The 129,060-nt window shown below is 36.4% G+C and overlaps 1 protein-coding gene across 6 annotated transcripts; it reads right to left on the reverse strand.

Moving 5' to 3' along the window:
- Positions 1 to 16,687: 16,687 nt before the first annotated feature.
- LOC121422135 (insulin receptor substrate 1-like) lies at positions 16,688 to 96,198 on the reverse strand. 6 transcript variants are annotated; one of them, XM_041617021.1, is made up of 15 exons: positions 96,036 to 96,198; positions 73,745 to 74,075; positions 61,781 to 62,084; positions 61,201 to 61,340; positions 51,544 to 51,686; positions 45,730 to 46,020; positions 44,915 to 44,968; positions 40,156 to 40,236; positions 33,285 to 33,359; positions 30,029 to 30,175; positions 26,499 to 26,573; positions 25,883 to 26,004; positions 23,199 to 23,480; positions 21,500 to 21,700; positions 16,688 to 18,509 (listed from the first exon to the last, which is right to left on the reverse strand). In XM_041617021.1, the coding sequence occupies exons 2-15, from the start codon at positions 73,835 to 73,837 to the stop codon at positions 17,272 to 17,274; spliced, it is 3,246 nt and encodes a 1,081-aa protein (XP_041472955.1). In that variant the 5' UTR covers positions 73,838 to 74,075; positions 96,036 to 96,198; the 3' UTR covers positions 16,688 to 17,271. The 6 variants fall into 6 exon arrangements, with proteins under 6 accessions (XP_041472955.1, XP_041472964.1, XP_041472973.1 ...); XM_041617030.1 differs by lacking the exon at positions 96,036 to 96,198 and adding an exon at positions 81,289 to 81,727; XM_041617039.1 differs by lacking the exon at positions 44,915 to 44,968.
- Between the last annotated feature and the right edge of the window lie 32,862 nt (positions 96,199 to 129,060).

Consider the following 129,060-nt stretch of genomic DNA (forward strand, 5'->3'; position numbering starts at 1 on the left):
TGCATCAACGAAGAAATGTGATGGGAGTAAAAGCCAGCCTTGTGATTATGTTTTCACTTTCAAAGGCATCAATTTAAAAGATGATTGCTTCTTGAATGAGGTTTGGGAAAACTAGATATCTCAAACAATTAAAGTCGCAATTTCATCAACCTTCCCGTAAGTGAAGCATAATAAACAGACGATACGAAAAGAATGATAAAAAAGAACAAATGGATACATATTTAATAGATTAAAAATTTATCCAAAAAATCAATACAGTAAATAAATAAGCAATCATTATAAGTAGACATATATCTCTAAATGCAAAAGAGCTAATCCAGTAATCACACTCCTCTTGGAGTGGTACTATGGTGCCTTTGAAGGCATGTAAATCCTTTTAGAGTGCATTATGACTCCTTTTAGAGCGAATTGCATTTACTCTTAAAGGATGTACAGTTTACCCACAAGGGGTAGGTTCCTAGTATCACCCCAATAGGGGTGCAATTTCTTAACATCGGTCAAGTATCGACTGTGGAAGCACAGTGGTGCAGTGGCTCTCAATCTCCTCTTGTAAGCAAAGGGTCTTGTGTTCGAATCCCATCGCGTCCTTTAGATCACACTTTGCCAATACCCACCCAGGGGTTAAATGGGTACCCGGTAGGTTGCGAAAGTCAATGTCGTACGCCAAACGACTCAGTTAGGAAACTCTTGTTGGTACACTCCCAAATTATTGGAGGATTGCATACAATGTGTGCAGACAAGCCAGGTTCTGATGACCGGGGTATTGAGACATTATTTCAATTTTATTAAGCACAGCACGAATACAATTTTATGTGAGAGACAGGGAGGGTGGGGGAAAAAAGTGATAGATTACATTAAAGGTAACAACTTCAACAAAATATTATTAACAATTTGTGCGAGTGTGTGTAGTATGGGTGTGCTTTGTGGAGGAAGAATAAAACACATTTTTTTCAATATCTCTCTAATGCCCCCACACATATATGCGTGTGTGTACATGATTGTACTTTTTCTCGGAGGGGGGGGGGGGGTTGCTATTTCACGGAAACTAGAATGCAAGAGGCGTCGTGACGAAATAATGTATTGAAAGGAAATAACGAGGTTTCATGGTTTTTCGACCTTTTTTGCTCACTTGAAACTTATACTCAAAACGGGGACGGCTTATGCAACGAAACCACCATGAATAATGAGAATATCTTGAGATAAAGCCACATGAATCATCAAGGATTCCGAAGAGAGGTTTGGATTTCGAGTGGAGCATAGAAACCAGTGGTCATACTCGGTAATGCAAGAAACCTATCATAAATCTTCTTCTCACCGTACAATCTCAGTATCAGTCATGCATAAAACCATTCGCAATATATAATCTCAAGTTATCCTCATATCCATATAGACCATAGTCTGAGGAGGGGGCAGGGCGAGGCACGCTTTCCTTATTTTCATCAACAGCAATAATGACTGTGAATCCATGTCGGGTGCGACTGTTATGAACTTGAAGTTAAATCTCTCCGAGCGTGAACGCAAATGCAATTCCAACAATCCTCTTATCCTCTGACTTGAAAAGGCAAATCATTACACAAACAAAATACTTTCATGATGTTATTATCTAATGAAAGAAAGCAATGGCATGTCAATGACGCTTTCATAAAAATAATAGCTATAAGCGAACGACATTTAATCTCAGAAAATTATCAAAGGGATCTACAAACCTCATTAAAAGCGAAAAGGGGGCAATCAACACATACTCAGATTATTGAAGATGGATGGATGGATGGGGGTGTCAGGGGCGCAGAGAAAAATTTAGGATAGAAGGGACGGACATCTTTATATGGACGAAGTGACACCATATTATTAGAAAACTGTCAAAGAGGAGTATCTTTCTCGCAGCAAATCTGAGCGTCGCCGAGAAAATAGATTCGGATCGCTTGCCTCCCTAATTCATTTAAATACCAAAATATCACCAAAGCATCTACAGAGGGCAGAAAAGTCTGATAGCGTGACAAATGTTTTCGTTATTTTTTTGTCCAAATACATCCGATTCCAGTTGCTTTTTAACAACTAAGTCCGTACCTTGGAACTGACAGACAAACACCGATCATGAATCGATTTCGAGGCCTTTAGCATGATCAAAGCGTAACGTGCATTTAATGTTTTAAATAACCTTCAAACAGTGTTTCATATGTTTATTTAGAAAGAGGCCGTCTCTAGATCGACGGACAAGACAAAATGATTGATTGAAAAAAATAGATGAAATGGAAAACACTGCTGAACCTAGAATCTATTTCCATGATGAATTACCATACTTTCATTTCGAGTACGATGACCCGGAAAGGGGGGTCCTTTGGAGTCATATTCCGTTCTGGGACAGTGACCCGGAGTATAGGTGTGACCCTGAAGGTGGTAGAACTTACTCCCGGGTCAATTTTAAAACCCCGTCTCTTCGGATCATTTTTTACCGAGAGCCGAGTGACTCATACGGGCAACAAAAATGCTTTCTTCTTGGTCAATAAAATAATTATAAATTTGAAAGTACTATCAATACTTCAATCACTATACACTTTCTCAAGCTATTCTGAGTGTGTGTAGTGAAAGTCCTATAGGGGTAAGTCTGAAAGTGATATCATCATCATCACCACCATCATCATCATCATCAATTCATCATCATCATCAATTCAACATCATCATCATCATCATCATCATCATCAACATCATCATCATCATCATCAACAACAACAACCGACAACGGAACGGAAGGAAACTAACGAGTTGGACTCGGAAAATTATAAATCAAGCAGGCGGAATACAAATTAAACAGGGAGGAAGAAAAAAAACATACAATGGGAAAACATAATAAACGATATATCAATCCACAAGGACCTCTTTGGGGCAGGGGCAAAGGACATTTATAAGCAATCTGAATAAACATGAACTCTAAAATTAACCATGAGGGCCGACGCTCGTTATTGGTACTTAATGTCTCATCTGATGGATAGATGGTTAGCTGGGACTCTTGATATGGTATAAGCGGAAGGCGAAGTTCTTTGTGTTTTGTCTTCGGACCCCAAGGCTGAGAGGATGCCCCAAGGTTGTTTTTATAGATTTCCATGAATTTAAATTATTATTTTCAGTTTGTATCGCTTCGGAATGAGGCTGATTTCCTGATATTTCTAATAAAGAAGCATTAAAGAAAAACTTTTTTAATGAAAAAAACAACAACAACAAAACAAAACTAGTATGCTTGCATGCACAACCAACATGTGAAGAGGCTGCCAAAAATAAAATCGTTAGGGGGATTCAAGGGAGCGTCGTGGGTATTATAAGTCGGAGCAATAGAAGAAGTAGTAGTAGTAGTAGTGGTAGTAGTAGTAGTAGTGGTAGTAGTAGTGGTAGTGGTGGTAGTGGTAGTAGCAGTAGTAGTAGTAGTAGTAGTAGTAGTAGTAGTAGTAGTACTAGTAGTAGTAGTAGTAGTAGTAGTAGTAGTAGTAGTAGTAGTAGTAGTGGTAGTGGTAGTAGTAGTGGTAGTAGTAGTGGTGGTGGTAGTGGTAGTAGTAGTAGTAGTAGTAGTAGTAGTAGTAGTAGTAGTAGTAGTAGCAGCAGCAGCAGCAGCAGTATCAATTATAGTAGTAATGAGTGGCATCTAATGTTAAAAGGGAAACTCCAGACTGAAAATGATATGATTTGAACAGAAAAAGTAAATTGAGATATAAAATAAAATAGAAATTAAATATAAATTTTCACCAAAATTGGAGAAGGAATAACAGTTCAGCATTATTTCGGTATACTGGACATTTGTTTTCATGGCTTCATGAATATAAAATGAGAAAGTCGGTGTCAGTATCCCTACTAATTCTTTTGCATTTTATCATATGATATTGTATTTATTCATATTAATATGTTCCCCAAAAGGGAAATACAATGATAATCGACTACTGCTTGTATGTGTAAGATGATCGTTGCTCCAACTTGTTTCATTACAAGGGGAATTATCATATACGCACATACAAATATGAAATAATTATGATTTCATGCATACCATAAAGGGAAAGAGGGATATGACATGATTAGCCCACAAATCGCATATTCATGACGGCGTGAATACAACTGCTTCCATAAAATAATGCCCATCTTCAGAATTCAATAACTTCCGTTATTTGTAATCACATTTAGATTAAATTTTCAGACGTTTGCAAAGTAAAATTTACTCTATTTTAAAGTACAACTATTTTCGATCCGGATTACCCCAAAATTTTGAGAACGCTGTAGAGGGAACATTCGAATTATGAGAACGCTGTATATAGAGGGAACATTCGACATGTTCTACAGCCAAACGTACCACACTCATCCCTCACTGACCAAGCAAACAAACACAAAATCAACTACTGACAGCATTAATATCATTAACATTCCATAAAAAAAAATCGAAACACAATAGCAATAAGAAAGCTGCACCCTACTTCCATACATCAACAAATTTGACCCGGTTATAAATTGAGACAAATGAGAAACCATTACTACGAGGAAAGATGAAAAGCATAACTACATATTTATGACTGAAGATGAATGATCGGTTCAAATGCGATGAGACAATTTGGACGACGCCACGGTCCGTAAAATGACATAATGCACCCTTAATCCATTAGCGCGACTGCTCGCATCGTGTTACATTATTCGTATCGACTCCATGATGAAAATTGGCAGTCTTTCAGGATTTCTCTGTCGTCAGGATCTCAAAGAGTTCTTTTCCGATGGACAAACTATACTCCAGCAAAGATAAAGAGGACTATATATTGTACATACATAACGCAAACACCTTAGGCATAAAAAAGACCATCGCAGACAAAAATATTCCTTTGTCAATTTTGTTACATGCTTAGGAGAAAGGGGAAGACAATAATATAAAGATTTCTGTTTTTTCAATATGATCTGTTTGGATATCATCAAACCAGATAGCATATAATTTTTCGGTGTCAAAACTGGCGACAAAAGTATTATTAAAGAGAGCTCAATTTAATATCACATTCCATCAAAAGAATATGAGTATCATTTTTGCCTGCAGTTCTTAAAATGCACACAAGGGTGTCATGTTTAGTTGCCGACACCGCAGATATCAATTAACATCATTATCATGTCACTATTAAGGGACAAGTCCACCTCAACAAAAAGTTGATTTGAATACAAAGAGAAACATCCAATAAGAATAACAGTGAAAATTTCATCAACATCGGATATAAAATAAGAAAGTTATGACATTTTCAAATACTGGATGAAATATTCGAATTTTCTCTTCTCTGTTATGTGAAGGGGACTTTATTCTCCCTAAAAATGTGGTGGTTCAGTCAAGTTGGTCCTCCTTATTGTCAAATATGTACAGAGCTACCAAGTCTCACGCATTGTGCGTGAGACTCACGCATTCAGGGTCCGTCTCACGATCTCACGCATAGCACCCATTTTTCTCACGCATCGGGACCCGACAGAAAAAAAAGGAGAAAAAGTAGCATTATTCGCCAGATTATACGACTGGCCGACCGCCTTCGCGTCTAGCCAGGCACGCGAGACGAATCGAGAGTGCAGTCAGCGCACAGCTAGTACGTGATACGATGAATCGCGTGCGTGCATCGCATAGTTTTGAAGCCCATTTCTCATGTGCGCGCGCGTTGCGCGCGCCTTTTCGCAACGTACGACTGTAAGTACTGGCCGCGCGCGCACAGAGACGTCGAGTCATGAAAATCTCACGCATAACATTTTTTTGAACTTGGCATCTCTGTATGTAAAAATTAAGAAATTGTATAATTAAAAAAAAAAAAAGTGAGAGACATCATCAACTATCTCATTTGCATGTCACTGAATGGTGCATATAACTATTTTGTGAAAATATTGCGAAACTTTAAAATTTCTTAACATTTTTCATTTTTTACATTTTTATTTAGATATTTTCAGCCTTATGTTGTTAGACTTTTCTTTTTTTGATTCAAATCATCATTTTTCGGGGGTGGACTTTACCTTTAATAGTAAAGGCGGATCCAGGGGTGCCCGAGGGGCCCGCCCCCCCCTATTGGAGGAGCAAAAAAAAGGAAAGAAAGAAAAAAAGGAGAAGAGGAGGGAAAAGAGAGGAGAAAAAAGAGGAGAAAGACGAGTAAATAAAATTAGATGAAAGGAAGACTTGGCAAATAAAAATTATCTTTCATGTCACTATCAAAATTTTCGCTCGCGCTTCGCGCTCGCTTTGTGATTTTCATATCTTGCTCAGCATGGAGTTTAAATATCAAGTTTGGAAGTCAGTATACAAAACATATTTTACCTCGGAAATCGAACTTTCATTATTTTGTGTGATTTACAAATTGATTTTTAAAACGTGCTCTGTAAAAATGTCAATTTTATGGTCTGAATATTAACATTTTCTGCTCGTGTTGCGCTCACAAATTTTGATTTTTTCAGGTACCTATTATTTTCTTGTATTCCATAAAGTTCCAAAATATCCCTTTTCAGGTCTGATTGTCAAAACGTATCAGCTAGCGCAGCACGCTCGCATTTTGATTGGCGAGTTGTGTATGTCTCAATATTGATTATACAACAAACTACTTAAAATCTCCTTTTTGGGACAGTTTATCAAAATTTTTGGCTCACGATCTGCGCTTGCATTAATGGTTACAATATGTTAACTTGATGCATCCTATTTATAAGTATTCAAGTGATTGAAATGTCCAGTTTTCAGGCCATAATATCATCAGATTTCACTCCCTTATTAGGCATTAATGAACACTATATTAATTTGAAAATCATATTGTCCCTAATAGAATAGGAAGATAGTCATCATTTTCCTATGTATGTCCTAAGGATGCCCGAGTCCTTTGTTAAAACTCAAAGTAATAACAATAAAAAAAATATTATGCTCTTTATGAAGTGCAATCCATACCCATCTCACAATTTTCCTACAAAGTGCTTGAAATATAGAGCTGAAATTGACTTTTTTTTCACATCGGAATATCAAATAGTTTAAGCTATCGGATCGCGCTCCCTTTGATTTTCATGATATAAGATGTATTTACAATGTCTAGATTCTATAGTCAGGCAGCATATGTCATGATTTACCGGCTACTTCGAAAAAATGGCCAAGTCTGATTTTTCACTTTTATGTGATTGGTGACATCACGAGGAACAACTTTCAACTTGGTGACAAATTTGTAATGGTCATCTTGACCATGTTAGGGGTCAATTTTTTTAATTCTGTCAGTCATACATCAAATTGTTTGTCTTGTTATACTGAACAACAAAGTGTACACAATCATATACTCTTGACATCCCGTTAAAAAGTTATGACCGGAAATGTCTAAAGGTCAACGAACTTTCGTAAGATGGCAAATTACACTGAAGGAGTTAAGAAAGCATTTTTTTTCTTCTTTTTTATCTATATGTGTGTAAATGTTAGGCATCTTTCTTAGGAGCTGGGAGCACTGATCAATCGATGTAGTTACTCTGTTAGCATGATGGACACCCATGACTGACTACTATGAGCATGCCTGCACGATGTTGCCTCTTTGTCAGAAATAATATAATCGTCACACATTAGCAATTGGAGCCCAACTTATCATATCATCCTCAATCCTAACCTCATTATCGTATTCGTAAGTTTATCCAAATAAGATGTTAGGCATTTTTCTTAGGAGCTGGGAGCACTGATCTATCGATGTATTTACCCTGTTAACATAGTATTACACATATACCCCAATACATTACAATGATTTATGTTGATTAAAATATTCTGTACAAAGCGAATGGATGAAATGTTGCTTTACAAATCAAAGACTAGTAAATTGAAAATGCATTGGACTTGAATTGAATTCCTAAATCAAGAAACTCGGAAAGAGCTGGTTGCACTTATAACATCATGATGATACGATTTTAAGGGCATTAGGGTTTGTCACGTCGTTTCAAGGTATTCCTGCAATGCTATGATACCAGGTGCATTCGACGTCTATCTCTGTTTATCTATTTTGTTCCTAAGTGAGCAAGGACCAACTCCTAACATGCCTAAGATTCTAACCGTTTTAGTGTATTTTGGCTACCAATGAAAGTTTGTAGACCTTTTGACCTTTCCCTGACCTTGTCTTGACCATTTATATCTTCTGAATAAGGTCTTCTGAAGATAAACTTATCAAAATCGAAATTTAAAAAGTACACACATATATAAAAAAAAGTAGCTTTCTTAACACCTTAAGTTCAATTGACATTTAACGAAAGTTCGTTGACCGTTTGACATTTCCGGTCATAATTTTTAACGGGAGGTCAAGAGTATGAGGTTGTGTACACTTTCTTGTTCAGTATAACAAGACAAACAATTTGATGTATGACTCGACACAATCGGGGCAATTTCAAAAATTGACCCCATTTTGACCCATCACATGGTCAAGATGACCATTTGTCACCAAGTTGGAGGTTGTTCCTTGTGATATTACCAATCACATAAAAAGTTAAAAATCAGACTTAGCCAATTTGTCGAAGTAGAGGACATATGCTGCCTGACTACTAGTTCTAAAGTAAAACACGCGCGCATGTTTATTCAGATAGTCAACTTGTTCTCTTATTTAATTCAATATCCAGTTTCAGATCACAATGCAAAACTTTTCTGCTCGCGCTTTGTGCTCGCATTATTAGCGCAGAAAGATCCCCTATTACTCATTCTTGTCATGATTTACAAAACGTAATATAGTGTCCCGTTTTTAGGTCTAAATCTCAATTTTTTCCGGCTCACGCTTCGCATCAATTGTTTAGTTATATACCTATCCTGTTCACGATTACAAAACTTGATTAAAATTGTACATTCTTTATGTAAAAATGTCAAAATTTTTCAACTCGCAACATTTGAATGTTGAAATAATTTTATGTAACGTCTTTATGGCTAAGTGCAAGCAGTCCATAAGAGGTACGTTTTCGATCAGTTCAAAACGTATATAAAATTTTCCTGCTCGCGCTCTGCGCTCGCATTATTAATGTAAGGAAGATCCCAAATACTCATCCTTTTCATGATTTACAAAACTTGAGTATCTCGTTCAGTAGGTCTAATCTCGATTTGTTTTGCTCACGCTTCGCGCTCACTTCAATTGTTTAGTTACATACCTATTCTGTTAAGTTACAAAAAGTGCTTAGAATTTCCATTCCTTCGGTATATATGTCAAAAAGTTTCAGCTCGCGCTCGCATTATTTGATTTTTTTAAAAATATGTAAAGTCTTCATGGCTAACTGCAAGCATATCTTTAACACCTTTTCCATTACTTTATTTCTGCTGGCTCTTCACTTCGTAGTAATTATTCATTTGCATACACATCTTTTTCAGGATCAAAAGCATTGCCCAGAATGTTCAATATTTTAGGAAAACTCACATAAGATTTCCAAAAAAAAATTAGCTCGTGCTTCGCGATCGCATTATATAAATAAGGATTATGGTATTAAATATTTATGTTTTTCATATAAGAATAAAGCTAAAAAGTGACTATTAGGACTACCCCTTCAAAGAAACCAAAAATCCTGGCAAAAATCATATTCGAGCGGCCGATCAGGGAAAATATGGCTGAAAAAAATTCCGGCCCCCCAATTGGCGAAGGCTGGATCCGCCCTGAATAGGATGTGAAAACAATTGACACACAGGAACAATGACACAAGTTTTATATAGTTTCTGTCAATTTAATCTACCAAATCTCTTTGTAGATACACAACATGTTACTTTCGATTTGATACATGAGGAAATAATGCAAATAAATCAACTGACAGAACATGGTACGGAGAGAGAGAGATCACTGACAATATTCTCATCGAATACAAATACATGGAAATACATGTAGTTTCTGTACAAGTGACGGGGCACGTGACCACAAATCTCGGCCATTAAAGTAAAAAAAAAAGTGTATTAAAAATAATAATAAAATCAATCAGATTTAGGACGAAACCATGGAATTCCCATAAACATTTGACTTCTACCATAGACCACATTTCACAAATCCATGCTGGAAATTAAGTTCTAAGATGTTATGACACAATTGCTTTCAGTCAACTAATCAATATCAAGATTCCAGTAGCGTATAACACTATAGCTACAATAATTGCAAAGTTTTATGAAACAGGGTCCGTGAGAGCACTTCAGTATAAAGTGCCTAAAAATCTCTTCTGGAGCTAGGGTGGTATTTATGAAATTATAGACAAATATATAGAAAAAGATCAACACAGCTGGTCAGAAAGGGTGAAAAAAGGACAAAAACGGAAAGCAATTAAGATTAATATTAATAAAAGAGGCAGCAATGGCATTCCATATACATGTATGTCTAATAATCTTATCATAATAAAGGTTCCTGTGGAAGGCTGACACCATTATGTATTTTATTACAGAGAGCCAGTGGGGGGGGGGGGGGGGGGGTCAAAGGCTAGAATGACTTTTTAATGAAAAAAACAAAACAATAATAATCCAGGTCTCCAAATGAGCAAGGGCACGTAACGGGCAGCTTTTATGGGTTCAGCTTCTGGGATAGGTGACTATTGTATTTTGTTAGTCTTTCATTTTTTTCCATGTTATTTACGAACAAAATGATTTAATGAACAGGGGCCCATAGCAGAGAGACGTGCCTTTACACCGAACTAAAAAGAATCGATTGCAAGTTACTAATATGCATGTTTCTTTGGTTGAAAATAAAAGTTGCCTGAATTGCATCTGATTCCAACTCTTGTTGATGTTTTCAGCACCCATTTTGCATTATTTGAAGAATAATCTTCGATTTTCACTCATAGTGAGAAACCAAAATTTTTCAGGGCCCCGTTGCAGAAAGAGTTGCAATCAAACGCAACTCTAAAAATCATGCGCAACTTGATTTTCAACCAATCAACAGCGTGCATTTTTGACTTGCGATTGATTTTTTTGACTTGCGTTTAAACGCAACTCTTTCTGCAACGGGCTCCAGGAGCCCGTTGCTATTAAAGTGTTTCCACTGTACTGCAAAATGAATGACAATCCTACTACATATATATTCTGAACCCAATATTTGAGGTCTGCTATCTGTATCCCTGATATAGCAACAGTCTTGAGGTCCTGACTCTTGTCTTTCAATTAGATAGTAATTGTATCCCAGCCAAGGAAATTAGTGTCCTTCAGCAAGAAATTAATTCACATTGTGCTGCACTCAACCCAGGTGAAGTACCTGGTAGGAAAATTCATTCTTGAAATGCTGTGATGGGTGGGCTAAAATCCATGTCTCGTAATCTGCATGGTGGATACAAGCACTAAATAAGTTCATTTTTTTCATAACATACACCATTCATAATCAATTGGCAAAAAAGATTATTGGAAAGAAATGTATAGTATGCAAGACTTCAAAATATCCTTAACTGAGCTGGAATCCTTTGAGCATACAAAGTAACATTCTTCTTGGTATTTGCGAGGAATTAAAGCAAAACAAATGACATATTAATCAAATGATATGAACATTCATTTTACATTTGAGGTATCCAAGTTAAAGGTACATCCCCCATAACCCCAAGACAGTCCAAACCTCTCTGTGAATCCCTTCAAACAGAGCTTTAATTGATTTTATAAATATTTTTCAAGAACCTAGTAACAACTTTGTCAGTGCAGCAAAATCCTTCTATACAAAAAAGAAAAGTAATGAAAAATTTGCCATGATTTTAAAAATCGTATGCAACTCATGCCCATGTACCAAGAGCAGAATGTAAATGATGTACATGATAATTACATAGAATAAAAATTACAACATTAACAAAGTAATGTTTGTCATTTTTGGCACCATTGTTCCATCTGTTGACACTTCTCTACTGAGACAGACCGTGTCAAAATAATTAAAAACACAAACTTGATTTCTTGAATTCCATTTTCCAATAATGGGCGTAAATATATACTGTTACAGGTTAATATGGCGACTTTGAACTGATTACACTTCAACGTAACATAAACAGAGTTGAGATATTACACATCGAGCATGATCGTAGCACACGTAGGATAAATTTCAATAAAGCTTCGTTTCATGTACAATAATAATCAAATGGCAATAAATGGCAATTAATACAAATTCATGATAGAGAGAGAGAAAAAAAACAAGAAATGAATGTTTAAAACACTTGTTATGAAAGTCATATTTAGCATGATGTCAGTACTTTTGTGCTGTACTGAAGAAAAAAAATGAGTATTGTCCACAAATACACATTAATTCATATCAAACATCTTCACATACCACAAATTCATCAAAAAATATATACTGAAGGTAAATTTAGTCACCCAGATGTATGAATTTGTACATCTATGATAAAATAAGTACATGGTCATCTATCTTACCACATATAGAATTCATCAGTGCGTTACAGAGAAATAAGTAAACAAAAAAATATAGACGAGCTATTTTTTTCCTCAAAAATTTATGAAACTATGTACTATCAATTATAGTGAATTTATAAAACTCCACATACATATATTTCAATCACATTTAAGCATACAAAAGGCACTAATTCCCCTTTTCAATTACCCCCCTTCATTTGAGCAGTTAGTGTCTTCGCACAAACAAAACAAACAATAAATGACCAGTTCACAACAATGAAATACAGAATCACATAGAGAACGCAACATCAAGTACTAGTACATTCAATAGGTTTCCTTCTGATGTTCTTAAAAATAATGTTGACTTTGGAGGCAGATAGGATGGTCACACATATTTGGCTTCATATGTAATCTTTACTCAAAAATTAGTTCAGGTTCAACCGGGGGATGGGGGACTACAGAAATATCTAGGGGTTAAAAGAATGTTAAAGAGAAAATATACGATACGATGAAGGTGTATAGAAAGAGAGGATGAATAGCAAAAGGATGACTAAAATAGAAAGAAAATAACTAGAAAGGACCATGTATGTAGCATTTAACATGAATACCCTTGAAATGGCAGTATCAATACTTCAATTCCATATTCCGATTGAAATTTAAATTCATAATTACAAACGGCAAAGAAAACATGATTGTCTGTATTCCATTTGGTATGAGGGAAATAAAACAATATGTAATACAGGAAACCATAATTATTGTAGAAGATTAACCAACTTAACATATCACATGCATCATCATTTCAATATTGACTTTCTTTATTCATTATTTCTTCCTACAAAATGAATTATCAATATGACCCTTTATTTTATTGTTCATGTGACATTGAGATAGAGAGACAAAAGGAAGAGAGCAAGATAAAGAGAGATGAGAGACGGAAAATCAAAGAGAGAAAGAAAGGGAGAGAGAGAATGAGAAAAAAAGGGAGAGGGAGAGAATGAGAAAAAAAGGGAGAGAGAATGAGAAAGAGAGATGAATGAAGGGGGAGGGGTGGGATGCTAGTGGTACTGCATGACTGCTAAGCATATTTGTTGGTTAGCAACCAGAGGATCGAAGGCTCAAGGTTCTTTTCACAGGATGGAAAGAAATAAGAATCACAGTCCTATTAGTCGTTTATGTGATCTACAGGTTCTGATTCTTGTCTTTTAAGCAAAGGGTCAGAGGTTCAAATCCCGTCCATGGCATATATATCCCTTCAGCAAGAAATTGATCCACAATGTGCTGTACTTAACCCAGGTGAGGTGAATGGGTACCCGTTAGGATTCAATTCCTGTAATGCACCGAGTGTGGCTGATAAAGTGGTTGCTGAAGCTATAAAAGCCGGGGTGGGTGTTAGTGGTTCCACTTTGCATCAAAAAGTGCTATATAAATCCATTTACTATTATTATTAATATAAATTAGTACCGGGTAAATCAAATTGTTCGTAAAGCAAACTTAAAACTAGTCTTGAAAAAAAAGGTTCTCTTGTCTTATTTTCTGAACAGAACTTGAAATTGAATACGACATCTGACCTCATGTCTGAGGCCATTGAAATTGAAACTACACAAGAGCATATTTGTGTCTGAACGCTGCCGCAAATGATCAATATCAGAATATAATTGTGTGAATGATTAATTCAAAGTTGAATATATGGATATCTATTCAATTAATATAAAAAACAAAACTCTTCGTATATTTCTATTTCTTTCTCACTCAATTACAAAAATACATACTCTACCTGTGCCAAAAGGTCTTCTATCTGGTACTGTTCTTTTCACTTTTCCCTGAATGATTATGTCATAACATAACCAACTATATAATCATCTACGATAAGAGTAATGAAAGATGTAAGTACTTCATTGAATTGATATTATCAACATAGTACAGGTTCATCAGAAATTTTCCATAAGCACACTTTGGCATGACAGTTATTCAAATATTAGCAATCAATTATTTCCTCTAATACTGATTTGTTTGGAATAAACTTTGATTGCAGTTATAACACACATTAAATACCAGAATTGAGATTTACGTACATGTATAGATGAGTATGGCATAATAAAAAAAAAATGTTGGCAGGGTACACTGGCCATAGATCTTGTATCTTCAATCAGGGTTCCCACAGAAATTTGAAAACAGAATTCCATGACTTTTCCATGACTAAATTGCCGCTTTCCATGACATCCTGTGACGTCTCGGGAGTTATGTAGAATTTGGGACGTCACACAACTGGGAAAAATGGAAATCATGAACACCAATTATAATAGCGGAGTATGATCACAGAGTATGAGAGTTGCGAGACATGACAAACTGGAAAGCTGCCATAACCAAGAGGTAAATGCAATTCTATGACTTTTCCATGATTGTTCACAAATTTTTCCAGGATTTTCCATGACTGTGGGAACACTGTTCAACCTAAAGGCAACTTGTCAAAAGTATGTGTCATTTCTTCAAGCAGGAATCATGTTACAAAGGCATTTAATATGCATCTTTTTATACATGTAGCTGCTTTCCTGAATTCTCAATTTACTTTGTGTACAATGAAACAAGACGATTGGTGATCAAAAGCCGGAAATGGGATTCTTGCAGGAAAGACGTGGCACCGACTTTTTGGTCTACATGCCTAAATGATAGCTGAATTTCTTCTCAAAGAATGGAGGCAATTTTAAACGCGTTGCGCTCCAGTAACCCAGAGCGGAATGAATAATGTTAGCTGAATGCTTACAAAATAACTTCCTTATGATACATGTAAATGCAGCAAAAATTTTGTATTGTGTACACTGTATTTTGTATACAGAAAATACACATTAATATTTTAGTATATCGCAATCCAAAACAAGAATTTAACTTCTCTGAATATTTGACAGCATCCACTTTCACTAAAACCATAACATACTCACATGATTGCAGTAACATACCTACCCGCTCACAAATAAAACACACAATTCATTGTGTCAAGTACAAAATAAGCTGAATTGAATTTGCTGGGAGTTCATTCTGAGATTGATTACACTGAGTTGTTTAGGTAGCACACTTGATTGTCATACAAACAAATATAGAATCATGATAAACATCTTGACAGTTAATAGGGCTTTGCAACATAAAGCAATATTTACTTTCTTGATAGCAAATTTTGTACACGGTTTGCCATAGACTTAAATTAATAATGAATTGTACATGTACAATTGATCATTCCTTTTATGTTAACGGGCCCTGTTAAAAAATGTCAACATCCATTGAATCAATATACATACACAATTATTATGCACAAAAAGGCATTGATGAGGATTCCAGGATCCAAGCATCATCCTATGCATTGAAGTTGGCAGTGCAAGTGAGGAAGTTGTGTGCCATAAAGAGAGCACATGCCATAAGGAACGAAGATGCAGTTCAACGCAAGTGAAGCGAAACACTTTCTAGAGTTAAAGGACACTCACAGACACTCAAGCGGGACACCAAACTCCAGCCTCTGCTACTGGCAGAAAGGGAGTTCCACACACACGATCCCCTTGCCTTGCCAACAGACATTGAGATATTGAATGTTCACATGAGAGAGGCAGGAGTGAGGGCAGACCTTGAAGACAGATCATACGAGAACTACAAGAACAATGCCATCATTGTGCTTTCGTCCTGTATATTGTACAATCGTTGCCTGCAGGAAGATGTGCAGGCACTAACGTAAGCTTTCGCTTATAACTTGTGAGCTACCTCCCTATTAAACCCTGGAATTCCCAAATACTCCAGGTTGGGCTTGGGTGAATGTGATGCTTATTATTCCAGTAAACATTAAAGAATTCATACATGAAAGAAATAATACTATTGAAGTCTCTATTTTTGTGCAGAGTTGCTCAAAAACATTTTTGCTCGTTCTTAAATTTATGCGGCATAACACACGCAACAGAGTATTGCAAAAAAAAATTTTGGGCTGATTTCATAATTAGTGTTAGCCAAAAATAGCGACAGCCAGTATGCGGATGTCAACATCAAATCGCCCTGGCAGATGCAAATATAGACATGGTCAGTTCATGGGTCAACTTATAAAATGTTAGCTCTGATCGAAGGAATTTAATCGAAATTCATGTATACAAAAATTGAAAGCTGGTACATGATCACAGATGCATAAAAGTACACAATGGTAGAGACTGACTGCAGAGTTCCTTTTGCGCAATCTTGGGAGCTATAAACTATAAAAGTTCATCACATCACAATATACATGTATGACCTACAAAACTACAATATCAATCGTATACAACGTGAACCAACAGTTCCATGTACCAAATATGCATTCAAATCCCTTATACAAAATATCAAAAATTAAAATGGGTATCAAATTACGTTTTGCTTTGATAGCCATATCTGGTAAACACAATAGCAACATTTCTTGTTTTCATAAAGGCATCTATGAATGAACAAACTTCATATATATCTATACATAGAGAGAAAGATAATCTTTTCACAACACAAGCCGATAGAGTATCCAATCGCTATCATATTCACAACATATTACCTTTCACACAAATGTACGGGTCACACCATAGTATAAAAAAATGGTGTTATGACGAGCAGCTTGAATACATTCTGGGTGGTTCATGAGCTAAACACCTAATGACAAAGTTTATTTTGAAGGTTTAATAAAAACAGGGAAACATTCCATGTTCAATTCCCTGTACGATCACTAAATTCACAGTAAATCAGAAACAATTCCTCTTTCCTCGCTTTTTATTTCTCATCTGAAGTGGCTGATAAAAGATTGATGAGTAGGCAGACAGACAAATAATTGAAACAGCATATAAATCTTTTTTCATTTCATTTTTATTTCTTTCAACTCTAAGAGAAATAGAGTACGAAAGCTCTGTAAAGTGTTTCGCATTTCAATATCCATGACATTTCAACAGAGTCATGAAAAGTCATGAGCAATGGCGATGTGATTATTAGTAGCGAGCATCTCGTAGGTTGCTCGTTACATTTCTCAATCCTTCGGATTTTGTGAAATCGATAGTGGAATAATTGACTTGATCGCAATTCTTATCCTCATTCGCGATACGTCTGAAGGGGGATCTCGATCGTTTTTCCCGCAAAGCCGGTGTGGAACTACCAGATTTATCAGGAGCAGGTTGTCCAATGTCAACGTCGATATAGTTCAATTCCTTTTCACCGCTCAGCGATGACTGGCTGGAACGCCGTGACGAGTGATGCGAGGACAGCGCACCGGGGCTAATGGTATCACTGTTTCGATTGTTATTTCCGACCCCTGTGAGAGAGTTGGCACTACCTCTGGATGGGATGCTGCTGAGCTGCGAGAAGGATAAGTCTTCCAGCGACTTCCTCAAGAGTTGCTCAGCAACCGGTCTTCGCAACCACGAAGGGGACGGTGGGCTGACGGGGGAGTGACGGGGACTCGACTTCATACCAGTCTCCCGAGTGTCTGTTTGGACATTGATGTAATCATGACTGTCCGGGTTAGAGTGAGTAGTCGGATCTATGAGCAAGGGGGGAACCTGCCTCTTGCTCAGATCAGTCACAGCTTTAGGACCATTCCTACCCTTCCCAAAACTCATGTTCATGTACTCCCCATTTAGGCCGCTGTCCGTCGATCCATTCTTGACAACATCAAGGCCTTCATCAACAATGTTCCTAACCATGGCATTTCCTTCTATACAGTCTGGGGCATCTACCGTTACTTGTACGCTGCTATCCAGATGTTCATTCTTCTCCTCATAATTCACATTGATATACCTTGGTTCCTTCGCTGGCATGCTATGCCTCTGGGTGGCATCCTTCTTATCAATGTTGTTGTTCTCGCATGCTCTATGCGAGACTTGGCCACGCTTTGCTTCAAACTCCATATTGCAATAGGTATCGACCACCGGTTCACTGTGCGACCTCTGATGAGCGGATGAAGTGATCTTGAGCAGGTCGTCGTCCTGCGGTCCTGCAGAGTTCCTGTGCTTTTTGTCAGGGGACTTCTTTCCCAAGGAGTTTGTAGTGGTGAAGGCACCTCCACCTCCAATGGGTGAGATGGACATGGGTGCAGGAGCCCAGGCTAAGCTGGGGCTGTTGGACGGCGAAGGACGATTGGCCGATGGGTTCATCAACATGTAGGTGGAAGGTTCTGCACTCGAGCTACCGGCGTGTGGGGTTATGGTTATAGGTGTTGCTCTCTTGGAACCTTGGAGAAAATGAGCAAAACAAGAAAAAAAAACAGCCTTTAACTCATTTGTTATGGAAACATGGTAGTTCCTGTGGTTCCGGATATCGAAATAAAAGAATCATGAGGGCACTTTAATAATGAAAAGTTTTGTTGGTGATGTTCACTCATTAGCTCTCAGCCAATTAGATGAAAGGATCTACAATAGCTTACAAAATATGTCCGTGAAAATCACCTACAACAATCCTCATGAAATGTTCTTCATCAGTTGGGGAGTGCTGAAATCAATGTAAAAGATATTCGAACAACTAGCACATAGTGGTGTGATATCATTGATTATTTTAATTCATGCATGCATAATTAATGTATGAAGACAGATTTTTTCAATCTATAAATAATCGAATATTCTGAATTGGGGTCTAGAAACCCTCCCTGGACTTCTTGTAATATCTACTACCGTATACAAATAATTATATAAAATAATTTCATATGTAGTGTGTCAGAAATCACTGATATGCATTTCTATGTTTTGGGGCAAATACAGTGTGCAAAATAATTAATATTGATTAGCAACAGCAGAAATAATCATTCATTTCTGAGGTTGGAAAACAATTTCTTTTGAAATTCTATTTTTTTTTAATAGCTTTTTGGTCTGACATGGAAGTATAAAATTCAGCACAACTTTGGAAATGAATACATGAACACCACCACTTTGATCTTTCATCAAACTTCAGGGAAAAAGGATGGTAGTGTTGCTGTGAAAGTTCTTATCACCGTGACTTTGATATAGCATGATGCATCAACAAGAGAGGGGTCAATGAATGGTTACTGTTATTTACAATGTGATTCATAACTGTAAATTAATCATTGCTCTCTTGTACTTTTTCAAGGACCACCAGGTTCCAGTATGAAATAGGTTAATTAAAGTCAGATCATGGATTGGAACACAAGATTCTTGGATTTATGTTATTAAGGATGTTCCAAAATTAAAATGATGTCCAAGTAATTTTCACCTCATTTTGCACAAAGTTGCTTCAGTAATTAAATATCCCAAATATGCAAAAATAACATGGATTCATATGCTTGCATTTTTGCTATAGAGCTTTGAAGTTATACTCAATTGAAAATTCTTGTGAATAATGTAATAAAAAGAAATGGGCATTTTTAGACCTCATACATATGCAAAGAAAAAAAATGATTCAATATTATGAAGATGAGAGATATTTCTATATCGTGTTTGTTTGAAAAAATTAATACTAAATGGATGTCACTTCATTCTTTATTTACTTGAGAGAAATGTTTAAGTATTATTATTGTTTGAATTCATTTATTGTTTGTGTTATAGTATTTACTTGTGTATATTTCAATATCATTTGACTCAATAAAAGGCCTTTGGAGGGCTAAAATGTTTGAATTTTTTTTTTCAGACCTCACAAGATCATAACTTTTCAATCCTCTTTTTAATATCAAACATCCATGCAAAAGTTGCTTAGTTGTAGATGTTTAAACACATTGAGAAAATGTTCTTGTTTTCAGGTGATCAGTACTTTTCTTGGAGCAAATGTGCTTTTTAAAACACCCAAAACGAGAAGGATTTTCGTATCTCTGTGAGAAAAAAAAATTCTCAACCATTCTATAATTCAATATATATTCAAACTTTAGGTCATATTCGTCATACTTCGCAGTACTGCAGAGTGCAGTATTCTGAAGTTATAGAGGAAGTTTTAAAAATCATTTTCAGCTAATTAGCTGATTAATCATCTCTTCATTCAATGTGACATCCACGCACATAGCTTAAAACAGATGCAAATCATGATGCGCACAAAGATAATTGTGGAACAGACCTCCATGCATTGAACTAAAATTCTTTTCTACTTTATCTGTATTTTGTGAATCAGAAGTAATTAAAATAGTAATTAAGTAAAAAAATCTTCCTCATATGCAAAAAAAGACTACATGTAATTTAATGTCGATAACTTGAATAGCAAGCCTCCAACCAAAGAGAAGGTGAAGGTTGTGGCCCAGTGGATAAGTCTTCTGACTTTGAAACAGAGGGTTTGAATCCCAGCCATGGCGTAATTTCCTTCAGCAAGATATTTATCCACATTGTGCTGCACTCGACCCAGGTGAGGTGAATGGGTACCCAGCAGGATTAATTCCTTGAATGCATGAGCACTGAAAGGCAGCTCGAGCTACAGCCGGGGTAATAATAATAACACGCCTCGGAATAGAATATTTCTAGACAGATGGCGCTATATAAATGCCTATTATTATTATTATTATTATTATTATTATGGTTAAAATTCATTCCAAAATATCAATCAAAATCCACCAAACATATTTTCATACTCCCTTTTGTGTGTGTGTGTGTGTGTAATCGAGGGCAAAATATCTATCCACCTAATCAACAAATTAAAATGAATATTACCTTCATGGTTTTGTAAGCAAAAGCAATTAGAGTAATCATCGGAATCATCAGTAAGACACAAAGAGACAACCTTGGCCTGATCAAGGTTAGATCAATATCAATTAATTATCACAGTTCTCTTAATCAGTGTGATTGACTACAAAGTGCTCCTTTGTTTTTGTTTTTTGTGTTTTAAAAAGCTCTCTCAGTTCTGACTCATCACGGAAAGAAAGAATTTTTTAATATACAATAAGCCACACCATGGATGCTTCGTTAAACCATGAATTCAACCTGTGGTTTTCAAAACCACCTTTGTGAATTCGGGCCATTGTGTTGGGGGACAAATGCTTGTAGGCCCCGGGCTTGTATTTTGTCCCTTCATCTTTTAATATACACTTGTAGTACTTTTGTTAATGTTTGTATATTGTTTACCTAATGTTATTGTATATAAAAGTATGCCTATGAATTGTTTAATTCACTGTTTTGGGGGATTATTTTGTGTAATTTTGATTGTTTTGCTGAATTGTGGAAATAATTGAGATTCAATTAAGTTTTACATCGGAATGTATTGTTTCAATTTCCTGTTTTTATCATTGTTGTTTACCTGGACTGGGCCCCATCATCATATAACCCTCGTCCTCATTGGATGGCGCCTTCAACCCGCTGCTGGAAGGGGCCAATCTCTGGCTGGGTGATGGCGTCAACTGAGTAGCAGGGGAGGAGCCTGTTGCCAGGGTGACAGAGCTTGGTCTTGAGCGGTTGCTAGGGGTCATCGCCATGTAGGAATCCGGTTCATCGACGACGACTATGGGCGTGAAAGAGAGAGTGGAGAAGGTGATGGGAGAAGAGAGAGAGAGACAGAAAGAAAGATTGCAGTCATATTATGAGCAGATATATTTCTAATAGGCCTTAGTATAGTAATTTTAACATCCCTTGAGTAAAAGTATAGGAACATGTAATATTTAAAGGGCAAGTCCACCCCCCCCCCCTCCAAAACAAAAGTTGATTTGAATAAAAAGAGCAAACCTATCAGGCTTAGCACTGAGAATTTAATCAAAATCAGATGTAAAAAAAAAGAAGACATTTTAAACTTCTGCTTAATTTTAGAAAACAGTTTGATTCACATCCTGGTCAGTATGAAAATAGGGGGACCTATGACATCACCCACACACTATATTTTTTCCATTTCATTGTATAAATTATTTCAATTTTCTCCCTATTTTAGTCCTCCCTGGGCATGTGAAAATACCACTTCTTTAGCATTCTTTGTAAATGGGTCCTAATGTCACGTCTGGAAAAATTGAAATATTGTATAATTCAAACAATGAAAAAACAAAAGAAATAGTGAGTGACATCATTGACTCACTCATTTGCAAATCAATGAGTTTTGTACATAGGCCTAATTGTTATGTGAAAAACAACTTTAAAATGTCATACATGTAACTCTTATGCATTTGATTGTGATGACATTTTAACGACATTTTTTAAAAATTCAATTCAAATCAACCTTTGAGAGGATTTAATCTTTAAGTAATGAACATTAGGCCTTGAATTTCTATTTTGATATTCTTTATATTGAGCAATTCACCTCCATTCAAAATATTAACCTTTTCCAAGCATTTTTGTATATGAAGCTAGCAACAGGATGACAAAATTGACCATCTGATCACGAAAATATTAAATATCGCAGGCACTATATCGCACATAAGTCATACACTAAAACAACATTGGCTGCATTAAGCAACCCTTTTTCTGGGGTAGAACTATGGTTTATGTAAATGTATCAGGAATTGTTGGCATGTACAGAAAAAAAAAATCTGCTTGAGATTATGGGGTTTAGCAAGTCTTTTTTTGAAATAAACATTCATACCTTAGCTCAATATTTTAACTGCTTGTACTTCCATGCAATGACTTTGCACCCAGACAACTACAAGAAAATCACTCATTTCATTTTTCGGGACATGCATGCTTGATTATTTGACACAAATTCAACAGAAATAAATAAACATGCAATATCATGCAATACAATCATGCAGACAAAAGTTTAAACGATAATACAAAAATTTCATTTTTCAATAAACATTTGGCAATAGTTAACTGATATTTTATGTTCTAGCTTGTTGAATCATTAACGTATAGTAAATTTCATTACGTATTGGCAAGTCTTCTTACCCCACCCCCTTTATTACAGATAAATGATATGGATATCATAATAAAAATAAAAATGAACCATGTAAAGTACCCAAAACAAAACATTTGAAAGCAATAAATGATTAAAGAAAAATCAAAGCAAACAAACTAACGAGGGGAGAGACTACGGGGCGAGCTCTCGGCGCTGGAGGCACATGAGGTGGACGAGGCAACATGCAAGAATAGGTGATTCTGGTAGATGTGATGCTGCTGGTGGTAGTGGTAATGATGCGGTACCTGGAGGTGCTGTCCACCTGTTCCCGGGGCAACTAGGGAGGGACTGGAGGTGGGGGAGGTAAGGGCCGGGGAGGACGACCTCCTATGGGCCAGGGAAGGGGACAATCGACGATGGTGGAGGTGTGGACTGTAAGCAAATGTTCTGGGTACGGGTAATGCTAGATAAAAGGAAATAGAAAAACATATACACATCCAAAATGGTGAACATAACAAAACCTGTAGAGGATAGGTGTATTTCCTGAGAGTGGCACATATCTTCAAATTTGACTAAGTAATCATTTTTGATTGGAAATAAAACTATTATGCTGATTTATGCGAAAAATGTTGCTGCAACCTAATTTGCAAGAAAACTTCAAGAACCACAATATTTAAAGAGGCTGCAAGTTCACAATTTTTAGAATAGGCTAGCAGCCATTATGAAGGTATCCATAAAAGCACATACACACAACTTGTTCATGGCTGGAATATAAAAAGCATGGGCTCAAAGAGATTTTTTGTTTTTTGACATATTTTCTAATAATCTCATCTGAAATCAGTGTGTTAAGTGTAAACATCACGTTATTTCAACTTCTTTTTCAAAATGTAATTATAAGTAAACAAACACATCGACATGGATTGCCATGTTCAAGTCTTTTTTAAAATCATACGTTTCTGCATAAAACAGCATCATCAAACAGTCCTCAGGGCCCTGTTGCATGTAAATTACATTACTGGACCTTTTGCCATCCAATGATATTAACCAACATGGAATCGGTCATTTTGATTGGCTGTTGAGCATTGTTTCCTTGGCAGTCGGCATTGGTTGGCACAATTACAATTATTGCATTTTTTTTTAAAACATTGCTTGAGACTTGATTCACCATGAGCAGGGGAATCTTAAAAAGATTTAAATATACACATAACCACATTCCTACTGGGCATTCTTGCATGATGGATGCTACAAAATTTTGTTATGGAAAAATTGCCACCCGATGGTAACTGCCATGGTAACAATGTCAAATCAAAATCACGGAGCATTGGAATGAAAATGCTATCATAATGGTAACTTTATGTAATGGGTTACCGGGTCTTTTCCCTTTATGTTTCATCAAGTTCATCACATTGAAACATATATGCCACACTCAAATACATGTACTATCCACTACAAACCAAAATCGTAGGTTAAAACAAAATTCACAGAAAGCAGCATGCAAACATTAAATGCACAATACTATCAACAATTAGACAGAATCAATTCAAAATGAATACAATTTATAATTATCCTACTGAATTTATACATACAAAATTATTATTTTTCAGGGAATTTTATCATTTCCAAACACTTGAGCTTTATGTTGTGCAGGGAGGCATGAAGGCTTCGTTGAAGAAAAAAAGTTGGGGACAAAATCATATTTGGCAGAGGCAACATGCAAGCACATCGATTGGGTACAAATGTCATGCACTACTTCATAACCCAAGGCATATTTTATTTTGATTCTGTTTTCACAGTTTTCATAAGTCAGAAATAGATCATGAATTCCAAGGTAAGCTGAAATTCAGCCTGGGTCATATTCTCTTGTTAAATAAAATCTACTCAGTTCAAGGCTTAGTAGACCAAGAAGCCTGTTACTACAAGACTTGAAATCACACAAACAAAAATTCAAATATTTAATTTCCAACCAATCAGAAATACATGTATGTATATTGGACTTGCATTTCATTTTTTTCTGGTTGTGTTTACATGTAAAAGCAACTTTTTTCCACAATGGGCCCCTTGTCTGTATTATTTCAACCATTTTATGAATCAATTAATAGAAAAAAAACTTTGGCTACCTTCTCTTGTCTAGATTCATCATATCAAAAGTTATCCCATGTTTTTTATTAGTTTTCCAGTCACTAGTTTAATCGCTAACAAAAGACAAAATAACAATGATGTCAGCTTTCATAAAAGTACAGTAATGAGTCCCAAAATGTCTGAATATTAAGACAAATTTTGCTATTGACGCACCATATCTGAAAGGTGTTTTAAACAGTGAAATCTAATTACATATTCTTCAGAATTGTCAATTGTACCGGTTTATTACAGCTTCAGTCTGGCACTGGTAAAGTGACCAACAGACTGAACTTGTATTACACCTGATGAAGAGTAAGAATCCATAATCCAGCAGATTTCACTATTAGTCTTGTTGAACCTTATCTGAAAAGAGCTTAAAATGTGGAATCTCATTTTCTTTTCTAACATGTACACTGTACATGGTCATCTTCAGAAGTGTTTATTGCACTGGTTCATTACAGCACCAGTCGGGCACTCGTAAAATGACCAACAAATTGAACTTTTATTTGCAATCGATTGTGAGTGAACATCTATAATGCTCCAGATTAAAACATTGAGGCCCCGTAACAAACAGCTTTAGTGATTAATCACGAGGTTGATTTTTATATGAATGTCATAATTAATAATAATTGCAATCAATCTAGCCCCATGATCAATCACTGCGCTTTATGAAACAGGGCCCGGACAACCATGCAACCCACTGATGATCATGCTCCCCTATGCTCAGCCAGGATGCCTGGATCATACCTTTAGAGGACGCAGAGGGCGACATACTCATATACTCATCGTTAGCCTCCAGTGCTTCTTCTCTGATTGATACATGAGATGGGGAATCCGGGGTGCGACTTCTTCCCCCGCTGCTTCCAAACCTTTAAGAACGAAAAATAAGATCAGATCGTTAAAAAAAACGACTGCCGTCTTAGTACTGTCATGTTTGATATGCAGGGGATGCAGAAGCAGGGCAGTTCTGGGGCTTCAGCCCCTTTTATTTTGCACAAAAATAAAATAATGATCATCTGATTAATAATAATAATAATGGTATATTCACCCAGGGTACCCACTTTAGTTCCGAAAACTGTTCTCCTAGCGGGCCCTGCTATTACTACTACCCGGCTAAGCTACATGTAGGCTACTGATTCAGGTGCAAGAATTATTTCCTGCTGGTACTCCCACTTACCTCACCTGGGTTAAGTGCAGCACAATGTGGATAAATTTCTTGCTGAAGGAAAACACGCTACGGCTAGGATTCAAACCCACAACCCTCTGTTTGAAAGGCGAGAGTCAAAACCACTAGACCACGATGCGCCCACAAGTTGATTGTGTTTTTTTGGTACGGAAAATAAACTGTATCAAGCATTCGTACCTGGTAAAATAGTGATCATCTGAACTATGGGAGTCGCACTGGTATCGTTCATCAAGGTAACTCTGTGGACTTTCACTGCAAATTACAAACAACAAAAGTATTGAGCAATAAATAAATAAATGAAAAGAGGGAACAGATGAAACAAATCCAAGTCTCAGAGTTTAATAATGCCATTAAACTCTCAGTCAATAAAACAGGCTCAACAATAAGTGTATGCGCACAACTCACTTTAATACTTGGTGATGATTCTGTTTACCTGAATATCTAATGGCAGTTTTATGTCTTTACATTAATCAAACTTCCGCAGCAGGACTTTAATATTCTAGTCTATTGTCCCTGGCAGATTACGAGTCAGAATTAAATCAGAAGTGCTAAGGTATTTGTATCATTTCATTGTGATTCTATACCATATAACAAAATAGCCTGGGCTATCTTGAAAATGCATAGCCGGGGGGGGGGGGGGGGGGGGGGGGGAGATTGGGGCTGTTTTGGCCCCCAATCAAGGCCATTGATTGTGCAATCGCAAAAAAATTTGGCACACACGTCACCCATGAAGTAATCTCCACAATTTGATTGTCAATTGTACAAAAAGTATTCAAATTGAGTTTTTTTTTACTTAATTATGCTAATTAATACATAAAATCATAATTTTGCTGTAAATTATAACCCCAAAACTGCTTAATTTTGGTCTGGAAACTCTTCTTAGGATTATCATCAAATATATATTAAAAAATGGCAATATCAATTTTTTTCATAAGTATTTTATTGTTTTTTCAATGGAAAATGTCGGCAATGCTATTTCAGTCACAAATAAAATCTCTTGCTTTTAATCAGTTAAAATAACAATGATACATTTATGAATTTTGGCTACATACGCAATTTGCGTTGGATTTGCACATGAAATCACCTTTTTGAGCATTTTTAGGTCTGGCATGCACTTATAAAATGTTACACAACTTCGGAACCGTGTCCCCCCGTGTCGTCTTTTGGTCTTAAAAGTTGCACGAGACTTGAAGAAAATAGTCATGAAACACTGAGGCACAATCTTTTCGCGTTACAGATTTATTGTAAAAAATGTTGAACCCCCATCACCGGACTGGGTAGGGTGAAACTAGTGACTCCTGTTTATTTGATTGTCTAGGCTATAAAATGCAGTATGGATGAAAAGATTGACCGCCTGATTTTTTTTTTTTTAATTCAACAAGTTATACAAGCATGAGACCAAATAACATACAATAGATCAACTGAAATAAGTTTGACAGTGTCTATTAATTACTATTACTAGGTTATACAAAGATTCAATAATTGTTTTGTGGCATCATTTGATAAGGAGCTGTGCAGGTCAATATTAAAGCTATTCCTTTATGTATTAGTGGTCAGCCCTCCAAAATTTGATAATTACAGGAGGATGGACAGATTTTTAAATTAGGGGTTTCTTTCTCTTCCTTCCGTTCTCCTTTTTCTCCCCTTTTTTTTCCTGCTTTTGTAAAATTGTTAGGGGGTTTGACAGGACTCTCCCCTGAACTCCCTGGCTACGGGCTTGAACTACAACTAGCGCAAGCATCATGACGTTTATTGTGCAAGCCTATTTCTATGGCTTCAATCGGCTCTCACAGAACTGCTCTGCACAATATTTAACAATCCTACATGTACATCGATATATCAACAACTCAAATTTCACAATGATACTATGGTTCTATTCAAAACCAAAATGAAAAAAAAAAATTATCAAGAATTCTGCAAAGAAAAAAAAGAATTTCCCACAGACACTATTGGGTTTTAATATCAAGAGTGAATTCCTTTTAAGTTTGGACCCACATATGGTTAAAATAAAAACCACAATAAATTTGGCTGAATTTGATGCTGCCATTGTCATAAAGAGAGAAGGGAGAAATATAACATTCATCCACACTGCTACAGGAATAACAACAGCAATATTGCAGTATAATGCATGGGTATGTGAACGGAATGCTCAGCAGATATTTTGTGCACTTCTGCAATAGCACCCTCTAGTGACTACAGCAATGCCTTCAACACATAATAATAATGTCACCAAAAAAGAAAAATCCATATGTATTTCCACACTTCTGAAGAATCCAGAAGACTATTTAATCCTTGAAATTCCAATCAGCATGAAGCCAAACAATACTTTTTATTTGTGCAGTTTTGGCTCACATTTTATTTATTCGTATAATATGAGGTATTTCAAAGACCTCTAATGAGAATGAATTTTCTGGGTCAATCTCCTTGAAAGGCTTCAGATATCGCTTTGTGACCTTTGAAAAAAAAATGAGTTTAATAAGAAGTAATTATTAATATGGATATAATTTCTGCAAACAAGCATTTTGACTACTATGCTTTCTAACAAAGTATGACTGAATTTAAGTTATTTTATTTCAAAGCAAATAGGGAGTATTTTACAAATTTTCTTTCACTGGCATATATATTAACAGTATTAAAGAATGTATACGTAAATCACTTTCTGCATTATTTTAATAATGCATATATCAAGAATTTGAATCTATTTTCCAATGACATGAAAGCTCCTATCAGAAAAAAGATGGTGTATGACATGATACAAGATCTGATGTTTACGGTAAAACCGCATCCCTAAATTCTGAATTTTCTGATCTGTCTTACAGTGCAAAGGATTCCAAATCAGCATCTTTTACAAATCGTGTGTTGTATATCACAAATATTCAATGTTTTGTCATTCGTGCAACCAGTTGAATATTACATTCAGTGCAAGTTGAAGCAGTCTGTTAAACTCTGCTTCACGTTGTTGAATAAAATCATTCAATTGCACCAGAATCGTTTTATATGATATTCTTTTGTCTAAATTAAAAAAAGTTGGGTTCCCAGGAAAATTCATACTCATGATAAGTATATGTTTTTGTTCTTTCTGGTTCAGAAACACTTTTCACACTTGGAATGTGGTGAAACCTTCATGATAAATTCTGAGGTACGGTAGCATATTCATTTGTAATTTATCGTTGAGTTTTGGAAATGTTTCCTGAAACTTAATGTCACTCATGTACATGTACATCTCTTATTGTAGCTTTCGGGATTTCCAGTCACTAAATTTGTATGATAAGCATGAAAATGGTCTTTCTGTAGAATATGTACAACACTATCTCTGACGAAATGCAAAATCAATTTTCATAAAAAGATCAATCAATGAAATGTTTAATAATGGTCTATACAAAATACAGAATGAGTTAAAAATGTTTCCCAATATCAAACCTATCCATTAAATGATTTGGACAGTCTTTAGCAACGTGTGATTCAATAGGTTCTGATCAAGGTTGTCAATATTTTGAACATGATTAAAATTTCATCAATCACCATCATGACAATGAAGTAGTGTTGTTTCAAGACTCTTGAAATATTTCACAATTCTTTTAATAGAAGGCAAAGCAACTCATGCAAAATTTGCTGTAAATATCTACCGGTAAGACTTATTTTTTATAAATATTCCAAAAATGATTCACATGCAATCTGTTACTGGAATCCTTATGACCTTTACCTACCTAAGAGGACTATTGGGTATTGGTGGTGAGTTCGACATAGGCTGGGCTACCATCCGATGTACGCTAAGGGGTCTGATGGGACCACTGCTAAGACTACTCCTAGATGTCAATGAAGGAATGGAGAACCGCCCCCTTGTCTTTGTTGGACTATTAATACAGGAAGAGGGAAAAGAAGGTGAGAGCGAAAGAAAAAATTAAAAGTGATTAGCATTTTTATCTTTGTCACACTTTTAACAAGCTACAGTAACAACAGTTGTTAGGTTAAGTGCACACTTGGAATGCACAATGCAAACAAGAGTTAACACCCTTATGCCAGGCACAAAGTAATCAAAATCCATATATGCATAAATCCTAATGTCCTTCTGTCAGGCAGGCAATGATTTGTACACTAAATTTGTACTAGGGAAAAAGTAATTAGCTGTTTTTGTAACCGCTTGAAGTGACGTGAAAGCAGTGGACGAGGGATGCTTCAGTGTTTCACCCGAAACACTCTTTTTTCCTTACACAATTTGAGGTTAGGAATACAGTCGCGTACATGGAGATCTATTCTGACAGTGATTCTCTGTAATAAAGCAACCTGTTATTAAGTAAACGTCTCCGCTGTTTTTAGCCATGCTATTTGGTACAAGCTCCACTCAGCACCTTTTCAACTCTGATTCTCTCTCTTTTCCTTGCTTTTTCACATTTGGCAGTGATACATGTAATATGCACCATAAAAGCATGTTGATATTACCATTATTATCATCTTCCAATTACACATCACCAAACAGATCAGAGGAAGCATGAAAAGCTGCTGTAAAACCCTGTATACATGTACATTAAAAGCATAGATGTGGCTTTCGTGCATCCCCAATTTTTTCGGCACCCCCACCCCCCAAAAAAAAAAATAGTATGAGAAGTGAAAAGATGCTGGGTAGAGTTCCTGTTAAGAAGCCATGGCCGAGTGTTGCTATATTAGAGCCTAAGACAGGAAGTTATGTGTATCAAGACAGCAACCTTTGCTGGATGCTATAAAAGCTATTAACACTTACTAATGATGAGATTATAGCAATCTTCTAATAGGGTCCTGTCACAAAACAGGACGTTTAAGAAAAAATATGACGTCTTTCGCCAATCAGCCATCACATTTGAACCTTTACCACAGATTAAATAGTATAGCTAGAGTCTAAACACATTCACCTATGATGACATTCTAATATCTTCTCACAAGGTCAATGTAGAGATGAGGAAAATGAGTGATGTACAGGTGCTGTCCAGAGTCAACTAACACAAATAGACCGATTAGAAGATTGGGGTTAGAAGCAACAAGTGGAAGCCAGAGTTTGAGATGGACTGGCTGTTAATTTTGAGGAGGTAAGGCAATGAGCTCCTGAAACAGGCGTTGATCTGGCAAAGGAAACGACAGGAGCAGAGGGACATAGATAAACATATGATGGATACAGTACACAGAGATGATGAAAACTATGATGGTTTGGCTACTGGATAGCGTTGAACAATTATGGCATGCAATATAACCTAGGAGGTATACCTCCTTAATGAAGAAAGAGGAGAAGGGGTGAGGAGGGTGTGATGAAGGAGGGTAATGATAAATGGTTCCATGACATGCGCTTCGGCAACAACTGCTTCAATGGAAAATCTGCACGTTAAGCCAAACATCAAACTTTACCTCCAAAACTAAATAAACCCTAATCCCACTCTTTACATTATTCTGATCTAAAAACTCTTACTCTAATCCTATGCCCTCTAAGATACCAGAGAAATTGTCGCAGGAGCATATGTTGTGTCACCGATAAAATAGTAGAAGAAAAAAAAGAAAACAAATAAGATAAAGAGCAAGAAAATTGCAACAGGAGAAGGTATTAAAAGGGAAAGGAATATGAAAAAAGAAAGACGAGGAGAAAAAAGGAGGTGAACTAGAAGAAGACAATTGAAACAGTCACAGCAACATTAAAAGATGAAACCTGAACTCACTGCTCCTTGGAAAATGTGTTTTTAAGAGCATAAAAAGTTCACATTCTCCATAGCTCTACTAAAGAGCACTGTCCCCCATTACTTATAATACCACAGGGATACAGTCTACATGAATAAATTCAGTGTCACATAATCAGTTCAAAGTACATTATCACATTAGAATCCCATTAATGTTAATAATTTGGCACCTGTATACATGTATCTCTCAGTGGGACGCAGAAGGGGGAAATTGTTCTGGGAAGCTTTAACCTTGTGATCTTTTTTAGTACAAACCATTTCAAACATTTTAACTTTAAGGCCTGGTCACACTGCCCGAGCGTTGTTGGAGCGGTCGTGGAGCGGAGAGAAAAAATCATCACCGCTCGCTACCGTTCCCCATTTTCGATTTCTTTTTATTTTGTTTTCGATTTTTTCCCCAATTTTGTGAGCGAAATTCGACCCTCTCTCCCTACCGCTCCACGACTGCTCCAACAACGCTCGGGCGGTGAGACCAGGCCTTAACCTACCTTCCCATTGACATAAGGAAATTTCATGATTTGAAATCTTATAAAATCTCATGAATGGATTAAGCATTTTGATCTTTCTCAAATTTGACCAATTTTCAACTTGACCTTTATCTATGAAAATATATGTGTCAAAATTCTTAAAAGCTAAAAATGAAACTTTGCTAAAAGATAAATACTGATACCAATACTCTTCCAGATGCAGCACAAGTCAAGTAGCCTAATCAAAGTTTTCTTTTGTGCTATCAAAAAACCCATTAATCTTGCTTATGATATGAGTAGTAACTTCCTTGACGTAAAATTTTCTCAGTGTGAAAGGATAAGGAGCAAACATTGGATGCTCAAGTGTGTTTTATGTTTTCTTAAAACTCCTTTGAGAAAATAACAGCGGCTGTTTCCTGGCAATAGCTTCCAACGTAATAAAACCCTATATTCATTTCAGATTAAGAGAAATAAAGAGTGTTCTTCTCTTGCTTCTTTTCCTACAATGGCCATGAAAATGTTTCCTTCTATTAAACAGATTACATGGCCATCAAGAATGCCATTAAATTCTCACAAATTTCCGGAAACAAACTCTTGGGCTACTTTGACTTCCGTTTAACATTTTGTCCACCCGCATTTTGTAAACATACATGATACATTAAAAATTTTTATAGCGCCTCTCCATCGTTATGGTCAAAGCACTTAAATATGACAAAAAATGACAAAAAAGTAACAAAGTAAAATTAAACAGGATAAAATGACAGCTTATGGTACAGACATCGATTAACATACATACGTACCTATCAGGCGCTTTCATGCCCTTTTCCCCTTCGCTTGATGTCCGTGGGCGGAGCTTATTACCAAATTTGAGGAGGCTGATGATAAATGATAATGGAACACATAAAATACAATAATGAGATTGATAAAGTCATGAGCATGATGTGTTTGTTTTCTTGCTGTGATTTGCACAATATCAATGAAAATGGCTTATGATCAAACAGGTATCATACATTTCTGAAACTGAAATTTAAGAAATGTCGACATGAAAAAGAGCAAATGTCCCGAAAGTGCCCACATGGAAAATCATGAGTGAATACAGCTGCGCTTTACGAATGGAAAATTATTATTGATATAGGTATTCAGTGCTGGGTCTACTAGCATGTACATGTAGCCATGTGAAAATAACAAATAAGCTAAATATTACAAAATTCCAATTGGTGGATATTCATAAGTCCCTACATTTGAAGAAAATAAAAACAAGTTATGCAAAATTCACAATTTCATCTTCTTTATAAAAGAACCCCTTTCATTTCTACAATAGGCACAAATTGAACTGAAATACATTCTGTTCAAAGGGTTTTATACTGAATCTACATGTACAAGACCCAGAGGAAGATCATAGTTGTATTTACATGTATAACAAAACAAATCATTGTATCTCTTCATACTTTTAGAAAAACAAAAACAAATGCTTGATTGTTACAAGCAGAAATGTTACTTCTCTTTACCCTATAACTGTATGGCTATTGCATATTTCAGATTGCAACTTGACTCAAGTTTGGTTAAGCAAAATAAATAAGAAATAAGAACAAAATAATATTTGTAACAATGTACCAAACATTACAAATAAACAAACAATATGTTAATTTCATCCTATTCTCCACATTTTGAAATATAGACTCTGATGGTAAAGTAAAAGAACCAAAAATAAAATAAATAAATAAATTGCATATATCCAGATCTATTTTAAAAGTAGTTTTGTCGACTTGAATATATGGCCAACAGGCCCAACACTGTATCAGTTCACTATAGAAATCCAATCATGGTTTCCTAGGAGATCTGCACCCCCCCCCCGTAAAACAGAGCTGGAAATCAGTTTTTATATCGATTCAATTATGAAAACATAAATTACAAGAAAAAATATAATGGGGCAATTCCATAAGATATGTACGTGCGTCCGACCCCCTATATATATATGGGACCTTCATCTAATTTTCTGTCTCTGATTTCTTGTTCTTTTGACAGTCTGTAATGTTCTCAAAGGACCATAACTTGGTCAGTTTATGAATTGAAGTAAGACTCAAGAAAAGTGGGGATGCATATGTACAAAAAGGTTGATCATTTTATGGAATTGCCCAATATGTAACTACAATGTATACAATAAAATGGCAACTAAGAAAAAAATATACATTCTGAGAACGATATTACACCAAGATGTTTTCCGTGCACACTGAAAATACATTTCCACCATCAAGTGAACATAAATCCTGATGTTGAGGTTAACCAGAAATCTACACCGAATTCAATATCTGAACAAATAATGTAGCTACAGCTATATGTATGCAATGTAAACATCCATCAAAAAAATAAAACAGCTTTATAATGGTCTGAAATGGCCCATCCCCCCCAAAAAAGGGGGGGGGGCACAAATAAACAAGAAAAGGTTTTATTAGGGCTGCTACCTGTACACGCAAACAACCAAAGAACATAATTCTCTGAGTAATCAACAGAAAAGAGAAATCATGCCCACTATTTTCACAACGACAAACATGCAAAAAAAAAGAAGGAAACATTAAATACAAAAGAAACATTTAACAAATAAAACTATGGGAGAAAACAGTACATCAACTATTCCGCAGCTGAGTTTCTTTTGTAAACACAGGAGGAAAAATGACAATAAAATCATGGAAAGGTCGAGAAAGATATGAATTCTGCCATCAATGAAATAAAAACTTTTGTGTTATAGCTCTCAAAGTTCCCCCACACTGTTTTGCTTTGTATGTACCTCACAAAAGAAATTGAAATGAAATTGATTTTCCCAAGAAAAATGTATAACTGTCACACATTATTGTCCAGTGGATAATGTTGCTAACCTTCTATCTGATGTACATCAGCATGAAACAAGTGAAATAAGAATGTCCCTAGGGGGCTCACCTGTATTTACAATTCAATAAAGTAGAACTCCTCAACCTGAGACATGAGGGGAATCATATTTCTCATTCCTAAGTTTCATTAAAAAATTTCTCAATCACTCACTAACCATTTCTAACAAATGTTCAACCTTCCTACCTCATCATATTCCTGATATTTGCAAATCTTCAAATCTCTCCAACACATGCACATGGCACACATGTCATCATCACACGATATCAAGTCAATCATATTCAAACAAAGACAAATAAAATCATTTTTTTTTCTTTCCATGCATACAGACCGTGCCATAACTTTCCACCACCAAAGATATTATCAATATGGAGACTTCATTTTTTTTTTACTCTATAGCGGATTGCTATTTCTACAACGATTCATGCACAATTCCCCCCTCCCCCTGTAACACAAAGTAGCGAAGTATTAAAATCCTAAACCATCGGTACGTGCACATAGAGATGGGACTTGGGCAGATTATTACATGTACATTATTACAGCTGGTATTTTACACACAAAAAAGGAGAAATATCATCAAACTGAAATATTTAAAAAAAATGTGTGAACTATGTGACATTAAAATATCTAAAAAGGAGGGGGGGGGGGGGGTATTTCATGTGATATAAATGCATGTATTGTCTTTATTATGCATTTTATTTCTATGAGATGGAAATGAAATATAATTGTCCACCATGTGAAGCTTGAAATCCTTCCTAAGTTCCAGTAAAGGGGCAGCTATGTGGATAGTAGTGGAATATCAGTCACCATCTCATAGACAAAATAATGGGAACTGCAAGAAAGTTGTGCAATTTATGCATAGCATCCTTAGAGCAGATTCTGACGCAGCACTTTACTCTTGACAAGTTGCCTTGGTACCCACACACTGCATTGAAATATGCATTTTTTTTCAATTTTCCAACCTTTAAGCTTTTTAAGGACTTACATTTCAAATTTTAAGTAGGTACAGACAAGTACACCGTGTTAGATTTTAGATCTTTCACACAACGCGTGTTTCATGACATACACGTACTTTATTTTATCAAATTAAAGAATTCCTAGATTTACCTACACTTGTTACAGGCTTCAATGTGTGACAACAGACTGAATGGCTCGAATTCACAAAGGTGGTTTGGAATTTCAAACCCCACGGTTGAGTCCACGGTTTATGCAGATTTCCTGTATAAATTATGCTTATTTTGCCACGTATATTAAAGAATATCCAATGCTGATGCACGCTTTTGTCCCAGTGCGCCAAATTGACGCCTGTTGCCTTGGTTATCCATGCTATTTTATTCATGAGTCCACTATTTTGAATTAATGAGTCAACTCATCAAACAGTAGAGGACTTCATGAATAAAATAGCTTATCTAACCATGGTGACAGGCATCAATATGGCGCACTGTGACAAAAGCATGCATCAGCATCGGACATTTTATATACACACGCCCAATACACGCTAAATTAGGCATACAGGATATCTGCATAAACCATGAATTCAACCTTGGGTTTTCAAAACCACCTTTGTGAATTCGGGCCGTTGTGATCTACTGGCCTACGGACATAAAAACATACTTAAGAGCAAGAAAGAAGTGAATTTTTTTTTCTATTAAGTTCCTGAAAAGTCATGTGGTATGGAGACAGTAAATTGATTATTGAAAGGAGCACATAGTACAGCCCAAATTCTCACAAAGCACGTAGTCATTAGGTGGAATTCCCACGGACTAATTTTGTAGCATGGTTATTCTTTAAAGGTCAAGTCCACCCCAGCAAAATGTTGATTTGAATAAAAAGAGAAAAATCAACCTAGCAGAACACTGCAAATTTCATCAAAATCGGATGTAAAATAAGAAAGTTATGGCACTTAAAAATTTCGCTTATTTTTCACAAAACAGTGATGTGCACAACTCAGTGAAATGCAAATGAGTCAGTCGATGATGTCCATCACTCACTATTTCTTTTGTTTTTTATTGTTTGAATTATACAATATTTCATTTTATACAGATGAAACCATAGGGACCGACTTGACTGAATCATATAGTATTAAGCGATGCTAATATCAGATGTTCAGGGAGGAATTGATCACTGTTTCACTTGAAAATGAGGAGAAAATTAGAATATTTCATATTTCATATAATAAAATTCGAAAGAAATAGTGAGTGGATGACATCATCAGTCTCCTCATTTGCATACCAATCAGGATGTGCAGATAAATGTTTTGTGAAATTAAGCGAAACTTTAAAATGTCATTACTTTCTTATTTTACATCCGATTTTGATTAAATTTTCAGTGTTATGCTTGTTTTCTCTTTATATTCAAAGCAAGTTTTTGTTGGGGTGTACTTGTCCTTTAATTTTGCAGTTGGGCAATTCCACAAAAAATGCAAGTCCGACCCCTATATGGGGCACCTTCATGAAAATTTCTGTCTATGATTTCTTGTTCTTTTCTCAAACTACCATGACTTGGTCAGCTTATAAAGTGAAGTAAGACTTGAGAAAAAATGGGGTCGGACGTACAAAAAAGGTTGATCATTTTATGGGCAAGTCCAAGAAAAGGTCACCCTGGAAGGCAAAATTTAATCTTTAATTTAAGAAGTTATCTTTGGTGGGGTAAGAAAGCCCAATGTGGAATTTTAAAATTTCATTAAGAAAAATTTGATAATATGCATATTTATGCTAATTTGGGGCACCTAATTTGCATAATCAGTAAAATGGGCGTTACGTATGGGACAATTATAAAAACTCATAGAAAATGAAAACAAAACTTCTGAGATTCAGTCATAGGTGGGACATGGACCCCCTTACATCTTATTACTTTTGGCAGAAAAAAGTGGTGTCATCTAATTAATTATGCAAATTAGGTCTTGTCCAAAAATGGAATGTCCCATACGTAACATTTTGAGGATGTTTTTTTAAGTTATTTCTCATAATACAATACTTGTATTGTTGCATCTCTGGGAAGTTCTAATTTATTAAGTATGAAAATGTTATACCACAAAAAGTTTCAAAAATGGAGTTTACTTTTTAATTAAAAGTTAATTAAAAAATTGTTACGTATGGGACAACATGTTACGTATGGGACATTTACACACAATGTCAATGGGAGATTTGTGTACAAAGTGAATGGAGAAAAACAAATTTGAAGAGTGCTCTAAAAACTGATTATTTACCTTTTCTTTAGTTTTTAAACACTGATTTGTTATGAATACTGATTAATGAATACAAATGAAGCCAAAAAAAATGTGAAAATGGAAAAATATGAAAAAATAAAAACAATAGAAATACATAAGAAATTCATAAAACCATGAAAAACAAGGAATAAAAAGGTTGAAATGGCTACTTTCCCCTTTAGTGATATCAAATATGTCTCAGTAGAACATTTAAAAAGAAAGAACTCTTTTGTTATTTCCATATTTTAAATTATTTCAATTTTTTGAATTATGGGGAAAATTGTGTACGTTCTCTATGGGGACAAAATGTCCCATACGTAACTGTCCCATACGTAACATGTCATTAATTTGTTTAATTAGAGTCTGTAATTAGAGGGATTTGGCTTATGACATGAAACTTGCCATAAATGTACCATATTATTGAGACTTCTATCACACTAAGTTTCAAGTTGTCAAGTGAAATACTTTCAGAGAATTCTCAACTTGAAACTAATGTATTAAAAATTGTCTTTTCTCTGCGTCCCATACGTAACGGCGCATCTTTTCGCTCTAAAAGGTCAAGATGAAGGTCATATGTCACAATTTATTGCATGATTATTCTTCTCCTAGATGTCTACCATCATGAGGGTATTCAATCTAATCAAAGTCTTTTAACACTATTTTTCAGGTCATTAAAGCCTCTGAAATGTCCCATACGTAACGCGCGCGAATTCTTGGACTTGCCCTTATATGGAATTGCCCAGTTATACATTTGGAATGATAAGAACATTCCTGATAAAGACAGTGTGCATGGTAAAAATTCTCATTTTTTTTTGGGGGGGGGATGTCATGGTTTTGATATGGACTATAAAACCTACATTACCAGCAAAAAACTGAATCTGTATAGAGAAACATCTAACATTGCATGAATCATTTTGGGGAAAAACCCTAAACTATCCAATTAAAAACATTGAAATATGCATGCAACAAAAATGTTCTACTTGCTACAAGCATAGAAAGACATTTTTTGGGGAAAGAAAAAAAGCTTTGGTCTAATTAAAACAAAAAGCAGATTTGAACTACGTCCCTGCTGGAAAGAACAATCTTGCCCACCATAAAAATCACTGTTCATATATTTCCAAATTTATTTTAGAAATAATTTTTCGTCCCTTCAAGCTGTATTGGGCAACTCTCCAATACTTTTATTTGTCCAACAAATAGAATATACAAAGAGGCTTTAGAATATCCTTTTTCCTTTTTATTTTTTTAAGAACAAAACTATTTATATCATTTATTGTCATTTATTCAACAACTCAAATGAAATGTGATCAATTGTAAATTCATTTCCCCCAACCCTTGAACAATTTATTAATTAGTGCATTTTCTGTTTTTTGCTGTATTCTTTCCGCCAGAGGCTTACAAATAGCATCCAGGAAATAAAAGCAGAATAGGTTGCTTGTTATACAAAAAACATTGATCTTTTTCACTGTCTACAAGTACCAATGCAACCAAAAATCTGATTCTTGTACAAAAACAACCAGCACAAAAGAAAAAGACTGAAAGGCTATCAGACGATAGGACTTGCAAAAAATGCTAGGTACCTTGATCGTCCACGAGGCACGGTCGAGTGTCCACCCCCACCTTCGCTGCACGTCCGTGGTCGCATCGAGTTAGTTAGGTTACTGCCATTTTGGAATGCAGTAATATGATTGGAGGAAACATTGTCACATGATCACACAACGCATACCATACAATCCTTACAAGTAGCTACATTTATAGTTTGCCAAATTCATTTAAGATACGTTAGAAGCATTATCCAAGGTAAAGACAGAGAAAGTAGATACTAATGACACAATTGCATCCCCCAAAATAGATACATTTTTTCATGATAAATATACCACACAATTTATTGTGTAAGAATGAATAAATGAAATAATAAAAATAACTTAAACTGATGAATGAATGCATTAATAAAAAATAGATGGTAATATATAATGAAAGAAAAAAAATATATTGATCAAGAAGCAAATTTAAAAAATAATCCAGGAAAATTTTGAACTTGATTTGTAGAGGCTCAATGCAAAAACAATAGCACCTGCCCCCTACTCTTTAAAAACAAAACAGGACAAAAACACAAGAAAAGGCATGTTTACATAAACACCATTATTTCACTTGTTAATAGACTTTTGAAAGCAGATTCAAGCACACAATAAAACTTAGGCCTTGCTTTAAAAAGAGTAAAACAAAACCTTGTTGTGCATGTTCAACTACATTTCACAATTGATGTTCAGTAGAAAGAGAAAAGCGACGAAACAAAATACTGGCCGGGATCGTCACTTTCCCTTTACCATTGCACACTTAAAAGTCTGTCTAGGGGAAAGGAATAAAGTAGTAAGGAGGCTTATCATTTTAAACAATCTGATGTTAAGCTATTAAAAGAGAAGAATTGGAAGATCATACAAATATCATATAAAGGTGTTAAAGTAATTTAACACCTTAAAATAATCAGTACTTTAGAATAACATACTCTCATTCTGAAGCTCCTACTGTAGGACTGCACAAAGTCAAAAGTAAATATAAGGTTTGGTAACAATCTAAAATTATGTGAACTGATTTTTGGTGTCTGTGCAAATTTTTTTTTTTTTTTTTTTTGGGGGGGCTAATCTGGGTTGACAATCTTCAGTTTACAAGCTTTTCAGTGATCTGAGCAGTACTTCACAAACTTTAGTTTTTGTACATTAGATGTGCATCTGGATCTAAGATCATATGGTATTCCCAAGGTCTTGATTTATAATACTTTCTTATGAAATGATTTTTTTGCTGCAACTACACAAAATTGGCTTTAATGGAAAATTAGACCCTTGAAACAAGTAAGCCGGTGTGAAAACAAAAATAATAAGAAATAAGAATAGCAAAAACCATTATTCCATGGATATCCTCATTACACTCAACGCTCCTCTTTGATGGAGAGATAAAAAACAAACAAACACCAAAGCACCTCCTTTTCCTCAGTCTAATAATTGTACAAAATCAATGTTATATCTGAAATACTTGTCCTCCCATAAGAACACATAATCTACTGATAGACTTGATAAGCGAGACCATTAAGGAGAAATCTGTTCAAAAGTAATCGGGAGTTGCATTGCCAATTCATTCAAATGCTCTTATCATCCCTATCATTTATTCCGATTTTCTCAAACTTTCATTGAACTGTTTTTTTTATTTTATTTTCTAAATATAATTCAACTAGTTTCAAGGGTTTAATTCTCCTTTAAAGGCACTATACAAACTATTTTGGGGGCCATAAACCAGTTCTTCTCAACCGACTCTGGCGGCCCTCAGAGCTTTCTTGAGTTGATGGTAATGTCACCCAAACATTCAAAGGATAATGTCTAATGTTGACATAACACATCTTGGATTCAATGTTGTCTTCATCAAATGATATTCAATTTGATCCTCCCCCCCTTCCCTATCCATTCTTGGCGCCATTTGTTCAGTACAGAGTGCTCATGAAATTTTCAGTGAAATCCTTGGTTTTGATTTGACGAGAATCTGTCTGTTTCTAGTCAGAGAACAACACCTTGTCAGTGCCGAGAAAATTAACAAAACAGTGTCTGACTTCTAGTAACAATTCAGAGATATTTAAAAGAATAATACAGTGCATATATCCACAAGATTTAGTTTACATTACACTGATCCACAAGCACAATTTCACTTTTAGAGATAAACAGCTACATGTATATGATTTTCATTTGGTATAAGCATTGCACATGAAGAACAGTGTGATGAATACTTATCCCAATACCCAAAACTAAGTGGTTGAATGTGGCAAAGCAGAAGCTTTATTTCTTCCCTAACCTCTCTTTGACCTTGTAACATTAATATGCAGATCAGCATCTTATAATCTAACATCAGCAAGTTTTATTAACAGAATAATGGGGGGAAAAAGGTAATTCCAAGTTCAGTTGCAAGATACACTTTCGTGCTTGTGTTCGGAAGCATAGCATGTATACACTGCTGACAATGACAACCAGGACCTGTAACATAAAAGCTTAGCATTCGATCACAGTGCGAATTTCTCTGTTTCTGTTTTAATATGTATATGGTAAGTCCCGTAGGAACTCTGCAGGACAGCATTTTGCTGGTAAACGCCAAGCTGGTATATAACCAATTACCCAGGAAAAATTGTACGTCTAGGTTAATCAGTATAGACGACAGATTTCACTCTCGGGCCTTTTTATCAAAGTGGAGACAATGGCAGAGTTGGAATTCGAACCCACGACCTTGCAATTATGAGTCCAAGGCTCTAACCACTGGACCTCTAACTGATTGCATTGATTATCATGTAGACATCTGCCCAATGATCCATCACTATTAAAGATTTATGTTATTGTCCCATGAACATGTGACTGGGGTATATGTAACCTGCCACCTCAAAACTGACAGTAAAAAAAAAGAAAAAAAAAAAACACATCCAAGCTTTGGAATGATATATGATCTGTTAAAATTGATCAACAATTACAATAACCACACTAGTGCTTGATTGAATGCAGAAGAATATCACATAGAGCTTCAAAAAATGAGGAGAGATCAAGATTTAAAGTTTGGGGTATGGGATGTGCATACTGTGCAGTGAAACTCAGTAAAACTTTCAGGCAGTCCGCAAAATAGGGTGTCACAGAAACTCTTTTTATCTTGTCTTTTATTCAACTTGACACCTTCACATTTTTCCAGTATAAAGAAGAAGAATTACATTTATTCTTTTGGGTAAGCTTATTTTCTAAATTTTATTTCTAAAGGCCTGGTCACACCCCCCGAGCGTTGTTGGAGCGGTCGTGGAGCGGAGAGAAAAAAATCATCACCGCTCGCTACTGTTTACCATTTTCGATTTCGATTGTTTCTATTTTGTTTTTCGATTTTTGTTTTCGATTTTTTCCCCAATTTTGAGAGCGAAATTTGACCCTCTCTCCTTACCGCTCCACGACCGCTCCAACAACACTCGGGCGGTGTGACCAGGCCTTTAAAGACCAAATCACTATGTTATTTAGCTATTTATAGAGAACCTATAATGGCAACATACATTCCAAGGTTACTGTTGCTACCTTTCTGAGGGGAGGAGAGAATAGTTCAGAGAGAAGAAATAATGAACCATTGCCTGACACAAAAGGTTATTCTCTTTATACTCCGCATTAACTATAGAAAGACTTAAGGGATATGTGCACAAGCTTGAGGCTGTCACACCTGGGCCCCATCTTACAAAGAGTTACATGTGATCCAATCTATCGCAACTAGGAAAAGCAAGCAAAGTCAACATATAAAATGCATATTTGTTCTAAAAGAATTCTAGATATGAATGTATATTCATGAATTCATTGATTTCTTAAACAATTTGGTGTGTTCTCCATTGTTTACAATCGACATTTTGCAAATTTCCTGCAGGAAAAATTATGACTGATGGATTTCAATAGAGTTACAATTGATTGGATCAATGGTGACTCTTTGTAAGAAGGGCCCCCGGCAAATATTTCACAAAGTGTGACTTGTATATCGGCATAGATGTATGCTGGAAACAAGTCTTATGATAGCCCAGTATTAAAGGCAATTTACAAAAGTTTAAACCCTGCCAGCTGTCCCTATGTCTTCTTGGTACACACCTGCATTTTCCATAAAACGTGAAGATGGAAATACATAGTGCACTGAACTTCTTTGATAACAAGAAAGAGCATCTATTACAATTCTTTGACAAGGTGCCGGAGTGTATTTTTTTCTGCTTAAGGCCGCAGCAAGATTGGACTTGAGCTTTTGCTCAGAGATCCTGTTCAGTGTCTTTATATTTTCTTGGATTCCCAATTTTTTGGTCAGAGCTGAATTGAAAGGACTGTTGAGGAAGAAGATGCTGTGGAGGGTTCCTGCTGCCAACAGACATAACCTGAACTTATGGGCCCCGTCTTACAAAGAATTACATTTGATCCAATCAATCATAAATCTATGGAAATCCATGAGTGTCATAACTTTTTATACAGGAAATTGCAAATTGAACATCCGTTAACATTGGATACAAAATTATAACCAAGGTTGCCATGGTAGTATCTATAAAGTTGGAAGTTTTGATTAACAGATCTAGATAAATTCCTAAGCAATCTTTCTCACATTGATATTTAGTGCATGAGTGCACATAAGCTACCAAACGCAAGTGCATTGTGGCTGAAAAACAAATTTGTAGAAACAATGAAATGTAACGTCAGACAAAACCATGTCAGTGAATGAGAAAAAAAATACATCATGCAGACCAATGAGAATGAAGAAAATACAACATAATTTCCAACCAAGAATGAAGTTTGAAATAAGAGTAAAACCTACCCAAAATATGTCCCGATATAGTTACTACACCATTTCAAATGAGTCACAAGCGAGCTTTCAATAGAGGTTGTATATAAAGTCACAAATACAATAGAAAAAAAAGGTGATTATTGTGAAATGTGACTACATGTAGCATGAAAAGAAAAGTACATGTAGGCCCAAAGCGGAGTATTCTGCAACCACTAATCTATTATAAACACACCGAGGGGGGGGGGGCAGCAAAACAACAACAAATATAAACTTAACATACAACTGTACAACTACTCCCTACTATAGAGCTTCATAAAGGTTCCAGACAAAGGCTTGATAAATGTAATAATACTCTTTTCCTATACAGTATCTCTTCTGTACATCATAACTGTCTCCAAGCACTACATTATTACCCAGTCATATACTGGAACACAATGTATGCACAATCTTCATTATGATGGCAAAATGAAAGATGTGGAATTTGACTTGATGATAAGCTTAAAAGGAAATTTGAAATGGTGGGAGATGCTTTTTTGCATATTCATATGCTTTGCTTTAAGAATTAAAGACCCTGTCTCATCATTCTATGCAAGTCTTGTGGGTGAGATGCGGGCAATCACCTGCAACTCCTCTTTCCAAATCCCAACATGAAGAGCCTCTATATATGTCAATGCCATGGACAAGCATCTGTACTGCATGTATAGAAATTAAATGTGTGAGAAGACAAATACATCCTGTAAAGAATTATGGATAGAAAGACTGAATATTTAACCAAACAGTCAGTTGATTGAGAGATAAAATAGAAAAAAAAAATAAAGTTATGAAGTGCGCTCTTCAATACCAACCTCACTGGGCTGCTGCTGCTTGCTATGGCATGCTGCTCTTCCTTCGGCTGCCCATCCTCCCCTTCGCTATTCCCTCGGGACCTGGAGCCAGACCTGGACCCGGGCATCGCACGGTTTGGCACAGGCATGCTGTCGCATCTGGTCCTCCAAGACGGTCCGAGGGTGTTGGACTGTCGTCTGCTCGTCGAGGCCGAGTGGGACTTGGTCTCAGAGCCAGGATTGCCGGAGCTCATGGTGCTACTGTGGCTACGAGGACGCATTTCTTCCTGCTGTCGAACTGAACGCATGGCTCTAATAATTTGTGATGAGTGGAAGAGAGATGCAAGGATAGAAAACAGGAATAATTAAATGCAATAATCTTTTTAAAATGGTGTTTAAAAATACCAGTTGTAGTAATGATCTCAAAGTGAGTTCAGACAGAATCCAATGAAATGAAATGTATGCATAAACAAAAAGAAATATGTGCCAAATGGCTCTAGAAGAAAATGTGCAATTGCTGTGAAATGATCAAATAAGCAATAAGTTCCATCAAATGTCTGGTACTTCAAGCAAGTAATAGTTTTTTGAAGATGTTGTAGAAATCACTTAAGCAACATTATCTTTATATTCAAGAGCGTGTAATGAATACTAATGCCATATGTTATGGATTTGAATATTACTTTTTTTCCTTGGACATCACTTTTTTTTAGATATCCAGGAAGGAGGGTAGTAGGGGCAGCATAACTTGTCATAATATGTCACTCAACACAAAACAACACCTTTGCATGATTTTGAAATTTTACTGTTTTTCCCCGCAAGTCCATAGATTTATATTTTCATAAGTAAAATCAGGACCAATTTCCATCACACTGACCTACATGTAAAAAAAATGGGACAGGTTCAGTCATACAGTACATGTACAACCAGGTAAGCAAATCCTACATGTAGCAGTCATTCATTTTTCTAGGGAGCAGTTTCAAAAAAATAGTCACATGATTTTCACGTGTTCTTGCATCTGATTGGCTAAGACCAAATGAGTCAGGGAAACCTTCCATTAAATGCTCAGTATGTAAATCTAGATCTTGAGAATGTTGTGAACATGTATAATGTGAATGCTTCACTAGTCACTTTGTAAACAGTCAAGCTTATTACCGCTACCTATAATATATAGACCAGTGGATTCCCGTAAGCCACAGCCAACAGAATATTCAATTTCCAAAAGCTATTTCTAGCCTCATTACAAATGCAGAACAAACAACCTTTTTTCTTTTATTGTGACAGCAGGCAATGCACCTCTAAATACTATTAATTCTCCGTTTCTAGAAACGAGAAGAATAATTTTGTATCATAAATATGTCAAAAATGCAGTTTTTCAGAGCCTCGATGACCACCTACGATATAAATCATGTATTTTTATGTTGGTTTATATCCCCCCTTGAAAAACAAAATAGAAATAAAAAACTGAGTAATGATGAGTGTTGCGTCTGGTAATAACACGACTCTGACAGCTGATCACTTTTTATTCTCCTCTAGATTGCTATTAAAGTGTAAGATTAGAGACAAGAGAAAATAGGTGGTTTCAAACCACCTCGATCATAAGAATCCCTGTTAAATTACAAGAACTTTTTTAGGCTAAAAAATACCCATTTATTATTCCTGCATTCACACCGCCCCGAAACATACCCTTCAAGATAAGTTCCTGAGGGGCGTTTCATGAAAGGACTTGTCAGACGTTTTATCCGACATGTCCCATTTTATCCAACAGTTACCATAGGAACAGTGCCTCTCAGCCAATCAAAATCATGGAAAGATGCCAGATCTGACAACTTGTCGGATGAAAATATTGATGAAACGCTCCCAAGAAGTTACGAGTATGCGCAGTATTGACTGATAAGCAGAGGAGGCGCGAGATTCAAATCACTAGCTCGACCTTGGAAAAATCCCAGCGAAAATTCTCTTAATTTTGACAAGTACCTAAATAGTGGGCATTTTCTTTTGGGAGATTATGCGTAATTTGCTTTCACATTACCAATATTACCTGGTACTTTCTGATCGGCAAATTTCCCAATCAGAAAATACCTGGAACTGACGACTTTAAGGCGGTCTGAAACCACCTAATGAGGGATGCAAAGCACCTGCTGCCTACCATTCTATTATCCCCATCTCTTATCTGATTTGCAATATGACAAAAACAAACATTAAGGAGAGAGGCAGTGTTGTTGTAACATCCAGCTAAATATAATTGCTCATCTTGTATTCTGCTTGTGATGGCATAGAAATCTGGGTGTTGAATTATTCATAGACTGCAATACGGAACTAGAAAAATACAAAATAATTGTCATATGTTTCCCCGGCCCTTGTTTTTCCTCTCTACTTTATCCCATTGAAGGCAAAATCTCTCTCTTTTTCTCCCCCTTTCTTTATTTCTTTTTTATTCTTCCTTCCTTCCTTTCTATTCACCATCCTTTCTTGTTTTATCTTTGTTTTGGTTTTTATTCCTTTCTCTCTTTGTGCCCTTTTCTTTCTCGCCCCTCCTCTCTCTCACGTACTGACACAATTACAATTTTAATGCTTCCGTTGTGTTTCTTGGTATAAAATTTTTGCTGCATCAAGAGAGGTAAACTGCACTTTAATTTCTATTGCCATGGCATTGACTTATGGATCTAAAAAAAAAAAATTATAATCAATATAGCCTACATAGAATTATTGGTAAGCCCCAGCCTAAGAAAACATATGAATTAACAAGTACAAGCAACTTTCCTTCAGCTCTAGTGACAACAAGTCCATAAATATGATGATTAAACTTTGCACAAAATTGCATTCGTACAATTAGACAGAATCACTTCCCTGTCCATCTACATGTACATGGATAACATACACAAAATAAGTAATACTAATAGGTATCATTTAAAAACAGATTTGATGAGGAAGATTTTAATAGCATTTCATTTTACATTTATATTTTATAATGACCAGCTAAAAGTTTGATTTGAAGCCAACTGATGATGGAGTTAAGCTTTAAGGTATTTTTACCGCAGTGCGTCCTAGAAAAAAAATGAAAACTGAGAATTATCAACAATTTCTCATAACTGAATCACAAATACAACAAAGAAATGACCTATCAGTGTAAAGCTTAGAATCTTCCTCTTGTATTGTGTATTGTTGTGTATTGTATAATTTGTATTGTGTTTGTATTGTATTTGTGTAGTTAAGATAAGAAGATGAATCATCAATAATTCTCGGTTTCATTTTTCTGGGATGCACTTTACATTTATATTGAAGACTGAGAAAAAAAGAATTGTTTATATTAAAAAGAATGACAACACCAGAATCATGGCATCTCCATGCAGCATCTTATTTCAAATTCACCAACTACCAATTTCATTTTCTGGTCCCTTGGTATAACGAGCAACAAGAAATGGGGAAAAAATCTATTCCAGCATAATCTTTTAAAGCAATAATCCATGAATGATTTATAGAATACTTGGCAAATTATATAAGTGTTTTGTCCACAAGGTGAAGTCATCTGTCCATCTTTACTATTCTCTCAAAGGTTGGTTTGTGTCTAATTTCCACTTAGTTTTGTATACCATGAGGCAAACTTCTTACAAAAGTACTGACCATGGGGGGGGGGGGCTTCAGGCAAAGCAGGGAAGAGGGAGAGGATAGAATTATCTTATCAGAATATGATAAGATAATTTGTTATACTGATTTTGATATCAAATACAAAAAAATACAGATGAAAAATTCAAAGGGTAAAAACTGTTTTGATATATTTTTGTTACAAATGGAATTTTAAAAATGACAATTTGTCTTTCTAAAAAAAAAAGAAACGAACAAAAACTGAAAATAAATATTATGCTCTAACCCCTTTTTTGTTATTTTCTTTTCCAATATTTTTGGGTGCAAAATTAAGAAGGCAATTTTAACCAAATCTCATGAAATAGTCAGCTTTTCAATGCAATTTTGAAATCAGTGAATGAAATATTTGGACCACTGTCATGAGAGAGAGAGGGGGGGGGGGGGGAGGGGGGAGAGTAAAACTTACTAATTTTGTATAAATGATGTAAGACTAAGAAAAAAATTAACAAGTATGCTCAACACAACATCCCATGACTGTGGATCACAATAAGTTACATTAAAAATATATGACTATCAAACTTCTAAACAAAACAGTATCCCTATATAGTCACTTTTGATCACTTGGGCCTAAACTGAAATACATGTACATGTACAAATGAGATTTTTAAAATAAAAACCTTAATACTCATGACATTCTTTTGATGTCAAAAATATTTAAATCAAAATTTAACCCTCTGCTGATAAAAAGTGAGATTTTGCAAATCTCAAAGTGAGCCTGGCGCCATTACATGAAAGTTGTCTGCACTGAATGAATTATCAATCAGCTTTGGCCATTAGCAGTAAAAGCTTGTTTTGACTGGCTATTGGTCACTGTTGCTATGATAACTGCCAGAGAAGGACAACTTGTTGATGCTATTGAACAGCTTTTGAAATAGTGCCTTTGATAATACTAAATATTTTTTCCTCCATCGTGTAGCTATATTTTTTTTCAACAACTTTACATGATTTTTTCATTTGGTATGGCATTTATGGTCATTCATATTTCAACAGGTCATTAATACAATTTATTTTTTTGAATTGAGCAAAATGTTGGTGAAAATAACTGCAAAGAAAAAAAAGTATAGATTCTATATGTTATCTTTGAAAGGAATTTTTTAGGTTCCTTCAGGTACAGTCCGAGTGACATTCAGGAAGGGCTTTTTATAGAGGGAACCCGTTTAACGTTGATATGCCAAGTCATAGTGGATTTCGGAAAGTCACTGGAAATCACAACATAAACACGAAATGCATACCCCCCTCCCCCAAAAAAAAAGCTGCAAGGAAAAGAAAGCAACAAGGAATGAAATTGAAAAGATAATTTGGAAAATGAATGCTATTAAACATACATTTCTTTACCCCCTTTTCTAATTTTGTTTTCAAGCATTTCACCAGCTCTAAATTGCAGCGCAGTAGAATATATGCACATAGTTTCTGCGCTATATAAATCAGTATATATTATATTATTATCTGAGAGTATAGTTTCACGAGAACACTGTCTGGGGGAAAAGAGGATCAAGTATTCTTCAAGAAGCAACAAGTACATATTGGATACTAGACTTCATTATTTCTATGACCAAAATCAGCTACTCAGAATATATTTTAGATTCTCTCATTTCCTCTCTAAATACCAACACACCATCACAGGAAATGAATTATGGATTTCCTGTGTCAAGTGTTTCTCTGGCCACTTAATGAGAGTGTATCAACCATTGCTTCTGAAATACAAATTGTCAGCAAGGGGCAAGGGAAGACGTCAAGTTACATCCGGGATTTGAGAAGCAATGTTAGGATTAGGAGAGAAGGATGATATAAAATGGAAACAGGATTCGTGACAGTATCTCTTATATCAGTGTCACTTACGTACTGTATTAAGTCAGATTAAAGAAGTTGCCTCTACATTCTTGGAAAATGGTTTGAAAATTATACAAGAGTGCATGTCATCAATTATATCTACATGAATGTATGGCACTGACAGCTCACTTACCATTTCGCTTTTAGAAAGCGACAGGGGGCCATTTCATAAAGCTGTTCGTAAGTTAAGAGCGACTTTAAGAACGACTGGTGAACCTTTCTTCCATGCCAAACCATCGCCACTGATTATACTATTTACCACAAGAAAGGATCACCAGTCGTTCTTAAAGTTGCTTTTAACTTACAAACAGTTTTATGAAACACCCACCAGGTTTATCACAAGAGGGTTGGTGAAATACTTACTCCAAGGATGCCTCATGAATGCTCTGAGCTATCACTGTATCCTCAACCTGCATCCAGAGTTCTCCAGGACCAGTCACAGACTGCCGGCCAACCTCCATGAAGAAGAAACAATCAGAGTGACCGCAGCGACGTATAGCTGACAACTGTGAAAGGGAAAACGGCAGGCAAAAATCTTATAAAGATAGTTATAAAACTGATAATCTTTACTAAAAATTTATGTAGACATCAAATCCCTTCAAAAAAGGAGTCCAAGAACATATCAAATAGTTAAAAATTAAAATCAACAATCAAATCAGATATAGAATAAACAGAAGGAAATATCTGTATTGATCTAGTAAAACTTCATAACTCTCAGCAACATGAAGAATATCGTTTTACGTATCAGACACTTGACTGCAAACATTTGTATTCCCATGAAAGAAAGGAAAAGTTCTTGTTTACTGGGTAGTTTCTAACCCCCCTCCCCCCCCAAAAAAAATAAATGAATCAATTAATAAAACTATAAGAATAAATAAATGTAAACAATTAAATAAATAAATAAATAAAATGAATAAATAAATAAAATATGAAAATACTTACCTGATTTTCTTATTTACGAGATAACTCATACATCTACTTGATTTGCTAGTTCAGCCCTCTGGACTGCCATACCCGAATAGAACTCCCAAGGATTTAAAAAGCGCGAGCGCGCCCTCTCCCTCCCGTTCAGGCTTACTACCCATGATCACCGCGCAACTAGCGTCCATCTTCCTCACCTTTCGCAAGCCCATACGTTGAAACATGTTGCTACGCAAGGCGGAGGGTCGGTGGGAGGGTATCAAGTAGATGTATGAGTTATCTCGTAAATAAGAAAATCAGGTAAGTATTTTCATAATTTACTTCAATAACTCCATACATCTACTTGATTTGCTAGACCAGCACGGACTCAAACCGTAGGGAGGCATGTTTTCAATTGTAAGCTAAGAAAATTAAAAGAAAAAACAAAAACAACGAAATTTAGGGAGAGGGGGAAAAAGCCGCAGCTGCTTTAAGCGCCGAAGCAGCAAATCTCGCCTCGCTGGACGGAATGTCCTTCAAGTAGAAAGAAGTGAAGGAGTTAGTTGAGCGCCAAAAGGCGGCCCTCAAAAATGTCCTCGAGAGGAATGCCCTGTATACTCAGGAATACTAAGTATCATGGGCCCTCGGCCTAGTGTCAGGAGAACAACATCACCTGCTGACTAGAGCGTAAGAATCGAAATTTGTTGAAAATTTCAACAAGAATCGTGATCGGAAAACTGAAGCTTTTAAGGCTCAGTAAGTGATCAATCGACCAACCTGAGAAGGCGAGATATCTCAGAACCCTACCGAAATTTAAGCGTGCCGCTTGCTAGTAACTAGCATGCGACTAGCAGGGCACTCGCTTAATAAGCGAGTGCATGCTAGCGAACAGTCCCTGCTCGCTAAAAGATCGCTTAACTATTACTCTGCACGCATATCACACGCTTATTAAGCTAACCGCATGCTAGTTACTAGCATGCCGCAAGCTTGCGCAAGCTAGTCGCACGCTTCCCGCAAGCTTGGAAATTTCTGTAGGGGAAGCCTCCGCGTGGGAGAAAACGCCCAGAATTCGATATCTGTCTCAAATGCGTGAGGGCAGAAATCTGCAGAATTCTGATAGAGAGCTGTGGTAAAAAGTTACTAGCGGTCCGAAGGGGACCAGGAACGACGGAGTAGGGATTTAGGAAGAAAACCACTCGTAAGGCAGACAAGGGTCGAGAAAGCGACTGAGTGCCATCCTGTTAATAAGGAATGCCGCGGACATGTTGCCTATGTAGAATAGAGCAGTCTGGTCAAAACAGCTCAACCGGGCGTGTCAGGGATACAGCGCGGTACACATCACGACAAAAGTGTGTTAGACCGAGTGATCGAGAGAGAACTCAGGATCCCCTTTCTCCCATACTGATTGAAGCACCCATCTGAGGGTGCAGTGCCCGCGGTGGAAGAGGTGGCTTGGCTCAAGCCACCATCGCCGAGAGAGCCCGTGAGGCTAGGCTGCGATGGCTGTCCGCTGGGCGGGGGAATCCCTAGCAGCAGCAAGTGTACGCCAGAGGGAGCTGGCGAAAAAAAATCTGTCACGATATTACGTGTAAACGACCATCGAGAGATGCTCTAAACGAACAGACATCGCCAGATATGATACCTCAACCGTTACATTCCCAACGGAATCGAATGAGGTAGCAACGGCCCTGTCCTATCAAGTTAGGGACGGAAACTGGCTAAGAGTGTCGAAGTCCTCGCTTGAAGAAACAAGCGAAGGAGACTTGAGGAAGTAATCACAAAATTTCCTTCAGTCTGCGGTGAGAACCAGTTGTTTATGAAAACAGTCACAAGGCCTGTTTCTCAGGTGATCGTAAGAGCGAGCACCGCCGGCCCAGTTGTGGCAGCGTGGAACAGTCCGATATCGGTAAGATAAGGAGCTCCAAAAGCTGCGGGGGGGGGCGGCAAAAATGACGCCCTAAGCAGCGGGGGATGAGAATCTAAATTTCTAAAAGAAGAACTCCAGTGAAGTAAATCACTTACATGGAGAGGCTCATCCACAGTCGGCCCGAGAGAAGGCGGGTCGTAGTGATCGTGGTTAGGAAGGCATAAGCATACATCCATCCACTGTTACATCATCCTCGGTCGTGCGGTGACCCTGGCCACATGCCTTGCATGGAAGGAGGATGAAAGCAGCATGCGGGGCGACTCGAGTGTGCCGTGAAAAAATTTCTAAGAAAGAAGCCGATTCGACTAACGGGCACGGTAAAGACATCCACCGTAGACCACTCCGCACAAGGAGGGAGCGGCGGAGACGCCCGCAAGATTGACCCACATAGAGGGCAGTCTATAAGATAGACAGTTAGAGCTCGACCGATGGTCTGGCGGTGTACAGTTTGGTGTGAACTCGCCGACCCGGTACGGTGGGTGTGCCCAGAAAGTAGGCATAGAATGCCGACAGAGAATCCTGGGGCTTTAAACAAGTTTGAACGCACGTACATAGCCAACAATCTCATGAGATGTACGGCGGTTACTTTCCTCCGAGATGATGTTTACCCAACCGGGAAAGACTCGGGGAACAGCTGTGAATGTCAACAGGAGGGATATCTAGCATATGAAAAGCTGATTCCTTCCACGTATTCGGTGCGGGTGCTGCCGGCGGTGTCCGGGGGGATGACCGGTGATGGCAGCTCGGGCAGGGTTCGTACGAGCCGCCCGAATACGAGACAAATAGGTTAACATAACCATAATGCATCGGGTGGTGAAGGCATAGCGATTATTAAGCACAGGAGAACTTTTAATCGCCGTGACATTCAGATCCGATATACATACTCATAAGCTCGGAGAGCTATGAGATAGTGAGACATACCGCTGAGCGGTGATGGTGCTCATATCAGAGTCGCCCTCTCTTCAGCGGCGATCGCTGGAGAACGGGTGTCTGTACTATAGCCCTGACTCTGGCGTTGCAAGGGTAGGAGCTAAGTAAGACAGGGCACCCTTACTTTCGAATAGAAAGTGAGGTTCAGGCCAGAAAAGCGACGGTCCCGTCGCCTGGGCGGACGGTCCGCGGACGTGATAGGTTGTCCTCTCAAAGCAGCCAAACATTCTCACGAGAGAAGTGCGGCATGCGGTATGTAAGAGATTCATACCTCCAATCTACGGGCCCGCTTAGGGGGAAGAATGGAGAGGGTTACCGCTGAAGGAGTCGTCGCCGTATGTGAGCTTGACGTAGAGGGCGAATTCGGGAGTACCTGCATAATAATCGCCCCCCCCTGCCTCTGCCTTCTCGCTAGCCTCGAGAGGCTTGAAAATTTCGAGACGGCGGCGCCGGAGCCTGGCGCTTCCGGGCAGCAGCAGAGCGGGGGTGGGTTTACACCCACGGAGCTGGCGGCTTCCTCGTCGTAGGAGCCGCCTCGTCTAGAGCGACCCCGTCACTCTCCGAGACCCCCAATTCGGCCGATTGAGCTCGGAGCGCCTGAAGAGGCGGGGCGAGAAAATATGGACTCCCTTGCTTCATCAATACCCCCGCTCGGAGGGTAGATGTGAGGTAGATACTTGTCAAGCAGCGCCTGAGCGCTTACTGAAAAGTCGCCCGCGGGATAGGGGTTGTCCTCGTAAAGGGAGTCTCGCTCTATGGACTGAACCGGGAGGTTGTCCAGTAAGCGCCGGGGTGGCCCCGCGTGTCGGCTGGGACACGTGCTCTGAGATCGACGAAAATGCTGGAAAGCACACGCGATCTTGGGGCACCCGGTTAGTCGGTGCACTGGCTGGCGATTTAACAGAATCGCTCGAGGATTTCCCGGGTGTCTGGTGGTTATTGCCCACTTGTCTCGCTTGATGCTCAGGGGCATCAGCGGGGTGAGTAGACGTCGAGGGTGGGGTGAACCCGCACTACTCGAAAGCAGAATGTAGCAGCATGAATAGCTGTGACATCTGACCACCGACACAAGGGTCTGAAGGAGGGACGCCCATGGCAACAGGGCTGGCCGACCTCACCTTCGACCTCTTCTTCTTCGCGGCCTCCGCCGGTGTGGCCGGGGCAGAAGAAGGCACAAGAGGCACGGGTGATTTCTTACGATTTGCCGCCCCTGGCAGGGCGGCCGTCAACAACGAAACTTCACCCGAATCTGACGGGGTCAGATTGTGGTCACAGTCTGATGTGTGACGCCTCTCGCGGTAGCAGAATGTAGCAGCATGAATAGCTGTAACATCTGACCACCGACACAAGGGTCTGAAGGAGGAACGCCCATGGCAGCAGGGCTGGCCAACCTCTCCTTCGACCTCTTCTTCTCTTCTTCTTTCTGCGGGCTCCGCCGGCGTGGCCGGGGCAGAAGAAGGCATGAGAGGCACGGGTGATTTCTTACGATTTGCCGCCCCTGGCAGGGCGGCCGCCGACAATGAAACTTCACCCGAATCTGACGGGGTCAGATTGTGGACCACAGCCCGATGTGTGACGCCTCTCGCGGTAGCAGAATATAGCAGCATAACATGTATGACTGTAACATCTGGCCACCGATAAGAGGGTCTGAAGGAGGAATGCCCATGGCAACAGGGCTGGCCGACCTCTCCTTCGACCTCTTCTTCTTCTTCTTATTTTGCGGGCTCCGCCGGCGTGGCCGGAGCAGAAGAAGGCACAAGAGGCACGGGTGATCTCTTACGATTTGCCGCCCCTGGCAGGGCGGCCGCCAACAACGAAACTTCACCCGAATCTGACGGGGTCAGATTGTGGTCAGATCAGATTGTGGTTACAGTCTGTGTGACGCCTCTCGCGGTCAGGGGCTGGGCGATCTCTCCCGATGCTGTCAACGGAGGACGACTTATACGGCAGAGATCCTGACCTGTGGCGGGGGGAGAGAACCGCACTCTCCCTCCGGACTTCTGGTGACCCGGTAGCCGGTGGGTCGCATAGCCCTATGGGTGCTGCGGCGGCAGGACCTAGTTTAGGCTTGGAAGCCTTGGCTACCACTTTTTCCTTTGTCCGAGACCGTGGCACCACAGTCTTGGCCTTCCTTCTCTTAGCATCCGACCGCAAATTCGGAATGCTGATCGACGCACCTCATACTCACCGCCGCTGGCGCTCACCGCGGCGTCCCTCCTGCTCGCCTGGAGGCGGCCAACTTCTGTAATTGCAATCGGGACGGTCCCCGTGGAGGGCACCAGGTCCTCTGGGGCTGTGTTAGTCCATTCAAAGATACCTCTCTCTACCCTGAAAAAGGAAAAAACAAGAATTTTTCTTTTTCTTTTTTTTTTTTACAAAGATCTCGCTTAGATTAAAAGTGGAGACCGGAGTGGTCTTTCCCTCCTCCTAAAAGGAGTTTGTTTGAGCAAACAGAACAAAACAAGAGGGGAGGGGTAGGGAGGAAGAAGAACCTAAGAATAGTTTAGGTATCTGCCTGTAAGAAAAATAAAAAGGAGGTCGGAGACTTTGAAAATAGAACTCCTACAGGTTCCCCTACTATATTCTCTTTTTTTTTTTTTGTGCCCGAAGGAAAAATTCGAAACAAAAATTCAAAAATGAATGCAAGTTCAGAAGAGAAAGAAGTTTCCACCTGCGAAGAAACAACAAAAACAAGCATTTCAGAGCAGGAAGAAAAGGGATTGAGAGACAAATAATTCCTAGATAAGAGAAATTTTACGATAATTTCCAAGAGGAAAAAAAAAAAGTAACCTCCTGTGGAAAGGTAAAGAAATTCAGAACAGGAGGAAGGAGAACGTCTCTAGTAACGATTCCAAGAGGAAGAACGACACAGTAAATCCTCAAAGGGAATCGTCGAGCCCGCCTGTCGAAATAAAAAATATATAAGACTAGGAGGGAAGAGGGAATTGAACGAAGAAAACAATTCCGGGACAGGTCAAAAAAAAAAAATTCTAACAGGAAGGAGACCCCACCTGTAAAGAACAAAAAAATTTTTTTTTTTTTTTTTTTTTAGGGGGGATTGAATAACCAAACAATCATCAGGTATAATTGCGTAAGCCGAATTAAACAATCCCCGAAGCGTCTGTGAATAAAATATTAATCAAGAATTTTATTCAGAACAGAAAGAAAAGGAATTGAGCTTTAGGATCCGCCTGTGAAATAAATATCAATCAAGAAATTTATTCAGAACAGAAGGAAAAGGAATTGAGCTTTAAGATCCGCCTGTGAATAAAATATCAATCAAGAAATTTATTCAGAACAGAAGGAAAAAGGAATTGAGCTTTAAGATCCGCCTGTGAATAAAATATCAATTAAGAAATTTATTCAGAACAGAAAGGGAAGAGAATTGAAGAATTAATCAATCAATAATCAATCGAAAATCTTAATAAATCATTCCAGAAAGCAAGGAAGGAACAGAGTTGAAGATCCCAACCTGCAAAAAGAAATAACAATAACACCCTCGACAACAAAGTGTAGAGGCTGTCTAGAATTTAATTCAAAAACGGCACCAAAAGCCACCACGCTTTGAACGTGAAGAACAATAACCATGACAGGTGGTGAAGGCTTGCTGCCACGTAGGCAGGCCAAGCCCGGTGCCTCGCGAACGCGCTAGCGATGCGGCGCGACGAGAACTCAACGTTAGAAAACAATTTAAGTGTCACCAAAAACACGTCTAAAAAGTCACGCCAAGTGTAAATTCTGAACACAATCTTACACACAAATGGAAAGATTGAAATTAAAAGGGAGAATGCACCACAGATAAGCGAAAATAATATACCCAAAGCTCAAAAAGATTTGAGCTCTTAGGAGACTTATCTGAGCACGTCTTGACAGGTGGCTTGCCGAAAGCAAAAGAGGAAGATGGACGCTAGTTGCGCGGTGATCATGGGTAGTAAGCCTGAACGGGAGAGGGCGCGCTCGCGCTTTTTAAATCCTGGGAGTTCTATTCGGGTATGGCAGTCCAGAGGGCTGAACTAGCAAATCAAGTAGATGTATGGAGTTATTGAAGTAAATTAAATCAATCAATCAACAAATAAACGAAATAAAAAGATAATCCTAGGGAAATATTGACAACCGAGGAGCATCCTATTGATGCGAAGAAGTTTGGGACCCCCCCCCCCTTTACCAAAACAGCTGGCTTAAAAATTAATAGAAAATTATTTGCAAAACACCCTTAATGGATAATCAAGGCTATCTTGCCACTATTATCATTTCGATAACAATCACATTCTAGTTAAACAGTGATATTACAAAATGAAATATTTGTCATTCTCATTCAATATCATCTCTGTAGTAATCCTAGGATTCCTATTAGGAATTTAATCAGGGGGAAAAAAGGTTTTGAGCCTTGTTTCAAATCATCTTCTATAGGTTCAGATTGTTTGTTTTTCACTACCAAAGATCTATTCAGACATGCACTGCCTTTGACATTCTTGCTTTTCCCCTCATTCTAGTAATTGATGACTGCTATCTCCCGATCTCATTTAGGCAATTTTCAATTTCTATTTTCTCTAGATGTATGCCGACAGAAGAAACTGACTTATCTGTAGAGATTACAATTCCATGTATAAATCTTAATTAGTATTGAGTCATGTTGTGTTCACACTATTCAAATGTTCGGGGTAATTATACTTGGTACACATACAAATCTCTGTACAAATGATACTAAGCAATGTTCATACGGGAAACTTCAGTTCAGTTAACACAAGAGAAAATCCACATCTCGCTGCAACACCTGCCATAAGAATGTAGGAAAGTTCACTAATTACAAAAACAAAGCAATCAGCTCATTAATTTCACAAAAGCAGTACTGTTATTCATTATGCAGACATCTACCAAAGGAAGATAACTGCATCTTTGCTTTGAACTTTCTACCCAACCTTCAATAGTGCATTCACACTAACAAACACTAATACTCGGGACATCTCGAGAGTGTAAACGTGTTCCTATCGCCAGCTTATGATGGAGTACATTTGCACTAGCCCGAAACCATGTTCCATTAAGACAATATTTTACTTCACACGCTAAGTGCATGTCATTTGACTTACTCTGTCAATGTCTTCTTGCATACTAATAGGTCACTCACTCTCTCCCCCACTTTCTTCTTTCTTTCTTTCCCTCCCCCCCCCCCCCCTCTCTATCTCTTTTCTTCTTCATCTCTGAAGTGATTCTCAGAAATAATTAGATACAGAAAATGAGCCTACACTATATTGCTTCATTACAAAAGGAGGGAAAAGGGAGGACAAAAAAAACAGAGAAATTCTATAAAAAGGTCAAGAGGATTGAGAAAACGTGTTTGATGAAATGTGCATTATTAGATAAAAGTAATAATAATTAAGAAAAACACTGTATAACTCAATCAGAATAAAGTGTTCCTGCATCCTTGTTCCAATGAAAAATTGACATGAATTCATATTTCATATCTGTTCTTGCCAGGAAGGTTTAAAAAAAAATCAAAATTAAAAGTGCATAGTTTATTTCCATATTTGCATGAATAACAACACATCAACAATCTTCAAGATTAAAACCACTATCCTTAGAAGAACACATTAATAAAGGAACAGAACATATTATAAAATTGTGTTGGGATCAAAAGAAGTTTATCAAAAACTTACAAACATTGACCCCACACAAAAATATAGATGTAATAAAAATATTCTGGGAATCTATTTATAACAAAAGAATGAATTGCAAGTGGGCTTGAGGCTGTTTTTTGTGTGTGGACAGTACTAGCAAAAGGAAAATAGATATTTTTTAGTGTAAATAGAAGAATACAAGTTAGCATGAAGCGCAATATTCTGTCCAGTGGCGTGCATGGAAAACCTACTCAGGAAGGGTAAACATTTTCTGACAAGCCAACATTCTTTCAGGGCAGGTGAGGAGAGTACTCTGCTCCCCTCACAACGTGTAACAATGCAGTCAAGAGTGGGTCATACAAAACTATTACATTGTAAAAATTCTGTCATTTTTCATTCACAAAATTTTATCTCCTGTGGTCTATCACCAAGTCGCTCATTCACAGTTCGATGTTTGGTGAGCTATGAAAAATATGAAGGCAGTGCTCTGCTGTTTTGTACACTCTCGTGCGAACGTGAAATACAAAAAAAAACAAATCACGATTCAAACTGCACTCCCTTTTACGATGGCAGACAGAACAAATTATTCAATGAATCACGATTCAAACCACAGGAATCTCGGTGTGCAAATGAGTCTCTTAGACTTACTGAAAACTCCAATCCTTGATTCTCCGAGTTCATCTTGACGAGGCTGATAGTCGACGTTGTGAGACAGAGTCGGTAGATGCCACTGAGCTGTCGACTGGATCCCAGCCCTTTCGGCTTCACCGTGACCTGCCAGACATGCTCTGTCCAAGTGGCATTCAAAAAATAAAAAGAGCAGAATAAAATAAAATGGAGAAATGGTGCCTTCGGTGTTTCGCATTACTCTTCGTTAAATAAACCAATTGTCTACTGGACCAGATGTTCCCTACACAAAGCAGAACGGAATTACAGAATTCAGAAGTCAACAGGTTAACCTGCCTTGTGCATGACTTTTCAATGATTTGATAAGAGGTGCCATCTAATGCACATGATGGATGACAAGCAAAAGGTTTCCTTGATTCATAATAATGTGTGTTTCCAAATCTTATTCTACAGTTAATACTGAACATAGTTGCAGTTCATAGTAATGCGCAAGGCAAATAGGGGGCATTAAATTTGCGATGCAACTTCAGTGATACTGATATTTGGCAAAAAAGTTAAACTCTGTTTAATACCTGACGGTGATAAAAATTCAAGACATTACCGAATGCAGGAATGAGTTTGCCATCTCCTCCAGCCCTCTGCTGCTCCAGCAGCGCCCTCAACCACTCCTGTTGCGATTCCTCATCATCAGCAACCAACGAAAAACAGTCATCTCTTGTGTACAGGGCAATGGCATGCTTGTGTTTAGCGTCTGATTTTTTGTTGATGTTGAAGCAAGCAGAGAGAGGCACTGTCCGCTTGGGTTCTCCGCCTAGTCTAAACTTCTTTTCATTGTCGTAGTACTCAAGTCGTGATGGGCCCGTGTTGCTTTCGGAACGCAACACAAAGAACTTCTTCCGCATCGTCTTCAGAGGGTGAAGTAAAGAATGTAAAAGATATAATGAAATTAACTATAAAAAGATACATAAACAGGGTATTAAATACATATTTCATGTTACAGGTATATTTCCTGTAAGTCTACAGGAGAGCTTCATAACCATATCAAATATGCTTATAATTGGGTCCCTATTTTACTACATGGTGATGGTGAATATTCAATAGTAAACAGTAAGTATAAAAAATAACAAATGTTGATAATGAACTATAAAAGAAATTGCAATAAAAACCAAACAAAAATTTACAGCACTACTTAACTATGAACAAAGAAAAAACAATGAATGCAGCTACCAAATGAATTTGAATATGGAGTATAAAAGCAAAAGGACTTTCATTTTAACATTATCCAGTCACAATGTACTTCAACACTACAACACCCATAGTTTTCCAGAACAATCAACAACTGCCATTTACATATTTTTTCCAGACTATTCGTATCAATCATGAAATTAAAAATTACCAAGTACAGTACGAGGGTGGAATTTGAAATTCAAATAAAGGATCTAGGCTTACAAAACTGGGGCATAAAATTGATGAGCAAAAAGAAAAAAATCCCAATGTCACTCCAAATTCTGATTAATTCATTTGTGAAAGGTGATCCATCTTATTCTGTATATAGCTTAACAAGAACAGACTTGGCCTAATGAGCACTTGCCATTAATACAAATATTCCCTACTGATTATATTACATGTAATGCATGTTTATTTTCAACATCTATGACATTTAAATTCTTAAGTGATATTGTAGAATCTGATATTCAAGTAAGAAATTCAGGGTAGCAGAAAAGCAATAAAGTGAAAACCCGTTATTTTCTATTTTTTTTTGCCTTTGTGAACCTACAGTATGAACCAAATGATGGAATTCAAACACAACAACGAAAGTATATCACCAAAAACAATATATTTGAGTCAGATAGAGGGAAAATATTGGTGACGAAATATCACAGCAAAGTTTAGCCATTACAACTACATGTACTCTTCCTCAAATTTGCAACCTTACATGAAGTTTCTTTAATTGAATCCAAAATTGTTCAAGTTCAGCTTGATTTCAATTTTATATATTCCTCATTTCCTACCAATTATTTGAAGGCTGGAAGGAATGCGCAAGGAAGAAAAAAAAAGAAAACAAATGACAAGTTCATGAAGAAAATAGGTTACTTCAGGACAGATTCAGAGTAACAGTGAATGCCAAGGGGTCATGAATATGAGGTCAAAGGTCATGGGGCAAAGTACAGGAATTTCATAGAAGCACACTTGGGAGGCCTTGAGCTTGCATTGTGGTAGGTCCTGGTATGGAGGGAGGGTCTGGCATAGTTTTAGGCTGGTTTTCAGACCATGTATAATATATTCTATACTTCATTCACAGACAGACATACATAGTGTCTGCCATACTGGTTTTTGAAAAATTGGGCATTTGATGATGACAGGTTCTTGTAAAGTGCCGGTATCCACCTCAGCTGGGCGTTCATGGCACTTACTATCCCTCAGCAATCACAATACATGCATTGAATCTTTGATGATGAATATAGCATTTTGATGCAAAGATTTTATGAGGTAATGTATGCCACCCGAAGCTATTGACCGCTCTCATCAGATACAGTGTACATAAAGAAAACAACAAGAAAGCATTGACAAAAAGGAGAGATTCAAGCGAAGAAATTGTGGCAAATATGCAGTTGTGACAAATCAATGCTGGTTGAAAGACACAGGTATTGTATACAATGTAGCTATAACAGAAGGAGAACCATCTTCCAATTCCTCTGTTAATCCTTTGTTATCGCTTCCTTCGGGCGAAGGAACGATATCTAACATCAATCGACAAGCCGCCAGGCGAAAGTTAGAGCCCGCTTACATAACGCGATAAGCCCGCTCGTAAAATCTGAGGTCAGAGAATTTTTGAAGGTCCCTGCGAGACACCACCGTAAACGACGTTCTCCCACATAACTTCCCTTCGAGCTCTGTTTTTTTTTCAAAATCGAAACACGACTTGCTGTTCTCCCAACATCCATATCTCTTCGTACGGATTCCTGATGTTTGTCCTTTATGTATGGTTGAACTTCTGAGATGATCCCCTTTGCATACATACCAAATACGTTACAATCTGATTCAACCCAGTCACGGTACGTACAGAGAAATTTGGATATTAGTCATTTATGTGTGTCTGTCTTTCTTGCTTTATTTAACCTTCTCCTGTGCGCTCCTGTCTTAAAAATTTTCCCCTCTTAAATGGCCTTGAGTGAAATAGCAAAAATATTAGATAAGTCATAAAAAATTAATGAGATGCCAGGCAAATCATTTTACATGTACCTTTGCAGAGGCAGAATGCATTTTCTGATGTTTATCTTAAATCTCTTTTTTGTAGATTTTAAAGATTGATCAATTGCATTCTTTTGGGTGGGACAGAGCACCCAATAATTTCTAGAAAACCAATTTTTATTTTTTTTATAGATGGCATGATATAAAGCCAATTATTAATAAGAATAAAAATAATTGTGCTTCCTGAGACGACTGTCATCTCTATTCAAAACATTGTTGCCTTTTACACCTGTAACAATAAAAATTTAATCCAAGGTTATTTTAATACATTTTCATCAAGACTGATCAGAAATACTCTCACTTGATTTTATAGGCCTACAATGTACAAGTTGATCAACTACATGTAGTTGGTCAAGTTCCTTAGAGCTCCAAATTAGCTTGCAAACACTTCACTAAATCAGATTACAAGAAAGTTCTGTATTACAGGTGATATGCCAGTGAGCAAATTTGATGACATTGCATTGTTTGAAACATAAAAAAGGGAGAAAACGATTTTAAAAAAGATTGCCTATCAAATGAAAGCTCATCTTTAAATTAAAATGAATTTACATCACTTTTTACTAAACATCAGTCATTTTGTTGTTTTGTTTTTTAAATATCTTGAGAAAATAAACTTCACTGCGGCTAAAATTGCCTTGTCAAGTATGTACTGTAAAGACATGTGCAAGCACATTCATTTACAATATTAATAGCAGTCATTTTAAGGTCCAGGCTTATGTGAAAACATGTCTGCATACTTCAAATGTAAGACCTGTTCAGAAAAATAAAAATATATTCGGTAACAGGACACTGCCGAAACACTTGTACATGTACATGTTAGAGCTTCAACAAAATATGAAATACAGGTCCATTTACAATATAGGAAACCAATTTGAAATGATTTTTTTTTACTGTATACCTTCATTCATGTACATGTATTATACATTTGAAAAAACATGAAGTGCAAATTATGCATTATCATATACATGTATAGTGTATCTTTAATGAAAATAAAGCCTGTTCAATTTAGTTATACAGAAAACTGTACATTTCCTTTTTCTGAATTGCCAGTCTCCAAATCACTCCCTCATTATTTTGTCCACTCTGGACCTTGTATACAAAGTGGCACTACGTTTCAAACTCATAAAAACAAAAATTGTGTAATGATTTTTTTTCTTGTAATGCATTCATCATTATCATCTAATTCATCAGCATCATCATCTTCATCATCATCCGCCTCCTCATCATCTTGAATAGCATTCATCATCATCATCATCATCATAATCATCGTCATCATCGTCATCATCATCAGCGCATCATCATCATCATCACCATCATCACCATCATCATCACAATATACATCTGCACTACATATTTATATTTTCTGCTAATTCCTTTTCCCTTTTCTTCCCCTTCTCAATGTTGTTCCTCCTCCTCCATCTATTTGTTTCCTTCTTTCTCTCCTCCTCTCCTTTCCCCATCCTTCCTTTCCTCTCCCCTTCCACTGTTCTTTTATTCTCCTTCTTTCTTCCCCCTTTTCCTTCTTCCCCTCTCACCTCTTCTTATCCTCATTGTGTTCTTCCCCTTGGCTCTCCTATTATGAGAAAAATGATATGTAGATCACATCAAAAGGATGAACAATATCATTGTTACCATCATCATATATGTTTAGAACTTTGCATCATACATGCAGGCATCCCAAGATAACTAGGCCCTTTACATACAGTTGAGGCCGGAAGTTTCCATACATGTATACCTTCAAAGAAAAGTTGGCACTTGTCAAACATCATAAAATTTACTGTATTTTATATAATATTTGTGCTATCATGATAAATTTCATATTCAAACAATGGGTATGTCATGCCCCTTCATCACAGTGCTTTGTCATCAGGAGCTAAAAAATATTTACATGTAGGTGTAATTTTCCCCAAAAATCTTAATATTTTAGACATATTCAAAAATAAAAACTTGACAAAAACATTTCATAATTGTGCTAGTTACTTCTAAACACAAACATTTCAGAGTTAACATTTTTGTTTAGTGGTGACATATCATGATAAAAAATGTAGTATAAATCATAGATTTGACATTTATATATTTCTATGAATTTTTTTTTGAAAATATAACAAACAATACAATACATTTGGTATAGAGAATATTACTTTTTTCTTCAAGAAAATTCCACCTGAAATATACTTAAATCTCAACGGCATCCCACTCATGTGAAAGAGCTTAATACACTCTTTCATTTGATACCAAATTCGTCATGGTAGTATTCACATTTCTAAAGATGTAGTAATTTTTTTATGATGTTTGGCAAGTGAAGAAATTTCACTGAATTCCATGGGTGTATGTAAACTGTTGGCCTGAACTGGACATGTACATGTACATGTTGTACTTATAATAATATACATGTACATCCTTTTAAAATCCCAATTTTAATCAACGTTGGGTTGATTTTAAAAGGGAAGTTCAACCCGATACCAGAAAAATAATCAAAGATATTGGTAAAGGTTTGAGTAAAGTTCATGAAGAATTAGCAGATGCGATCATCATGCCCCATATACATGTATGTGTAAAATGCATAAATTTCACTTTGTTAATGATTCATGGTGACTAAAAATTTTTATCTTTTTTTTTCAGAAGTGGGTATGATATTATTTGTTTGTCGATATATTAAATGTCCAGTAAATGTCATTTTCAATTTTTTTTAGAAATTCATGCTGCTCGCATTTGATATCACAAATTAGAATTCTACTTTTTGAATCATTGATGGATTTCCCTCAAACCTTCACCAATATAATCATTTTTCTGCTACATGTATATTTACAATCAACTTTTTTTCAGGGAGAACTTCCCTTTTTAATACAGCAAGCATATGAGAAAGGCAATGGTGCCTGACAGAAAGTACATAAAAAAAAGGAATTCTCATGAGCTCTGTAATGGTTAAGAGTTTTGAAATTGTATTGGCTTCATCTTATTTTTTCAACATTATGTTTTTTGTACAGGCATGCTCACAGAGGCCTAAAATATTCATATATTTCCAGAGTACTTGGAAATCAGATGAAAGTATCAACATGCAATTACCTATGCCCTGTGGATATAATTCTACACCTTACTCTCCAGAAAAAAGATTGACTCGATCGACTGCCAACCAGAAAAAAAAAATGCTGATCTACTCTTCAAACAAATTGGAAACTCATTTCATGGGATTTGTTGGATATTTTTTCTTTCATATCAGCTCAATAACATCCTAGAGTATAGAAATGCATAAATATTTTCTAAAACAACAATCTACACTACACTGTACACTGCCCATTATCCAAACAAAGATGTAAAAGTTCTCATTTTTCATGAACAAGAACGGGAAACTAAAATATGAAAGGCAAAATTAATAACTGCAGCTCAACCCCTGCCCCCTTCTACATGTATGTCTCTCTCCTTATGTGTTAATGATTCAATTGTGATGACAAAATCAGCATTTTTAAATGCTCCTTCAGAACACCGATCGCAAACATGGTTCTGAGAGTGCTGTTTACGCTTATTTGTTTTAAGGCGAAATCACAATCTGCAGCTGGTTTCGGATCCAGGATGATATCCTATTGACCCAGAAGAGAGGTCAAACTACATGTACATGTACAGGTGTATGCCCGAACTTTTTAGATAAATATTTTTTTAGTATTGTTACTGCCAGCTGCGAAATATATCAATGCGATCAACTATTAAAATTTGTAGAACTTCTGATCTTTAGGTTAATGTTTAATTTTTGCATAACCATAGAACCTCTTGTTGAAAATCTGCACGTACCGATTTTGTTTCTGGTCATCCCATTCAGCTCCTCCTGAATGTGAGGGGCTGCCCATTATAAAATGTGTCAATATTTTCACACGTTGTAAAATTTGTGGCCGATCAGATCGGCACTTCATGAAATATGCTAAATAACAGCTTATACGGTAGTCATTTTTGACGGATTTGTTTTTAGTGTGTGATGAAAAAAATTCAATTGAATCTGCCAGGGATAGCGAGCCTTCCTTCACTTCAGACCTAGACACTGTACATTTTAAAATTGCATGACACTGACATCTACTTCCTGGGTCAAACTAATCAGATCTGAGATGTGGGGTGGGTGGGCTTTAGAAGATGGGTAAACAGTATGATTCAAAACTCTTTCAACAAAAATATTTTTTGTTTGTGATTCTAACTTTTAAAGTTTGAATCAACAGTGGAATTCGAATTAAAAAAAAACGGTGAAAGCATTAACCAGAGTCCAGAAAAAAACATCACTGAGGTCCTCGAATGCTAAAAAATATAACTTTTGAACTTGATTGTAAAGCCTTAATATATACATGTATATATAATACAGGTCTTCGTTCGGTTCTTTAATCTAATTTTCCATCTCATCTTCACTCCTTTCATGATCATCTTACCATCTGTAAATAGCAGTGTAAATACTGGCTTGGAAGAGTCTGTATTTGAATAGGGCCACACAGAAGGTGTGCATGGAGTTTTAAAGAGATTGGAAATCCTTTGAGAATCAATTCAAGTATATGTTGTATAACTTGACTTTCGATGTCGAAAAGGGGCAGGGAAAATGGTCTTCAAAATCTGTATCATCTACATTCTACAGCATTTACTCGTACACACAGGTCTTAAATTCATTTTCTTTTGATCCATCTTATAGTTGGTATGGTATACTACATACTATACAGCACTTAACATGTATGCATTAAAGAGGAAAAAGTGTTGCATTTCTGTTCACCATTTTTTTTTACTTTTTACAAAACATGTCTTGATATTCAAGGATGGTTTAAGTTTGTGGGATTTTTTTTCTGGGAATTCCCTTGACTCTATGACAGTAAATACACTGATCACAACATGGAGAAGTTACCCAACACCTTTAATGAACTATTGCGTGTGAAATGAACCCGGGGTGGCCGAAGGAAATCAAGTTCAACAAGTCATTAAAATTCAGTGCAGGGTTTGCGCCCGGCGGCTGGGTATCTTCTTTCAGGCCAATTGAGAAGCTGAACCGATGGACCGTTTTGAGAAATTCATTGCTCCCCCCCTCAGCAAGAAAGCAGATATTTTATCTGTTGTCTTGCATCGGAAGGGGGAATGTGACGACAAGTCCACTATGCAGCACAGAGAGAAGGTCAATGGGAATTAATTATATCCAGAAAAATTAAAAAAGATAGACGAGGAGTCAGGAGTGACACACAAATTCAGAGAAAACCCGAGAGAAAAGACAGCAAATCACAGCTAAAATGAATGACATAGAGAACGAGAGAGGGGGGGGGGGGGTAGGAGCAGGGGAAGGAGGGAAGGTGGTGACTAAGGCAGGCCCATGACTTTATGGAATAAAATATGGAAAACAGCAATATGCAAGGCCTGTTGCATTTATTTTCAAAATGTTATTTTCAACAATGTATTTTGGTGTCCATTTAATGCAGAAAAATAACAATGAGCAGATGGGGTATTATGAAACACCACTGGAAGAGCCAAGGTGTAGTGGTTCTCACTCATGATTAGAAATCAGAGGGTCATGTGCTTGAATCCCACTACGGCTTTAATACCGTCCTTTGGCATATCATTGAGATCCACACTCTGCCACTCTCCACCCAGGTGAAAATCACTGTTGCTTGTCCAGTAATGTGTAGTGCCTCAATGGCGAGTGGCTGGAATACTCCCCGGGAGTGGAGGATGCACATACATGTACACTGTGTGCGAGAATGACTGATTGAATCCATTGATGGGGTAACGATAAATCTGTGAAGCGCTATATGCAGATTGTATAGGCCTACATCTAAAATGCATATTACCAAATTATCATTAAGTTGTTTAGACTTGCCAGTGTACTTGTACCTACCTGTATACAACAAATTTTCCTTGTTTGTTTTCCTTCATTATTTAAAAATAATGGACAGCGTAATATGCATGTACTATATATCTAGAGCACTTTAACCTACACGAGTGTAATCTTGGATTAAGAGCATGCTCATCATTTATAAAGATAATGAGATGATGCAGACAAAATGTATCTAAAAATTCTCCACCCTGCTCAACATCCGTCATTCCTAGCCGCCTTCGTCAACGTCGGAGACCTCCTGCAAGAACACATGAGCACCAAGAGACTAATTGCCGACATAGTTTGTCTTCGGCCTATTCATAGCATGCATGCGCCCCCTGATAGATGATTAGTTGTTTCTCATGAGGACGCGTTGGACATGTCAACAACATGTTTACCAGCCAAGGTATTTAGACCATCTCGGCAGATGACACAGACACTGTGATAAATCCGCCTCATTAGTGTACCAACGAATTGAAACAAGAAAACACCAACAGAAAACAGGAGGCGGCGCACTATCTATCCTTGCATCTCCATGGAGGGTCTTTGTGCAAATTTTCAGCCAGAGATACTATCGTGCATCTTGAAGATGTACAGTATAAAACCATGTTTTGCCACAGACGAATCTGTCCCACGAGCATTCACATTGTTTCAACCGATGATACCAGCCAAATCTGTCCTTTTTCCAAGAACAATGTACAGTACATGTACAATCTAATCTTTTCCAATTTTCCCCTTACTGAATCTAAAAATCAATTTGGTAATACATGTACTTGGAGTAGCTCTTGGAGGTTCACAAAATTCTGAGCTGTGGGGTCCATGTACATGTACAGTTACATGTACTGTCAGTGCATGCAATACTGTTTCAAGAGAAAACCCTTAAATTTGTATTTATAATTCAAAGAATCATTACATGCTTCGCAATATTAGAGATACATGTATAATATTTCCCTCCACAGTCTGCAGTGTTTCATAGGACGCTAAGAGACAGTAGTCATCATCATCGCAGCAATTAGGGACTAATTAGCTTTAAATCTCAGCTGATTCTGGTCTAACCTAAAATAAGGTTTGCGCTTATACATAGTTGCAAGAGAATGTTGTTTTGCTTAGATCCTGAATGAAGTTAATCTCAATACCATGGCACCGTCTAAAGTTTGCAAATCAATCAAATAATGTTACTGACCAATCAAGATCATTGTCCCCAAAATTTTGCATGCGAATCTTTAAAATTTTAGTATAGAAATATGTCAATAGAAAAGTAAAGTAGGATTAGGGCATGTAGAGGACCTTGTATGACATTATCTAATTATCACAGCTCATGTCATTTTAAGAATAAATTTGGTTTAAAAATTCCACTAACATGATTTTGTAAAAATATCAGCAAAAGCTTAAAGATAAAGAGAGAGAGACAGAATGATACCCACACAGGTCGCAGACTCGCAGGTTATTTTTTTTTCATAACAACCATTACATGTAGGAGAAAATTCGATATGTTCTCTGAATATCAGCAGTAATTGCTAAACATGTACAGTGTAGGTCTGACAAATTGAGCCAAATCTAATTAAAATTGCGGAATTTCAAATTCAGATGCAGGGCATGTATGCTCAATATTTACCTAAAAGGTGTACCTTTCAGAAATTCAGATACCATTCTGAAGTAGAGATCTTCATGACAACTTTATGCTCTTAGACTGTAGCGTATGGTGCGCACCTAATACATGTATGTGCATGATACACAACACAAAGATGACTGTGTTTATATTCACAATACAGAATGGATTTAAAATGATGGATCAAATACAGTAGAATTGGAAATTTGAATTTGCATATCTACATGTCTGTTCTGTAACTTCTAATTATTCACAATCTAGCGCAATCTACATTACAATGTACATTGCCCAATATGCAGAATGCAAAAGCACACCAACAAGCACATGTGTATTCAAAGGCAGTCAATGGCAAGGACGATCTCAGAAATGATTGATTGCAGTAAGGTACTTTTACATGTAGGGGCCTACCTTGTTCTCTTGAGGACATGCTTTGGAGAAAGTGCTTTTAACATACATGTACACTGTACACTTTAAATGTATGAAACCTGTGTACCTCTCTGAACAGTACAAGGTGGAAAAAACACAGGGGCACATGCGACCACTCCTCCCCCCAGGAAAAACAAAAGAGAAAAGGTCTTTAGTTTTCTTGTTTGTTTGTGTGTGCAGGTGTTTGGGGACTATAACGTGAATCAGTAATAAATGATTTATTCATGTTAGGGACTACATGTAACTGGATGATAATGTCATCATCAAGAGGCATGTAAGTGACATTCATGACCCCAGAGTCCAGACTACATGTATAATGCAGGTACCAATCACCTATGACCACGGCACCAAGTTGCACAAGTGTGACCTCGTACATGTAATTTGCTGAAAGAGTTCAATATTGCTTAGCACAAATAGAGGTAGGAAAGCAGGCACCATAAATAATCCATGGTGCACACCATCTAATTAAGATCCCAATCAAAATCATGTCATGAGAAAAAATTATGGTCTGATATTTTGAGCAGCCTATTCAGTCTAAATATATCAATTACTGCAAATTTATAGTACATGTTGTATTAAAATAGAAATTGATCTTGAGCATAAATACTGTATAAAGTCAAGTGATTTCAATTGGCAAATCAGAATGCCTGCATTCTCCCTATTAAGGTTCACATTTTCTAGGTCCTCACATTTATCAATTCAGGAGGTTGATTCCAAATATTGTTGTATGCCTAGGACATTTAGGATAGGATTTTACACAAAAAGAAAAAAAAACTTTTTAAAGGTACACAAATAGAAAAAAAATTTAAAGGATACTTTCTTGCAAATATCAGCTGGATAAATTTGGAAATTATACTTTCATTTTCCCTATCACTTGTATCATATGATAACTTCTGCATTTAAATGCTATCTGAATTTTGTAGTCATGCAATTACATGAGGTATATCCAAAAGAACTGTTGCTGCGTGAGCGCCATGAGCGTCTCTGGACGGTGTGTGCACTTATCTCTATTAGTATTATTATTATTATTATCATTGTTATTAGGATAAAATGGAATGGTTCATCTTTGCTTGAATTTCCGTCTTCACAAATTTGGTTCTTACCAATTGCATATAGGGCAAAGGGATTCTATTAAGACAGGATATATTAAAAGAGATTTCATGTATTTCAATAGCAAATGAGCATGGCAGCAAGGACAACAGAATTGATTGATAAAAGATGTGTGAGGTCAAGTTCCAAGAGGAAATATTTTTAATTCTTGATATTAGAATGAAATTCATCACTTGAGACTCCTTCATTATTTTTCATGTTACATGTATATTGCCACTCAATGTTCTTGAAAAGATATTCGAATCCTACTTGTGAAGCATTAAAAGAAAGAAAAAAAAACTATACTTGAGAGTGTAACAACTTCAAGAAAGTAGCTTGAAGGCAATTCATAAATCAAATCTAACCTTAAGCTTCCGCAGATAACCAGATTTCTCGATGTCCCCGATGGACAGTTCAACTCCACAAGGAATGGGGACGTTTTCCTTCTGCGAAGACATCTCTTATCTTTGCTGCTGATCCTCCAGCAAGAGAGAGAGAGAGAGCAGAGAGGATGTCCTCCGTCGTCGGACTGTAAGCCTGGTCCCTTGATTCTTTATATTCCCTGGATAACAGCACGTCTGGAGAAGAAAAGAAGCTCTTGTTTTTCTCTCATCCGGAGACGAAGGATCTTGAAGAAATGCATTAACCCAGGTAGTGAGTCCACATCTTATCTAGATGACGATCAGCATGCTCCGTCTGCAAGAAAACACAAGAAATCACATTCAAACACAACCACAGGGCATGATCTATTAATAAGGACTACTTCATCCAATCTTCAAATTGGCAATAATAGCACTGTTCTTTTTTTTCCCTTGTCTTTTAGAATACATGTAAATTGTAAAGAAATGGAAAACTTTTCTATTTCCTAGTTTATTACCAATAAACAGTGAAAGACGAACCAATGAACTTAAATGTTCCATTATGTATGTATGTGTACATGCACAACAGAGAACTTTGAAAAATTAAGAAATATCTGTTGACTTTTTTTTGACAATATTGACTGACAAATTACTATCTGAATGTCTATATCAAAATATTGGAGAACAAGAGTAAATTCCTGAAATGTACTGAACACATGCATGCATGCAAAACTACACGTACAATATATTTCCATTTGATCTAATGCCAATTCGTCCAATTGCCATCTCGTCTCCTATCATTTGGTCTACCATCTGTTTGTCCAATATCCACATGGTCTAATTGCCATTTCGTCCATTCACCATTTCGTCTAATAACCAGTTGGTCCAATAGCCATTTAGTCTATATATCATTTGGTCTAATTATAGTACTGTAAGTGTTGATTGGGCAAAATGAATGAAAACAAATTGGATATTGGAACAACTGGTAATGAGACAAAATGTCATAGATGAACTGCTGGTTAGATGAAGTGATGATTGGACCAAATGATGAAATGTTGGACGGAATGGCATTAGACTATAAAATGAAGGTGGACCATGTGGTGAGTGGACGAGTTGGCAGTAGATAACTTGGCAATTTACTGAGACTACATGTACCACTTCCATGTCATATCACATTTTAATCTTGACTCCCTTCTTTTACTTTAACACTCCCCACCCCCCCCCCCCCGACACTCATATCTCTCACAATCCCTTCCTCATGCTTTCTTCTATGCAATATCAGAGGCATATCCCTTGCGTGCCATCCCCCTCCCCTCTCAAATTCTCTACCCCTTCCCCTTCTTTCCTTTCTCTCTCTTCAATTAAACAGATCAAGAGACCACAGGGGTATCTCATCAAATTTGTCAGCGCTGACTAAATAGTGAGTTCTGACAATTTCATTGAAACCATTGGTTTTGATTGGCTGAGAATCACTGGTCTCTGACTGTTACTATGGTAACTGTCAGATAATGACAACTTGTCAGTGCTGACAAGCTTCATGAAATGTTGCCCACATCTCGATGCGATCTTCTCAATTGCACTCCACTTTGTTGACGGGTGTATGATGAAGCTTTCTTTAGATACCTGTGATGCAAAAGTATGCACTTTCATACAGTGACAAACTACATGATCTCATATTTTTAAAGAAACTTTGACCCAAATGCCAAATGCTTCACACTGTTCCTGTAGCATAAAAATCAAACAAGCTCAATGATGATGTGAATGTGAACAGAAAGAGTGTGCCCCATTAAACCAGGGCCCTGTCTTACAAAGGACTGTGATTGATCCAATCAACCACAACTATAGAACGTGCCCCATTAAACCAGGGCCCTGTCTTACAAAGAACTGTGATTGATCCGATCAACCACAACTATAGAGTGTGCCCCATTAAACCCGGGCCCTGTCTTACAAAGAACTGTGATTGATCCGATCAACCACAACTATAGAGTGTGCCCCATTAACCAGGGCCCTGTCTTACAAAGGACTGTGATTGATCCAATCAACCACAACTATAGAAAGCCAGCAACGTCAACATCTAAAATGAATGTTTGTTCAAAATACTTTGTACAAGTATGTAGATGTGAAGTATAATCATACATTCCTTGTTTTCTTGAAAATTCAGTGTCTTCTCTTCCTTTACAAAGGACATCATGCAAATTTCCTGGAATAAAGATTAAGACATTGTTGGATTTCCATATGCTATATGGTCGGATCAATCGCAACTCTTTGCACATGTAAGATAGGGCCTAGTTCTATAACGATCTGTCTCGTATGAATCGATACAGGAAAGTTAAGTGTGAATTGGTTCTAACTTTCAAGATGGGGCCTCACTCTCCCTTTCTCTCTATTTACTTTGTAACCGGATGGATGAGACAATCGGAGTGTGTCCACCGAGGTTTACAATCAAGTGCTGGATACTTTTTTTTATGCAAGAACGAAAGGAAGAAAAAACATAAACAAGTGTGAGGAAAATATGGAGATGCCACAAATGCAATTTTACTAAGTGCAGTGGCTTCATTGAGCTACCTAAACCGTTTTCCTCTGGGGGCTTGTATTAAAGGGGAAGTTTACCCTGACAAAAAGTTTATTGTAAAAATAGCAGAAAAAAATAATAAAAAATATTGCCGAAGGTTTGAGAAAAATTCATCAAATAATTAAAAAGTTATTAGAATTTCAATTATTTGATTTGTGACGTCATATGCGAGCAGCATTCATACATAGCGAATGGTAAATTGAAAATATTTTTCACTCTACCTTTTGTATATCAATAGACAAATCATTTCACACCCGATCATGAATAGAAAACAAAATTAAGTCATCAGGAACCATACAAAATTTGAAATTCATGCATTTTATATTACATAACAAATGGGGCAGCTGCGTCACAAATCCAAAACTTTGAACTCTAATAACTTTCTTACTTTTAACGGATTTTCCTGAAAACTTCACCAATATTTTTTACTAATTTTTCTGCTATTTTTACAACAAAGTTTTCTTCAGGGTGAACTTCCCCTTTAAGGCTAACATACATTGTACAGTAGCTACATGTAGAGGGTAAAAGTCAAATTTACATACATGTGCAGCCAATATAAATTATGTTTTTCATAACGAGAATTCTGAGAGTTCAATAAAAACCAGGAAAGTGCGGAATGTATTGTACATTGTTTGCAAAAGTCAGAGTCAAGCCTCATCTTTAATAACAGACACTTTCCCGGCTGCCTTGTCCAGATTATGTCATTCAGGGTAGAGAATTTCTTTACCAATTGAAATTTACATACAACATTTTTCTGCCCATCAGAATTTGAATTTGAATCTAGTGCCCCCTCTCGGTAGTGATTTAATTTTTACCTGAGTATTAGAAAAGCTAAGTTTTCAGCCCACTCCATGCATGAGGTGTTTACCTTCACACATGCATTATTAAATTGAAATGAAATGGAATAGTGACATTCATGTTGGGTGCAACAAAACTACATGTACAGATGGGCTTTATAAGCTGCTCATACTGAGGTATTGACCGGATTAGTCCGGAATGAATAAAAAAAAAAAATCCAGGCCGGAGCAAGAAACGGGGATTCATTGTAATTGTCTCCTTTCGTATGAGATCACAAAACAAGTTTCTTTACAAGTGGAACGCCTCTGGCAGTCTCGCCTGCATTACATCATGATTCAATATACATCTAGCAGCAGTGTTGACTTCGAAAATGACTCTTTAAAGATAAATTCCAGTTTTGGTAACGATCTCAAAATGACTTTTTACAGAATCTAATATAATGACCACCCAAGTGTCTGTTTGTATACATGAATAAAAAATATGTGCCACAGGATTCTGGGAGAAACTGTGTAATTGCTGAAAAATAAGCAAAATAAGTGCGGATTCGGTCACTTCCGTCGGGTCTTTATTCCAGCAATAATAATACACTGTCCCACGTGTGCCTATCTGTGTTGGTGATCTTCAGTGTGAACGTTTTTCAGCGTAGATTTCAAGATTTCACAAAGTTCAGTTAATGTAACTGTACCAGATCTTCATCCTCGATGATATACAGTGTACAGACAATTAAGCCTGGTTTTACAGACTTTCTCATGAAATCAGTGTTTACTGCAACTACTGGAATTTCTCTTTAACAATTATTTACATAAATATACCATTCATATAACAATTAAAGACTATACTCATTTATCCTTAATGACCTTTGACCTTAATCATGTGGACTCGTGCAAAATAAGTGATACTTGATTACCCTCATAAATGTCTTGAACTAGATCCATCAACTTTCAAAGTAAAAATGGCAATTCAACAATACAGTGTACCCCCACCATGGCCAAAGTTCATTGACCTTAAATGACCTTAGACCTGGGTCATGTGACCTGAAACTCAGGCAAGATGATACTTGATTACTCTAATGTCCAAGTTTCATGAACTAGATCCACAAACTTTCAAGGTTATAATAGCAAATATTCCCAACATAGCCAAAGTTTGTCAACCCTAAAAGACCTTTGACCTTGGTCATGTGACTTGAAACTCGGGCAGGATTATTCAGCAATACATCGTTACCCTAATGTCCAAGTTTCATGAACTAGATCCATAAACTTTCAAAGTTATGACATTTCAACTTGGTTAAGATTTCGATGTTGATTCCCACAACACGGTTTAAGTCCAATGACCAAAATGACCTTGACCTTGGTCATGTGACCTGAAACTTGGGGCATGATGTTCAATAATACTTGATTACCCTTATGTCTAAGTTTCATGAACTAGCTCCATATACTATTTATCAAAGTTATGATGGCATTTCAATATTAACTTAACCTTGGTTTTAAAAGATTTCATGTTGATGCCACTACCGTTGGAAAAGCGGCGCCTATACTTCTCGCTCTGTTATGCAGGCGAGACAAAGTTCTTTTTGAACCAGGGTCCCTGGTTGAACTACCGGTACTCATTGCCTTTCAAAAATGTCTCTGTATACATTCTTTTATTAAAGGGGAAGTTCACCCTGAAGAAAACTTTCTTGTAAAAATAGCAGAAAAAATAGTAAAAAATATTGGTGAAGGTTTGAGGAAAATCCGTTAAAGAGTAAGAAAGTTATTAGAGTTCAAAGTTTTGGATTTGTGACGTCATAAACGAGCAGCTGTCCCATGTGTTATGTAATATAAAATGCATAAATCTCAAATTTTGTATGGTTCCTGATGACTTAATTTTGTTTTCTTTTCATGATCGGTGTGAAACGATTTGTCTATTGATATACAAAAGTTACAGTGAAAACCATTTTCAATTTTCAATTTACCATTCGCTATGTAGGAATGCTGCTCGCATATGACGTCACAAATCAAATAATTGAAATTCTAATAACTTTTTAATTATTTGATGATTTTTCTCAGATATTTTTCATTAATTTTTCTGCTATTTTTACAATAAACTTTTTGTCAGGGTGAACTTCCCCTTTAAACTTTAGTCTCCTTCTTATCATTTACATGTTCCAAAGCGGATGCCCAGAGATGCATTCCATTCTTGTTCGACAAGAATAAAGGGGTAATGATTTCTAAAAAGAAACTACATATTTTGCTTTACCACCTCTCTGTCATCGAGTCAAGAAGATGGGAAAGCCTTCTTCATTTCAGGCTACCCGTTTGGCCTGAATGTTTTGATCTTATTTGGTATCAATTCAGATACTGAATGTACCCGGTTCCAGATCTAGCCAGCCCAATATGTATTTCACATTGCATTCAGACGTGCATTGAAAATGTATCTCGATGCTTCTTTTTAAGAATTTGGATTAAACTAAACTTGCATGGGCAGTTCCAAGCTATTTGACTTGTGATGTAATGACATTTAGAGACTTTAACATAAAAGTAAAGACACAACAGAGAATCTTTTATGGATTTTGGAAGACAAGTTGTGACCTCTTTTTTGATAAAGCATTTATCTGCAGTTCCATGAACAATGTAATATTTCAATTAATATGCTCTGTTATGTGACGGGAAAAAAAAGAATTTTTCAACAAAAAAAAACTTTGTCATTAAAACTGTTTGAATTGGAAAAAGCTTGAAATCTCTCATTATCAAGTTTTCATGTAGTATTTTTATATCAAGTATTATTAGCCATATTTTAAATGATAGAATTCACTGTTGTTATTATGCAATAGCTTGGACTGTAAACATCCAAGCTGTGACGTACAGTGTAAGGGACTTTTTTCCATATGTTTATTGGGAAAAGTAAAATTTCATCAAAATTTATAATTAACTGGTTGTAAAACAAATTACATGTATCAAAGTTAAGTTTTACATGGATTGTTATAATTGATATTTCTACAATAGTATACAGTGATACAAAACATAGCAAATATTTTACAACCTTATAGATGAAACATTGAGCAAACATGGATGAAAGATGTCTGCAAAAAATTCCATGTGTAAAACGAACGAGGAAAGTGAAATTTCATCAAAATTTATTAACTGGTATGCAGAAACACCTGCAAGACGATTTTTGTTTCAATGTGCAAATTGTTAGATTTGAATAATATGCATTTGCTCCCACAAAAGACGAAAGTCATGGTATTTGGTAATAAGAAAAAAATTGGGAAATACTGTTTTGTCAATGAACTTTAGAAATTTACTTTTGAAAAATGGAAAGAAGATCAAATAACCTATGCTCGAATTTGGTTTGACTTGATTTTTGTATTAATATCTTGGGCAATCAGTTGTATACAAAATCATTTACATGTACTCTCTTTTAAAATTATGTAGAATCTGTACTTTAGTATCATTTTGCTTTATGTTGATAATTGTAGTATATCTTGGGGAAGCCATGCAAACACTCATTTCAGTATCAAAGATACAAAAACTCCAAAATAAATATGCTAAAATGATTCTAATTAAATATTATCATAACATACATGTAGCTCAACACTCCTTATTATACACACTGAAATGGCAATCAGTTGAGCAGTGCATTATATATTGTTTTCTTGTTTTTAAAATACTAAACAATCTAATACCAACTTATCTTGAATCATTGATATGTATAAAAACGAACCCCAAATCATACATGTAGTACCCACTATTCTTTAAATTGCCCCGTCAAACTTCCCCATGCAAGGACAGAATTTAAAAGAAAATTGTTTTTCTGATGTTGGAGCCATTTTTTTTTTTAATAATGGACTCCCTGGAAATTTTCAAACTAGTAGGGTCCCTGTTAGTATTTAAAAAATCACGAGTTATTAGGAAACAGAATTTCAACAATTGCTCAAGGCCCTATTTTTCCAAGATATACATGTACATGTACGTACATCATACACAAATGTATATACTGTACTCCACTGATGATAAAATATACAGACCATGTACATGTACTAGTGACAATCTCTTTTAAATATTGATGGACGAAGCAACTTAAGACAAAAACAGCATTCTGAATGCTCACCATACACCTTTATCATCAAAATTTAGCATTTCAACAAAATTTCACAGAAGAAAAAATGTGGGGCAAATAATGAATACATAATGCTAGTACTCACTGCAGTACACCTTTCCAAATTAAAGTCCTGCTCTCAATTTGTCTCACAACTCTCCATCACTGACTTCATAATTGAAATGCTTTGATTACAAAGAGCATGAACCCACCATGTCCTAGTCTCTAAATTAACTCAAGTGGCCAAATGGCAGCGAGACAATTACCAGACAGTCTCAGCTCACTCAATAACATCTCCTTAATTTCCACAAAGTACCTAAAGTGCTAATAACCCTATGTGTGTAGCAGAAAGCAATTAAATGTAATATATGTAAATGGTTAGCCTTGTTAACCCGGTCCCTGGGGATTGCCGTGAAACTCAAGATGTAAACAACAAAGCTAGATGGCTCATGCTATGTTCACATGGCACTGCTTTGCACAGAACACCAACATTTAAAGGTAAAAAAACAGTAATAGCAGCAAACAATTATTTCATGAGACAAGTCCACCTCAGAAAAATGTTGATTTGAATCAATAGAGAAAAATCAGACAAGCACAATGCTGAAAATTTCATCAAAATCGGATGTAAAATAAAAAAGTCATGACATTTCAAAGTTTTGCTTATTTTTAACAAAATAGTTATATGAACGAGCCAGTTACATCCAAATGAGAGTCGATGATGTCACTCACTCACTATTTCTTTTGTTTTTTATTGTTTGAATAATATATTTCAATTTTTACGAATTTGACGATTAGGACCTCCCTGCCTGAAGCACAAAATGTTAAAATAATGGAATTCCATGTGTTTAGGGAGGAATGAAACTTCATTTCACATGACGATGACGAGAAAATAGAAAGTGAGTGAGTGATGTCATCAGTTCCTCATTTGCATACCGACCGAGATGTGCATGTAATTGTTTTGTGAAATGAAGCGAAACTTTAAAATGCCATAACTTTCTTATTTTACATGTACTTCTGATTTTGATGAAATTTTCAGTGTTATGCTTGTTGAATTTCCTCTCTTTATTCAAATCGAGTTTTTGTTGGGGTGGACTTGTCCTTTAAAATCAAGGTTAATTGCCACAATATTATCACACATGTAGATCTAGATCTGGTACATTGAAATAAACTTATCTTTTGTGAAATCATGAAATTTTAGTGAAAAACTGATCATTCTGATGAACAGTTACACAGGACAGCATATACTGCGTGACAGTGTATCAATATTGCTCGGAAAAATACCCGACATTTGATGGAATTCTGTGCTTATTTTGCTCTTTTCTCAGCAGCTCGGCACTTTCTTCCAGAACCACTTGGCACATATTTTTTTATTCATACATGTATACAAACACTTGGGTGGTAATTTTATTGGATTCTGTTTGAACTCATTTTGAGATAGTTAACAAAACTAGTATTTATCTTTAATATTCTTGTTTTGAGAAATTTCAGAAATGGGGGATGCGGAATACACTTTTCATCATTCGCATCTTCTATGGAGAACATGAGAAAATGGAATACGATATTTCATGGCAAAGTCTAGACATCTGTCATTTTCAGATGCAATGGATGAGGAGGTTTCCAGAAGATTAATTTGCATCTACAATGGAAAGCATTTTGATAGGATCTGCAACTTTTCACATTTTTGGATCCAAATCCAGAGACGATGATACATGTATGGGGAAAGTTCCGGCAAGAATTGTAAAAAAAAGATTGTACAGTGGCTGCAAAAAGCAGTCACTGCCTACATTCTACTCTTGCATTAATACTTGTTTTCCTTTTATTGACAATTTACATATTTTTTTCCTTACACAAAAACCTGCACTGAATTCTAGATAAGAAGAAAACAAGGAATGCAAAACCAGAGTGTACAAGCGGTGGCTGTGTAATACTTCTGTCCAATCTCTATTGCTCGTTAACTTTCCCTATGGATCAGGGGAGGTTTCAACAAACAAACATGATTTTGATTGGCTAGAAAAAAAAAGCACAGTTCCTATAAACTGTTGGATAAAACTTGTCACATGAAAGGCTCCCCTGATGTCAATGCGGATGGGCACATTTTTTTTGACACCAAGGAAGAGGGGAATGCGTGCTTGCAAAGTTCGCTGAGGAAAAGGGAAAAAAGTTCAGTACAAAAGGGGTATAGAAACAAATTTGGCAGCTACTGTACATGTAAAATACATATACATGTACTTGAGCTAGACAGCTGAAGCAATGATATTGTGTGAACATACATTGTAAGTAATAACAGTATTTGCCTGCTTGGGAAGGGATTGTGGTAGGATAAGCTTAAATATATTATATTAATGGTGTGGGCTTTCTGCACTTCAAATTTTAATATGCATTTGAAGATTGAATTCATGCAATACTTCTTAAAATGTAATAGCTCTATGAATAGAGTATATCAATGAATACCCTACATGTACATGTATGTATGTACTGGCTCTGTCTTTATATTCCCAAGTAGTACTATCCAAAGATTTTGATGGGTAGGGTAATGTGACATCATTATTTATCAACATCCTTGTCATACTTTCAGAAAACTCAAATTTAAAGTGCTGATTTTTTTTTTTGAATCACACAAGACTCTACAAATTGATGGAAGTGGGATGGATGGTAAGTTGGGAACAGAAACCTTCTCAATTTTTTTTACACTATACAAATCAACATCTGTTGGCAGTAGCAGTAGCATTCTCAGTGTAGAGTCTGCAGACAAAAAAGTCTATATTTAGGTAAAATAATGGTTTCTTGGCAATAAAAAATTGTACATGCAAATGTAAAATATACTAACTGTATCTGCACAACTGAAAGCGATTGAGAATTTTCCTGGTGGATACCTTGCACAATAAACTAGCACATCAATGATGTGGAGCTCATCGGCATCTCGCAACAAAATTTAACACAATTTTAATTTCAGCCCAGTTGACACTGTAGTGAATTATATTGGTGACATAAATTGAGGATATACAATTGAAATTGATGAAGAAATGACATAGAAGCATTTTATGTGATCTATGAATAAATTTCATATGAATAAAGTATTAATAATTATCTAGTCAAAGTTTCTTAACTATGTGTAGAACCTTGGTGAACCTACATATAATGTACATGTAGCTCTCAGATGGAACAAAAATAACCAAAATCAATCAACAAATAAATAATTTTTGTGAGTTTTGAAAATATAAATAAGCATATTTAATGAGTTTCAAAATTATATGTTGAAATTTTGTATCACCACCTCGAGCTATCATATAAAGCAAACAAAATTGAAACTGATCAAAAAGAAGAAAAAATATTTTTTGTGATTTATGAATAAATTTTGCATAAATTAGAATAAATAATTTTCCAGACAAAATTTCAAAATTTTGTGTACAAGTTTGGTGAACCTCATGCAGCTCTACCAGATAGAAGAAAAAAATCAAAACCTGTCCACAAATAAAGAAGAAGAGGCATTTTCTGTGATTTATGAATACATTTCGAATAAATTAGCATTTAATTTTCTACCAAAAATTTTAAAATTCTGTGTAGAAGTTTGGTGGACCTCATGAAGCTCTACCAGATGGAAGGAAAAAAAATCAAAATCGGTCAACAAATAAAGAAGAAGCAGTTTATGTGAATTTTTAAAAATATGCATAAATTAATTTCGCGTAAATTAGCATAAAAATTGTTCTAGTCAAAATTTCAAAATTCTGTGTAGAAGATTGGTGAACCTCATGACGCTCTACCAGATGGAAGAAAAAAAATCAAAATCGGTCAACAAATAAAGAAGCATTTTATGTGAATTTTTAAAAATATGCATAAATTAGCATAAAAATTGTTCTGGTCAAAATTTCAAAATTCTGTGTAGAAGTTTTGAATGAATCGCCTCCAAAACAAGAAAAGAAGGACTACATGCTTAATACCAATGTTTTGAATTTGAGAATGAGAATTTCAATGATGATAAAACAAAACAACGAAACTCAAGTCAAACCTGCATGCAGGGTTGCATATTATTATGTATGCTATGTTAAACAGCTTTAAAAATATTTCAAACCATGCATGCATTCCAAGCAATTTTCTGTTATTTGTTGCCTTTAAAACTAGGGGGAGGTGCTATTTTAACAAAATGTAAAATATCAAACTTTCATCATGGTATGAAAATGGCCTTTAAACAGGACTGGTAACCATCCACAATATTTTTCAAAATATATATTTTTTTTACCCAAAACTAGTATTTTGTCAAAATTCCCAACCCTAAATACCTAATACCATTTTAACCCCCAAAACCAAACGCTTTGTAGTATTTCATAACAAGATAAATACAGGCTGTTTGAAGATGTCAAAGTATTATTCCTAAAATCTAATGTTTCTTTTTTAATTGGAGTATTATTCAAACCATAGCAATTTATAAATTTGAATCAAATACGTTCTCTAAATAAGGAGGCTTGCAGCTACAGTAATTAGTTGATAGGAATTTAAAACTGCACAGTATTTTTGGTTTGACGGCTGAAAAGTTTGTGGACAGCGTGACTTTCCACAAACCGCATCATAAACAAATAAAAAAAATGATAGCTGGTGGGCTCAGATGCTCAAGGGACTATTCACAGCAAAAATGGGTTTTACTTTAAACTGCAAGTAGCAGAGGGAAAATACCTTCTTTTGCCAAACTCATTCTACTGGGAAAACCATCATCTGGTTGACCAGCCAAACATGTCAACAACTCGTTTTCAAGCCCCAGATCTTAGGCAAGCCACACACAAGCAGGCAAGACAGGCAGGCAGGCAGGCAGGCACTAGGCAGGCTGGCATACCCATGTGAGAGAGATAAGCCAAGTTCACAAGGTTCACAGGGTCACTTTGAGTCTGACTGGAGGTCTGTACATGTACATGTATGTATGCTGCATGCCAAGTACATAGAGTCAAATCATGGTTCATGTTGAAGTTTGAAAGCATTAGGGTTTTCAACCAGCTATTTAAGCCTAGTTCTAGACGATTTCAATTGATTCCTATCCTGTCGTATCGTACTATCCCGAACCTGGTTCTCCGATTTGCGCGCTCACTTGGATAGGGCGCATGCATGCGCGAACAAGATACATGTAGTACGATACGACGTAGAATAGGAATCAATAGAAATCGTCTAGAACTAGACTAACCAGCTATACAGGGGAGCATTTCATCAACATTTCTGTCCGACATGTTGTCAGATCTGACAACTTTCCTTCACTTTGATTGGATGAGAAGCACTGTTACTACGGTAACTCCAGGGAGAAACAGTAATTGTCGGATAAAGCGTCCGACAAGTCCTCTCATGAAACGCTCCCAGGTAGACAGACGCTACTCGACCCATGGGTTAACACTTTTACTACAAACAAGGCATTTTGACCATGCATGGTTTATACATGTAACAATCTATATGATCATGAATACAATTTTCATTCATCCTCTTAATTTCATCATAATTCCTCTTAAACTTCGACATCAAATATGTATTGGTCTTAAATTTCCATTTGATGGATCAGGGTCCTTTATAGTACTGCAACTTAAAAAAAATTCAAGTATAAATAATGTCTCTGATACGTGCGTTATATTTATCGGTGGAAAATCAAGTTGTTTGAGATAAATACCAGTTGTGGTAATGTTTTCGATATGAGTTCAAATAGAATCCAATGAAATCGCCACCAAAGTGTTTGGATAGTATGAATAAAAAAATATGTGCCAAATAGCTCTGGAAGAAAATGCTTAATTACTGAGAAAAAACATGGAATTCCATCAAATGTCAGATATTTTTTGAAGCAATATTAATACACTGTCCCACATATGCTTTTCTGTGTTAGTGATCATCAGAATTATTGATTTTGAGTTAAGATTTCATGATTTTTTTAAACAAAGATAAGGTTACATACATGTATATGTAAGTACCAGATCTAGATGCATTATAATATTTTGAAAATCATCCTTGATTTAAAAGACTTTCTTCTGAAATAATTGTTTGCTGCAATTACTGTCTTTCAATAGTTGCCTTTTGATAGTTGTGTTTGATTGCAGCTCTTTCTGCGAAAGGGCCCCTGCGGTATTCATTACTCATTCACTGCTTCTACATAGATTTATAATATTAGAACCCCCTCAATGATTTAAAAGAAAATGTTTGAGGATCCAATCACTTTTTCTGGATTTATGATACTGGTAACCATTCCGTGGTTCTTGATTATTTAAGGTCCATTCTATGGATCCGGATTTAATAAATTACATTCTTGAAGTCCTTATTCTGATCTACAAATGAGACTAAACTTGATTTCATAATTAAGCTTTATTTATAATTTTCTTCTCACTTTTTTTTTGGGGGGGGGGGGGTAGAGAATCCCTTCAATTTCTTCTAGATTCTTAAAGCCTCTCCTAGTTCAAAATCAAATACCCCTCACTCTTCTGGTTTGTCTTGAAGGTTGTATATAATATGCCCCCAAACACTGTTTATAGTTTTGATGGAATGAAATGAAAGGGGTGCTACAATATCAGGGCTCTGTGTCTTCAAAATGTGTTTTTGTCATGGCTTACACTGGTTTACCTGTATCCCAATGTCTGTGTGATTTTACTCCCATATCCAGCCTGACATTCAACTGAGAGCACCCTTGGGGAACTCCTTCAGGGTTAGCTTTTCACTTCAGACCCCATACTTCGCACCAAAGATGGTAAACAGGATTGCAACAAACATCTCCTGCAGTAGTCTGACTATTCAGACATTATTCAGTTAAATTAGACTTTAATAGTCTGAGCCACATCGGATATCTTTCTTTCTGGATTCAATGGCGTCTATACCAGACGGATTGTGATTAAGGGTTCTCGTAAACTTGAATATCATCAAGAGCCATGGATTTTATTTCATGTTCCTGAATTAAAAGGACTAAAATTCTGTACACTGGGCAAATTCAAGATAACTCATCCACACATACATGTACTCTCACATCATGTCTTTAGTGGACAAGCTTAAAGGACAAGTCCACCCCAACAAAAACTTGATTTGAATAAAAAAAGAAAAATTCAACAAGCATAACACTGAAAATTTTATCAAAATCGGATGTAAAATAAGAAAGTTATGACATTTTAAAGTTTCGCTTCATTTCACAAAAAAGTTATATGAACGAGCCAGTTACATCCAAATGAGAGGGTCGATGATGTCATTCACTCACTATTTCTTTTGTTTTTTATTGTTTGAAATATTTTGATTTTCTCGTCATGTAAAATGAAGTTTCATTCCTCCCTGAACATGTGGAATTCCATTATTTTAACATTTTGTGCTTCTGGCAAGGAGGTCCTAATCGTGAAATTCGTAAAAATTTATATATTGTATAGGTTACCACCAGTCTTGCAATAAAGTACCGGTAGTGTTCACCTACGCTGTGTTGAGAGTGAAGTTGTGTGTACACTAACTTTATCATTAAGCAGCTTTACAAAAAAGTACATGTCCATGAAGAAACATCACCACGATGCTGTCCTCAGCAAACCATTTTTTTTATTGCTCGCAATAACTGGGTGTGTGGTGAAGACAACCCAGCACACAGGAAATAATCAATTCAAACAACAATCCCAGCAAGCACTTCCTCTCCGTCCCATTTCAGGATGTGTTTACACAAACAACTTTAGGCCTACATGCCCACACAGCACCTGCCCACTCTGACTCTGTACAATTTGAGCAGAAAAATAGATGATACATGTCATACATGTATATATGTTCATTTGGTCTTTGTCTACGAGCAACTGGTCTACTTCCATTACACTTCGACTAAACTCATTTTATAATCTACTTGCTGTTGGTCTATCAAGTCCAATTCTCATTAAGTAAACACCCAGTTGGTCTAATTTCCTATTTGTCTATAAATGTACTTGGCCAAAATGCAAATTACAGCTCATAAACAGTTAGACCAAAACAGATACATGTATATTGAACAGAATGGCGTGGCCTAGCTGGAAGTTAGACAAAATGATGAGCAGATGACCTGGTTTGTAAACCATGCAGGAGGAGACCAAATTAAAAGTGCACAAAAGAGGGTAAAGAGTTCTACAGACCAATCAGAAATTTATCATTTTATGAGCCGAAACTATGTAGTGAAAGGTACATTCAACAAGGAAAATGTACTCTTTTAGCCACTATAATTTGCATATTAAAACAACAAACTAATGAACTAGAGCATTCAAGTCAACAGTGTCAACAGTCAACACTAACATACACGTAGACAAGGAAAATGTGAAAAACATAGAAAAAGTACAATTGTTTCTTTTTTTCTCCTGTTTTCACCCATACTGGCAAGCAATGTGGAGTACTATAACAAATATGCCTAGCAATGAGAAAGTCCACTCTAGATTCTGGTGTTGTTTGTTTGTATTATGTTTGTGTTTGTTTGCTTTTCTTGGGGGTAGAGCAGAAAGCTACAATGTTCTACAATAGCCTGCAAACAATAACTACACAGTTGATAAGAAAACTGAACACACAGGCAAATACATGTGCATACTTTATAGAAGAATACATGTAAAGTCTACACAAATGATGAATTTTATGACGGTTTTTTGTGTGACTTGTACAGTGTATACTATTTTGTCAATCACTTCAGGAGTATCAAAACTTATCATAAAGAAAATATATATACCGTACAACAACATGTATATTGGTCTCACCAATCTAACATTTTTCAGCATTTCACAAATAATTGCATAGATTTCAATTCTGCCAGTAATGCTTAAAAAAAGTAGGGCCTACCCGTAACAAAAACGATTAATAACTCAGTTGGCACTTGGCAGAGCAGAGGTCTCGCAATCCAGGAGATCTAGTGCAGGTTCAAAACCCAAGTCAGTGTGCTCGTGAGCCATGACCCCTTTGGTATTTAAAAGGATAACCAGTCCCCTTCAGAAGAGCCTAGTATGCTGTGCAAACCCTTCACTCGAGTTAAGGGTCTGAATGTGCAGCCTACTCATGCCTTGTGTACTGAAGGCCCTCTCCAGCAAGTTTTGTATGTGCTAGTCTTTAAGTGGAGACACACTTGCTGATCAAAGTTACTAACAGGGTACATTAAGCCATACATGTAGGTCCTCTACAGTGTATGTGAACTTTATATCAAACATCCTTTATTGGCAGAATCTAATTTCGAACTAATAAATTACCACAGGGAAATGTAGGCCTACATGTACACTGTGTACATGTAGGCCTACATGTGCATGCAAAGTGAACATACATGTACATGTATTTAATAGCCATCACCCTCGCATCCCCCAGAAAAAATGAAATAAAAAATAACAATATTCAAAAATAAATTAATGACTAATAAATTATAAATGATGTACAAATTTATAAATAAACAAAGAAAAAATACACACAATACATGTATTGCAACAAATCAAACCCCCAAAACAACAAAAAAGAATAAACATCAAATAATATTTCTGCCCATGGGTCATAGTGCACTATTAGAACATCTCTCATTTTAAAGTAGCTCTTAATATGAAAGATTTTTTATCGCATTGCAAACACAACACAAAGAAATGAATGTTTTTTAATGGTGTAAAAATATGAACACATGTCTGGCAAAGACAAGTCATCTCTTCTTGTGGCAAACCAAAGAGAAAGTTGGTCTAATTTGAATAAAGTGGAATCTGTTCCATCCATGTGACTCCCTGCTGAGTCAGAACACAACAATTCTTGTGAGTGAATGGTGATAGAAATGAGAAAATCATATGACCAAACTCAATCTGTGATATTCATCATGCATTACCAGTGACTGTGAGTACCAGTCCTGAGCACTGTCAGTAACGTCATAGAACCTTTTCAGAATAAAACGTAAATTCAGATTCCTAGCTAGCCTAAATGTATGTACATCCATGTAGAGACTACATGTACATGTACACCTTTTGCCTACAATCAAGGAGCTCCTTGCTACAATGTACATGTACAGATGCCTTTGGTCTGATGCTAAAATGCAAAAGTCCACAATGTTGTGAGTCTGCGAAAGGAACCACCACCGATACACAACCTGGTCTTCCGTTTGCTTTCTCATTTTTTTTTCGACCAGGATCAGGCGTGGATCCAGGGCGGCGGGGGGGGGGGTGGAATTTGAAAAATGCCACATGCAGAAAGTGCAGCAGAATGCATTAAATGCCTTTTTTTTTCTTGTAAAAGTTTTTGGGGACGAAATGTTAATCCATTTTAGCTGATAACCATTTTCTTTTGCTAGTAAATATTCTGGCACATTCACATCCCGTTTGAATTCTGACTTTTGATCTGCGCCTAAGGACTAGGTACAGGTTTTTCTTGCGGAAAACTGCCACCGGACATTGTTGATTTTACAAAGAAAACAACAACTATAAATGCAAGACCGGAGTGTAAAGGCTATGAAGTAGCCACTTTTAGTAGTCTCTTGTATCAGACATATTACTGACATTCCACATACATTGTAACAGCACAAAACTCAAAGGCAATGAAAAAAGCTGTAGCCTCCGCCTACATTGTAGATATCCTCATACAGACTTTGAAGGCAAAAGGTACATGTACAATGTAGGCCTTTAATATGAACTTGAAGAAATACCCGAAACGGTGAGCAGGAATGAAGACCTGTGTTTAGGGTTTCACACATCCCCAAAGGCAAAATCTTTTAGAGGAACCAGGCTAGATAAATGCCTGGTCCCACTGGGCAACGGACACAAAACATATTCATAACGGATACTGCGGACAAGCAAAATTTCAAGGTGGCTCCATAAGTTTTCATCTGCTCCAGACAATGGACAAAATGGGTGAACAATGGAATCACAGCAGATGGATGCTCGATGGATGTAGAGCGTATAAAACACGTAGGCCTACAGTGTATGCAAAGAGTAATTTTTTGTACACAAGGGATACGTAAATGGGTGGCAAGATTCTTTTTCATTAAAATTACATCCTCTCTGCATCCCTAGAGTGCAGTAGGATCAAGCCTTCACGGACATTGTAAAACCCACATACATATTAATACCCTTTTTACACAGGCTAAAATTTCCTTAACCCCGTACTATAGGTGGGGCTAAATTGCCATTTAGCCCCACCTATAGTATGGGGTTAAGCTTAGCCCACTTTCTTTTTACACAGCATTTTTGCAAAGTGGGCTAACCCCACCTTTAGTACGGGATTATTTGGCCCTGCAAAAAAGCAGGGTTATCCCAGCAATTGCGGTGCTAAGAGCGATAGTACGGGATTAAGATCGCTAGTGTAAAACGAAAGTGGGCTAAGCTTAACCCCGTACTATAGGTGGGGCTAAGTAGCAATTTAGCCCCACCTATAGTACGGGGTTAAGGAAATTTTAGCGTGTGTAAAAAGTGTACGAGTGAAGTACTTGTACTACGAATGATCGACAAAAACCACTAGTCCGGGGTTAGCGAGTTTCGTGTGTAAAAAGCAAGCATTCCTTATCCGGGGTTAGCAATAACAATTTGGCATGTGTGAAAAGGAAAAAAAATAGTACGGGGTTAAGGATAGTACGGGGTTAGTGATAGTCCGGGTTAAGAAAATCCTGTGTAAAAAGGGTACATGTATTAGATGTACAGTGTATATACACAATGGGCCAAATTCTGAAGTCAGATTTAACTTAGACCACATGTGGTCTAAATCTGTGCTAAAGGTATTTATAGGGAGCAAAAAATATTTTAAAAATTGTTTCTATTGTATATTTCTTTGTTTAAAATTTTGCTTCCATGATGAAGAAAAATACTTCGAAATATTGAATCTATCATTACCAGCCAATTATGAACAATTTGGGTGTCATATGAGTTAATAAATTGAATGCGTACTGTTAGGGATTTGTGCCCCAATTGGCTCTCCATAGTTAACCACAACTTTATAAAACCAGCTAGAGTTCAGAATATGGGCCAATGACTCAAACAATACTAAATACATGACAAACTTTGAGTGAACCTCATAAAAATCTTTGTGTGTGTGAACACAGCCCTGATAAACATCTGTACCTTAAGCATAGCATTCATACACTTGGAATTTTATCAATCCAGTTTACACCAGAATGTGTACTTCAAGATAGCGGTATTAACCAGTACCAATAATAACACCTCATCTGCCTTCAGTTCTGTAGATGTCGCCAAGTAACAAAATATGGTATGATTTCAGCCCTTTTATCCTTATTCCAATACTTCATGTAGCAAATGCATCAACTTCAGTAGTGCACAAAATAGCTGGGTCACAGGTTCTACATTTTTTTTCTTTAATGAGACCAAGAGCCCAATTGAGTATGTTTGAATCTCAAACTACACAAATCACCTGTGTTCAAATTAATTGATGTTTATAAAATTTATTCCGTAAAATACAAACAACGGTGAAATGTAGAGTATTTTGTTTTATCATCTCACTAGCATTTAACTATTTTTTTTATTTAAAAAAAATATTAAACCATTCCAATTTCCAAAACTTGTATTTTTAAATCACTGCCAAATGTTAACCACACTTCCTCTTATTTTTTGTCTACCAAAGTCTCTCACATCATTTGAACATTTTTGGTATCCCCCCCCCCCCCCCCCCGATTATTCTTTTTTTTTGGCATGGAACCTTTCCTCAAGCATTCAAATTCAAGATAGGCCTACACTGTAAAATTCTGGTTTGTACATAATTTCTGATATCATAGTCAGTTACTTGTATTCTATAATCAAAGGTCTTTTTCAAAGTAAATAATTTACAATGCCGAAAGGATATCCCCTGAAAATAACATCACATCACAAAGAATCAATGGATACAGGTAGAAAATTTCAATGATTAAATATTACAATTTTTGCGAGAATGATATGGAAGGTACATGTATTCCAGTAATCTCACAAAAATAAAAACCTTCACCAATCGATTTAATAAAGGCTTTAAAAAGGGCACATAATATTCCAATTGCAAACTGCATTTATACATATATTGTGAGGGGACAGTGACACTCTAACTATTTTGCATAAACTCCCCTTTTCAATCAAAATACAGTTGACGGAATTCTAGAGATGTGTACGGGTGTAGCACTTCCTTTTAATTTATAATGGGGAAAACTAAAACACTAGAATGAAAATGTGAAGTTTCCAACATCTTTGTCACATGGGTCACCTAGTTCCAATACATTACATGTAGGTCATGGTTTGAACGTAGGTATACCACACAAACCATCATCACTGGGTTAGACATTTTTCAGGACTGCATTATCATATTCACTATGCTTAAAAAAGGATGTGTAGGCCTGTATCCAGGTATGAAGTACATGTAGCACATTTTCACATTACTTTACACCCATCCCCCATCCCCCAGCTCGCTCTCTATCTCTTCTTCTCTCTCTCTCTTTCTTTCTCAATAATTAGTGCTTGACAGAAATGTACATAAACACTATCCTTTCGGACATTTACACTTTCTCTTTGACCATTCTTTCTTTCTTCATATTTAGCCAGTATTACAGGTGACTACGGTATTTTTAAAATCTCAGTACAACCAGCAAAATATTATTTGATTTGGAAACATGTTTTTTTCATATTATAGTCTGAAATAATGCTTTGAGAATCTAACGCAATTATTCAACTTATCAAGAGTTGAATTAGGCAGAGTCTCAAGTTTCATTGCTCCTTTTTACTTTCAAAGTTTCAAAAATAAATTGGAGGTTCAAACAGAATATTCAGAAGCTTCAAATTTTTGATGGTGAAAATGGCAATTTTGATATTTCCTCTTTACCACTGGGACTGCATTGCAAATTTATGGATGTTCCTGATTATTTTAAGACAAAAAAAGAGAAACTGATGCAAAACAAGTAGGTGGATTAAAAAATTCTCTTATTCTCATCTTCTTTTACTGTGCATTGTGACTATGATGTAGCATTAAAGAGGACTGAACTCAACTGATAAAGAGAAGATCAGAAGGAAACAGTAGGGATTAAGAGGGAGAGGAGAACAAACAGGAAGAGTGAGAGAGGGAGATTATGAAAGATGTTCAAAGAGGAAGATGATTGAAAGAATGAGAAGAACAAGAACAGGGAATAACTTTCCTGGTATCGCATCGCTATTTGTTCCACATTTTTGAAAGACTGCTAATTGCTATGCATAAATTCTTAGCATTTTTTTACATACAGTAGGACTGTATAATTGTGAGCATTTCTCTTATGCTGTTAACCTTGATATTCACATTTCTAAAGCAAAATTATTCCCTGGACTGACGAAGAAAGAAAGAAGGGTAGGCAGAAGATGGAGGAGAATAAATATGAGGAGGGGGATAAAGTGGAAGTTGAGAAAATGACGATGATGATGATGATGAGGATAATGGTCATCAATTTATAACCTGCAGCAACATGCAATTGGTAGGGCCAAATTATCAAATCTAGTAGGAACATCAAAATATGAACATGATTTTTTTTTCTAATTTATCTTTAAAAAATAGGTAAATGACTTTTAATGTGGGTCTGTTTGTGTTACTGTTAGTGTTAGTGTTAGGGAGTAAAACTAAATGATGTACCGTAGTAAGGCATTTGATGAGATAAAACAGCTCTAGCTTTATACAGTTACAATACAAGTTACATTCACAACATAAGACGACAGGGGACCACACACAAAATAGCAAGTAACAACTCAAAGATGCACAGCACAAACCCACGACCACGACCATGCCTCACATGTACACAGCCACACTATTCATCATTCTCTTCATACACGAATATCAGCTGCTCCAGCCCATTCATCTTCACACAATTTACATGCTTGCGTGGCCGTGTGCGCTGGCGTACAAACAAGCTATCACACTGCTCGCCTCGATGCGCTGAAACAAACAATCTGAAATCCATCACAAATACCGGGAGTTTCTGTAACTTACAAATAATTTTGTGGTCCACTTGGTTGAAAATCGATGAAATTTTCAAATATTTATCACCTTCCTCAAGAAATACTGACGACTTCCCAAATACAGCAAAAAATAAGATAAAGATGAGGTGTATCTCATTCTCACCGCCGTTGTGGATCAGAGGCCATCAGTCACCAAAAACGTAAATAACAAGTCACAATTTCTGTAGCGCCACCAGCCGTCATAATCATTTTAGTGTTTAAATCTATTCTGTATGTATAAATCATTTGGAAGCAAAATAATTAATAGAGTGGCCAATACATTTCAAAATTAAGGTCATTTTGGTCCTTACAAATTTGACGGGCAAAAAAAATGGCTGCGTTTCAAAACGAAGGTCATTTTTGGTCCCAATGAATTTGACAAGCAGAAAAAATGGTTTTATTATAAAATGTAGGTCATTTAGAATTTATTTTCCAATTTGACACACCTAAAAGATATCCAGGGCAGGGGCACTCACACTAGTACGAGGTTAGTATATACTATACTATACATGGGATGCTGCCAATGGAAAAGGTCTCCTCTTGATGGTATTCTCCTCTTTCATGACTTTTTTAAAATATATATAGACCTATATATATTTCCATTTCCATTTATGCTCTATATTATACTTTCTGTTGTTGTTTTACGAAGTAAGAATGCCCTTCTGTATAATTGTACTTGATTTGTATTACTTTATATATATGATCTCATCTTTGTAAATTTTAAGTGTGGGAGTGTGCGCAACAACCGATGTACTTGAAGAAAGTATTTTTATGACGTTGTTAACTAATGTTATGTACAATGTTGTGAAAGAAGAAATAAATGAACCAACCAACCAATAATACCCGGGGCCAGCACTCTCGCTTTCCAGGGCCATGATTCCTCGTTCGTTCGATGGCGTATTTTGCTTGATTTCCAATTAAGACAAGGATAATCACTTTTCAACATAACATGCAATAAACAAATATTTTTTATCGTAACATACATTAAGATAATGTACATATACATACTTACATAGGCTACATTTATTCTAATTATGGCCCCTATAAATCTGCATAAGGCCTTACTGTTGTGTGTTGTATCAACTGCTCAACAAAAGTATTGTTAAAATTCATGATTTTGTGAATGAGAATCTTATTTCAATGACTTTTGAATTATGTTTAATTAAAAATTTGATCTTAAACGATGAATACATGCATGAATTAGATATTCTGGTGTAAGTGGAGGAAATGTTACATTCCAGCACCTTCATATAGGCGGTCCCAACCAAAATAGTTTATCATTATAAGGCAACTCGCACTTCGCGCTTGCATTGTTTGTTTTGATGAGATACTTATTACTATTTCCTTTAAAGGTATTGTTTAACTTTGTGAGCAGCAAATTTAAAAAAAAATTCAAACCAAGATGAATCATGTCGTGTACAAGTGCATGTATTAGAACTAATAAACCCTGAAAACAACCATTATTGAGAATGAAAAGCTAAACTACAAGGCAAACCCCGATTTAGTAAATAGGCGTCTTATAGACGCCTAAATAGTACACATGAGTGTATGGGATGAAATTAAGATGGTGTTTCGGTCACTTTATATTTCAATCAACAAGTGAAGCACTAAATGATTATTTTCGAACGCAATTTTTTCTGGCTTCATTTTTGTAACATATCACAGACACATGTGACAAGTGTGACCTTCTAGTTCAGATTTTTTTAAAAGTCAGACCAATGTTAACCAACATTTTAAGTGTCCCTCCCCCGGAAAAAAAATAAACAACCCACCAAGCTTTTTGCTCTTTGAGTAGGATGGGTAATACTGGATCCCCACACACCTGCCTTCAGGTAGAATACCTTTGTTTCCCTTCACTTTGTATGCTTCCCCGTGTTTCAAGGCAAAGTGATTAGAGTTTGGATAGGGGGGGGGGGGGGTCTTCTTTTTATTTGACAACTAGTCAATTTGACTTTTTTTCCGCCATCATAAATATTGTATTATTGACGTTGTTTTCTTTGAAAAAAAATTATATAAAGAAACTTCAAATATTTCTTTCTTATTCTTCTTTTTCTCTTCTTTTTCTTTTTCTTTTTTTTATATTGAGGGTATCTACGAGGATTTAAAGTCGACTAGGTGTGTCTCGAAAATTAAAACCAGGGCTTTTACTCAAAATATGTTAGGCCTACTAGTGTGCAAGTAAACCTGAGATGGAGATGACAGAGAAAAGAAACTGGGAGGAAAATCACAGCTCCAATCCTACACCCGTACCAAAATGGGGATACGTCTGTCCCGTTGATGTGATCATCAACGTCAGTGAACTCTCGATCTTTCCCGGAGACAAGACGCCTTTAAATCCTACCTACTTTGGGAGACATTAAGCCCTCGTAGGATTGAAAGTGATTTTGGGTGAGTTTGAGGGAAAAAATGAATACATGTATATATATGTATGTATATATATATATATATATATACACACAAAAAAAAAGTAAGTCCCCCCTAAATCAAACTGCTGTAACTTTTGAACCGAATTATTTTGAGATATGATATTTCATGGGTGGTTTTATACACTCATTAAGCAACTCCTGGGGAAAAATGAGATTGATCAGTTGAGTCATGCATGAGTAATTAAAGATTGAATTAAAAATGACAATTTTTTAAAGTCACAAGAGTCTTTTTTCAGATTGTGCAAATACAAAGTTGGTCAAAAATTGTTTTTAGGTGAACTTTATAGTGTTATGCTGTTTTACTATCCATCATTTAACCATTTCAGACCAAATTTTGATATCGTATGTTCATGGTTGAGTGAGCACGATGTATTGCAGGGGCCGCGGAAGCGGGGAGGCGGGGGGGGGGGGGGGGCTGGGGGGCTTCAGCCCCCCCCCCACTTTTTCCATAAGCAAGTACAAAAATGTAATACGATTGTGATTTTTGGCATGGTCAGCCCCCCCCCCCCCCACTTTGAAAACTGCTCTGCGGCCCCTGTATTGTGACGTGTCATCATAGGGTTTTGGGGTATTATCTTTTACAACTTGTTAGATCATGTTAAAATTTGAAAATGTTGATGGCTCCCCCGATTATAGGCCCTCCCCCATTTAAAATTCTGGATCCACCACTGATCTGTCCATACATTCAACTGATCCTGAGAAATTGTTAGGAAAAGAATACATTTATGCAGTATAAAGAGTATTCATCCTAAATTTTTGAATGTGCTCGCTCAACCATGAAATGGCTAAAGTTCGGAAAGTGTTTGGTGATAGAAATGATGGATGATAAAAACAACAGCAATTAAAGACACCCTTCAAACCAAATTTGCCCCCAATATTCACTTTATTACCCTTTAAAATGAGTCTGTGACATTGAAATACCAATTTTCCAACTTTGATGCGTGCTCACTCATCCATAAACAAACAAATCGATTTCATTTTTGCACAGAATTCTGCCCATATGTTGATAAACATTACTGCCAAACAGCATTGCTAAAGACAGTCTTGAAAAAAAGTTCCACTATATTGAATAAGGGGTTTACGTATGCTTAAACATATGCACCCATAATGTACACAAGTCTATGAGAGAGGAAGTCAAAATTTTAACAAATATGAAATGAGGGTTTGTTTCATGGACGGTTTTTGTTACTTCTGCCAACAGTTATTTCATGAAACTTCGCACATGGCTTCAGAGTAACACTATCCGAAATGTGCGCACACCAAAATAACCATTCGATTCGGTACAGAGCGGGGCCAAGGCCTTGAACTTTCTTCTCATTTGCATAATTTTCGAATATTGTGTGCTCACTGATGCATTAAACATCGGATTTTCAAAAATCAAATCAAATGAACTGTGCAAGGAGTTGTGTGACAGATATCCATAGTTACAAATTGCAGTTTTTCCAATAACGTAAAAAAGAGCTAATCACATTCCACATGTTCATTCAAGCGTAAATGTTTAATTTGACACCTTTGAATCATTGAAGCATGTAAATTGGTCATGAACATAACAAACAAGTTGAGAAAAGATCATTTTCAGTTAGAAAAATGAAGCAATACTTGCTACGATATTTGAAAATCGCATTTTTTGTTTCCAATAAATGTTCATTGAACCGTGAAACGGTGAATATTGTTGGAGATAGTCTTCCCCAAAATAACTGTCATCATTCTAGCATTTTTTATTGAAAGAAATGTGTAAAAATCAAATTATAGCAAATTTGGACTTGAGTTTATTCAACCGTGAAATTTAGCTTAAAAAGTTGTATCGTCTTTTAGAAAGTACCCTTTCCAAGCCTTCTGACTAGTTTTCATGATGAGAATGTGGAATTAGTTCCAATACAATGGAATCAAAGTCGTGATATTTTGCTTGTGACTTTTGAAAAGTGACATTTTTGCCTTCTGACGGTGCTCACTGAAGCATGACGTAAGATACATCCACAACATTTACTCATAGGGTAGCTTATAAAATTACCTACACGCTCATGTAAAAATATATCAAAAACTCGCATTGGTTCGGAAATTATTGATGTTTGTTTAGGGGGGGGGACTTACTTTTTTTGTTGTGTATATATATTATATATATATATATACATGTATATATATATATATATATACATGTATTATATATATACATATATATATATAATCATAAATGGTATAGTAAATGCCGTAAAAATAAAATCATAGATTTTAAAAGGAGCATAGCTCTCAAAAATGAAAGGTAAAGTCACACTCTTCGTCAGTGCCCATGATGTGACAAAAAAAGAGAATTCAAAATCCGTTTCTGAAACAGTCGTGAAAAACACGTCTGTTCATGGGCATACGGATTGTGAAACTCACCTTTCAAAGAAATCAATGCGCTGAAGATGGAGGAAGCGCACTGTAAAAAACGCATCTAAAGACGCGTTGCCATGACTGCAAGATGACAATGGCGAATCTCCGGCTCCAAAACAGGAAAATCTGAAAAGGGCCTCACCGCCAACAGTCGAAGTTTAGCAGTAAAAAGTACCTGAGTAAAATAGAAATAGTCTGCTTCGGCATATGGAATAAAATAATCATAAATGGTATAGTAAATGCCGTAAAAATAAAATCATAGATTTTAAAAGGAGCATAGCTCTCAAAAATGAAAGGTAAAGTCACACTCTTCGTCAGTGCCCATGATGTGACAAAAAAAGAGAATTCAAAATCCGTTTCTGAAACAGTCGTGAAAAACACGTCTGTTCATGGGCATACGGATTGTGAAACTCACCTTTCAAAGAAATCAATGCGCTGAAGATGGAGGAAGCGCACTGTAAAAAAACGCATCTAAAGACGCGTTGCCATGACTGCAAGATGACAATGGCGAATCTCCGGCTCCAAAACAGGAAAATCTGAAAAGGGCCTCACCGCCAACAGTCGAAGTTTAGCAGTAAAAAGTACCTGAGTAAAATAGAAATAGTCTGCTTCGGCATATGGAATAAAATAATCATAAATGGTATAGTAAATGCCGTAAAAATAAAATCATAGATTTTAAAAGGAGCATAGCTCTCAAAAATGAAAGGTAAAGTCACACTCTTCGTCAGTGCCCATGATGTGACAAAAAAAGAGAATTCAAAATCCGTTTCTGAAACAGTCGTGAAAAACACGTCTGTTCATGGGCATACGGATTGTGAAACTCACCTTTCAAAGAAATCAATGCGCTGAAGATTTTCTGTCACATCATGGGCACTGACGAAGAGTGTGACTTTACCTTTCATTTTTGAGAGCTATGCTCCTTTTAAAATCTATGATTTTATTTTTACGGCATTTACTATACCATTTATGATTATTTTATTCCATATGCCGAAGCAGACTATTTCTATTTTACTCAGGTACTTTTTACTGCTAAACTTCGACTGTTGGCGGTGAGGCCCTTTTCAGATTTTCCTGTTTTGGAGCCGGAGATTCGCCATTGTCATCTTGCAGTCATGGCAACGCGTCTTTAGATGCGTTTTTTACAGTGCGCTTCCTCCATCTTCAGCGCATTGATTTCTTTGAAAGGTGAGTTTCACAATCCGTATGCCCATGAACAGACGTGTTTTTCACGACTGTTTCAGAAACGGATTTTGAATTCTCTTTTTTTGTCACATCATGGGCACTGACGAAGAGTGTGACTTTACCTTTCATTTTTGAGAGCTATGCTCCTTTTAAAATCTATGATTTTATTTTTACGGCATTTACTATACCATTTATGATTATTTTATTCCATATGCCGAAGCAGACTATTTCTATTTTACTCAGGTACTTTTTACTGCTAAACTTCGACTGTTGGCGGTGAGGCCCTTTTCAGATTTTCCTGTTTTGGAGCCGGAGATTCGCCATTGTCATCTTGCAGTCATGGCAACGCGTCTTTAGATGCGTTTTTACAGTGCGCTTCCTCCATCTTCAGCGCATTGATTTCTTTGAAAGGTGAGTTTCACAATCCGTATGCCCATGAACAGACGTGTTTTTCACGACTGTTTCAGAAACGGATTTTGAATTCTCTTTTTTGTCACATCATGGGCACTGACGAAGAGTGTGACTTTACCTTTCATTTTTGAGAGCTATGCTCCTTTTAAAATCTATGATTTTATTTTTACGGCATTTACTATACCATTTATGATTATTTTATTCCATATGAAGCAGACTATTTCTCTATATATATATATATATATATATATATAATACATATATAATACATCAATCCATATATACATTAACTGAATTCATTCGTATTTTATCAATTAAGTATAAAGTAATACATACGGTAAGGCAATTATCTGAAGGCTATACATAATAATTTTGGTCAATAATGACCATATAAAGATGTAATTGTATAAGAACAGTATTTAGCTATTATTTAATGTGATTAAAAGTAATCAAGATCAGTCCAACTAGTACTATGATGACCCAGACAATGGATATATAGTAGGACCTAAGTTTATAGTTATCTCGATCTGTTTGCACATATATATAGAGTAAATAGTGGTAGTAAAATACGAGCTGTGATTGGCTGGATTGGTACCACGTGACCTCCCTTCAAAAAGTTATATTGTACATATGTACAATATAACTTTCGATTTTTGGATGACAAAACCCGTGTTAAATGAATGGGGAGAATATCGATTAATTTGTTTTCAATCGATATATTTGTATATCGATTTCCCAAAGTAGCATTTTTATAATTTCCGATCGCAGATAAAAATACAAATGTACGTGGTTTAACCCCTTGCAGCAGACGACAAATTTTGTGTTAAACAGTCAGCCGACTTCCTCCCCTATCAATATCAACTCTTCAGTTTCTTCTAGAATGCATGCACCTCCACTTCAACAATTGTAAGGTCAAAATTGTATGTAATCAAAAATAACTAACTTTCAACATACTTACTAGACTAGGTCTAGGCCTAAACTGTCTAAGTTAGACCAAGACTTGTGTAAATATTTCTGTCATTCTAAACTTTTGGATTGGAATCTATGGATCTAGACCGTCTATTTGGAGTTCATTATTTTGGAGTTCATTGTTTGGAGTTAATTGTTTGGAGTTCATTCAACTGGCCTATATAGGAGTTCATCGACTGTTTGGAGTTCATTTGTTGCTACATGTAATTATAGGAGTTCATCGTGTTCAATTGGAATTTCACAAATATAAGGTAAGAAGAACGTATGCCATCTAGATCTAGACTATGGTAAAATCCATGATGGGGGGCTTAGATTGAGGGATCTATTTACTATAATAAATAGTGAACGTTCTATCATACAATATTACGGGACTATATGAACTCCAAATATAAAATTATCCCTCGTGCAAACCTGCACTCGGGATAATTTTATATTTGTCGTACATATAATCCAGTATATTGTACAATAGATTATACACTATTTATATAATATACCCTACGTTGATCAGTTTTAAGAAGAAAAAAAAGATAACAAAAACTTGTACATAAAACTATTTCTTTTTTCTCTGTTTTCTTCTTTCTCAATGCTTCCTCCACTTTTCTCTCTCTCTCCTTTTAATCTTTTTTTATGTCGTGAGTTTAAATATCCATATTTTATGAATTCAATGACCTACGTTACAATTCTTAGTATATCAAAATGTCCCAGATATTTTTTTTAATGATTCGATATAACGGAGGCCTACAAGATTTTTGTTCATCTTTACATGGTTACGCAAACTCTTAATATCATTTTCAAGATTATTCAAAATGTTTCCCTTTTGCTATGTATTTCTTAATTTGCATGAAAAAGACCACCACCCAAAAAATTATAAAAATAATAAAATTAAATTAAATTAAGTGTTGCGATTATTGTACCATTTCTTTTTATCGATGTAAGCATATCCTCTCCGATATGGCTGACCCCGTTCATCTTGCCTGTTTTCTTTGCTATTATCACTTTGGAGGAAGATTTATTGTGGTATGTGATGCCCTATAATTTATTTTCTGAAAGGGCCCTTAAAATTATTTTATTGTTGATAATTACCCCCCCTTTCTTTGTAAAAAAACCCATTAAAAAGCATGATACTCATTCCCCTCTCAGATCTGACCAGTGAGGATACTTTTTTCCCCCAAAAGATTGACACTGTCCTCGTACACTATTTCGCCCAATTTCAGGACATACAATGGCTTTGAGATATCTTTAGTCATGACTTCACATCAAATACAGTTGGAAGTATTCCCAATATTATTACATAATTTTCAACACAAATCACTTTCAGTTTTTTTTTATGAAAATGGCGGTATCACTGTCCGCCAGCGAAGGCTACAGTGCACTTGTGTATTCTTTTTGTACTACATGTACTTTAAAGCTACATGATTTAACTTGCTTTTCGCTGTCACTCCATTCGTTTTACCTCCGTGTTAAAAACAACCCGCTAAAACCTGTATAAATCTGAAAGTTACATGTCGCATCAAGATAGACATTATTTTCAAGGAGGATATTTATTTGTATAAAGGTCTATATCAACAACGTAAAATGTCAATAATATTGAAAACCTATAATGTGGGGGGGGGGTATCTATATACGATCATGATTGTGAAAGATCTTCTCAGAATCAATTTACAGTTCACCATGTTCACCGCAGATTAAATTCTAAAGCACAAATTTTATTCAACAACAGATCTTAATTCTGGCTCAGCTCAATGGCTGCCAGGTTCACGATCAATTTAGGGCAAAATTAATTTTGAAGGATTTCTCTTTCTGATTTCTTTTTCGAACAATATTATGGTCTTTCTTTTTTTTCAAGCCCGTATCTCATTATTCTTTTTTGAAACACATACTATTTTTTTTCAGATGAAACACGCATTCTGAGTCTATAATACTGCTGAATAAAAAAAAAAGAAACAACAAGCGATGTTGTTCCAAAATCTGCAAAATTATGCAACAGTCTATCAATTGTAACAAAATATTGCTGATGATAATGCTTTGATTGCCAATAAGTTTTTAATAAATATTTTTTTAGATAAAATGTAACGGTCGCGTGTTCGTTTGATTTTGATTTCATCAACAGCAAATTACATTTTCTCACATCTTATTTATTCTTATAAATCTTATAAATTCAATTTTAAAAGTGGAGGCAACCCCTCCCTTGTTTCTGAGAATAAAACTTGATAAAGAAATTATATCAAGTAACTACTTTTATAAAGATAAGCAGTTAAAAGCAACATAAAGCATCCATATAATAGGTAAAACGTTTTAAAAACCGCATAATCAAATCCACAAATGACTTATTGTTCGCGATTAAATGAGGCATACAAGACACTTATAATTATATCCAATGAAAAACAATCGACCGCACAAGCACCAGCATAAGATGTAAACAACAAATATATATTTATAAATGGATAATCACTAAAACCCCTTCACATTACAAATCCCCAAAGTCGTTAATACTCCTGAAAATATCAATTTCGAGATCGGTTTTGTTGTTAATTGGTAATATCATAATCTTAATGAGCAAGGTAATGTGACATTTCATTTTTTCAAAGAAGGCATAATTACAAAATACACTTTATTTTTTCTAGGTTATATTTTATGAGATTGTTCCCTATATGCTTTCCAAAGAGAACAAGAAATACGAAGAAGAAGAATAAGAAGAAGAAAAACGAAGAAGAAGAGGAAGAAAAGAAGAAGAAAAGAAGAAGAAGAAAAGAAGAAGAAGAAAAGAAGAAGAAGAAGGAGAAGACCTGAACATTTTGTATTACCGTATATACAGCTACTCGTCTGAGGCGTTCTAAACAATCACGCTGGAGAAAGCAGGAGCACAAATACAAAAAAGGAGTTTGCAAAGGTTAAGGGGCACTAAAGGTCGAAAATAAGAGGATTCGAATACATAGAGAGAGCAGAATCAAAGGAGCACAATACAGATAAATGTCATTAACTTATCGAAATCGGATTGAAAAAAATATGAAGCTGTAAATTATGCATGAATGCTTAAGTTTTGAATTGTTTCATTGAAAACGACATGATGATTAAGATGTGTGATAAAATCTTTTCCTTTTCAGGATGAAATTACATTAACCTATAACTTCATCTTGTTAAAAAAATAAAGAATCCATGTAATAAAATAAGGAGAGTGAAAAGTGTGGACGTGATATAATCAGATCATCCATTACATAATTAAAGTTGACATACAGGAAATTATTTCACCGAAATAACGCAAAAGTATGAAATAGAATAATTTCCTTTTTTCAGTTGTTGCTTGTGTGAATTTTCCTTTAGTAATTGTAGCCTGGATTTACCCCTCCCCTTTTGTCACAATCCTTGTATTTGCCCAGGGGCGTAGATATGGGGGGGGGTCCCTCCCAAATATTTGGTGTGCCCCCAGGTGCCCCCCCCCCCGAAAAAAATGATAGGGCCTAAGTTACAGCATCATCTACATTTCTTGCTTAAGTGTGAAACATATACATGATATATCTCTTACAATGTGAGCACAGATTTGAAACCGGGTAAATCTTATACATAGGCGGATCCAGGGGACCGAGTGGCCCTCTCACTCTATTGGCGGAGCAAAAAAAAGAAGGAAATAAAGAAAAAGAAAAAAGAAGAGAAATGAGAGGAGGAAAAGAAGAGGAAAATAAGAGGAAGACGAGTGAATAAGGTGAGGGGAAGAATAAAACATATTTTAGCTCGGACATCGAGCTTTCACTATTTCAGAAATTGATTTTTTTAAGTGCTCTGTAAATGTCGGTTTTATGGTCTAAATATTAACATTTTCTGCTCATGCTTTTGATTTGCCAAGTTCTATTATCATGATTGTCTTCGTGTATTCCATAAGGAACTCAGAATATCCGTTTTCAGAATTGATCGTCGAAACGTATAGGCCTATCAGCTTGCGTTGCATTCTCGCATTTTTATTGGTGAGTTATGTATACCTCTATATCAATTATATAACAAGCTACATAAAAAAAACCTTTTCTTACAGTTTATAAAAAAAATGCTAGCGATTTGCACTTGTATTGATTGTTAAAAATTATATATATATTAACCCGAGCGTCCTATTAATAATTACAAAATGATTAAAATTTCCAGTTTTCAGACCTTAATATCAATTCCGCGCTCTCATTTAGTCTAATGATTCCTAATAACTAAATTGACCCCTTTTTTTAGAATTGGAATATTAACAAGTTCCATCTCACGATTAGGAATAATAGGAATATAGTCATCCTTTTCGTATGACTAAAGCCCTTACAATATCCCGGTCTCATAGGTAAAAATAATGATAAAAAATATCAGCTCGCGCTTAGCGCTGAAATCATTATGTGATCCATTTCAACTTAACAATTTTCTTACGCAGTGCTTGAAATAGTGTTTAAATTGACCCTTCTTCAGATCGGAATATCCAAAGTTTCCAGCTCGCGCTTCGAGCTGGCATTATTGATCTTCATGATTTTAAAAATGTATTCAGAATGCTCAGATTCTAGGTCTAAAACACGTGCACGCATGTTTTTAGGTATCTGCAAACGATCCTTAACATGCCCCTTTTCGATCAGGCCAGAACGTTTATTAAAAGATTCTCCCTATTTTGCTCGCGCTTGGCGTTCGCATGAAGTATCTCGTTACATACGCATCTTGTTCAGGATCGCAAGTAAAATGAACATAGCTCATAATGTTAGATTGTCAGGACAAAATACAGAAAAAACAAGTAGGGCTTATGAGATTATTTCACTTTTATGTTGTTTTGTAAGAATAAAACTAAGAAGTGATTGTGAGGACTACCCTTCAAAGAAACAAACGGAAACCAACTTTGAACCCCCAAGTGCCCCAGGAAAAAAACCCAGCTACGCCACTGTATTTACCCATTTCATCAAGGCACAATGGTAGGTATGAACCAGTGAAGATATAAAACAAATATGAATTTTTCAAAGTTTGCGAAGTACAGAGAACAGTGTAAACGATGAAAAAAAAAATGCCGATAAAAATGTCAAACAGCGGTTCCCACCCCCTTTAGTTTGTTTGTTTGTTTTTACTGTGCGGGGGAATAACGAGAAAGATTGGGAGTGGGTTGATTGGTTGATCAAGATGCGCTCATCAGCTTTCAGCCGATCCTCGTATTAAATTCATAATCATAATGCAGAAGAGTGGCTCCTGAGAAACGGGATGGTTGATCAGAACAAAAATTGATTCAGTTTGAGATGACGAGCTGGATATCTCAGGTAGCAGTCTTTTGATTCCATCTGGATGCAAACTGGGAGGATGATCCATCGAACATCTGTTATCATTACTGTTGCATTCTTGCTGTTCGTTTCTGGTGAGGATAAACATGTATACTTTTAACGGTATCCTTCTTTTCGCTTTTACTCATCAAATGACCTAACATTTATATGTTTTGGAAATTTAGTCTACACTAAGAAATAAAGGTGCACGTTTGTCACCCGAGGGTAAAATGGCAGCGCATGATTTTCGGGAGTAATTTTGGTCCCAAAGTAAAAAGAAAAGTGCAAAAATACATTTTTTCTGGTTTGCACCTCGCGATGCCCTTTACATTTTGTTAAAAAGTAAAATCTTTGCACTATTTAGGATGCTTCGATCCTTGCGTTCAAATGAGGCAAATTTCCAAATCTACTTTACTCATTCCAAAATAACTTCCGTTTAAGGGCCTAGTAAGCACTGATTATACTTTAAAAAAGAAAAACCCTGAGCTGTAACGTCCGAATTGTTACTCTGTCTGTGATATTTTACAAAATTAAAACCCAGAAAAAGTGAAATGCAAAGTGACTGAAAACAACGTTTTATATTTTACACATACACTTATACGTGTTATATGTCCAATATCCACAGGAACTTATTATTCTATCTGTATTTTCTTACTGCTTTATTCCTCTTCAATGTGAACATGATTATAGTTAAGTGGGTCAATTTTATCATTTTAAGTCCTTTAATTCTAGCATATGTATTTTAAGTGCACTGTCCATCAGGGTTCTACCATGGGCCCTACTTTATTTTATATATCACTGATGTCTGTTCCGTTGACATACATTGGACCTTGGAACTATGGACCTCCCGAAATTTTCATGACTAAGAAAAAAGGACGAAAGAAATAAAAAAAAATAGAGTGAAATATGTTACCAGTTTCTGTAATTGATGCCAAAATCTATCAAAAATAGATTTCTATATTATAAAAAAGTCTTTTGCTCGCTCGCTTCGATCATTTGCCCCTTTTCTAAATTTCCCCCCATGCACCATGTCCGGCCACTCTCAAAGTTCCGATCCCTTAATTGACATATTGAAATGATCAAAATGATGTTTGATTGTGGAAAAGGAGTCTCTATGCTCTGAAAATTAAAATTACAAAAATAAATTATTCTTGATAATTAGACAACACATATGGCTAATACTAGTGCTTATATTTATTCATAATTTTTGTTGTCCATCATATACCAAATTTAGTATTTAGTTGTTTACATGTTCATTTCAGATTGAAAATTACGATTACTCATTCCCCCCCCAAAAAAAAATGTTAATAGGTAGTTATAACTAGAAATTGATGAAATGTGTACAAATTCAAAACACATACAGTCACCGAATAATACAAATACAGCCAGGGGCGGAAATCTCTCCCAAAATGTAGGAGGGACAAGGGGCTGGAAAATTTGACAAGCAAAAAAAAAAAAGGTTATCATCCCCAAAATAAGGTAATCTCGTACCAAAATCCATGTTTTATTTCGATTTTGAATGATGTAATTCTTACCATCATAAAAGACCAAAAGTAGGGGGGGGGCATTTGATATTGTGTCCCCCTACTATTTTGAGTAGGGGGGAAACGTCCCCCTGCCCCTCTGGGGTCTCCGCCAATGAACACAGCATAAATGTTGCACTGTCGAGGAAAAAGTGCAACGTGATATAAACGAACGATGCTCATCAGAAGAATTACGAATATTAAACGGTGATCTTACGAAATTCGTAATGCGGCTGTAATGATCCTTGCCCTATATTTACGAGTCTCTACGAACTCCAGAATTCGTACGAACAGTATTCGTAGGAACGTATTGCCATACGGAACTTTTGGAACGTAGCTAATTAAATGCTTTATTTATCTGTCTTGATGACCAAAAGTATAAAATAACGTCGCACTCAATTGCTTATAACAGGTCAGAATTCGCTGAAATATTATTTCCTGTAACTAATATATACACGGATTCTGAAATATCTCAAGCGGTATCAATGAAAACTGGTCTCAATTTGTTTCGATTTATATATTCTAATTGTCATCTCTGTAATTATCTTGTCAAAATTGCGGTAATATCCTGATTCATTTCAATTAAGTCTCACTCATCTTCTAATCCTTAAAAAAAGGTTGAACGAAATGAAATTGACAAAATCTATTTCAGCGAAGTTCCTTTTAAAAGATTAATTCCAAAGTTAAAAAAAACGAGTCACAGAATTGCTAACCGTACATGAATTGCAAAGCTAATTTTATATCTTTGAAAGAACTCATAGGGTTGACCTACTATCGAGAAGAAATCATTTTCTTCTGTTAGCATACCATTTCATTCTCTCGACTGCAATTAGAGAGCCTTTAATTTGAATGAAAATGTTACTTTTCAAGAAATGCAAATCAATGTTACTGTTTAAATATATCGGTTTCGCCAGTCGTTGTTATTTTGTTTTGGCTTATTTATTCGTCAGGGTGCACGTGTTAAACAAAAAATTAAAAGAAATAGATAAATAATATATGTATTATATAATATATATATATATATATATAGTAAAGAAATGGATGAAGAGAACAATGGTAGACGTAGCTTAAATCAAGGTTCCCCAGAGCTATCTACCCTTTGGAAAAATTGGTTATGCCGAAAAAATGTCTCTGCCGGGAATCGAACCCGGGCCCCCAGCTTTGAACGCCGGTGCCTTAACCCTAGACCACAGAGACGGGCTAGTGGCTAGGTCGACCGAGATCCGATTGACCGTCAGAAAGACAGATTTTCGACACTATACCAATTACCTTTGTCGGGTGAAGGTGGGTTATGAACAATGACAAGCCGTCATGCCTCAGCTGGATCAAAGGTATTGCTTCGATACAGTACACGTATGTGAGAAAGTATACAAATGTGTGAAGCTATACATGTACAACAGCTTTGGCAACTCTTTTATTTAAATATTGTTAAGAAATGGATGAAGAGAACAATGGTAGACGTAGCTTAAATCAAGGTTCCCCAGAGCTATCTACCCTTTGGAAAAATTGGTTATGCCGAAAAAATGTCTCTGCCGGGAATCGAACCCGGGCCCCCAACTTTGAACGCCGGTGCCTTAACCACTAGACCACAGAGACGGGCTAGTGGCTAGGCCGACCGAGATCCGATTGACCGTCAGAAAGACAGATTTTCGACACTATACCAATTACCTTTGTCGGGTGAAGGTGGGTTATGAACAATGACAAGCCGTCATGCCTCAGCTGGATCAAAGGTATTGCTTCGATACAGTACACGTATGTGAGAAAGTATACAAATGTGTGAAGCTATACATGTACAACAGCTTTGGCAACTCTTTTATTTAAATATTGTTAAGAAATGGATGAAGAGAACAATGGTAGACGTAGCTTAAATCAAGGTTCCCCAGAGCTATCTACCCTTTGGAAAAATTGGTTATGCCGAAAAAATGTCTCTGCCGGGAATCGAACCCGGGCCCCCAACTTTGAACGCCGGTGCCTTAACCACTAGACCACAGAGACGGGCTAGTGGCTAGGCCGACCGAGATCCGATTGACCGTCAGAAAGACAGATTTTCGACACTATACCAATTACCTTTGTCGGGTGAAGGTGGGTTTTGAACAATGACAATGACAATGACGGTCAATCGGATCTCGGTCGGCCTAGCCACTAGCCCGTCTCTGTGGTCTAGTGGTTAAGACACCGGCGTTCAAAGCTGGGGGCCCGGGTTCGATTCCCGGCAGAGACATTTTTTCGGCATAACCAATTTTTCCAAAGGGTAGATAGCTCTGGGGAACCTTGATTTAAGCTACGTCTACCATTGTTCTCTTCATCCATTTCTTTACAATATTTAAATAAAAGAGTTGCCAAAGCTGTTGTACATGTATAGCTTCACACATTATATATATATATATATATATATATACAGTGCGTATCAAAAAAAGGTTTGCACTTAAAAAAAAGCCCTGGGAATAAAGAAAATATACAACCTGTGGGTAATTTTTTCACATATAATCTTGGGTTTGGGTCTCATCTATCCAATGAAAGTAAAAGTTTTGACAGAATGTTACACTTGATTGAGCACTGTCCGTTTTTGTAAAGGTCGCAGAAATCTGTTTGCGCAGAAATGCTTGTTTTCACGCAGTGTCAAGGGGAAAGGGCGAAATCAAACTTACCCTGCGAAACATTTCTCATACATTTCCCTTGCACTTTTAGTCGATTGAAATAAAACTGATACATTCAAGTATTTTGTAACAATTTTGCTACCCATATTGAAGTTTCAACACAATTAGTAAGGACAACCTTTACCCTTTTAGTTCCAGCTGAATCTGCCAAAAGTTATATCAGGCATCCCCGGCATTTTTTTCACTAAGTTTTTATCATTTAAAGTGGGTTTACATTTCATTTTCATTTAATACTTGTTTCTCCACACTTTTCCAAGCTTGACAATGATTAACAAAATGAAAATCAAGTCTAAGCCATAAAATCACAGCTCAGTGTAAAGCAAATATCGTCACGATGGCCTCGTTGTATGGGAAAGTTGGATGGGGCACAATGCTCTCTTCGAAGTGTTTTGGGCAAGGAAACAAGTTAAAAGAGGTAAAAGATATCTTCAAATGAATTTGATACGGTAAATTCCACGTGTTCTTCATGATTAAGGTCTACCATTTTTCATCACATTTACTATTTCAAAGTTTTGCGCAAATAATTTATAATATAATGTATGTATGTATGTATATATATATGTATATAAACATACTGACGAAATTGAAGAACATTTAGCTAAGATCATTCAAATGGTCACGAAATATATTATTGAAATACAGTATTGAATAATTTCTGAAGAGGGAACAAGTTAAGAACCAATAATAACAATGATGATGATAATAATGTGAATAATGATAATAATAATAATGATATAATAATAGCAATAGCGTCATATTTATCTAGGGTAGCCACTTCAGTTCGTAAAAATGTGCTCCCAGTGGACCCTGCTTGACATGATAATGTTATTATTACAAATAAATCCTTTCATTATTTTAGAGTTGACTAAAAAGTGTACCGAGAATTGTTCATACTTAATTCGAGAAAATTATTGCAATGATATGTCATGGCGGGCATCTTGGATTTCAAGATGGCGGCCATTTTGCCGCCGACCAGGTGGTCAAATTGATGGGCCAGCAGTATTTGAAATCAGTGCCTAAAAATGCTTCTAAATGCCAAATTTCAGTGTCACATGTCATGTAAAACTCAAGAAAATCATATTTTATGATTTTTCATGGTGGCCATTTTGGATTTCAGAATGGCGGCCGACCCGAAGGTCAAATCGCTTGGGATTTGCATTTTTTTAAAATCAGCGCTCCAAAATACTCCTGTATGCCAACTTTCACACTTTCTGTTAGATTCGAGTATATTTTTCACATATCTTACGGACAATAATACACTTTGAAAAGGGCGCGAAAATAGCGCTTGCCCCGGGCGCCGTTGTTTGTGCTAGACTATACGCCACTGTTTGAGAAGTGCTGAATAACCTCTTGCGAACGGGCGATACACCGGGAAACGGCTTATTTAGGCTTACGCTAAAGTCAAATCAAGGGAACCGAACCAAAAAACAAAAAATAAAATAATGATAATTGTCAATATAGGGGCCGCGGAACGGTTTTCAAAGTGTGGGGGGGAGGGGGCTGACCATGCAAGAAATCACAATCTTATGGTCATTTTTTCTTTTTTGTACACGGTTTTGGAAAAAATTGGGGGCTTGTCCGTCTCACAACCAGGAGGTCAAAAGATTAAGGGATAGAGCTTTGTCGATGTGGCGCTGCTTAGTGCATGACTGCCTGGCCCACGATCAATTGGGTAAAATGAAGTTTCGGAGGATTTCTAATCTTAATTTCTGTTTCGCACGGATATTCATTTCCATGTTTTTTTTTTACTTTTTCGCATTTCCTACTCCCTTTTACACACATCCATGTCGCCAGAAGTTCTTGGTGAACCATGCGAGTGCTTTCAAGACGGAACTCACATTTTGACTATGGTATCTCCAGAATACCCGGATGCATACCCACCCAACACTCACAAACAGTGGACTATTGATATACCAGAGGATGAACAGGTATGTTTTTTACCTTTCATAAAGGCCTGAATTTAGGGATCAATAAACACAAACTGCATATTTCCTTATTACACTTAGCCTAGAAGGCCAGTTTTGAGGGCGAAAAATTTGTTAATAACGGGAACGCGCCTTGACAAGATCAATGCACTCTGATCGATTCAAAAACTTTTTTTTATTGAATGCATGACTGCTGAGTATTTTGCAAAAGTTGACATTTAATATTTTCATTTGAAAACTTTGTTAAAAAAACAATTTTTCAAAATCATAAATAATGAGAAAAGGTAAATGAAAAAAGCACAAAAGCAAAAAAAAAAAGAAACAGGTAAAAAAGTAAGTAAAATGAATCTGCATAAATGTCTTCTGAACTGAGATTAAGTTTGCACTAAAATTTTCAATTCAGATCTGTAAAGTCTGCTCGAACCTGCAGAACTTAATTTTGATGCTGCAAACTTTTATGCTTGTCTTTAAAAGTTAGTCGTTCTCAAAAAGGCGCTCGCGACTCTTGCGTAATGTATTGCAAAAGATTAATGGGTAGAACTGAGAATGCCAGACTGGAGAATTTCACATCTAATGAAGATAGTATGACGCTTGTATGCATTCCGTCGTAGTAAGTCAAAATTTTCACTTTTATACGTTAAATAATGATAATTATAACTATATATACATTTGTAGAGTGCCGGTGTCTATCATTAAAAAAGATGCTCATGGCGCTGTAAAGAAAGAAGATAAAGGAATACATAATCGAATAGGGGGAAGAATCAAAATTGCTTAAAAGCTTGTGTAAATAACTAGGTTTTCAGTGATTTTTTGTAAGTCATGGTGAGACAATAAATATTGCGGCTGTCTTTTGGAAGTTTATTTAATTAAGTCAATCTAAGTCGGTGGTGTTGATTTTTGTCAAACCTAACTGCTAAGATTTCATGAGTAAGTAAGCAACCAGAGGACCGACGGCTTCCTCATACGGGAATGGCCCAGCTTTTTGGAATGACCGAACCTCTATTATGCATGGTACATGACTTGTATGCAGCAAGTAAGGATTAACTAGCCGGCCAAAGGTTACGAGTGGGATTGTAAAAAGTTATCAAGTCACAGTCAATGAGGTGCAGCTCCGTGTAATGAATTAAAAACTGTCACGAGTAATTCAAAAACTATATGCGATGTACAAGAAGTAACCAGTGCAGATGTATGAGTATAGGGGTTATGTCATGTGATTTCTCTACGGACAGCATTATTTTGTAGCTTCCAGAGGTGATATATAACTTAGATTGTGAAATGTTGACAACTGTGTTTGACAAAAACAAATAATGCATATAGTTTGCGTACTATGTTTCAACTTTATAATCATTTATTTATTTATTCGTCCGTGAATGCCGTAGATTTTTCTAATAGGCCTATTAGGTAATTTCCACTTCACATAGTTTCTGTTTTTCAGTCACCAAGACAGTGGACATTATCTTTGGTATTAGAAGAGCTAAAGAGTTTGTAAATGACATGAAATCAAAAAGTATGTTTTATAGTCAACAATATAATATTTTGTTCTAGAATTAGGATATTTGTAACCCAACTTAGTACGGTTCGTGTGTACCCTTTTTAATGACAGAACAATTATCATGCTCACAACTTTATGTCACGTTTAAATCATGATTCTTCTATTAGGTTGTTCTGCAGGTTAACGTTTTGGAGATTGAACACCCGTGGGACGCCCTCACGGTCAATTACCAGTCTGCTCGGAACCACAATGCTATCTCCTTTCGTTTGAAGAACAGTCATGTGAAATACCTTCAACTGCCGACCGGTACAGTAAGCTTGAACTTCTGTTCTGATTTGATGGTACAGCACCAGGGATTCGCTATCAACGCACGATCATATCCTATTGCGGGTAGGTCGATAAAAGTATCCTAAGTATTCATTCTCATAACTAAAAAGATGAAAGAACAAGGCGACCAGGGCACCGTAAAACAATGGGTAGTGATTGGTCGCTGGATTGAAAGAACAATTCTGATTAGTTCCTCAGTCTATATGCAGAGCAAAATGCGCGTGCAAAGATGATATTGATAGGCGATTTCATCTAGCAATATTAATTGCTAACCCTTGTGTTATATGAGGCCCAAGAGAGTGTTCCATCGACATAGTATCTTATCGGCCGAGAAGTATTGTTACCATGGCAACTGTCGATTGAACCAGACTTTGTCGGATTAAACATCCAACAATATTTTTTTTTCATAAAACGCTCCCCTGAAGAAACTCTACACCATGGACAATAGTAAGACAATGTGTATTTATTCCTATTTCATTTTAACAATATTTCAGAAGTTTTCATCAAATCAATAATTAGTACTATGATGTTCTTTACGAAAAGTTGCATTAGTTGCATTGTATTATAAATACACGATTAAATCTATTTTATATTATTCTATTTACGTGTAGGCACCAGCAAATGTGGAAGCAGAATTGTCAATTTTTGTCTCACCTGCATAATAGAGTGAGACTATAGGCGCCGCTTTTCTGACGGGGGCGGCGACGGCGGCGCGCCGCGGCGGCGTCAACATCAAATCTTAACCAGAGGTTAAGTTTTTGAAATGACATCATAACTTAGAAAGTGTATGGACCTAGTTCATGAAACTTTGCCATAAGGTTAATCAAGTATTACGGAACATCCTATTAGAGTTTTATGTTACATGACCAAGGTCAAAGGTCATTTAGGGTCAATGAACTTAGACCATGTTGGGGGAATCAACATCAAAATCTTAACCTGAGGTTAAGTTTTTGAAATGTCATCATAACTTAAAAAATATATGGACCTAGTTCATTAAACTTGGACATAAGGTTAATCAAGTATCACCAAACATCCTGCATGAGTTTCACGTCACATGACCAAGGTCAAAGGTCATTTAGGGTCAATGAACTTTAGCCGATTTGGGGGTATCTGTTGAATTACAATCAAAACTTTAAAAGTTTTTGGATCTGATTCATGAAACTTAGACATAATAGTAATCAAGTATCACTAAACATCCTGTGCAAGTTTCAGGTCACATGATCAAGGTCAAAGGTCATTTAGGGTCAATGAACTTTGGCCGAATTGGGAGTATTTGTTGAATTACCATCATAATTTTGAAATTATGTTGGTCTAGTTCATAAAACTTGGACATAAGAGTAATCAAGTATCACTGAACATCTTGTGTGAGTTATAGTAGTTTTCAAAGTCAGCACTGCTGCTATGTTGAATCGCGTGATGCAGGTGAGACGGCCAGAGGCATTCCACTTGTTCATGTTTGTTATTAATTTGCCTGGAAATAAAATGAACAAAATGAATAAATAAATAAATAATAAATAGATAGAAATGAATAAATAAATACATAAATTAGCCATTTTCTCGGTGACACTTTAGATGATTGAGAAACACTAATGCCCTTTCGGGAGAGAGAGATATAGAGAGAGATAGAGAGGGGGGGGGGGCGTAGAGCTATTAGCTTATATATATATAAATTATACTGCATAATTGAACCTACCATAATAATCTGATATTTGGCCATGGATACTCGTAAAGGAATTCACTCATTGTCTTCTACGTCAAAGTTTTTTTATTGCCATGGTTATGACATAGCTGAATATTGCTTAAAAATTAACGTTTCTTTCTAGAATCTTTAGGGAAATTACCCATGCACTACCACCGGATATGTTATTTTCGGCAAGGAAAGGCAAAGTTATGATATTTCGAAGAGCAAATAAATAAAAAGCAAATATTATCAAGAAATTATATTTTTTTTTGGTTCCTGAGATTGCAATTCTCTTGGGAAGAACAATATCCTTAAAGCCCTTTAAGTATGTTAGTTGAGTTCATTTATTTCCAGCTATGTCTTGCCTTGGACAAAAGTCTCGGGAAACAGTGTTTTTGAAAAGTATTGTATTCTTAAAAAGTACTGAGAGAGAATTCAACTAATTGGTCAGCTGAAATGAAACTGAGAATGGCGTCGTTCATTTGAGTAGAAACACCCAATATGAAAATAATACACACACGTATATATATATATGATAAAATATATGCTGGGTAATATATACTACTTTGAAATATATATATATATATATTCGCCATTACTACTATTCTATCAGTCTAAGTAATCAATTTTATAGTTGATTGTAGGCCTTTTCCTGTTGTTATTCTCAATCTTGGATGTATGCACAGTTTTGAGGGCAAGAATAAATCAGATTATCAATAAATCAAGAACTTGTTCAGCTGTGGAACTTTACAAGGCTACCCACCGAACTGATACCAAGTTTTTGAGGTGATAGTGCCATCATTATATTGTTTCGCAAAATGCAAAGAAACAATAGTACATTTTTTTTCTTTTCTACAAACAGGCAACTCCTCTGGTACTCATTGCGCAGTATCAGATGATTTCCTGTGTACATCCGGTCTGCAGTCTGTATCGTCATTGGCTCGATGTGATCACGTGATTGACTGTCACGATTTCTCAGACGAAACAGGATGCGGAGGTAAGATTAGCATTGTATACGAAATTAAAATGCCTATTAAAATATATATTTGAAGAACGGTGCCATGTGAAAGGTACTGGGGAAATAAGTGTTGTGATTATTGTTCAGACACTCGGGACAAATACGATATTTTTTCCCATTTTCTGGCATATAGGTCCCACACACTGAACTGATTTCCCCCCATGCATTGTGCTGATGAATATATTCATTTTGCCTTCTTTGCTCAATTATTCTCTTTTCAGGTTTTGTTAGGAATCCGCCACTTCTCCCAATCTCCCATTATCCCTTTTATATGTAACTTACAACATTATAAGTCCTATCTGTATTGACAGATAGACGTGGATTTTTTTTACATACAGTGTATAAGCATTTTGTTAAGATTGTATAGGCCTAGATTGTTTAATATAATTCTGTCCCTAGTTTTCCAGGATTTCGGTTGTATTTCACGAATAGATTCTAAACTGGGATTACAGTGCGTTTCAGAAAAAAAGGTAATCCAAATCTAGAGGGCTGATATTTGGATCATCTTTAATTTTGTGAAATCATTCTGCATAGATATAGATGAGAAACTCACAAGCTTTCCATTAATACCCTATTTGTACTCTTTGTGCCACGCATGAGCAAATCTTTTGAAGACAACTGGTGCAGAGACCACTTTTTCCAAGTTTTGGTAAAGCTGAGTAAAATGTGCTTTTGATAGCATAATATGTTTTCCAAAGTAATTCTTGGAATGAAGTGTTACTTGAGTCAGAAGCGTGGAAGGATATCTTTGACAGCTCGTCTCACCAATGGCAATGCCGGATCATTGTGCAAAGCATCCACCTCATATCGAATTCGGCCCTGAAAATCATCAAAATCTTGGGGAAGAGTTGCAAAAACCTTATTTTTAAGGGTCCCTAAAATAAATAATCTCAGGGCGTGCGGTCAGGTGGCCTTTCAATGCCATGGTTGAGGGCAACAACGCAATGTCCAAAGATTCTCTGGGTCTATCACGAATGATGTTGGACGATGGGCATTAGCGCCGTCCTGAATCCACCAAAGATCCCTGTACACTCCTCAAAACTGTCTCTCAAAATGTTGGTCCAACGATCTCCTCGTTTTAATGGTGTACAAGTACATTCACTTATTATCACTCGTTTGGAAGAAAAAAGGGTCCAATCAAAAGATTTTTGCCAGCTCAGACATCGATGAAAGTATTTACATCGGCATCTGCCTTTTCATCAAGTTTTCAAAAACTTATGTAATCTCTGTACCTTTTGTCTTGAACATCAATTAATTCGCTCATGCATAACGCAAATGTCACAAATAGGTTATCAATTGGAAGCTGATTGGTTTTCTTTAATTTCCATACACAATAATATCACAGAATTAAATATGCTTCGAATATCAGCCCATTAGATTTGGCTTACCCTTTTTTCTGAAATGCACTTTAAAGTAAAACAAACTTAGGATTAACCGATTCTACTATGGATCTACCAACGGCATTCATTAAGTTTCTATAACATTTCATTTCAGTATGTCAAGAAAGTGATTATGAATGCAGGAATGCTGATGGTACATGCATATTACGTGAATTCCAGTGCGATGGATTTAAAGATTGCCCCGAAGGAGATGACGAAGAACGATGCGGTATGTACTCTTCAATTACAACCCCTCCCCCTTTAATATCGAACTTACTACCAATGTTATTTTACAAAATCAGACAAGTAGATATGTGAAAGTTTGAACAATAACGGAAATTTCATGAAGATGCAGAAGTTGCGAATACTGTTAGCAATGCAAGTAATCCCTGATAATTATGTAAATGACCTATTGGACAGTTGAACCTCCAAGTCGTCATAATTTACTTACGAAGTTGCCAATTTGAAATTTCCTTAGTTTTAGGATCCGTCTCAATTCTAAGGCAGACCTAACTTTCCTATTGCTTACTCGACTTCTTTCAAACTGTCAACATTCTGTTTTACATATTTTCTCCTCTCCCACACAAGTTTATGATCAAGTTTAGATCCCTCTTTAATAGATAGTTTTCAAAGTCAGACATGTTGTCATTAATGTCTTATCTACTTATAATTATAAACATGTGTGATCACCTTTACATGTATGTCGCCACATTTTGTTTGTTTAATATATTGCTTAATGAATAAGGTATTTGTGAGAGTAAATAATTATGTTTGTGTCGTCACCAAATAAGAAAAGTGTAGTTTTGCTAATGCCATCCAAATAAAGTAAAAAATAAAAGTGGGCCTAAAATGGAACCTTGACGGACACCACACCTAATTGAAAGAGAACCAGAGTCATAATTGTTATAAAGTAACATATTGCCTTCGATTGTTTAAATAAACTTCGAACCATGAGATAGATTGACCTTGTATTTTTGGTAATTAAATTGGTGTAGTTATCTGATGATATCGATATAGAATCACTTAGGTGTCTTGGTGGCTTGAGATGTGGCGAAATGTTCTACAATCACCGACATGGTCCCAAGCTCCCTTCGTGTAACATAGACGAAGAGGGTGATTGGCTTCCTTTCTCAACCAATGCTACGGATGGCTGGATCCCAGACATCAAACACCAAGGAGCACGAAAAACAGAAATCATGTAAGCATCACTTTTATCAAAATGGTATGATACTGAGATGATTTTTATATTGATTTATTTTTCTTCATGATTTTCTTACCTAACAGGTTTACTTCGCGTGCCCCTTTCATACAATTCGATAACCCATCTTTTTCCAATAGTCAGATAAGCCAGTAATAAAGTGGATTAACTGAAGAAGGAGTGTCAAAACTGGATGTAAATTGACTGTGGTGGATAAGTTTTTATTCATGAACATTGCAACAAACGAGTTAAATACCTTCATAAAAAATGAATATCTACGAAAATTTATGCAAATGAAAATTTGGTAGCACCACTTTCCATTGTTTTAATTCAGTCATGCATGCATTATGAACGTTGAGGTGACCTATTGTGAAGGAGGAGAAGCATATCTTTTCATTGATGTACATCTCATGATGCAAATTAATAATCATGATGGCAAAAATACACTGAACAACTGTCTCTATTTTTCTGGGACGCACGGTATACAAACATTCTTGCCTTCTATCATGGGTACATGCTGAAAAACAGTATCTTTTCATGTTCGGTTGTAAGAGGAAAGTCTTTTGATAGAGTAAAGGAATTATCTTAAAAAGGATATTGAAGTGCCACTGCGACTTACAATGCATCCCAGGAAATTGATCTAAGTTTGCCATGCATGTTCCGAACGACAGGCCCTAACTCTTTCATGATTTGGGGTTTTCTATTTTTGTTCTTTATTCAGATTTGTCAGAAGTGATTCGGTGGTAATCTTGACTCCGGGAGCGTTCAAAGGATATGATTATCTGCACTCACTGTAAGTCTAATGATGTTTATTCAACTAATTTCATCATAAAAACACGCGGTGAGATATATCGTTTTTCCTTTTCGTTCGACTCTGAAGAGACTTCGAGATATTTCATCTTGCCAGGTCCGCTTAATAGCCTTATCATGTGATTTATCATCTTTGGAAGTCGACAGGGTCGTATAAATAATCTCACCACATAGACCTTTAAATCTTGCACATTGTCATTGCTACTTGACATAATAATAATAATAATGATGATAATACATGAGATTTGTATAGCGCACTTTCAATCTTGATTAGATGCTCAAGGCGCTTCAGATCAGAACAACAAAAACTATTTACATATATATATTTTCTCAGATGTCGACTTAACCTCCCCACTTGTCAAGTAAAATCGCAAATTTTAAGCGTCCGTAGTCATGCAATACTGAGTTTTTGTTCCACAATGTACGAAGGGTTCGAGAGCGTAGTAAATGTATTGGAAATGCCCGTAAAATGACAAAGAACAACTGGGAGGTCTTTGTCGAAAATTGGTGAGTCCGTCAGTTTTGTCCTAATTTTCGGAGCAGACGAAAAAAAATTGTCCAGAGTACAGGACGAAACTGATGTTTTGGTTCACCAATCCTCAACAAATATCTACTGGTTGCACTTTGTCATGAAGGGCACTGTTTTGGTTCACCAACCCTCAACAAATATACAAATAATGCTCGTAAGCGCGTGCATGCACGGCCAAATAATGAACGATGTGCGAGAAGAGTCAATGGATATACCGCACCGAGGTCCGCAGGACCGAGAGCGGTATGTCCATTTGGCAAGTCAAGCACTGAGTTCATTATTTAGGTCCTTTATGCACAAGAATGCGTGCATTGTTTGTTTTTATGTTCCCCAAATGCTATATCATATCTAAATTCTAGATAATTCTAGATAATTCCAGACCACACACTATCCTGCACTCTGACGTCAGAGTGCAGGATAGTACTTTTGGTATGACGTCAGAGTGCAGGATAGTGCGTTTTGGATGCGCAATTCGCCTCATATTGTTTTGTTTTGTCTTTCATCATTCTAGCGATATTTCAGATAATCAGATCCCACATTTACCGGTCGGTGTGTTTGATGGACTAGAACGGTTGTATATGGTGTAAGTTTTTTTTCGAATTTATTATGAAACTAATCTTCTCATAATGCCGATGATAAGTGTAAGATATCAACATAAAATAATGTTCTTTTTCATATCTTTTGGCAATACATGTAACGCTGCATTGTTTATGTATATACAAAAGCATAATATCAGAGAGCAACAGATAGATAGGCCAATGAAGTATGGCCTATCAAAATAATTTATGTAAAAAAATTAGAACAGAAATGGAATAAAAATTATACAAAAAGAAATATATACAAAACTAACAAATACGACAGAAATGAGCCATAATTAATGCGATCACTAGATATAGGAAAATATGATGTTATTACTACTACATACAGCTCATCAACATGATAAATTGAATTATTGATCAATGCAAATGTATAAACAGGGTTGTTCGACTATTTTTTTTGCATATTAAGCTCATGCATGGTCAATAGTGTGAGTGTGGACATTCATACATATGTTTATAAGGCACGCACACTTTATCGAAATTTTGTCATGCAGGGACGACATTTTGATTAAAAACAATAAGTCATCAAACCGGCCTATTTAAATGAAATATCACAAACTCGATCATTGCTGTTTTATACGGTTTATGTGTGTTCATTTTCACGGTGTAAGGAAGAAGCCCTTTTCTAAAATGCACAACATCATATTTTTGTGATTTCAATACACAGGCGAGCTCTAAACAATTCTCTATCCGTCCTAGAAAATGGGACATTTCGAGGATTGTACAACCTACGTCTTTTGTGAGTATGTTATTCCCTGAATGTAATGTGGTCGTATATCCTTATCATGTTTTATAGTTATAGTGGAAGTTAGTCCGGAAGTTTTAATTTCGAATTGGAATTTATCATATGAAAAATTTTCTCACTGTTAACAACTACGTTTCTGCTACACAATCTCATTGGGATAATTTCACCTATCTGTCATATCGTACAAACATCCTCTCGTCACTCGCTTCCGTCAAAACGAACCAAGGCCTTTGTTAGTTTTGAAAACTCAGACCTCTGGTTATCCGCAAAGTCCGAGAACCCATTGCGTGTTGTTTATAAATTTTCATTTAACCCCCCCCCGGGGGGGGGGGCACTTCCATTCACGAGTGGATACCATGCGCGACCATGGGGTCTCGAAAAGCACCCTTAACACGTAATTTCCATATTCTGAAAATGGCACCCCTTAACAAGTATTGGCGTGTGAAACCCTACCCCTAACAAGTGTTGGAAACAAAACAATACTCTTGGCAAATATTCCCTGAAATGAACCCCTAAACAAGTACAGGGATGTTTTATTGTTACGGGTCCTTCGGTCGTCAGCTTTACCTTATTTGGTTTAGTACGACCCCACCTTCTACACCCAACACGTGTTGGGGGCAGGGCGTAGATAGCGGGGGGGGGGGATGGGGGGGATGCATCCCCCCAGAATTTTAGGTGGGGGGGATGGTGTGTACAATCATCCCCCCAGGTTTTTGTGGGGGAAGAAGCAAAACTATACAGTAATAAAGCAATGAATGCTAGTTAAAATCAATAAATAATAATAGCAGTAATAATCATAACGTACAGCAATGACAAACATGATCAAAATTGGACTTTTATTCAGAGTCAATCATCTTATATGCATTTACAACTTGCAAGTTTTAAGTAATAACAACTGTCTTGCGTCGTCATATACATTTAAGGATCGTTATTCAGAGTTTCACCAAGTACATTTCCTTATAATAATTATGTATTTGCAAAGGAGATAAGTTCAAAATATTTCATTACAGATTTAAGAAAGTGTCGCTTAATCACTCCCTTTCAGAGCAATTGCTTTCATAACACATTAACACTGTTCAAACGAATTAATAAGAAATTACCTATACACATACACTGACCCTTTTCCCTGCTGGCCATGTCCTTAACCCCTACTTTGCAAAGGAAAGGTGACAATTTTCAGTCTCTAAGGAGCGAATTAGTAAATTAATGATTTGGAATGAAAGTGCAAATTTTGGATGGCCACAGTGATATCCGAGGTTTTTTTCACTCAATATTCACTCTTTCATATATTCACTCCTTAAAGAGTGAACTATTTCACTAATTTTTTCAGAGTACTTTGCGCTTTTCAAAGAAGGTAGAATCATCCAATATATAGACATGCCTTAATTCACGAAGGCAGATTGAATCAATCCATGGATAAGATTAATTTATGGTCTAAGTTAGCGTTCATACTTTTGTACTTATACCATGTATACATGTACTGATTATTGAATCGTTCAAGAGAATAGGAACTTAGCAAGTATGTTCCTTTCGAGCGTGTTACCTGATACTGCCATATGAAGCATTAGTATGCCTGTTTTTCCTTCATGTTGGGCATTATAATCCTTTACTGTTAAGGACTGTTTTGCATAACTATATTGGGTGAAAATAAACGTCTTCCAGTTTCAAGAAGAAGTAAGTCGAGGCGCAATGTATTTTGGAATTACTTATACCAGTGATTTCTGTACGTGCGCAGTCTTCTAGGTTTGAAGGTTATAAACTGTTACATTTCCTTACCTATGTTTTTATCATAGTCATCATAACAAGGTACATAATAAGAAATGAATCGAAATTATAACAAGTTACTATCTATACAGTTTACTTCCGACAACCCGGTGAGGTTTATTTCATTTCCATACTTAATTCAATCAAGCCTTTGAAATCATGGTAATTTTAAACAGAGTGTGCTTATCATTTTAGTGTCCGCATATCTGCACGTGGATAAGAAATATAATGTTGAGCTTTTTTTATTTTACCCCTATTACTATAATTGTAATTGATATTTTTTTTTTAGTTATTTGGCTGTTTATTTGTTTATTCCTTTAGTTGTTGATTCATTCGTTTGATCATTAACAATATCGCTACTTTTAAAAGAGTATACTAGTAAAATAAGGAATACTAGTTATTCTGGATCAAGTTTAGCAGGACTGTCAGTCATGACCAAGATGATAACTAGACATCCAACAAATGACATTTCTCTTATGATCATCTTTACTCATTGTCATTAATCAAACAATAGATTACTGCCATGAAAAATGTGCAAGGAAGTTTGTTTATTACTGGATGCCCTGTTTATTGCTGAAAGCAAAGTGATTAAAAGACACACGAGATAATCCATGAGGCAGATCGTGTTATTTTGTTATCTTTAACTCGCCTGCTTTGGCCCATGATATTTTGTTTTTATCGAGTACGTTATCTCCTTCATTCTGTATATTTATATATTAATTTTATATATATATATATATATATATATATATATATATATATATATATATATATATATATATATATATATATATATATGTATATATATATATATTGTAAAGAAATGGATGAAGAGAACAATGGTAGGCGTAGCTTAAATCAAGGTTCCCCAGAGCTATCTACCCTTTGGAAAAATTGGTAATGCCGAAAAAATGTCTCTGCCGGGAATCGAACCCGGGCCCCCAGCTTTGAACGCCGGTGCCTTAACCACTAGACCACAGAGACGGTTAGTAGCTAGGGCGAGCCCGATCCGATTGACCGTCAGATAGACAGATTTTCGACACTATACCAATTATATATTCCTTTGTCGGGTGAAGGTGAGTTTTGAACAATGACAAGCCGCCATGCCTCAGCTGGATCAAAGCTATTGCTTCGATACAGTACACATATGGGAGAAGAAATACAAATGTGTAAAGTTATACATGTACAACAGCTTTTTTGGCAACCATTTCTTTACAATATTTAAATAAACAAGAGTTGCCAAAAAAGCTGTTGTACATGTATAACTTTACACATTTGTATTTCTTCTCCCATATGTGTACTGTATCGAAGCAATAGCTTTGATCCAGCTGAGGCATGGCGGCTTGTCATTGTTCAAAACTCACCTTCACCCGACAAAGGAATATATAATTGGTATAGTGTCGAAAATCTGTCTATCTGACGGTCAATCGGATCGGGCTCGCCCTAGCTACTAACCGTCTCTGTGGTCTAGTGGTTAAGGCATCGGCGTTCAAAGCTGGGGGCCCGGGTTCGATTCCCGGCAGAGACATTTTTTCGGCATTACCAATTTTTCCAAAGGGTAGATAGCTCTGGGGAACCTTGATTTAAGCTACGCCTACCATTGTTCTCTTCATCCATTTCTTTACAATATTTAAATAAAAAAGAGTTGCCAAAAAAGCTGTTGTACATGTATAACTTTACACATTTGTATTTCTTCTCCCATATGTGTACTGTATCGAAGCAATAGCTTTGATCCAGCTGAGGCATGGCGGCTTGTCATTGTTCAAAACTCACCTTCACCCGACAAAGGAATATATAATTGGTATAGTGTCGAAAATCTGTCTATCTGACGGTCAATCGGATCGGGCTCGCCCTAGCTACTAACCGTCTCTGTGGTCTAGTGGTTAAGGCACCGGCGTTCAAAGCTGGGGGCCCGGGTTCGATTCCCGGCAGAGACATTTTTTCGGCATTACCAATTTTTCCAAAGGGTAGATAGCTCTGGGGAACCTTGATTTAAGCTACGCCTACCATTGTTCTCTTCATCCATTTCTTTACAATATTTGAATAAAAGAGTTGCCAAAAGCTGTTGTACATGTATAACTTTACACACATATATATATATATATATATATAAAGTATGACCCAGCAAGGGATCATCCCCCCAGGTCTAAGGACCTGTCTACGCCACTGGTTGGGGCAAAAAGGACATCCTCTATAAAACATTTTATTTTGTTTTATCATCCCCGCAAATTCGACCCTAAACACGTTATTTTCCTAGCTAAATAGATACCCTTATTTTCATTATTTTTGTGGTTTTGACACCCTTATAACGTTACGTACGTAACGTGTCCTATCATGAAGAGGACATCCTTTTTACGTGTTTTTTTGGTCGCGCATGGTATCCACTCATCAATGTAAGTGCCCCCCGGGATTTAAACATCGAAACGTATAATTACAAAGTGTTACTTGAACAAAAAAATCTACATTTTCCGGTTACACTTCGTAATTCCGAAGCTTCGTAATTCCGAAGGTTCTTTATTCCGAAGGTTCGTAATTCCGAAACACGTAAATTGCCTATACCTCGATGTTCGTTAATCCGAAAACGAAAAAGGGTTCGTTAATCCGAACATTTGTGGCGTAATTCCGACGGTTCGTTATTCCGAAGGTTCGATAATCCGAAAACGGAATAAGGTTCGTTGTTCCGAAGGTTCGTTAATCCGAAAACGAAATAAGGTTCGTTGTTCCGAAGGTTCGTTAATCCGAAAACGAAATAAG

This window comes from Lytechinus variegatus, chromosome 1 (assembly GCF_018143015.1).
Source record: "Lytechinus variegatus isolate NC3 chromosome 1, Lvar_3.0, whole genome shotgun sequence".
NCBI lineage: Eukaryota > Metazoa > Echinodermata > Echinoidea > Temnopleuroida > Toxopneustidae > Lytechinus > Lytechinus variegatus.

What these genes read in the sequence shown, in the direction of transcription:
- LOC121422135 (XM_041617021.1), bottom strand. Translation starts at nt 73,837, where the DNA reads ATGTCTTCGCAGAAGGAAAACGTCCCCATTCCTTGTGGAGTTGAACTG. An exon ending in ATACCCAATAGTCCTCTTAG is followed by an intron (nt 26,574 to 30,028) that starts GTAGGTAAAGGT and finishes TGTAATTTGCAG; the next exon opens with TGAAAGTCCACAGAGTTACC. An exon ending in GATGATGGGGCCCAGTCCAG is followed by an intron (nt 18,510 to 21,499) that starts GTAAACAACAAT and finishes ATTTTCTCCAAG; the next exon opens with GTTCCAAGAGAGCAACACCT.